Here is a 144,179-nt window from a genome sequence, read left to right as displayed (position 1 = left end):
TCTTAAAAGCACATAAAAGACACTGTCTGGATGTACAAGCAGCTGAAGCATGTTCTCACCGGGATTATGGGCCAATTTACTGAGTGTGAACTAGAGCAGCTCATGCGCAAGCCCTCCAATCCTCAACCCCAGTGCATCACACAGTTGTTTCAAGACCATAAAGCTTAAATAGACTGTATCCACTGATATAAGACCAAAAATGTTGGCATTTCATGCAAATGGAACATTTGAATGAAGCAGCGCGGTGTCGTGACTTTGGCGATCCTGTCAGCATAACAAGACCGTTGCCCCTGACCCACAACACGCCCGCTAGCTTCTTCCGTCCCTCGCTGTCTTCCTCTCTCACTCCCCCTCTCCTTCTGCTCTTGTCGGCGGAGAGTCAAAGTTCTCCCTTAATCAGCACAATGCTCTCTGTGGCAGGTGTTAGTGAGCTTTTTTCTGGCATCTTGATCACCCCTCAGGGAGCGTGCTGGCCTCTGATGCTGGGCACACAGCGGGAGATGTCATCGGGAGGAGAGCCACCCACGGTGGCGACAGAATCAGGCAAATTGCTCTCTCCACAGCGAGAGGAAAAGGTTAGGGCCACAGGATTAATCCAAGCGGAGATTCAGCGCACAGAATTACAGTGGGAGGTTAGCGAGACGCGTGTAGTTCACCAGTTGCAGCTCGTGATAACACTATGTCTTCAAAGAAATGTGAGGGAAATTTTTTAATTTGCATGTCATGAAGTTGTATCCAAGTACTCCCAGTCTCCCTTTCAAACTAACCAAATACTGATATATGATTGTATGATATTTACAAGTGATTGTTCAACATTACCACTGGACATCTGACAAGACAGACCAGCTTCTCAAGGTAACTCTAAACTTTGAACAAGGCAAAACTGCTAGTAATGTGAAATATTTTTATAATGGGAACCCGATCTGCTGTACATTCATGATTTTCTTATTGACCGTCTGTAGATTATTGGACGGATACCGAACACTGTTGAATTCTTAATTTACATCGCTAAATTGAGCACTCAGCATCGGAGCAATTATGTTTACTGTTTGAACGAAGCAGCCAGGAAAGGTTGGACTGAAGTTTCATACCATTCATTTTCAACTTGTGCAGATGCATATTCACTTAATTTGCAACTCCACATATGTTTGCACCTCCAAATTTGCTTCATGTTCTGCCTGAACTTAGGTTAAAATGGGACTATGTGCTTCTAATTTGATGACTTCCCCATAATACATATTGTACGTAAAAAGGAAATGCAACTATTTCCAAAAATGAAAATGACAAGTTTTGACACTAATGATATTAATTAATCCAGTATATTTTACATTTTTAACAGTTAATTTAACCATGCTGACCATCAGTGATTGTCAAATGTCACCAAGTTAAACTGAGTTAAACAGATGCTGTTATATTACTAATCTGAATGATCTTACAACTTTGGTTTTCATCACATTGTGGTGACATTTGCTTACCTGTAAAATCTGTGAAATGTAAAACAGAAAATACTAATGTACAGCAGCTATTCAATGCTATTGATAACTTGATAATTTCAGGCATTTGAGTCCATATGTCACCCTCTTTGGGTCTTAGATTTTTCACATTACTTGCTGCCTTGCTCACTAGGAGGGATTTAGTTTCAAAATAATGTAATATCAGTTTACTTTTGAACCAACATTGAACAGTCACAGAGATTTTTTCACTGATATGAGATGTTGATTTTCATGCTGGTTTCCCCAGGCTACATTACAACACTGTACAAAAACAATTTTCTTGCCAACCTTACCAGTCCCGGTACTGGTGAGCATGCAGTCACGGGCAAATGGTTTCATTTTGGCAATGCCCAGTCTGAGTCAGCCTATCGGGGCTTGAAATGTAAGAGGCATCGGCCGGTGTGTCTGGGATCGTAGGATGCTGTGGTGTGCAGTCTGTGTAGAATACACCAGTGCACCAGTTCTGCTTACAAAGTAAATTGTTGAGCTTTCAAAAGCGGTACGAGGAGAGAGAAGCTGATTTGGTGAGCAGCTCAACGGTGCGCTCTCTTTCCTGCAGCTTCTGCTGGAGAGGGCTCTGTCACATTCAACTATCAGAGTGTATGCGTCAGCAATCTCTTCTTGTCATGAGGAGAAACTGGTTTTCGAACATCCTCCACTGAAATATCTCCAACAAGGCATGAGGCGGAAATGTGCGGTGATGCGCTCCTCTGCTCTTCGGTTGGAACGGCCCGTGGATCTGAAAAAGGCCCATTCAAAGGAGACGTTCAGGCCCAATGGGTGGATTTCTCTCAAGTTGTTGTCAATTAAGACAGCACTGCTGCTTGTTTTACCCTGTCAAATAAGTTTGTGTGCACTTTTGGTCCAATTGAGCTGTGCTCTTCTAAGAAGGGACCTCACACTTATGACAGGACCTTTATGCCTAACAATATTTCATCTTGAGACATTCAATCCTATGTCCCACAGGAGAGAGAGGGAAGAGAAAATCCATCATATGTTTTCTGTGCGTTGACATGTTATTATGAAACTCATGGCTAAAGTCAACAGCATCTTGTTGTCTGTTATGTGGAAAGGGTAAACCCCTATAGGCTCAAGTCATATGCTGTGTGACAGCATATGACCATTGTCTATATTGGCAGGAAGGGACCTTACCTTTGTTATTCATGCACATTCTAAACAAAGTGCTGCTTTGCTCGATGAAGTGTGTGTGAAGCGTGGAGGAGATTTGTGTTGTGGTGTCATGGTAGAAGACCTGATCATTCAACAGGTTTTTCTCTCTCCTCCATCACTGCAGACAGATACCGTGTGTGTGATGAGTGGTGACTCATTTCAAACCGGTTGTGTGCTTTGTGAGCCTTCTCTGGGTTCATGATTTTAGTACTTAGAAGAGACTCATGTGTGACCTAGACACAATAGCACAATAGAAAGAATAGGTACATGCATGCAGGACCCCACCTCACCTGTCTCTTTACACATACACGTACCCTCTGCTATGTGAAGTATATTATTTTCGGACTGTCATACCTGTCCAGTCACATACTTCATGTTCAGCATATGGCCTTTGGGTGGAGGGACTTTGTATAGTCTTACAGTAAAGGGTGTGGGTATATACGCTTGAAACAAACTAGTTTTAGTTGTCATTCTATCATGTCTAAAGGCAAAATAGCTGTTCTGAATGGCCTCACACAATGGTAGAACAAAAAGCCTGCTGTCATAGATGCGATAATTGTTCAAATGGGGGTGATGGCATTTATGTTAGGACAGTCTTCTTGAAGGCTTTCATTGTGTTTCACTCATTTGAAAACCAAAAAAAAAAAAGTGACAGCTTGAAAGAGAAGTTCAAATCACGCGTACTTTCTCAACTTCATGAAGAGGGTGTACTTGTGGGATTGTCGTCTCGGAAAGTTACAAAAAATTGTCAAAAACCACACCACCAAACCCTAAATTGGAACGAGGGGAGAGGGTTTCAGACGCATTTTGACAAGCGCTCCGTTTGAAAATGGAGTGCTTGTCGAGGGCAAGGGTTGGCAAGGGGCGTAGTTATTGTTCTCTGCCCTCAAAACCTGTAGAGTTCCTTTAGATTTTGAAGCCTGAGTGAAATCAAACGACAGTGTGCATTGTGGCTCTGGTTCCGGGATCAAGGTGATGCCTTCTAACACTTGAGTAGCGGGGTAAACACGACCCCTTGACAGAGCTTTATCACTGTGATTGAACAGTCTCACTCTGGCTTGCTGAGCAGGTATATTGCACAAAAATGTAGTGTACAGATATGGAAAACAGATAGGGAAAAAATATGTTATTGTGAAATAAGATGTCAGTAAGAGGTTAATATCTTTTGGACTTTTGTTTTTTAGAGAGTGGGCTGCTTAGAAGTCATGCCACAGTTTCAGTAAGACAACCTCAAAAATGAAATTATTTGGTAGTCAGTGACTGAACCACTTAATAAATATCAAAAAACATAAAAGCACATGACAGCAAAAGACCTCTGCTCTTAACTCACTTTTCTGTCGTCGGCTGTCTGGCTTTTATGAAGCCCCAGATATATATTTGAGCGGATTTTGAGGAAATGTGGGTCGTGTATTACTGGCCAAAAAATCTGGAGCTCTATCTTGGGTCTTCCTCTCTCTGCCCTCGCTCTTTCCCCTCATCTGCTCTCTCTTTCTAATTAGCTTCTACAGCGAGTGCAGACTGGACAGGGGCCTATAATGGAGCCAGATGTTCGAGGAGATTTCACCCCGCAGGGGAATGTTTTGTTTACTACAAGATGAAAACAACTCTCTTGCCCTCACTTTCCTTTTGGGGTTGTTTATGTGCAAAGCCACATTGCCCCTCCTGCTCTGAGTTTCAGATGCCAAGAACTAGTTGAAATAGACATTTTATTTTGTATATTACTAGGTTGTTATTTAGTTCATTGAAAGAACTGTCTGACTAAAGTGCAATTTAAAAAAAAGAAAAACATCCAAAAATTGCTTGTCGTACACTTTTAAATAAATAACACCATGCACAATCTATACCATTAGAATCCATATTGGTTGCATCAGCAGAAAAGTAATTCTTTACCTCCTCTGTTTTCCCCTCATCCAGCATAGCGTGACAACCATTATCCAGCTCAACACTTATCACCACAAAATTGACATGTAACCCATTTCTGGGATGATTAATTTAGCTTTGGTGTGGCCTGCCGGAGGATCAGTCTTAATCAGCGGGGAGAGCGAAGGGCAGAAAGAGCCCGGGTCTATACATCAGCCACTGCAGAAAAACAAATGAAGACACTCGGAATCAACTCAATCTGCATCTCAGGCTGATTCTTGGAGCAGGATTAGGAGGCCGGGTCGATGAGCCCGATGCAGAGTGTCAGTGGCGAGTATGTGATTGGACAGTAATACCCTTACACTCGTCAGCATCTTGAGATCCACTGAGGTTGTAATTGGGTAGTGCTCAAGGCTCAAACAACTGATAAGGTTGATTAGTCCAATAGCATCGGAGGGCAGTGGAGGGCTTTATGAGAATCAGAAGGAGATGAGATGAACTTCACAAGGGGATCCAAAGTTGATCAGGTCATGACAATGAAAAACTCAATTTCAACATGTGACAATGACTGCAAAGTAGTCTCTTGAATCAGTTAAGTAATGATAAAAATACACATAAAGTCATTCAGTCTGATGAAAAATAAACTGGACATAGATCACATAGAAATATAATATCATTTAAAAAAAACATCATTTTGCATGTATGCACAAAATAAAGGGAGTAGGTTGGTTAGTAGTATATTGTGCAATGTGTTTTTTCCCTTTCTTTTAGAAGAAGGATATGTGAAACGTTTTAAAAGACACCCATAATGAAAAAAAGCCAAAACCAAAAGACTGGCCAATGCTTTGAAAAGTAAGTTGAACACATCGTTTCTTTTAAACTCTTTTCAGTACAAACCGCATGCTTTCTTTCATTCAAATCTCACCCACCTCATTCTGGTGTCTGAGCATAGAGAGAGAAAAAGCACAATCACATTAGCATGAAGTCAAATCTGCCTTTTGTGAAATGCCAATCCAATTAGCACGTTCTCGTTTAGCTCCCTCTTCCTAAATGGAGGCTTTTGCATCTTTTACAAGGATGATGTGCAGTAAAAGGCACATTTAGTAAACAGTGCGGCCCTCGGGCTTTCCTCTGGGACTATTCGAGCTAGGTGGCTAATGAAACGGGTCCATAAAAGCAGCAGGGAGCCGTGAGAGAGGCCATGTGGAACACAAGCACACAGTGGCATGGGGTCTCCTGGGGAAGGGGAACAGAAAGAAAAGATGATCCTTGTCAGAAGGGATAGGTGATGCTTTAAAGGCTCGACAATATTGATTATTGATAATTACCCTCATGATTGGTACTGAAATGGAGAAACCCCAAATGAATGAACCCTTATTAACAGAAAAAAAACCTTAAATTGCAATTGTTTTTAACTATGCAACCAAGATATGGATTTGCTTAACGTTTCATGAGAAAAATGGATTGGATGTGAACACAATGAGGCGATGTCAGTGATAAGTTATAATTTCCAAGAGTGGAGTCTGGAGAGTGTTTCTGATTTGTTTGGTGATTGGTCAGGAGTATTTGATGTTGTCAGACAAATGAGGATGAGTAAGGATAATGCTGGTTTATTTCAGCTTTAGTCTTGCTACAACAAAGTCTGACAACGTTAGTAAAAAAAACAAAACAAAACAAAACACCAAAAAAAAAAAAAGAGACAGGACAACTTTGTGCACACAATCATGGTAAGTATAGTACATTAGGTCAAAGTCGACCCAGGACAGGAAGTCAGGGAATGTTTAAAACTGACAGGCTGGGTTATTCTGAGTTGGTTTTTTTTGTTTTTTTTAAAAAACATGTTTGATTATGTGTCAGTTAAAGGGAATTCCCATTGATTTTGTATCACTCTCCCATAAGGTTGGGGGACTTCAAAGGAATATTATGCATCAATAAGAATATTAAGTAGAAATGTTACACAACTGTATATTTGAGCCTCACTGTACAGAATGATGTATGTGCAGAGTTTGACACTAGAGGGCTGTTTTCACATTTATCACAACTAGTTTGAATGTCAATCCTGGTCCAAAATCAACTTACACAAGTATGATGTGGAAACTTGAAGCCTCTAGTGCACAAACACTGAGAATGGACCTTACAGTGAAGTAGGAGACAGCAGTTAAACTTCTTAAGTGAAATATATTTGCATATTCATAGATTCCTGATTTTTAATAAAGGAGAAGGAGTAGATACCATTTTAAGGATTTTAAAGACACACATTATTGTCCCAAGCAGAGTATATTTATATGTCTTAATACATGTCTGGAGGGTATCTTTAAATTAGTTGTTTTTAAGAAGAAAGTTAGGAATGAATGTAATAAGACAGAAGAAAAAAAGAATTCCAGAAAGTCACATGAAATAAAGTCACCACAGGAGTTTTGGCGGTGGGCCCCCCAAAACACTGATGCTCTGGTAATAATCTGAAGTCTATAAGGCCAAGCTGACAAAACCTTGATATTCATGTGTAAAATTCAGTGGAGTGCACCTTTAACTCAGTGAGTATAATCATTTTATTACTAATGGAAATGATGGCCAAACTAAGGAAATAAGACCCAAATTGTAGTAACCCGGCATTATCTTTTAATCAGAAGGAGCACCACTGGGAAAAACTTGGGGTGAAAGTGCAAAATTTTAACACTTTTGTGATCTTACAAAAGTATATGTAGTATATGTTTGATGCAAAACCCTAATGAGAAGCTTTACCATGTCTGACTCTTGCTAAAGGCTCCTGGTCATTCGTGTTGAACTTTGAGTTTTTTCTCACAAAGTTTCTGGAGTATATATGGCTGGGAGGAAACCCAGCAGACCTCAAATTATCCTCCTCCATTTTCAGGGTCTTTTCATCATTTCAGCTCTCTTGCACACCATTCCTTTACTCTTGGACATTTTACCCACAGTTATATCTGTTCTCGCTTGCACATTATTTTCTTGCTTTCTTCTTCTTTCCTCGCTCCGGTCCCTGCTTCTGCCAATTTCATGCCAGGCCAGTCCTTGGAGAATCACCAAGGGCATTGGAAACAATCAGACGACTCTTCCCTCTCCCAAAAAACAGACCTGAGTTCTTCATAATCAACCATTTACTTTCCTCTCTGCTGCAATTAAAAAAATGCTAGATGGAAATTATTTTTAGACATGGCTCTCGTTTCCTATTTCGTATTTCACAGTTCAAGATTATTTATCTAAACACAGCACTGTGCGAGTGTGCATTCCGTGGCCCGGAGCTATTTTCCACATGGGCAACCGTGAAGTCATATTGACACTAAACATATGGTCGGCCCTGTTTTGAGATACACTTGCAGACTCCCAACGTTTCACTTGTCTTAATGAATAATACCATGGTGGATTCCAGCGTCTGGAATCAGTGGAATTTTTCAACAGTACCAACAATGCTTTCATGCATGAATTAACGCTGTGCATTTCCATTTTTACATGGTGCTGGGGAACACAACGGTTTGTAATTTCATTTGCAATATTATGAGGGAGGGACTAAAAAAGAGACCCATCCCGCTTGTCATAAGTGGCCCATTTTATGTTGATTTCCATTCCAGTTCAGCTAAGTACGGAAGTAAAAAGATTGAAGCATTTGAGCAAAATCAATGATATTTTACGGTACTAAACCGCCAATCCTTAGTGATATATCCCTTTGTTATTGAAATGCATCTCTTTCAGAGGACCCTGACTTCGTATCAAGAGTGGAGCTATTCCTGTGTGCACTGAACGGAAGAAACCTAATACTAAGTGACAGGATAGGAAATGAAAATAATGAGATCTCATAAATATAGTTTGCAAGACAAACCATCCACTCGTACTCAGACAAAAGGAGATATTTCTGTCCACAGGCCTAATTCTAGTGACCTCTGAGGTGCAGGGGTAGCTAGAGAAAGAGTGGAAGAAGAGGATGTGTATATTTGGGCATGAGTAAGAAAGACAAAAGTGTACATGCTCTCCCTGTCCATGTTGGTTATATCCATCCCAAGCTCTCAAAAACTCCCAACAGCCAAACGAGAGATTTACTGAAAAGATGAGATGAGCTCACAGTCCAGTGTTTTCTAATAAGGTACGCTCTACAACTTTGGACTGAAGAAATGACTAAGAGTCTACAGCCTTGCCAGCAGCTCTCACAATGACAATGTTAACATGCTGATGATGATGCACGAAAGTTATTAACTCATCATGAAAATCCATCAAAATTTCACACATTTCACCCATGGTGGTGCAAAAAAGTCACAGGATCATCAAAGTCAGATGGTTTTATGGAGACCATGAATATCTCTTCAAAATGTTGCGCAAAACTGGCAAATGTTGATATTTTATTGGATATGTGACCTATTGGTTGCGCTAGATGAAAAGTCAGGGGATCTCCAAAGTCATTAGGATTTATCTTTTAGGCATTATGGATATCTGTACCAAACTTCATGGCAATCCATCCAAAAGTTGTTGAGGTATTCCATCACAAATCTAAAATTTCAACCTGCTGGTGTCTCTATAGGAAAGTCACCATAATCAGTTGGCTTTAATCCTATGAGGACCATGAATGTCTGTATAAAATCAACCATCTATTCAATGATTGCTGAGATATTTTTAGTTTGGGTGAGACAACTAACATTGCCATCCATTAAGCTCCATGATTTAACAAACAATTATAACAATACATTTTTATTTTTCAGGCTGAAGGTTGTGGTGGGAGTTAAATTACAAAATAATACAAATGTTTTTGTTTTCAATGTACTATGCCTTGTGTATAAATTCAGACACTCCAAAAATTCATTGTGATAAATGTCTAGACAACAGAGTTTGTAGTTTTTTTGTTTTTTTTTTAACCGAATGTCAAACAGTCAGATTAAATAATTGCATCTGCACTGTTCTTTTTGCCTCCATTTATCACACATCTGCCCTTCTTGTTGACTTTCGGTGTTAAATAACTATTCCCAAAGTTTCTTTAAGCCAGCCCAGCCAATGAAATCTGATGATGTCAGTGGACTGTTTTTCTTGATCTTAATGACTCATAAAACTGAAACCTTATTAAGGCTGATTAGCAGTGTGTTGAGCTCATGCTTTTGTGTGCATTTCTGTCACGCATAAATTTTGACAAATAGCCTTTTGGCTCACCACAATATGCATGATGTAGTACACACATTTCACAGTTCTGTGGCCTCAATCCTGCTGATTAGCTTTGCTTTGTCTGACTTTGGTAAAGAGTTGACCAGTTCACCAAATAGTAGCAAACCTGAAGACTGACACTAGAGATACAAGCAAAAAAGCAAGCTGGAAATACATTATTTCTGTCAGCTCTCTAACAAAATCTGCACATATTCATATCCACCAAATTGCCTCTATGTTTGCAGAATCCAATCACCAAAACCAGTTGGTTATGCATATCTCACTTTCTCTATTCCCAAACCTCTACAACAGCAAACGTGGTGCAAAAGTCAAAGCATACAAGTGACATTTTCAGTTTCATCCCAGAATGTAATTGTCCACCGGGGGGGAATTTTGTTTTGCAGACAACTTTTTAAATTAAAAGTAGATTTACTAGATACAAAGGATAATATAAAACACAACACAATACCAGAGGGATAAACATCAACTGATGAAACCAGACAAGGTTAATAAAGGTTTTAATATAGGCATAAAATGGTAAAGAATTCGATCTATTTATTAATCTAATAAACTATCGTCTCTAAACTCTGAATCAGAATTTTAAAAAGGCATCAGCTCAACTTGCCCTCTGTAAGTAAACAACCCGGAGACTTTAGAATGGCAGCGGCCTTGCCCGCCATATGTTTCTCAAAAGTCAGTCGGATGTGGCCTGATAACTTCAATGCAGACAGTAACTCCATCTTGAAATCTACTTCTGCTAATTAAGAAAAGGACGACAGAGCTGGTACAGTAAAGGTTTGTGGGACAAGAGCAAACATAAAGGTGCAGGTTAAGTGACAGGCCAGATGGTCTGAGTTTCAAACCAAAGTCACTTTAGCTAGTTGCACTCTTTTCACCTTCCTCTGCCTACTGTACTGTAGATGCTGAGTAGACAAATAGAGCAAATTATACACTTATTAAGGTCAGTTTTCGTTGGACTGGGTGTGACATAATATTGTTAGAATTGGGAATATTGTATCTGTATGTTAAAACCACTGTCTTTACTAAAATGGGCAATGTTTTCTCCTTTTTATATTACAAACTGTCCCTTGCAACCTTTTTTATTATCGCAGCACCTCATATCTAGACTATAAACGAGTGTTTGCTCAATATGCCTGCTTAATATTATTCTAAGCTGTTTTCCAGCATTTCAATTTCGAGATTCAAGATTTAGTTTGTCATTTACTTGTGTACTTGCATAAACAAAAAAACAAAATGCTGTCTCTCCCAGCCCACAGCAGTGCAACAGCAGAAAGCATACAGATATATATCTAAAAAAATACCCTTAAAAAAACAATAATTACATATAAATTCCAAGGGAAAAAACAAAACAAAACAAAAAAGAACGAACAGTTAGCTGCACAGTGCATTAAAGTGCATTTAGAGAGAAAGTACATGTTTCAGTTCGATGTTGACAGCTGCTGGATGTCAACCAGTGACCAGCACTGATGGGAGGTTTATATAATCCATTTTGCTGGGTTTGTATGGGTTAGCAGTTATCCTTCCTTGCACTCTGTGCTTGCCCCTCTTCCACATCCTGTCGCACCGCTTTCAATGCTTCCTCTCTGGTGCAGCTCCCGCCAAGGCCCATTTTTTAGGTCTAAGTTTGAGATGAATTCAGGGGCTCATTTTTGGTGCAGCTTCTCTCTCTCATACAACTTCTTCATGTGTTGTGGGTTCAGCATTGAGCTGCTCGCTGGCTGCTAATAGCCCCTCCGTGGGTGTGTGTGCTGCCACTGTGCTAATTTTGAATGGAATTAATTCTCATTCCCATGCCAGAATATCTATTAAGTTACGAAAATAACACTTAAAGTAATGTGAAAGGGTCAAATTTGACCTTTTTATGATTACAATTAACATGCATCATTTATTTGATTTCCTAAGTTTTACACACAAACATTAAGGTAATAACCGAAGCCTGAGCCCCCTGCAGGCTTAGTCAGCAGTGAAGCCACTGATTAGGAATCATGGTTGCTTAGAGCATCATAACACAATCCTGTCTTCCAGGAATATTTTCTTGCAGAATTACAGTATTACTGATGTTTCTCTTCTGATCTCTTTTGATTGACGGCTGACAATTCTGTTGTGAGAAAAATAATCAAAGGGTTTGCAGTCACTGTGATGGATTACTTTAAATTTCTGGAAATTTTGTCTTTGTGCAGTGTGGTTTTTCTCACTGATGAGAAACTGAATGCTTGAAGACAGAGTTGTCTAAAAGAAAATATACAGACAGGACAGTCTAGACGACTTCCTAAAACTAGCAAAAATAATCATGTTGGCACGCCACATACGATGTGGTAAATGGGAGGCCTATGTCTTTAGAGCAAATGCTCAGAGTGAAAACTCACTGAGCATATCTGTATTGAACACCCTTACCCTTTTGAATGAGCTAAGTGCATTTTATTGGCAAAGTATGCTTAAAAAGATTAAATCATTGCACTGTGCTCCTGTGCACTGCAAGCACTTCACTATCTGCCTGCTCAGTGTGATGCATTCAACAAACATCAGAACACAAATTCCCACACATAGACCCTGTTCACACTTGGCATTAAAATGCATCTTGGGTGATCTGATCACAAGTGAACAGCTCTAAGCACAGGTGTGAATACACCCGAGACACATTGAGGACGCATTGAGATCTAATCACTCAGACATTCGGAGGTGGTCTGGGCCGCATATAGCCACATTTTTTTAGCAGCGTGCACGTCAATGTGTCCTGGGCCACATTGATGGACCGCCTACTCAACTGACGTCCTCTGCATAAGTGGAAGTACGCATTTGGTCTTTGCAAACGGAAGTGATGCACATGTTTATTTGCATTCAGAGCGGGTAATTGAGGTCCGATCACAACTGACACATGTGGAGATGGGTCAAGTGTGAACGGACAGGTGTGCATTCAAGCTGTCCACTTGTGATCGGATCACCCAAGACACACGTTGATGCCAGGTGTGAACAGGGCCATAATACACACCCCCTCATGCATATAGGCTACAGCACAGATGGATATTGATGACAGTGCAATACCAATTGGTGTAATTAATGCCCAGGTTATATTGGAAGGACATGGACAGCGATGTGGGCCATTTATCACCAGTGGGCTTGCTTATTCTCGCCCCATTGAGCCATTGGAGTAGGCTGGCTGAGCAGAATCTTAATTGCAGGCTCAACCCTACGCACCCCCATGCCTGAAGACAGGGGGACAAGACAAGAAAGTCAAATAGTCAGCCAACCCTCTCTTCTTTTTCTCCTCCTCCTCCTTCTTTTTCCTTTCAGTCGTCATCACCTCAACTCTGCACAGTGTGCACTGAAGGAGAGGAGGACAAATAGTATACACGTGTGACAGTAAGAAAAGCACACATGCACACACGCAAGCTGCGGGATAAGTGAGTGAAGACGGGGGGGGGAGTCCGTCACACACACGGCGGGACTCAGAGTAGATTACAGAGCTCCTGAGGAAATATTTCTTAGCCCCTCAAACTGACAGTGGAAGAGGATTGACCACTGCCAAGCCCCAAGACAAACATTTACACTTCGCCTGCAACACACAGCATTATGTAAAGAGACGGAAACGCAGAGCAAATCAAGCCGAAGCGCAACAAAAAAGGAGAAAAAAAAGAAAACACATTCTGCCAAATGGAAAATCGACAGGGAGCTGGCGGTCTGTATTTACCCCAATTGGTGTCATTTTGTAGAAGATGTGCCATTTAAATGTGTTTCAGCAGGAGAGATCCACACTGCTTTAAATGCACAGTAGACACTGCCAACATCACCTGGCTGTTTCTCACAACATTTTGGAAAAATTCCCAGGGGGTTTTCCGGTTAATGCATTATTTTTTTTTCTACTTTTTAAGGTTTTTTTTTTTGGATGTAGGAGGTTAAGGTGGAGGGGCACAAGACTCGTCAGAGGGGTGCCTAATTGAAAACATAAATGTCAGAGAGGAAGCGAGGCAGAGCGCAGCATGGTAGAAGAGCAGGCACCCTGGGAATACCAACGAGTGCTCATTATCATCACCGTGTTTTACTGTGTTGGGCCAGGCGAAGGGGAAAGGACCTGTAGGAGGAAGGCGAGATAAGAGAGAGGAGACGAGGGAGGGAGGGAGGGAGGGAGGGAGGAGGGAGTTGACAAGGAAGGCATGCAGAAGGGAGATGTGGAGGGAAGAGAATGATGGGAATGAAAATATTGTAAATACAGAGAGGGAGCACCTTGGAGATGGCAAGAGGCAAAACACAGTTGACAAGTGGGCGCTGAGGGACACATAGAGACAGATATGTGCACAAATGGTTGTGCTATGTTTCCTCCCTGTCTGCATAACTGTAGACACAGAAGCAGGAGGGGGGTTTTTGCTAAATGCATTTTAAGCCAAAAAAGACAAAAAAGAACAGACTAGTGCACTTCTCAAAGCATAACAATGCACTATGATCCCCCTCTCTCTCTTCATTGTTTTTTTTTCCACATCATCACGACTCTCTGTTTCATTTTATCATTAGTTCATATCTCCAGCGACTAACTGCCTACTTGGCCGGCGCTGAGTAAAAAATGCAAATATTTAAACAGCGCTCCATTATGAGATGCATTGCAAACAAGAAACCACCCCGCCCCCTCCTCAACTCCAAACCACTTGTGTCAATACAGGGGAGGGCTGAGATATAATGTAATATGATAGACTGTCGACCTTTCTCTGTGATCGGGGGTGTCAATGGGATGACAAATAAACTGTTAAATCAGGCGAGAATGCTGAGGGTGAGCAATACAGAAGTCCTAGTCTTTGTAATCTTGCCACAATCACTCCTAAACATACTGAAATAAGTTCAACCCAAGCACATTCTTCTATAGTTAGTGAAATGGGTGTAAATACACAGAGTGAAGGAGAAGCAGGTCTGAAAAAAGACATGCCGGTTAGCTTAGCTTAGCATAAAGAGTGGAGGCTCCTGACAGTGCTCTAAAGCATACTCATTAACAAGGTATATCTCATTCATGACAAGTTGTAATATTTACAAAATGTCAAGACATTTTGTCACAATTAAACATGGACTATTGGGAAAAAAAAAAACCCTTTTGTACACAGGTTCCTGAATAGTTTCTGATCACCAGGACATTTCAGTTCTAGTTATGACTGATGATGGAAGACATGAACGCAAAGTTCACGAGTGAATTACATTCATCTACATAAAATGATAATGAAATACAAATGTTGTGTTGTTGTGCATATACAGCAGCAAGTTCACCGCACAAAGGCCGCCCCTGTACCTTAATGGCCCACATACGAAATCAGTCATCTAAATGCTTCTCTGTACACAATCTAACTGATGGCGTGTAAAAAAATAAAAAAATAAAAAAAAGGGGAGAAAAAAAAACCATAGTTCTGCTTGTTGTACATCAGCAGATGGGTAGAGGAGACATCTGCAGTGTGTACTGTGTGTACAATACATCTCCCTAACTTTCTCTCTCACTCCCTTTTACCCCTGCGCCTGTCCCCTCAACCCTCCGGCAAAACACACTCTATTGTATTCCTCATGTTGACTCGCGAGAAAAACTGTCACCAGCGCTCCGGTTCTGTGCCATCATCTGGCTCCTCAGAGGGGAGTGGTGGCTGTGTGTGTGTGTGTGTGTGTATCTCTCTGTGTGTGTGTTTGTATGTGTGTTTGTGGGTGGGCTCCCATCCCTCCATCTCTGTTGAACTGATTGGCATGGCAGCAGTGAGAGCAGACACTAATCTCGTGTGCCAGGTTGGAGGCATCGCATGGGCTGTTATCACTTCTAGGGATAAACAATTTACTCTAACAGAAGTAATGCTGCTACAGTAGTAGCAGACTCAGTGAGTTACATAGAGACTGAGGGGCTGCCAGCTTACTTAAGAGGAGGCGGTGGTCAGGACAGATGAGGACATCCGAGGGTCACGCTGTGTTGATTCTCAGCCATGTCTTTTGTGATGATTGTGTACAGAGAAAAGTCTTTTTGGGCAAAGGTGCATTGTGTGGCCTGCAATTTCGAGTGGTCATGACACTAAAATTGCTGCCTAGCCTGGAGCTTGATGGCATGTAATTCATTCAAATTAAAAGCCAGATTCCATCACATACCATTGCTACATTGTAAACAACTTCAGTACGAAGTCAAGAGGTTGTGATGTGATGTAGTACAACAAGGTAGCAAAGCTCAATAAACAGAACAAAGTTCCTGTGAATGCACAGAGTCTGCCGTAGACGGAACTACTCTGTGGAGAGTGAAAACGCGATCGTTGTTACACTCTTTGGAGCCATTTCTTAACAAACTACCGTACCCAAAGTCTTCATGGCAAAGGAGCATGTCACCCAGTGTAATAGTGTGGCTCACTATAAGCACAATACTTTTAAATAATTCATTGGCTCTGCAAATGAGACTTGTTGACAATAAGAAAAATCTAGAAAAATCACTAGCCTCATCCTTTAAATTTAACTATAAAAAAAACTGGATGATGACACTTTGAATTTCCCTTCATTTCCCAAGATTCTTTTGAGTCATTTGCTTCAAAGATGCCCCCGTTACAGCAGGCGACCTGATTGAGACCGAATGGAACGTCAGAAAACTGACCAAGCAATGTCTGTTTACAGCGATTCCTATCTGTATCTGAAGTTTGCTAAAATTAGCTAATGTTAGCCACCAAAATCAACTGGTCATATCAGACCAAGGAAGGCTACTCTTGAGTGTATTGAATTGAACTGGTGTCCTATTATTCAAAAATTGCGTAATCTCGCTGTGTTTCACTGTCCCAATTTTAACTGTAGTTTACTTGCTATGACTATGATCTTCCCCCTAAATCCTACTGAAGTTGCACGGACAATGTAGAAATAAATATTTCGAAAAATGCCCGTTTAAAACTGTAATCTCTGGAGTTGCAGAGTTATGTTCTTACTGGCGATAGGGTTGAAGAAAACATTTCTGGCATTGCCCTGTGAGAGGGAAACATATGGCAGTCACTCTGGAGCCTGGTGACTTTCTGAGTTGCAAAAATCGACACATGAATTAAATATTTTCTTCAGCTTTATTCAGTGGGGACTTTGGTATTAACAGCCAACGTTTTTAAAGTCAATGCAGTCTCACTCACCCCAATTGTGCAAACTCCCCTCACCTCATCCCTCCTGCAAATCATTTAGAAAGCACTATAAGACACTTGTTATTCATCCAGGAGAGCTTTACTGATTTTTTTTTTTCCAGCACTGCTACGCTTCACATTCAATCAGCACCATACAGTCACTGAAACTCAGTCTTCTAATCTTGCAGCAGAGGAGGTTAAAGGTCTTGCTCAAGGGCACACTGGCAGCAGTTGTCACAGAGGACGTAGGTCTCCCTACTGTATGAAAAGGTATTTGAAATAGATGATGAAACATGACGGCATGAATTGTGAACATCCTTGCGGTTACACAGGTGGTTTTATCGCACATTTTATCAAACCTGATAGCACAGAGACAGAAACATTAAATCAAAACAGAAACTGAAGCCTGTGTAGTAGAACCATGTGCTTCATAAAGAGGGTAGGATCGTGGCTGCTGACATTAGGGTGACATTGTGCACATAAACATCTGTTTTGTTTTGTCAAGACAGGCTGCTCCCTGGGGTGCCCGCTGCTTAGCGTCATCAAATCCATGTGGATTTATCGCGTGCATGTGTGTGTGTGTGTGTGTGTGTGTGTGTGTGGATTTGTATGTGTGTTGCATTACATGCAAGAATGAATCTGTATGCACGTCGTGCATCAAGGCATGGGCACTTGTTTGTGTGCTTATGTGCAATGGACTAATTAACTGTAGCTCCTGCACAACACGCGCACACACACACACACACACATATTTTCTCCTTGAGGGAGGAAAGCAGCCAGCAGAGGTTTTAGCGAAGGATCCGGACATGTGGACTCTCATGGGATACACACTGTAGCTCCCAACGCCCCCTCTGCTCTCCTCGTCCCATTGGGTATGAGGTGCCAAACGGGACAAAAGCCAAGAGAAAATTGCAAGAGGAAACAAATGTACATGAGAGATTTTGAAGGCCTGTTTAGGTCTTATGGAGGGGGGAACAGCTGTTTATTCATTCTGATTCTATTTCACATGATACAATGCAATGATTTGCAGCAGTATGTCACTGAAATTAAAAACCTGTGTGTGAAATGCTGTCAAAAATTCTTAAACAGCTGCAGGAGGATCAGGTAAGGCAGCGAAGTCATTTGAAGCAGCTGTATCGGAGCAGGAAAAAATCTAACCTGCTACTTTGTTAATCCGTGTATCATTTGTTCTTTTCATATTCAATTGAGAATTCAAAATCAGAAAATGAAAAAACAATTTGTTATTTCGTTATTCATTAATGAATCCAACACACACACAAAAAACTAATAACAGCTTGTTTTTCATACTTCGATTTTATGCTCAAGTCAAAAATAAGAAATGAAAAAACAGGCCACAGACCAAATGTGATTTTGATATTTAGTGTGTCTGATTTGTGTGACCCGGAAGTTACTGACAGTATTAACAGTAGTAGTAGCAGTAACTCGGTCTCTCTTGCGCAGTAACTTGTCCTTTGTCGCCGTTTCCTCTCGCAACTTTCACTCAGCTTTTGTCCAGTTTGGCGCCTCGTATTTGGATGCAGCTACAGAGGCAGGAAGTAAACAAGACCACACAGTTCGCACTTGGACTGTGTGTGTGTCCATGAGAACGAGAGAGAGAGAGAGAGAGAGACAGAGGATATAAAGCTAGATCTAGGGATATCATAAATTAACTGTCCTATCACTAGATTGAATTCAATTCACAATACAGAAAATTAGCATGAACAGCGTCAAGATTTTCCAATGCTTGGAAGTCCTGCAACCCAAATGCATCAATCAAAAACATCCCACCGAGCTGTGATCGCCACATACTAACACCCTTTGATGTAGCACATGCAAATACAGATATTCTTCTCATGCTTTTCTTCTCACACAGAGCCTCTAACCTAAATACTTCAACAAACAAGCCACCCTGTTCATAGAGCCATCATATTCATGCAAATGAGTAAATAAAACATGCTTGCATACATGCTTGACTGATTACGTTACGTTACCCCCCCCTCCACAACTTTGCAATGTCTTACCACAATCAGATATGTGGGATAATTATGCAAAAAAATGCATGCAAAATGTGCATACAAGGAACCCTTCCTACCATACAACATCAAAGACAAAGTACCGTCCTATGCATGCATAAACAGATAATTTATATACATCACAAGAGTATTTTGTTTGCTGGTGTTGAGTATATAGCGGAGATGAACTAAACAAAATCAGGAGCAAGCAGGAGGCCACTCTCCCTGGAGAATTAGCCCACAGATCTCAGTTTCTTCTCCCGACCCTTAGTTTGTGCATTGTGTTAGCCGAATCCACTGATCTCTGCAGAGGCTGAAATTAGCTAATTAATTAGTGCAGGGGACGAGAAGACAGAGCTCTTGATGCAAAAGTCATCCGCAAAACAAAGTCCCATCCTGAAGTCACTCTCACACCCGTGGAGATTTCAGGTTAAGGCTCAGCCCTGTACCTTATGTAAATACCTAGGGATGAATTATTCATGAGCAAGTGCCATGGGAAGTGTTACTTTGGTATGTAAATGAGATATGTAAATAGACATCGGCGTGTCGGACCAGTGGTCGGTTTAAAAGATCAGTGAGGGATCAATAGTTGAATGGTTTGGAGTGAATGCATTTGTTTATGTATGTACACATGTTCATGTCAGATACTGTACATGTGGCCATGGATTCAGTGGTGTGGACTGGAGTGGAATAAAGGAAGTCAGCACTGTGTGAAAATGCGGCAATACAAACAGAATAAAAATAATTCTGTGAGCTAATGAATTATTAAAAAAATATTTTTTATAACTTGCTTTCTTAGTTAATTAACTAGTTGCTGTTCTTGTCCTTAAAAAAAAAGAAAAAAAGAATGATAGACAAAGACCGAGTTGGCTTTTCACATGTAAAGCCCCTGCAGCTGTTCCACCCACACAGGTGTTTTCACTTACCTAATTAAGACCTCTCCTCAGGACTGTGTGAGTGTGTACAAACTGGGCTTGATTGACATCTCCCTCACTGTCTCGTTTGTCTTGGTGCAGAGTAACTAAATACATGTATTCAAGTACTGTACTTAAGTACAATTTGAGGTATTTTACTTGAGTATTTCATTTTTATGCTACTTTATACTTCCATTCCACTACATTTGAGAGGGAAATATTGTACTTTCTACTCCACAACATTTATGTGACAGCTTTGTTAAAGATGAAACCAGTGGTTTCCAACCTTTTTGGCTTTTGACGTCTTATAAAAAGCATCGTGTAGTCAGGGTCACATATCAGATGTCTATGAGTTGTTAACAGCTCCACCAAATAGTGATTTTTTTAAAAAAAAAATTAAAAATCAAAGATAAGAGAAAAAGTCTTCTCCCATTAATCATCTCACGACCTCTCAGGTTTATCTGGTGACCCTTTGGAGGGACCCGACCCCTAGGTTGGGAACCGCTGGACTAAACTAGCTATCTGTATATAAAGTAGTTGAAACTAGCTCCACCTCCAGCAGCTACAACAGTAACATGCTGCTCTGACACTGATGCTTCAGTATTAATAATCAAATGATGTCATATATAATAATATATCAGTCAGAGTACTTTTACTGCAATACTTTAACTACATTTTGCTGCTAATATTTATGTTAGTATTTTCACATTGCTGTATTGGTACTTTAACTGCAGTAAAAGATTGTATCATTCTTAGTATCCAGCCGTGCAGATTATTTTGCTCAGATTTTGAGATTTGAGATTAGAGTTTTGTTTGTGGCTTTGAAAGGTTACGTTTAATAAATGCAACAGATTTTCCAGACACAGTGTTCAGTCACTTTGGATAATCCACAGAACACAGTGTTTTTTATTGGAACTACTTTATAAAGTAACAGTGTAATAGGGTTGCTGTAAAGGGATGTAGCAGTTTGCTTTCTTTTTGATAGCATTTTTCAACACTGTGAGCAAAACAAATTAAATCCTATTCACCCTCAAAGTATTGGGGTGTCAGCAAAAATCTTAAAGACGGATGTCTCAACTGATTTCTTTTCTCTTTTTTTTTTTTGGCTGAACTAATCTTCTAATTTAGCTACTTGAAGAAAGCCAGGGATACAAAGAAAAAAAGCCCTTTATCCGGATAAAAGTTAAACTTGTAGCAAATGTGTTTCTTTCCTTTTCTGCTATCTAGCGCATAATTGATTTGAGATTTTGTAAACTGAATTTGAAAATGCCAAAGCGTGCATATCCTCAGTCATAGCATTGACTGATGTTGACATTGAAAGTTCATTCTTGACAAAACAATCCCACCGTGCGCGAGGTCTTCTCGATCGTATCGCGCAATCTGCCTCGGCAGATGGAGTTTGCGCAGTTGTCCTGCTTTTGATGTTCAAATTTCCATTTTTGAGAGCTGAAGACGTAGCAAGTCCATCTTCTGATAAGGATGGTGTCATATATATATAATTGAAATCTCCAGAACAGCTACTAAATGGACCTTGCGGTGTTCAGTGACGACTTTAAACATGTTTCCTTTGGCTTTGTATATGTGCCACCTCACCAGAAGACATCTCGGTGTACTTTACATGATTGAGGTACGGCTAACTGAGTATGACTGATTTTTAAAAACAAAACAAATCATTTGCTCCGCTATAATGCTTTTGGAAATAGCACTCTCTCTGTACTTATCATTTCCTCAATTCTTATGCCTACTTTGTGATTTCCTTTGGCCTAACAGTAATGAGAAGTGCAGCAGAGTGGCAGAGCTAGCGGGGCACAGTGGGAAGGAAATGACTGGGTGTCTATCAAGGTGTCAGAAAGGAATATAGCTGTGCTGCACTCTGGCCTCAAGCCATAGTGTGAGAGTCAGGGATTCAACACACACACATACACACTGACACACACACTTTCATCGTGAGGTCAATACAATCACTACTGAGTCAACCCCCCTATATTTGTGATCTGGCATCGAAGTGTGTGTCTTAAGAGAGAGACGGAAAGACAACAGACGGCTTGAGAAAGGGTTAATTCTGGAGCTACAGGGCTCTGTAGACACACATGGAGAGAGTGCAGTGGCATGTGTGTGTGTGTGTGTGTGTGTGTGTGTGTGTGTGTGTGTGTTCTGGCCCTCACACACAGCTGCTCTGTGCATTATACATTCATCCACATGGGAAATAATGAGATCACTAAGATCATTCTCTTAGAAAAAAGGAATCCGTTGCATTTTCATGGCTGGTGCCCCTTGTATGTTAACAGCATGAGGCAAGGAGCAAAACCAACTGTCTCTCCACTCTCCCTCTTCCCCCCCCCCCCCCCCCCCCTTTCTCTCTTTCTCTCTCTCTCCCTCTGGCTTCGCTCAATGCAAAAAAAAAAAAAAATAGAGCACGTGTAGAAAACGCACAAGAAAAGAAGGAGGGGAAAACAAAACAAGGAAGAGTCGAGAATCTCACCAGCTCGACAAGCAGGGTCAATGTTCAGTCACGTCGTCTCGGGCGCTCGAATCATCGCCAGACATCGGGGGGGGGGGGGGGGGAGGCTAAATGTAGCAAAAATTCAGCTGATCTTTTTTTCCCGCCCGGTGGCAAAAAAGTAAAACATTTCCACTGGAGAGGACTGGAGCTACTGTACACAACTGGGAATCCGAAACGTAAACGCAGCGCCGCGGATATCGAAAAGGGCAAAGAGATGAGATATGACTCCCGCTGTCAAGTGTAAGCAGCGAAACATTACCACCCAGGATAGTTTTGCATGATATCACCCCCATGATTCATATGTCAACGATGATCTTCCTCACGTGAATTCCTACGAGGTGGCTTTTCTCCTAACTAATCGATCTGAAAACAGGAATATCGCATGTATGTGCTATAAATACTCTCTGGCAGAAGGTCTTTTTCATCTTCTTCACACGAGGCAGCAGAGCAACATAAGAATTGCTTATATCTTAATAGCAATCAAATCCAAAAGTGGGATATTAAACATTAAAAGATATAAGCACAATCTTAACTGCCCAATTATCATCTTGGAATTATAAGGTTGTATCTGCTAAAGCTTTAAAGAAAACAATGATCTTGTTGAAAAGTAGACAGATTAATATTCTTTGTTTTAATGCACAAAATCAATGGATGAACTAATGAAGGGAGCTGTGATATAAGATATTTAGGCACAGACAACAATTTAGCTGCATGTGTTAAATTTAGACATAAAAACATTTTCACTGACAGATCTGAACTGATAAAACAGTTCAAAAGGTTTTACGAACAACAAAATTCAAGGTAATTCGAAAGAACGTTCATTAATGAGTGTTTCTCCGTTCATTTGCTGATATTTTACTCCTTGTTTGACTTAGCTTTTTAGTTTTTTTTGTTCTTTTTGCTGATTTCTCTGTCTGCTGCTCTTCTTTTCAGAGCCTTTGCTTCTACATTTACTTATTTTCTGCCTGGACAAACTGGGGTTACTGTCGGTGTCTGAGCTCTGACTGCAGTCACTGTCACCACTGTGTCTGCACAAACCCAGTTAGCAGCAGGTAGAGTTAGCGTCAGCAGCTAGCAGCCTGAATGCATCTCATATTCTTACATATTTACACTTCGGCTTTCGCCGCTGGCGTCTTTGAAGTAGTCACGGTAACTTGTGTTATGATCAATGCTAACAACTGTGCTGACTGTGTAATTAAATTTAGCAAGACTACAGGTAAAAATCCACTTTTCACCCAGTTCAAATAAGATAAACACCTTTCATCTCTGTTGGTGTTTGTATCAGTGTCCTTCGTAATGATTCTGATAAAAGTAATCAATTTGGAGGTTTCAAAATTTAAGATTGAGCAATAATTCATGATCTTGTTCCTCTTGTGTACATTCCAAACACTGACTGCTTTGCAGATGGAGCCTGATAGCACCGAGAGAGAGATTGATTTTTGAGACAGAACGTTTTAATTTCTCAAAAATTAGGGCCAATAATGCATTAAACAACAAAAAAATAAACTTACACATAACTTGTCAAAGAATAGTTTGATATGGATAACTCATTTTTGACAGAAAGGTCAGATAAAACCGTATAACTCTAAGGCCACAAAATAGCCATAATGTGCAGAGCTGTTGCGTAACAATAAAGAAAATCCATCATTTGCTAATATCAGTCACATTTCCATCCAAATATTAGGACTTTATCAAAACATTTATGACTTTGTGAGTGCTACAGCCTTTTTGTTTGTGCTAAAAACATACAGTTCCAGTGTTTCCTCCTTACATGTCCTTATATGTCAGAGGAGGGTTGCTAAGGCTGCTGATTTAGAGATTATTTGGCCAAATTCTGAGGTTTTTCTGGTTTATAAAAGCCCACTGGAATTCAGCCCACACCAGTGTCGACAGTGTCTTAGTGGTGTGTGGCCTCTGGCGACTTCATGGCTGTATGATGGGGCACGCCAGCAGCAACCAAAAGAGTTAAATCTAAATATTACAATGTCTTTCAAGCATTTAATTTCTGTTAATCAGGGTAAAATTTACTCTCCAAATGCATCAATTTACAGAAAATGACACAAGTTATTAAAAAGACAGCCATGAAGAAGTCTGTTCTGATGTCTTTTATAGAAAGTGTTAAGTTTGTAAAAGCGTCCTTCCTGTTAAAAGAAGCCTTCGCAAACTATTGTCTGTCACAAGCGTCATATTTTTTCTCTCCTCCCGCTACGAATAATTTCAATGTTACAGTCAAGATCGAAAATCTCTTCACCTCTCACTCTATTCAGGTTCGACCCATCAGATTGGACACAACGCTAAATTCAGTAACCTTAAATTAAGATTAAAAATTTTTGCTTTAGAAAAAAATAACAAGGACTTTTCAGTTTTCAGAAGCCGTCTGAAAAGATTTTGTTCCCCGCTGGATTTTCCTGCTGAATATCTGGAAGTCATTTGGAGTGTATTCACAATCACATAATGCTCAAGAGTGTTTGATAAAGGTCCTCAAAGTCAGAATTTTATGCTAGAAATGCTACAGGAAAAGTGGAAGTATTACACTTTCTGTGAAAATTAGCTTCTTTGAGTCACAGTTCAGCATTTAAAAAAAAAAAAATATGTGCAAATCCAATCATTTCACAAGGTTTGAGTCTTTGGGTGCAAATTGGAGAAATTTGAGTTTTCCATAACTTCCAGAAGTAAGCGAATTTTGAAGTCAGAGTTTGGCTGCAAAGAAAAAAAAAAAAAGAAAATCACTTGTCAAGGCTTACTTTTTAGAGCATAAAGTCTGGATGTGAGGCGTCAGGAGGGCGGGGGGGGTGGGGGGGGGGTTGTTGGATAGTCAATCAAGCAGTCACCTTTTTCTCAATCTCTTTACCCCACAGCCTTCTGCCATCTATCTGCCTCCTCCAGCTCTGTCTCACCCGCTCACTTTCTCTTATGTAAGTAGTTCTCATTAATCACGGCTTCCTGCTCCCACTACTAAGACTTGTATGGATTTTTGTCAAATTGCCTCTGCCACATAAATCTAGCACATATAAGTTTGCGCGCATTCCACTCACAACTGATGTATGATTAATTGGTGTGAGTACATTTGCGTTCGGGGCTTGTTTCCGCTGCAGTTTTTCGGGGGCCTATACGTGACGTGTAGCATTCGTAGTTGTGAAAGGTCACGTGGATGGCTCTGTCGTGGCTTCGGGTCACTGTGGGAAATCTATCATGTGACAGCAGGGGTCTTGTGGGTAATAACTAGTGACCTGCACACACTGGAAAGATATCACTCACATCACCTTCTCTGTCAGTCCAGTTCCTCCTGCCTTCTCTGTGTCCTAGTTTGCGGGGTGAAAACAATCCGTCATGCGCAAAAACAATGAATGATGGAGCTTAAAAAGTGCTGAAATATACTTATTCTGCAGTGCATGTTACAGGAAGACACAAGGATCCTGCAGCTTAAACATTTTTTAGATGGTTTAACTGGGCTGAAACAACATTCAAGGCAATAAAAATAAGCAATGAGGTGCATCTGCAACAAATTCACTCACATGACTGGATTTTCCAACCAGAAGACTTCAGTAGACCGGGTGCGATCGTGGCACGATGCAGTGGCTGCATTTTCTACGTGTGTGTCCATCCCCTTCTGTGAAAGCAATAAAATTAACTGTAATGACATCATCCTCGGGGGTGTGATCCCCAGCAAAATAAAAAAAAAAAAAAAAAACGCTGATAGGATTTATGTGATCACAATGAAATCAAAGTTATTGCAGGAGTTTCCTCATGAACTTGTTTATTTGTTCCATCCACAACACATAAAAAAGTTAGCCCTCAATCCCTCAGCGCATCCGTAAAATAAATATGAAATAGAAATCAATTTAACAAAGCCCTAACTGCTATTCCTTGGATGCTATTTTCCGCAGCTGCGCTAGAAAAATAAAATTTAAAGACAATAAAAAAGTCATAAATTGTGGATATCAAATAGCTTTCTCTAAGGTTTATGGTCGAAATCCCCCTCCGCTGATGTGATTCTGAGTCGTTATTTCGCACCACTGAGCATAAATGGGAATGGAATTTATATTAAAAAGGCATACCTCATGTTTGATGTTGGTGATCAATGATTTCATTAATTAGCTTTACATATTTGAGCTTGGGGAATAGAACCTTTTAATATTCACTCTCTCTATATTCATCTCTCTCCCAGCCTATAGCATACTAAGGTTATTGCGCTTCCTACTCTCCTCTGCCTGCAGTTTTATCTGCCCGTATGTCCCACACTATCTTCCCTCATAGGCTGGTTGAACATGAAACCACTGCAGAGTGGACCTTTGATTCAGGTGAATGCCCGATTATTATCGAGGCTTCACCTACGCCTCTGTTCTGTCTGTATTCTTACAGTGGAACCTGTGTGGGAGGTCAGTGCACGGCTGGATTTCTTTTTTATGTGTGTGTGTGTGGGGGGGACTGTTTGCAACTTTGCACGGAGATGGGTGATCGCTCCCAAACGGTGTTGCTGATTTGAACCTCTTGTACAAAAAAAAAACACAGTCACACCCACACAATCGCAACCATTTTAACCTGACCTGATAAGAGCTGAATCACAAGTATCAGCAGTTTTGTTTTTCAGAATAAAGTATCAACATTTTTTTTTAAATTCACAAAAAAAATGTGTGTATATATATTATTTAATGATTAATAATGTGTACAAAAGCTGTTTCATTGACTGCTGCTGATGCCTCATGCTCATATAGCTAGTAATTTTTGCCTTATCTTTATTTATGGTATTCATGGTATTCAGTCACTGTTTTATTCATAAAAAAAAGAAAAAAATCTCACAACAATTCATTGGTATGCATTGCCTAAACATTAATTACATTCAAATTAATTCTAATTTGTCTTAATTTCCCCCTCTCTCAACAGAAAAATTAATACTACCCGTTGATTATTCCATGCCAGGCAATTCAAAATGCTTCAGAGAGGACAAGAAAATGAGCTCGAGCATTTGCATATCAACATGATTCAAACCTAGTATTTCTTAGAAGTGGCATCTTTTGAAGACAAACATGTGGGGGGAGGGGGGGAGGGGGGGGATGGCTGCACTTTTCAATTTCTAATTGAAATTGTACATCAACAAAACTTCCCAGCTTTGTGGACAAAAACCTGTTTTTTTTTTCTCCAGTTAATAATGTGAGGGATGATATGACACAACACCGCCGTGTGTCTTGTTAAACGTACGTCCTCTAATATCCCCGTGACAGGTGAGAGGGAAACTTTCTCCAAACTGTTGAACTTTGGAGATGCAATTTTATAGCGTGTTTTTGGTTTTTCCAAGACGCCATTAGCGGTTTGAGGGTGTAGGAGAGGCTGCGGTGTGTGTGTGCTGTTAATCAGAGCATAGGGAATGGAGTGGAATGGATCTCTAATTACCTAGCCTGTCATTGCCTCATACATCACCCGGACGTATATAGGCGAGATAGAAAACGCTCATTTAAATATATATAAATATATGCACACGCATCAACATGTGCATGTACACGCACTTAACAGCTGACAGGAGAAAAGGGCCACTTGTGTCACTTTTTGAATGCGTTTTGGACATGATCTGTCCACATTAATGTGACACACAGGCTTATTACCATGATAGAAATGCATAAATCTTACTGTATATCAGCCCACTGTATTCATATTCTTCTTTGGGAACAGTTGAAAAAGGTTTCTGGCGGGATATGTTCCACGTTGCTGGCATTATTACTGACAGATTGTTTTCTCATCAAAAACATTGACTTGTATCTTAAAGCTGCACTCATCAATGTTTTTACATTATCATTAGATCAAATAACTACATGTACTATAAGCAAAGTGTTGCTTATAGTGATGAACCCACAGAAAATTAACACCCGACTCCACAATTCCCCTCAGCTCTGTGGAGCTTTTATGTCTCTTTGAGCCCGTTTGTTTGTTTTTACGGCCTACAAATTCTACTTGGATCAACGTGGTTTCCATCTGTTAGTGAATATCTTCTGATATAGAATATAGTGAACTATATATGCCACATATATTTCTGTGAAGTGGATGGAGCTTAAAACAGGGTTTAACGTAGAGTGTATATTGGGCTTACATGCATCTGGTAGAAAGAAAAAACAACTTCAAATGGATGATGTTGCTACATGCATGCTTGATTTGTACATAGGTTTGCTAACACGTTAGCCGCAACTACCTTATAATTTGATAATTTGTCTTATCTTCTGTTCTGACCTTGTTAAACTGCTCCAGAATGACAATACGACAACAGCACACACACCAAAAAAACATTACTTGCAGCTTTAAATAATGATTTTATGGATAAACTAGAAAAAATGTGATTGGTTTACTTGGATATTTCATTTTGGAATAAGACTACTACCGTATTAATACACTGTTTGGTTAATATACTGAAATAAATGCTGCATATAAGCTGAAATACAATGTTTGCATGTGTACAATGTAATATATCTCTATTTATTTAGGTTATTGGAACTGTCCAGTTAAAGTTACCCAGTTCAGGATTCATGAAAATCACCAGTGTAACTTTTAAAAAGCAAATAACAGAGTTGTTTTTATGTTAAGGTGGAGTTCTGGTCAATTAAATGTTAAGTAAATTAAACAAATCCATAAATCACTTTTATTCTAGACACAAACATACAGTACATATAGACTCAGTGAGGGAGACAGTTTTGTTTTACCATGTTATATTTTAATTTTTGCAGACACAAAAATGACAAGCAATTTATTTACACAAAACTGTACAAAAGCAAATTAAATTATGTAAAATATCTCATAAATAGAAGTGGACTTGCGTTCAATACACTTTGCCATGTTCAGCTAAGCTGCGTGCATAGTGACTCATATTAAACGATGATAAATTTGTTCCTCAATTTCTATATCAACATCCAAGTCGCAGGACAAATAGTAATGGTTAATGTTACAAATCTCATTACACACTGTGAATGCTATACGAATAGAGGAGAGCACAGACTGAACACACACCTCGGGCAGCAACAAGATACATACACTTTTCATGGCAGGTTGTTACAAACTTTATGTTTTTCTGTCAAATGTTGAGAAAAAATCCAACATAACGTCTGTAGAAGTCAGGAAAAAAATGATTTACTGAGTCTATCGGTGCTCAGAAATGATCTAGTATACACTGTTTTCAGTGTTGTTGCCAATGTATGGCGTTTTTTTTTTTTTTTTTTCCTCTCCTTTCATGTCTTCACTTTTTCTGAGGTTTACTCTACAAAGTCTTCATTTTCATCTGATCTAGAAATTCAAAGCATCACCTTGCAATATCATAGCAAATATTGTACCACACTTATTTGTAGGATGGGGTTTCATCGTCTACTGATATGCATATACTGTAAATCTGTGTGTATGAGTGTTGTGTTGCTCACACCCTGAGGTGTGTGTTCTGTCAGCTACTCTCCCTTGCAGCTTTTTTTTTCTCCCCCTACTTCCACTCCTCCTAGTAAACCGTCACATTAGCATTTTTATCTCTAGGCTCCCTCAACTCTGAGCAGTCAAATGTCTCCAAGCTTTTTTTTTTTTTTTTTTTTTTTGTATTTTTTTATTCCCCCCTCTCTTCCTCTATCTTTCTATGCTTCTATATTCAGTCCTAGAGCTTGTTTCATGCACAAAGAAGGTTACTTGACCTCTGATGTCATACATGTACATGAGCGGAACACGACAAAAAAATCCATTATATCATTATTATTACTACCAACAAGCAACTTTTGAATGTACCTGTACTCATTCTGTAATGCACTACACTAGGAATGGATATTTCAACAAGTTAATTAAACCCAGTGAACGATAGCCATTTGAGTATTAGACCGATAGGCTCACTGACATTTGACTGGTCGTCCTCCAAGAAGCCTTTGACATCATGGGATTTCATCTAAGATATGCAAATGTATTTCATTCCGTTCTTAAATGCCACCCCATCTACTTTTGTAAGCATGTCAACGTAATTGTTTATGCACCATTCCAAACCAACATTTAATCATACCAATTGGTATAAAAAGGCACAATTGCATATTTGCATTCACTCTAGTTTTGTTGTTGTTTTTTTTTTGTTGTTTTTTTATGTTTTCTTTTTTTCAGAAGCACTCTAGATATACAAAGTGGCACCAGATAAAGAAAAAAAAAAAAAAAAAAAAAAAGTAAAAACATAGATTACATTGTCATGATCATTTCCGTCGTATAACAAATCAGTGTATGGGATTAAAAAGTAAAATACAAGATGAAGATAAAAATCTCGTGATATAAAGTCGATGTATATGAAACGTAAGATAGAAAGATTTGGGTTTCGTGGTGATATAAGAGACACTTTGATCAAGTATGAAACACACACACAAAAAAAAAAATAAAGATCAATGGTATGGTCTTAACTGATGTACTAAGTTGTACTACATGGCTAATGTTTCTTTAGGTATAACAAAAGCAAGCAACAAGGTGGATTTCCATGTTTACAGGGATAACATTTTTTTGTACATTTTGTTTTACAGTTTTTTTCTTCTTCCTTCTCATTAATTGAAGTAAGTTCCCATTAAACGTGCAGTAAAAAGTAAATATTTATGTATACAGTTGATAAGTATAGGAGCACTTTCTTTCGAACAATGAGTAGTACTTACAGACTATAGATTGCCGGAATGCAGAAAAAGCAGCTCCGGTCAAACCAAAGGGGTTTTGCTAACATACAAAAAAGTTCCATTGCATCTAATTTTCTTTTGCTTTATTACAGTCATGAGATTTTGCACCTCTGTAGCTGAGAAAAAAAAGAAAAAAATCACTGTAGACAGGGAGGCACAACATCTCAACATTGTCATGTGTCTGTGTGTTTGTGGTCATTAGGCGTCAGCTCTTGAGGATGTAACGGATGTTTTGGAGAGACATCACATTCTTATCGTTCAATCTCAATCCTTCACTTCAAAAAAAAAAAAAAAAAAAGATTCTTCGCGTAATGTGGACTTAAAGCAAAGTTCTCCCAGAAAAGCTACTTTTCTAACTGACGGGGCAATGCTTCATCCTGTTCACGAAGCTTTGGTTTCACTTTAATAACACCGTTTTTTGTTTTTTTTTTCTCCTCAGCCTGTAATTTCCCGAAAAAACTTCCCCCGGTTACTGTTCGTTCAGATGTTGCTTTTTGATTGTTCTCCATTGAGCTGATTCTTACATTCGTGCTCAAAGATGCCATCGCCATGTACTGTATGGAAAGCAACATCCGCTAGTGCTAAAAGGACTCTAGGACGGCCGCGTGTGGGTTAATGTCACCTTGAAGGCTTGAGAAGAAATGAAAAAGAAGTTGATGCTTGTTGGTCACGTGTACGTTATGATATTTATTGCTCGGTCTATCACACACACACACACACACACACAGAAAAAAAAAAAGGAATAACAGTAAAAAGTTGTTCTTGCAGCTGTTTAAGTAACCAGCTTGGCCATGTTTACGCCCTCCTAAGCCTATTATTGGTGTACATCTATACACTAAGTATGGCCTATACACACATACTATATACTGCATATCTGGCCCATACACTCATACAATTTCAATTGCACCTTGATAATTTTAATCTTGGCATGCCACAAACTGTGCTTACCCAGGATACCACTCAGCGCCACTGGCCTTTTGTTAAATGAATATGTTTCTCCGCTTCGTTGTGTTTGCATGTTCGTGTGACGAGTTTATGAGAGGAAAAACAGGGTAAGTATTACAACTTTGATATAAACAGCAGCATCCCGCTGAGGTGATCACTGAATATGCACTACCATGTACACACATGCTTTACAGCCAATGCGATGATGATAGGTCATGGCTCTAAGTTCTTGCATCTCGTTAAGGAGAGGTGTAAAGGGGAGGGGCCGATCAAAGACAAAGAACGAGAGACTGAGGAGGGTAGCGAGACAAAAGGGGATGAGAGCAGTACGCGTTGTTACTGTGGTCCAATGTTTATGTACAATGAGTGACTTTTCATCCGTGAAGAGTGTCCACACTGGTAAGTTAGAATCAGTCATCATACAGTATGTTTGTTAAGAGTATACCAGTGGTGTTGTAGTCCGAACCAATGTGTCGTTGCAGCAAATCCCATTGGCTCCCGTTTCCGTCCAGGAATCTCCGTTTTCAGGAGACTGACTGAAACAGGTCTTGTTTTGTGGGCAGAATATTTAAAGCTTAGTCTTTCCCGTTATAAGATTTGAATCAAGTTTTGGTCTGCTAATGAGCAACTTTCGTCACAAACAGTCAAGATGACAGAATCCACGGACAGCTCGGGTGCGATCGAGACCATTATGTCCAATATATTGTTGCAGCCACAGAACATCGTGGCTGGAGTCTTGCACTGTTCTAAAACAATAATAATAAAAAAAAAAAAAGCATTACCAGACACACGTTAAAGTCAAAATAGTCCACACGTACAGCTTTGTTTCTAGAAAAAAACACAAACAGAAAAAGAAAATGGTCTCTTTTGTACAGTGTCATCTTCAAGGAAATGGGGTCTTCATGGGGGACAAGGGGGGTAATGCATGCATGTATTGTATATGTAAAATGAGTTGATTATTGTACAGATTGACTGTCAGGCAGCAGATTATGTCACAAGAGCCCAACTCGCCAGAAAAACAGCCTCATCTCAAGTCCCATCAATGCTCTCAATAGTTTTTCCTCCTCCTCCTTTCTTCCAGGTCATCGCCGGAATTAGCACTTTAAAAAAAATGGTACTATGTTTATATATCCACTTAGATTTTTCATTATGGAGCTGTCGTAAAAGTCTTTGGAGAGAGTTTAGTCCTACCTTGTGCAGAACAAGGGTGGCTAAGAGCTTCTAGAGCTTTAACGGTGGTGGGTAAGCAGCTATGCTTAGTGTTGTATTTTAATGCCATGTGTTGTGGCACAGCAGGTGTGTCTAACACTCCCAGCTCACAGGTACACCTCCCGTCGCGTCAGAGTACCACAGGATGTGGGCTTGTACTCCCCAGTAGGTGCCAGAGGGATCTCCTCAGTGGGGTGGCCCAGTGTCTCCTCCCCACCTCCAGGCGAGCCGTAGGAAGGCGAGCCGAAAGCCTCATAGGAGGAGGAGGAAGAGGCCATCTTCTTGTTGAGCAGGTTGCGATTGCGGTCGCCCATCATGTGAGTGGCGGTGGGGTCTCCGTTGGCCATGGCGGCCATGGCGAGGGTCTCTTGGCTGCCGGGCTGCTCGGCGCTGCTGCTGCCGCTGCCGTTGCCGCTCATGAAAGTGGAAAGCTTTGGTTGTTGGGGGGTGGTGGTTGACTTGGATGGCCGTCGCTCTGGCGACGTGCGCACAGGCATCCAGCAGGAGTCCGAGTGGCCGTACTCGTCACATTCCCGGGTGCACTTGCCAGTCATGGCTACGTCAGGCAAGGGCCGGGAGTCTAGAGGAAGCAGAGAAGAGAAAAAACAAAAGTAAGTGATATTGTTTGCCTCACTAAAATTGGATATTAAATGATAATCTAACATTTTTGACTCAATAAATTTCCTAACACTAAGTGTTTGTTGTGGTATGTGTCAAATAAGATTGCCTTATTATGAATTCCTCCATTAGATGCGTGAATCTGTATTTTTCCCTAAAGAAGACATCATCGCATCTAAGTGTTGATGAAGAAGGTAAAAATCAATAAAAACTGGTCACAATGGTTACCAGGCACCTATTACCACAGATATGTATGTTCTGAATGTTGTCACTCGTGAATAGACTTAAGCTTGTACGAATAAAAAATTGCATTTTTTTTTTTTTTTTTTTTTTTTTCATGCAGAACCCATAACCACATGACAGAAACGGTAACAGAAAACAACAATGAAAAGGAAAACTCCACCGGCTACGACAAAAGCCTCAAACTAAAAAACAGTGGCGTGAATCAGAGTTGAAACAATGTCATGCTTCAAAACGTGTTTGTGCTGAGAGGGGGAAGGGGGGGGGGATGGGACAAGGGGGACAGAGAAGGGAAGAGGGTCAGTATGTGTTTTTCAGTTTGCACTGATCTAAAAAAAAATTTCACATGTATGATTAGGCTCGCTCTCTGCTCGTCTGTAATGTGTGTGGGGGCGAGTATGTTTGTGAGATTGGAGTCCAACAACACCCTGTTTTCTTATCTGGTGATTGACAGACAGCAATCACATTCTGATCTAAGTAGCTTAATAGCTTTGCGTGGCTCAAGCGCCCTGATATCCTCTTAAATCCACTAATAGGGGTCTTAACCAATTACCTAGCTGAGCGCTGGCCTCAGATTAACTACGTCTACTGTATTATTGTGGAAAGCAAATTATGTGCTTACGATGCTAGACCAGGACAACAGGTCTGACAGACACTCCTACTGTCAGTGACTACTGTCAGACACTGCAAGAGTTTGTTCCAGCGCGATACGTGAAAGATAATTATCCCAAATACAGCCAACCAAAGCTGAGTAATGAGCTCAATATAAGACAACAACTGTGAGGAGGGGAGGAAGGAAGGAAGGAAGGAGTCTACTCCACAGCCCTGACCCAAGGCTTAGACATTACACAGTGCCCGAGTTAATAGGAGTGCCAGTGTTATAGAGATGCTATGTTAGATGTAATTTATTCATGACCTGATGCGAAGTATGGAAAAACCAAAATCAAGCAAAAGCGAGGGTGAGTGCAAACCAAGCCAAGCATGCCTTTGCCCATTGTAAAAATAAAAAAATAAAAAAATAAAGAGAGAGAGGAAAAAAAAATAGTTTGGACCATGGCTTACTTTTAATGCTCTTTTTCTCCTGTAAAAGAAAAAAATAGAACAGAAATCACTCTTTGTGTTTTTTTTCACTTATGCAATAAAAAAGTATATTTGTATACTGTATGAGAGACCTTGAGCAACACTGAGACGGTAACTAAAAGAACATGTCGACAACAGCATCAAGAGAGTGTTATGCAGAGCAGACACATGACTTGGAGACACAATGCAGCAGAGGACAAGGACAGCAAAGAAAGGAGGAGATAGGAAGAACAGAATGAGAGGCCTTCGTAGTCCTACTGAATTGACTTTTTTCAATCAACAAAGGGATCGCTTGTTTCACTATGAGTGCCTTTCAGGAAAACATTCTGTATGACTTCAAGAGTGCCATTCCTATGCTTCTAGAGACCCTACTAAACACCTATCGGAATACGTTTTTCGTGTCACAAATTACCTTTTTGTAAAGCATCAGCTAATTATTGCCACTCAATGTATAGCCTGAGCCTCGGGGAGCGACTGCCACTCGATAGAAAAAAAATCAAATAACATTTTGTCATTAACCAGTCCAAACAACTGAGTGCTTCTGTTTAATGAAATGTAAATAGCTAAATAAATGAAGAAGAAAGGCAAGAAAAACAAAATTGAGAGAGGTAATGGCAGTCGCAAAGAGTTAACATGCTGGCTGATGTGATGAAAATGATAAGTGTGGCTTGTGGATCATGGCGTTGCAAGAGAAGACGTCTTTGTCTGCCTCCCCCTCTCCTTTTCTCTGTCTCAGCTTCGTGAACACAGTCATCAAAGAGACAAGCGGATACCAGGTACTGATTGTCTTGCTCATTTACACCTACAATTGAGCCGTCAGGCTACCCACAATGCACAGCGGCTCTCTTGAGGCTGCGGCGCCCTGCTCCCTGAATTCTCATCCAATTGTCTCTTCACCCCAGTCACATTCAGACAAACTGGTAAAAAAAAAAAAAAAAAAAAAATCAGCAGGGAGGACCTCTTGCTTCCTCCAGCTCTCATGGGTAAGCAGCCAACTTTCAGCATCTCATCTCCGCCGCCCTACACGATGGGCTGCTGAGGTAGTTAGCCAGCGCTCTGTGTGTTGTACGGACTGAAAGGGAGGATGATTATTTGCTAGCCATGGTCCATTGGCTCTGCTGGCTTGCTAAAAATGAGAAGACATTTCCCACTGAGCTAATGAACTGGGTTGCTATATCAAAGCAAAAACGCTGTTTTTTTTTTGTTTTTTTTCCCCTCTCTGTCTCTTTTCATAAGTGTCACCTCCCCCTGAGGTTGGGCCATCAATATGAGTACTTTAAAACCACTTAAATCCATCTGTCCTTTGCCACTGGACAAATAAAGTACCAACTTCAGCCTGGACCAGTTCTTGAACCCACTGGCTGAGAAACAGCTGTGGGTGATGCTTAATTGATTTTAACGTCAACTCATCATCAACATTTTTTTTTTTTTCAAAGCAAGAATAGTGAAAAACATCACTCCTCCCACTACCATGTAGACCCTCACTGTCTTATTTTATCATTTTATTATTAAATCTAACAATGTAAAGTCGCAGGAATGAAAGCAAAAGCATTACAATACAAAGCTGAAAAAGAATTAATTGTAATTTTCAAAAGTATTTCCACAGAGAAGACACGCAACATCGCTTCCATACATATCCATAGGCCCTTTCAAGACCCAATTCAGAAATCAGGACGTAGAAAATATCTTCAAAGAAAAGCCCTGAGAGCACACACACAGTGCAGTAGCAGGCTTTTGTTACATATTCACAAACATCCCGCCAGCCCACACTAACAACCACAATATAACACAATACAAGTGGGTCACTCTGCTGTGTTAAAAAGCCTTGCTACCAACACTGAGAGCTGAGCAAGGAGGCACTCCATCCCAGGTTGCATCCCCGGGGCACCGGCCTTGTTATTTGGTATACAGAGCCAGAAACAGTGGTACAGTCTGGGTGCCACAGGCTGCGCTGGCTATCTCCGTCACTGGGAGAGAACAGCTTTCAGCCAAGCGGGGGCTGGTCTGCTCATAATGGCCTGCAACGCAAAAGCCATTGGCCCTCTTCTACATTTACTCAAAAGAGGCTTCCGGAGGAGTGAGGGAGGGGAGGGGGAGGGGGGGTGGCGGTGGTAGTGGATCAGGGAGTGATTGGCAGATGAGTTAGAAGGGCGACGGGCAGAACAGAAGAGCAGCAGCTTTTCTCTGAGATGTAATTCCATATGGACAAAAGTCGTGCGCTGCTGAAGTGATGATTACCCGCTGACACACCACTGTGTATCAATGCTCGCAGATATTTCTGCCTCATACTGTGCGCATTTGGTGATTTTAGCCTGCTACATTTTTTTTTTCTTTTTTTTTGTGCATGCGCATTAATGAGTCTATAGTGGCGGTTTTTCTTCATTTGTACACAGGCTTTCAACTTGCAAGAAAAGCAGGCTGAAAGTGGGCCAGTGGCTGCGCTGGTTGAGCTGTGGCTTTTCTTAGCTGGCTTTAGTCAGCCACCCTATCAGCTGACTAGCTTACACTGTGGGATATTTCAAAAGAACCTCCACTGCTGGGTTACAGTAGCGATTTGATGCGGCTTCTTTAGCAGTCACTAAGATGTTGCAGTGTAGGGAAAAAAAAAAAAAAAAAAAAAAAGGAGGGTTAGACTGTCATTGCTTCTGGGCATATGCACACTAAATGTCTGTTGCGTGGGCATTTCTGGGCAATTCGGTTTAGTGTGTTTGTTTGTGAAAGAGTGCATTGTGTTTACACCGTGGTGCATGTCAGTAAGTCCACTTGCCAGTCCGCGTTTTATCTACGTCGCTGACCCTTTCACTTTTGAACTGTGTTCTCCCTCGCACCGTCACTTCTTCCTCTCCTTTCCTTCTCTGTCTTTTGGCTTCCGCTATGAACCCCTGCTACCCAGACTGTAGCTCCGCGACCTATTGCCCTCTCTTTTCCGGCCAGCAGATTCAACCCAGCTGAGGCACTGGGAAGAAGGGATGGAGGGGAGCGGGAGGGAGGGGAGATGAAGAAGAAGAAAAAAAAAAAAAAGACTGAGAGGGAAGAGGAAACAAAACAGAGGTGATGTGCCTGCGTGTGTCTCTACGCTGTGTCTTTGACAGACATTGCAGTCGGCTGGACAGCGGATAGGGGTCAGAGCAGAGAGGGAGGAGGAGGGCATGAGGGACGGGGATGAAGACAGGAATGATGTAGAGAGGGGGGGGGGGGGGGTGGGGGGGGGGATAGACAGGCAGAGAATAAAAGGAGAGAGACAGAGAGAGTGTGTGTGCTGAGTATAGCAGGGTCAGGGCCTGGGAGAAGGGAAACGGCAGATTGAGTGGAGAAGACAGCATGGCTGCCTCTGGGCCGTCATAGGCCAAACACACTGCCAAAGAGAGCAGTGGAGAGAGGAGAGGAGAGTAAGGAAGACAGGAGGAGAGGAGGAAGAATCGAGGACGTGAGCAAAGACAAGGAGAGAGAGAGGAAGAAAGGACGGGCGACAAACACTGGAGGAGAAACGGCGATGATAGGGGACAACAGAAGACGTACTGTACTGTAAATAAATCATTACAACATGTGCTCCCAGGTCACACCATGTGCTCTCATGGATGCACACATTAACTTATCAATTCAAGGACCTGGATTTAGACTGTTTAAGGTTTTATATTATCGCTCTAACAATGAAGTCCTGTGTCCAGGCAGATGCCAGGCACCTCTCACCTCTTTACTAATTCAATCAAATAGGCCTCCATCACATTCCCCACATTAAGGAGGCTAAAAAAAAAAACACTTAAACCCCCCCAAATGTCATTTACACCCATCCACATGGTTCCAATTTGAAGGCACAATGGAGCATCTTCTTCTTGATTCTTTTTATTTATTTATTTTTAGGGCTGGGTAAAAAGACGCAAGGGGGCGTCTGTGTGAGAACAGTGAATCTCGGAAATGGGGCTCGTGATTGCCTCGCACCCCTCATCAAAGGCCCGCTTGTACGGACAGATCTATTTTGCACGGCGGAGCAATCAGCGTGAAGATGAAAGTGTACATTGCTGGGGTGTCATACAGATTACTCCTAGAGGCTGAGGAGGAGGGGGGGTGGGGGTGGGGGTGGGAGAAAAAATGAAGTATTTATCCTGAAAAACCAGCTGTTGGAAATGTTCAAGCCCTTCATGAGAAAATAGGAGAGGAGAAAGAAGGGAGACGAGTGAAAAGTGATACAAGGAGATAGCGACGGGAAGAGATTGAGATAGGAAAATCAAAACCGCCCCCTCCCCAAAAAAAATAACACCAAAGAGAGCTAGCGTCCTCTCCGTGGTTGCTCTGCAGTCGTCTTTCTTGTTTCTCTTCTTTCTACTCGTTCTCGCCTCTAATAGGGTCCCATTTAATTAGGCGAAACTTGCCGACTAATTACGGTGTAAGAGTGAGTCTCCCTGTGTTTGGCTGTCTCGCTTCTCAAGACCCCTGTGGCATCGCCTCGCAGCTGAGAGGTCCTCAGCATCAAAGACAGACAGGCAGACAGACACTCAGAGATGCTGAATATACACACACACACACACGCACACATGCAACAAGACGTGGCTGTGGGGAACGAAAGGAAGCGGTGAGGGAAGGAAACCGAGAGAGGAAAAAGAAGAAAGGAGGGGAGAACGGCCGAGAGGAGAAAATAAGGTGAGGGAGGAAGTGTTCCTGAGAGAAAGGAGCGGAGAGAGAGAGAGAGAGAGAAAAAAGAATAGGTGCTAAATTATTAATGCCGTGACGGCGAGTTCAGACAGAACAATATCCACAGGAAAAAGCGATATTTGTCTTTCTCTCGCTGAGATGTTTGCCAGACAATTAAGGAGGGGGGGACGGAGGAGAGAAAGATACGCAGTGGTGCGGGGGGGGGGAAATGAGAACAAAAGGGGGGGGGGAGTCTTGGGGAGCAATGACCTTTTTGAAAGCGCAAGTCATGGCGTGCACCGCTAGCAACGGCATTAATTGATGGCATTAACGTCAGCAGTGGGTTTTTTTTCTCAGTGCAGCAGTAAGTTGAATCCAAACCTCAAAAATATAACCCCTATTAGTCCAGTTCAGATCATGTAAGTAGGAGGCCAATTTGACTAAGGGAGCAGAAAATAACACATTTTCTGTCTTAATCACATAATGTCTTAATGCATAAAAAAATATCTGTTCATCCCTAATGCGTTTACACAATCCTCACTCTGTTAAGAAGGCCCCTACTTGACCCACATGTGCTTGTTTGCACGAGTAACATCTCTCCCACGTAGCAGTAACCTTTTTTTTCCCCGCTTTAGCAGTGCTGCTTATAGGCCAGCTGGAGGAACGCTGTTGAAAGTGGCAGCAGGTGATCTATTCTCTGCCGCCTTCTGAGCTTCTTGAAGTATTTACTGCCTGGCAAGGGCAACTAAGGGAATAATCTGGAACCCCCCCCCCCTCCCCTCCACTAACCCCGCCATGCCTTGAGAGGTGCAGGACGGGCGCAAAGAAAAATGGAAAGGAGAGGGAGAGTGAGTGAGGGAGAGAGAGAGAAGGGAGGGAAAAGATACAGAGCCCTGATCGAGTTTTGTAATGAGCTGTCACCTCCTTTTGCCTCGCTCCTCGAGATGCCCAACCTCTGTGTGGAACAAAGACTCAGCATCACAAAAAAAAAAAAACACACACACACACACACACACGAGGCCGTCCACTACTTATAGGAGAAATTTTCTAGGTTAAATGATGACATCACTTCCCTCTCATTTTTTCCCCCCTCCTTTAGCTGCTGCCTATACGCTAACCGGCGTTTACAATAACAAATGCAGGTAGGCATCATGGGTATGATATGGCGGCTTTTCTCTTTCAGCAGGGTCAATACTCTTTCTGGAATAATGAATGTACTGCGGCCTGCTCCTGAGGTAATTAATTGAGGAGAGATTAACTAGCATAATTTCATTCTGGTGACGATCTCTGAGCCAATTATCAAATGTGGCTTGCACTCTCCCTCCCCTCTGCACACACATCCTCTCTCTCTCTCTCTCTCTGTGCGTCTCTGCCTCTCTCTCTCTGCCCGTTTCAACAGTCAGCACTCAAGCCGAAGACCCCCATAAATAAAGTGTCCCCCGCGTGTCACGCTCCCTCGTTCATCTCGCACGCGTGTGCACACGGCGCTGGCGGATGAAGCCTCTCGTACGAGCGGGTGGTTCGCCGCCGTTAACCGGAAGCGTGTTTTCCCTCCTCCGCCTCTCGACTCACGTGTAATCACATAAATGCAGACACCACGGGCCGTGTCCTCAGAGCACTTCTGACCCTTAACCTCCTCTATAAGTGGAACAACAACAGCGTGATGTGGAGAGGAGAGAAGCACAGTGACTCATCCATTCTGCTAATAAGAAGGACGGCGCTGGCTTGCTGCCACACAAGACTACAAAAAAAACAACACCTAACTCAAATATACTTCCTAACTATGCTCTGAAATCCACAAAATCTTTAAAAAAAAAAAAAAAAAAAAGGGGGGATTTTCTCATCAGGCATTCATATTATCCATAAAGCGTAACACTTATAATCACCTTTGCAAGCTACAACTCACATCTTACTATATGTAATTCTGTTATGCTTGAAGAAATACCCAATTACAGTATAAAATAAAGTACTGTGTCACCGTCCCCTCCCCCCCCCCCCCCACCCCCACCCCCTCTTCTGTTTATGTGCTCTTTTCTTCAGCATGGCACTCTGAGCTTATACAGAATACTCTGGAAGCCCCGTAAGGATTAGCATTAGCTGCTCTGCTATGGTGCACACATGCAACACTGCTAGCGACCGATAAAACAATATGGCAGTCTCAGCTCGTTTTCACACCGCACACAGACACCACCGCTTTTTTTTTTTTTTTTTTTTTTTTTGCGCCGTAGCAAGCCCACATTAACCATGCAGCGTGTATGTGTGTGTGTGTGTGTGTGTGTGTGTGTGTGTGTGTGTGTGTGTGAAGCTTGTGTGTAGATGCTCGGCATTCCCAGCCACAGACAAGAAGACAAGCACACAGTATTATTTGATAAGACAAACACAGAATACAGATGAAGGGGTGGTGGGTGTGTAGAAAATGGTAGGGCTTACTGAGCTACTGTGAGTGTGTGAGCGAGGGGTTAAATCAGTTTTTTTTTTTTTAATGTGTTTTTTTTTTTATTGTGTACTATTCCTCTAAATTCTCTCTTTCTCACACACATACACATCATCTGCCGCTCTCTCTCTCTCTCTCTCTCTCTCTCTCTCTCTCTCTCTCTCTCTCTCTCTCTCTCCAGTCTTTAGAAAAAGAAGTGTCATTGCTTCTCCTCCACTGTTACTCTTATCGCACACTCCCAGGCGCGCTCACACAATAGCCTGTTTTACACCATTAAATGGTTATTTGTCAAAATACAATTTCAATTAAATACTCCCTAAAATAAAAAAAAAGAGAGAAAAAAGTCTGTGATTTGTGCTTTTTACCGATCATACTATAGCAAACATCTAAAGCATGGGATTGTATGGCTACGCTGTAGGTCCGCGGTGGTACGGTTGCGAAGATGACTTGAGTAATAAAAGAAAATATGACAACAACTGCGGCCTTGGTGAGTTTGTTTTTGTAATCTGATGGCTCAAATGAACGGTGATGTTCCGCACGTGTTCACCTCTAAGCAGCGGTGGAAATATGAAGCTTTAACTATGAAGTATTGTACCACTTGGCAAAGTAACAGCATAGCAGTAGCAGCAAATTTGCATTAGAATTTGATTATGTGTCCTTCTTACAAGAAAAACTATGTATGACCTACATACCGCAAATTATGTTGTATGCATGCAGTGAATTGAACCAACCAACTACTTATTTTATGTTAGCAGCACAGTAAAATAAAAATTAATAAAATAAAAGGCTGCCCAAATATAGAACGTGTTCAATTAGCACCTAATATCTAAAACCAAGGTTCCACTTGTGATAAGTAGTCAGCAGTAGAGAGCTAACTAGTTAGCTTGTGAGTCAGCCAAATAACACCCACTATCTACCATGCTTGTCATCCTGTGGCAATTAGCTCTCAGCTGCTAGCACACAGGCCGGAGCGAGCTGGGCATGGTGAGTCATGACCTTAATGGAAAGCTAGTGGTGGAAATGTGGTGGGGGTAATTATGCTGACCTCAAGGGACAGGCTTTCAGTTTTTCAGCATACACGCTCATAAACAGGAACAGTGAGCTCCACTTCGGAGCTGAGGAGGCAAATTGTGTGTTTCAAAAGGTTCAAAAAGTCTTGTGTTGTACATCAAAAACCCTGAGAGAAACAGCCGACAGGTTGATTTAGATGGAGGAATGCTAGTTTGTGTGCAAATTCTTTGCATTGAGTTTAATTTTGTGGTAGCTGTGAACATTATACATGTCAAAAATAATGACTAATTCTAATTCTCCTTTACAATAGGGGATTAAAAGTTGTGAGCCTGAATGTTAACAGTGGATTCAACATTGTGGACACCTGTTGCCGTAGCACCGGTGCTCTCTTCAGCTACAATAAAACTAAAAAAAAAAAAAAATCTGTCTGCCATTTGAGTCTGATGTTTGCAGTCTCAGTCATCATTCCTATCTGCTCTCTCTGTGTGAGTTACAGGCTTAATTGGTAAGATATTGGGATGTGGCAACACTCCCAGACACATCTTTACAGCGTAATAACCAAACACGTAATCAGACAGTTTTAAGAGAATGTTCCCTTAAGGACAGAAGGACACCTACTGGGAGGGTTGAAAACGAACTGCATCAATGGCTCTGCACAGTGCAGTACTGATGAAAGTGCTAAAAGGATGTGCCAGTCAGCAAACAGGTTCTCCAGCACCTCTTTAATGTATCCTTGAGTCTGGCCAGGGTGCCTGTGCTGTGTAAAACCTCCCACAGTGTTTGAGTGTTCAAGAATGAAAGCAAAGACTTCAGTGACAGCATGACGGCCTCATCCTACACTATGGCAGGCGTCTGATGGAGCTGTCTTGATCATACTCATTTGCATACTAGTCATATTGCCCAAAACATGTCCAGATATAGTGTAGGATGGCAAAATGTCATCATATATCTGGCTTGTTCTCACTAGGAGAGGCTTGCGCTCGGTGAAAATCGTGATCTTTGATTTCTGGAGTGCCTTAAACACTATCCAGCCACTCTTGCTCAGGCAGAAGCTCAGAGCGATACAGCCTGATAACGCCAAGGTGTCCTGGATTATAGACTATCTCGCAGATAGGCCACAGTTTGTTCCCTCCTGGAGCAGTATATTGGATTTGCTGCAGAGAGGCAGTGTGCTGTCACCTTCCCTATTCACTCTGTATCTTTGACTTGAGACTCAACGGCAGGTCATGCCGACTCCAGATTTTCTCTGATGATTCCTCCATTTTGGGATGCATCCATGAGAGAGAGAGAGGAGGAGACACGCGGGTCTGGTGTTGGACCATCTGCAGCTGAGCATTTATAAAACCAAGAGGCTTACAAAGGGTTTCTGATGAATAAGACCCCAGTGACACCTGTCATTCGAGAGATCTGTACGGTGTATGGTCTGCACATTGTTTTTCTTTGTAATCTTATTCATACTTTTTGATTTGTAACATCCTATACGAAGCTACTATGTGCACATAACCCACCTCTTCTCCTTATCACTAAGAGGTTTTGCATGCTGGGTCAAATTATGCAGTGTGAGGAAGCAAAAAAAAACGCTCATCTGAACATTTTCACCATCTCCTCCTCGCTTCGCTTCACCAGCTAAGGGGTTGTCAGCGACAGTGGCACACCACATCAACACATCAACACATCTTAAACATTCATCAGTGCACGGTTGTGTTTCCAGCAACAAACGCCACAGGCAGACAACAAGGCTCTTTTCAGTCATCACTCAAAAGTCGCTTCCTATCCCTGAAGCTCCAAATCTAGACTTGAATGCGAGTGGACACTTGAAAGCAAGTTTCCCTTTTAAATATTCGCATGTATCACACGGATGAACAAGAAAGGGAGATTATTGGAAGTGAAACCTGCTCTGGATTTATGTCACTAACCATGCCCTTCTTTCAAGCCACGACACATACCCCTCTTAACAGGCCACTTTAGCAATATAGAACTACAGCGTCATGGCTGGAGACATACACAGTGTATTATTTAAAGCACCAGGGGCCCAATTTGTCACTCTGGCGGGCTCATCACAGGCAAACATCCTTTATGAAATGCACTTTTCACGCTGCCTGTCAGAGGGATCAAAGCAGCAGCAGCCTTGCCCGTTTTTCCCTCTTTCAGTTTCCCTGCTCCGATTCCCACTGACAAAATGAGTCAATTTAAACCAAATAGATCCCCTATCAAAATAACGAGAGGAGTGAGTGAGAGAGATAGACAAGGTGAAAGAGATTCATATCATGGGTGGGTGAGGTTTAGACAGGTAAGCAGCAGCTAAGGAATATAAACACTCAGCTTCTCCTATGTTTTGTTGAAAATTGTTGGGTATAAGACATGAGTGGCATCACTGTCTTAGAGATGAAGTCAGTTTTAAGCTAAATGCAGTACACGGTCATACTTAATGATTAAAATAACAGCAAGTTTGTCAGCATCTTCTGTGAGAGCCTGATTACATTAAGCCTTTAATACACTTGTGCACTATTTACAGTCTAATGTAGACTTTAATTATTATTTCTACTTCGACAGAACATGAGGTCACTCAGTTTCGGTTAGCTTAAAGGTGGAATCAGTATAACAGGACTCTTTATTAGCATCTAGTGGAAGCTGTAGGAAACTACAACAACACTGGAAAATGTGTCTACTCAGCCACAAAGATTTGGATTGTTTTGTTTTTGAGCAAATTCTTCAGGATTTTAAAACTTAAAAGCGCACAACCTGTCTTAGACTGAAGCTTCATATAAGAACCATTTTAATGTAACTACTCGGTGTCTTCACGGAGTCCACACTGACTCACGTAAAGTAGTAGCACAACATCCAAGCTAGCAGTCAAATATTAAGACAACATGCCTCAGTTTCATCTATGTAGGCCTGTTTCATCCTTTAAGAAACTGATGCGCAGCTAGAAAAACAAAGCGCAAGGAGACAATTGGATATATGCTAAATGTTAGCATATATGAGCTAATATGTATGTTATGTTGCATCACTAACAAACATAGCTATTCCGCACATTTGGCTAACATCACAAAATCGGTTGTTTACCAGTTTGGGGGTAAAAAAAGTGGGTAAAAATTCAAGTCCAAATATCTGCATCATTGATAGAGTCTAAGACAGTCCTTTCAAATGCTGCAGTGATGTTAACTCGTGTTCTGGAGAACAATCATGGCGCATAGCGTAGTGTAGCTACTTCAAGGGGAATTTAGCTAAGGGCTGGAGCTGGGGTGAAGCCCCAGCACATACACAGAGCCGGCTTAGCCTGCCTATACAGAAGCTTTAATTCTCAGCAACCAAACTGTAACAGGGGAGTATACTGGCATTGATCAGCAATACTTGAGAACCCCTACTGATATTTTGTACAAATACCGATTACACCTTAAAGAGACACTTGAAGATTGTAAATTAATACTTAAAGAGTTCACAAGCCCCCATATTCACTTCTCCACTCTGTACCTTATTTCTGGCTCATATGATACTCAAATTAATTTGACATTATGACACCAAGTATGTAGCATAACTTCACTTTGCCTTTTCTCCTTTGCCTTTGAAGCACAGAAAACATGCTTCATTATTCACCCAGCTTGACAGGCCTATTTTTTTTTCCCCCTTTCTACCCCCTCTACCCATCCACCAGCTCCCCACCCCCTTTTTAGCAAAGCTCTCGACCAATTGATTTTTCCTTTTTCCTCTGTCTGCCTTTTTTTTCCCGTCCTTGATTCTAATGCTTCTGGGTTGTGGGAAATATTTATTCACATTGATCGACGATGGAGCTGATGGGTCTTTCATGAGCGTCAGAACTCAAACTGTTTTTGTCCCACCGATGTCTCTAAATATCAATCACCGCTGGGAGAAGTGCGGGCTGGACTGCAGATTAGGGCAATAAAGCCCCAAAGGCCAGACTCATTTTCCTACAAGAGAACAGAAAAATATACACCAGACACCAATAGTCTCACCCCCGTGATGGAATGTTTGTGTATTGTGCGATGCTTCATATCAGTTGTCAGTGCTCAGAGACAGCGTTTTAAGAGACAAATAGAACTTTTCCACGAATGACTGGAAGACTCCAAAGCAGATCCAGACGACGACTGAGTTCAGCCTGGAGGTGCAAAGATGTTTGGGCGCCGCGCATGACGTGGTACTGAGGGCTGGAGGGAGTGCTTGGATGATAATTCCTGCATCTGCGTGGTCCCCCATTAAAAATGCAGCGCAGACAGGATATTTTCCGCATCCAATTTTCACAGCATCAAGCACTTTTTGACAGCACACACGCAATCTCACATACAACGGGGATGAAGTTCTTAAAGCCTATGTATCTAGCTTTCTCTCTGAATGAATGCAGCATGGCTTATGTATGAGTGATACAGACAGGATATTGTGCCATGGTTCATAGACAGTGGTATTCCTCAAGGGCCTTGACTACTTTATGCGTGCTATCCCCCAGATGCACACCTTCAGCACTGACTCACATGCGTGGCCGCACACATACACCGACATCGCTGTTTACTGTCTCTCCTGTGTAGTACACAAAACCACATGGAAACATGAACTGTGCCCCAGTGGAGGCAGAATTATTATTTTCACAATATTGACAGGGAAAGATCTTGAAATCATCCTGGTATCTACTGACAGGTTATCATTTATACATATGAAGAACAATATGTGCGCTATATGTAAAACGAGACACATATGTACATTTAAACAGCCCACACATACCGTTCAGTCCATCAACATAATATGCAGTAAAGTCAGCGCCCAAACTAGTAAACACATTATGTCTAATCCTCATGAATATCACGACCCGCGCTGACTCAACTGCTCTTTTCATATTTTCATATTCATATTCTGCTGTCACATCCAAGCTAAAAGCACATCATTCCAGCAAAATAAAACTCTGCGAATCCCTGTTCCACCAATTGCCACATGCAAGGTCATATGTAAATAGGCTTTCCTTGCAGCAAGGAAGACAGAGGCATCACCACCCGTGTCAGCATCATAAAAAACGGCAAAAGCCGTGTTTGATAAATACGCCGGGTGCAAAGTCGCACTCATTCTCTTAGACTATGAGCAAAGAGTACATGAGGAAACGGAGAACCTGGAAGTTTCAGCTCCCTCGAGGGGCAGTGAAGATGTACGCTCACTTCACCCTCATTATTACCATTACTGTACATACTAGCACATTCTATTGTCATGTGTGGAGCCTAGAAACAGGCTTGCGACTCGTTTTTTTGGCGCCATTAAAACTCTTATCATGAAGAAAGCTTTCAAGAAAGAAGTTGTAGTCATTGTGAAATGATATTAAACTAATAGTAGTGGATTTATCACTTTCTATGCGGAGAAGCCAGTGTGAGAAAAAAAAAGGCTAAAAATCCTTTTGATGACTCCTAACTTAATCCTAGCATAGCTGACAGAGAATTTGCTTTCTATCCAGTTCACTGGTTGAAAGATTAGCATTGTCTCTGTCCTTTGATGAAAAGAAATCACCAAGAATAGAGAGAGAACAGATGAGACTCTGGCATATACAGTGAGTGAGTGAGTCATATGAGCGTCTAGGGCTACGGAAGGGCAGGCTGTGTTAGTACCTGATGAGCGTCATTTGAAAAAAAAAAGAAAAAAGTAATAATATGTATTTACTTCCTTTGTTTCCTCTTGAGAGAGGAATGGAGTGAGGGGGGGCGGCTCGTTGAGCTACAGTGGAGTGTGCGACCAAATTAAGAGAGAGAGAAACATAATCAGTGAGTGGTAGAGAAAGAGAGAGAGATGCGAGTGTGTACGAGAAAGAGAGAGAGAAAGAGAGAGAGACTGGTAATATGCTTGGGAATTTAATAAGACTCAGCGCTCCTCAATAATATCACCCGCTTCACAGAGTCCTCTGGGAAACATGAAATGTGCCGATAAAGGATGATGCCTCCCTCTGACAAACGGGGTGTGCTAAAAGTGCTGTAGAGAAAAAAAAAAAAAAGAAAAAGAAAAAAAAAGCCACGCGCCGCCATAGCTAGCGCACATGCTAATGTGCCTCAGGCTACACTTTAAAGAATTATTCACTTTCTTCTCCTTATGCTGCGATTCTCCAAACCTCCCCTCTTTAAGGTCACACACGCTGCATGCACGTTTATTCAGATTCCAGCTGAATAATGTCAGCTTTATTCACTGAATTGTTAGTGGACATGTGCGGTGGATTTTAAAAAGAGCTCCTGTTTGTGTTGCTGATGTGTGCACCTGTTGAGAATACAGAGAAGATGAACTTGACTGAACAGTAGAAGGCAGTGATAAGTCAAACTCTTAATTAATGCGCAAAAGTATATGATATCTGAATTTGTGACATTTGTGGACAACCAAGCTTTACACTCATATGTGACTGCTGAGCATCTCATAGTTGTTAATATGCTGCTATAACAACCTCTGCTTGCCTCTGAAAGGCTTTCCACATGATTTTGGAACCTGGCTGCAGGGATTTTGCTCCCTTTTAACCACAAGAGCATTAGCGGGGGTTAAGCACTGATGCCGGACAACACCACCTGGCTCGCATGTCGGCGTTCCAGCTCATCCTAAAGGTTTTAGATGGGGTTGAGGTCACGGCTCTGTGCGGGCCAGTGAAGTTATTCCACCCTAAACCAGAAAACCCATTTCTTTATTGACCTCATTTGCTGCACAAAATCATCGTGTTGGGCTTCTATGCACTGTTGCACAAAGTTAGAAGCACTCCATCTAAAATATAATTGTATATTATAGCATTAAGATTGGAATCTAGGGGTCAAAGTGCACAAAATAGTGTGAACAGAGCTGCCCACGCACAGTATTATATCAATTACATTTGATACAATTCTTGGGAATGTATCTTGTGTTACTTTTCCGGTTTTTCCCCGAGTTGCATCTAAGTGCAGCCCTACTCATGGATGTCAAACCCAATGTGTTCGTGTTGACACCAACACAAGCGAGAGATGCACCCCCTGCCCTGTCATGTCCTGTCAAACGAACAGAGAAAGACAGCCTCTCGCTCTGTTGAATCCTATGACATTTACATACCACACCGCCTGGTAGTGTAGGAATCACCCTTAGGCTGTACCAGGCCTTGAATTTAGGACAGGCATTTTTTCAGTCCCCTTAACCCCCCCACCCCCCCACCTTTCTCTCTCTCTCTCTCTCTCTCTCTCTCTTGTCACTACCTCACCGGGACCTGCTCACGCTTGACAAAAAGAACCCCAAACATGTACCTTGCTCCACTGCCGCCAAAACGGGCTGCTGGCTTTCAGACGGGGGACACAAAGCGTGAAAGGGAAAAAAACATGGCCCATTTCTCTCTTCTCTCTCGCCATCCATCCCTCCCTCCATCCCTCCCTCCCTCCCCTTCTCCTCTCTTTCCTATCTGCGCAGACATTGATGTTCACATTCTCTCTTTCATGGCAACTCTGTCTATCAAGACTCACCTGCTCTTTTGTCTTCACTAATCCGTTCTCTCACGCTTGCTCAATCTTTCTCCATTTTTTTTCCCTCTCTCCCTTCAATACCTTTGAATATTTCCTTCCCTGTTGTCCCTGTAATCACTCTTTCTCTCCCCCCCCCCCACACCCCTCCCCTTCCTCTCTCTTTTTACCTTCCAATCCCGCCCCCTATTTCTCTCATTATCTGCCTATGTCTCTGCTGATCGGCCAATGACTCCCTATTGGCAAATTCATGAGATTGATCATTTTTACACGGGTGGGTGGATTTACTAAAAGGGGCCCCCTTCTCCCTCTCTTCCCCCACGATACACGGCTCCTACACAGCGCGCTATGTGGCACCCACACCCCTGCCGGTAAGACTCTGAAGCCCTATCACTTAACATGCACTGGGCTCAACTCCCAGGAGGAGAGAGAGAGGCTATGGGAGTGCAGGGGAGAAGGAGAAGAAAGCGGAGTAGCGTCTGAGTAGAATACTAATACAGTGCAGCACTCGAGAAAACGGTAGTAAGGAAAAGACAGTGGCAGCGCTCTGGTGCTACAAAATTACCACTTAATTTGATTCAATACCGTAGCGTCTTTCGTCGTCTGTTCCTCCCGTGTTTGCGTGCGTGAACGTGTGCGTCCATTTGTGTGAATACGTGTACGAGTGTGTGTTAAGTGTGCCCACAGGCATGCAAAGATACAGAGTTATAGAATTCTCTACTCAAGATATTCATATGCCTTAGGGGACTCTGGGCATCCCATTCTTTCTCTATTTTTTCTTTAATGTCTGTGCACATGTCGAGTGTGTGTTCACGCCAATGCGTGTGTGAGTTCGGTCGGCTTTCTGTGAGCAGAGAGAGAGAGAGAGAGAGAGAGAGAGAGGTTGCATTAGCATGATTAAAAGGACAGTAACAAATGACTGCTGTCTCAGAGAAGCCATGTGACTATCACAACAGGATATAGGCCAAGTATATCAAGACGCACGCGCACACACACACACACACACTCCCTGATGATTTGACGTCGCCTCTTAAAGACAGCCGGAGTGGCGGGAAATGAGCAACAAGAAGCGTTAAGAAGATTGAGCAACACACACACACACACGTAGGATCTACACAACATCTATATGTGACAGCTTTGAGATTTTCCTAGATTGTATATGTTGTGTATAGTATTTTTAAGAGGCTGCTTGTGGCTCTGTGAGTGTGTGTGTGTGTGTGTTCAGATGCATCAAATATTAATGGGCACATGGTCGCTGGTGAAGCCTCATTATCACAATTTCTTTTGGGGGAAGAATACAGAATCGAGAGTTTCTTTCATTGCTACAACTGCTGAGTTGCAAGGGAAAGGGAGGCCTCTAAAAATAACCTCAAGGTTTCATGTGCCGTAAACCCATTTCGCTCCTCTCATAACGGGTTGGAAGTGGTGAAAAACGTATATTTTTACACTGGTTTAACTCATTATTATTTAACCAATTTCTCTTCATTACAGCTTTTAATCATTCAGCTCAGAGAATTACTTTCCTGGGTGCTGGGTAGTTCACTGGCTCAGCTTTCAATAATAACCATCCTGAAAGGATATTCATTAATTCCTGCCTATCATTCGGCTAATACTTACCCATAGCTCTGCAATAAACCTTTGCTAGCCAAGTGAACTATTTTCCAATTCCACTCAGAATAAGGAAGCAGCTATAACCTTGCTCACGTTAGCATAGTGGAAAGAACATGTTTCTATCTTTGCCCATGGCAGCATTCAGCTGGCATTCATTAATATTAGAAGCGGAGGAAGAGAGAGAGAGAGTGAGAGAAAAAGATTCTGCGGTACATTAGTGGCCAGATTTATTGACGTCTTTGCGCCGTGAATGTGGCAGGTGCTCTTAGGCTACTTGTGAACAGCAGAACTCCCCTCAACTCCTGCCTCTGGAGATAAGTTTAGAGGGAGAAAAAACACACACACACACACACCGCGTTCTGTCAAGGTTGCTGAGACGTTGCAGGAACTTTATGAATGTTCTCTGTCTTGTCAGGGCACAGTGTGCAGCCTCTCACTGACAGCAGGCACAAAATGATGGAGGGTCTGTGCGCGGCGTTACCAACGGCTGAAAATCACCTGCTGGACCTGTGGCCAGACCTTGAAAACAGACTTAGACCGTTTTTGCGTTTCTCAAAGCCATATTTTAAATCTTTCAAACAACTGCAAATGCTAAACCATGAATAGCTGCTTTAGTACAAATCTTTCAACACAAGGCCACATCATTCCAACTAAGAGTGTCCGAAGAACAAAGAAGAATAAACTGTCACCTGAGAGCTACCTGCGCAACCTTAAAAAACAAAACTGTACTTTTTCCCCCTCTTGATAAGTGGAGCTCATATTATCAGCTATAAATCATGCTGCAAGGCATTTCTCTTCACTCATTTTGACATTTATTTTCTATTGTCTAGACAGGAAAGTTCCTAGAGTGACAAATTAACACAAAATCAGTTGTTTCTTGTACAATACCTCACCTTGTAGCTTGTTTATCAATCAAAAAGCCTTTCCTCAGCACTCTAGTTCTGCCTGTCTCTCTCTTGAACTTAGTATTCCTGCCTGCTAAGTCACTGACAATGCTTGATTCAAGTATATAGGCCCATAAACATACTGTGGGATTTGCCTTTTAAACCCAGCTATACAAGACAAAACACTGCTGGATCTCTGTTCTCAAGCTGCAGCATGCTGCTCATTTATTTTTCGCTTTATGAGACACTTGGTGTTTTATAGGTTTTCATCAGATGACTCTGCAACATCAGTCCTGTTCAAATTACAAGAGCAGACATGAAAATGTAAGATTGTTACCGGCAGATGAATGTAATATACTGTATACATTCTGTATAATGGTCTTTGGTTTCTTACATTTGGGCACCGCAAGATTCATTTCTTGGACCTACCCCGAGCCACAATCATAACCTTTTCACCCCAGCTCATATGTCTTTCCTAGGCCTGCGGCAAAACAGTGGGCTCTATCACTCACTGGAAGGGAACTGATGTATGGAACGACGCATCGGTTCAATACCATTTAATTGTATTAGGCCCAAAGTATGGGATTAGTCTTCAAATCTGTCCAGAAGAAACAGAGATGCTATTTGAGTGCCGGCGGGAGCGTATTAAATTGATGTGAATCCGACACAGTCGAAGGAGGGGGGAAAAAAGCCGACTCTGGTCTCAGGAGATAATGACTCCTCGGTTTGTTTCTGCGGGTCAGCCTGACCATTTCTGGGCAAGGAGGTGCAGTCACTGGTGTGTCCAAACTATTTATCCCCCCTCCCCACTCATCACTAAATACTCTACGCAACTTGATTTTCATTCCCTGTACCTTGCTTAAAGCTGACCAAGCTCTGAGACAAGTTGTCCGCTATGATGCTCGTGAAATAAATTAGAAAAAGGGGAAGAGGAAGAAATAAATCACATTTTCATTGGATTTAGTAGTGAGGGAGCCTCAGCGAGAATCAAAGGAATAAGCTTAGGCTATGAAACGCCATCTATTCTTGGATTGTGTTTGTCCTATATTTTTTGGGAGTTACTGTGTTGCTGCATAGGATAAATAAATACGCTATAGTGTGTCATATGAAACGCCTTGTCCAGGGTAAAAAAAGAAAGGATGGGGGGTAAGCATGTCTTGCAAGTAAGCTCCCCAGAGCCAAAATGCACAAGTTAAGGATGCATGCTGATTGTACAGTACATACAGTACTAGTTTATTTATCTGTTTCTTTATTTCCCACAGTGCATTATATAGAGCATATTGTGTCATCCTTCAAATTGCCTTAAACAAAGCTTTTTCTGTTTGTGTGTTTGCATGTGTGGGAGTGCGACGACATACGAACGCGCCAACCAATCTTCAACACTATGCACAGATTTTGTCATTCAAACACAGAAGCATTCCGGTTACTAAATCTCCACCAATCGATTGGAGCTGTGGATCTCGTACGCAAAGGCAGGGAAACCTACCAAATATTTAATACACAACAAACATATCAGCCGCTAACAGCTGAGTATGGATTAGGCCATCTTCCTGAAAGTGAGCGCATATTTACTGACACAAACAAGCTAGAGAGCATATTACGCAGATACACATTCCTCCGTGCCAGCATATGAATGTAAAATTAGAGTATGTATGGAGGTTCTGAATGGCTGTGGCCGTGACATCTGTTGTAAGGAGGGAAGATAAACAATACTGTCACATATGAGGCAGCTCAGTAAAAGATCACCAGATTTAGAGGTTATTCTTCTGGTCAATGCGGAGAGGTAAGGTTGGTTCAGTGGCATCATTGTTGTATATTTAGATTTGGATAACTGTTCTTGTGGTGACTGTTGGAGGAGATAAACAGACAAAAGATTAGTTCTTTAACTTGACACGATTCTTAACTAGTTAAATACATTTGAACACTGACATTTTAATAACAACAGACATTAAAGCTTTGCCATCTGTGCACTGAACTCTCTCCGACAGATGCCGAAGTAGCAGCATCTCTCTTTATGTTTGTTTTTGAATACTGCCCCCCTCCACTTCTCCTTACTCTCATACTTTTTTTCCCCTTCTTTGTTTTAAAGGCATTTTGATAGAATAGCACCCGCCACTGGTAAACAGGAAAAACAAATGGGCTCTGAGCTCATGGATGTAGATGGGTATTGTTTTTTATTGATTTCCACTGGCTGAGGAGCTGGTGACAGGGAGTCTCCACTCATCAGGGCAGGTTATCGATTAGCTGAGGAGGAGCAGCAGGGGTGCATAAGGGGTCAAGCGCGCAAGCGAAAAGGAGTTGGAATTTGGCCTGCTGGAAAGGCAAGCGCAGCCGTGATCCCTGCCACCGGTAATTAACGTCTGAAATGCAGTCAATTTCTCTTTGGATGGAAGAGGGCTGTTACAAAGTCAACATTTTGCTTGTGTAAGGGAATGAAATGATGTTTCCTTCAGGAGGTATCAGTCTAGCACGAGAAGCAGCTGAATTGCACTGCGAAGTCACGTTGATGGTCACGCTTAATGTTGCGGAGCTAATCAGCATTTTTTGAATGAATTACAGCATTTGATGCAACCACCTTGCTAGCTCTTGAACATTGCTAATAATAGCTTTGCCTTTAAATACCTCCATAAACAAATCCCTTTACCCTTATCCCTCTAAATGACATCCCTATGTTGTAGAACTCTGTGCTTAGAGGACACCAGTACACTCGGAGGTAGGTGAGACAGATGACATTTTGAACCCCCGCATGGACTGAATCATTACAAGCACCTCCCCACTGGAAGTGTGGTGGGATCAGCAATATTTCACACTGACAGAAGGACCTGACAGCAGGCGTCCACACACGAGCCCGACTCCTCTTCTCCCGCTTTATTTATTTATTTCTCTGTCTCTTTCTTTACCCCCATATATTTGGGAGTTGCCAGATGGGATCAAAAGCAGATCGAATTCAAAGGTACTCTTTTTACTCTATCGAAAAACGTCTCCACTTGAGGAGGTAGGCTCACAAAAAGCGCGAGTGTGTGATTAGAAATCTCAAAACTGCACAGATTTTTTTTTTTTCCCTGACATTCTTCTTCTTTATGTTTCTAATCAGCAGCTGAATGTAAATGTGTCTTTGGCTCCAGCTGGACTGATAGGACCAGAATCATTATGTGTCTGCTTAACACCAAAGTGTTTAAAATGCCCGCTGAGTGCCCCTCTATCTTTTCTCCCTCTCTATTCCTCTTTCTTTCCTTTGACTTTGTTGCTGATGTATATGCGGAAGACACAACATTAGGACTCTGGTTCAGCTGATTGAACCCATTTGCTGAAGACTCTTGCCTCCATCCCCGCACCCATTAGATAATACCTTATCGCACAACAGTTCACTTGTACCTCTTACATCTTACAAAGACGATGAGCTCATTTGATCTGAATACGCTGCTCTAAATGCATTTCATTCCTTGTCCTATTTATTTTTATTCGGTGTCGAAGCCTTTCTTCTCCTTCAGGACCAATGAACACTACATCCGTCTTCACTGTGAGCACTTTAACAGAAAACACAAGGAGTCGTAAAGTTTTACTCAAGGACAAGTCTCTTTCCTTAGGCCCTGCCTTCTACCCATGTACCCCCTGACTTTCACCTTTTTTGCACCACTAAAATCAGTTGGAAATAAAAGCTCTGTCTTTGGCAGCGCATCTGAACATCGTAATTCTCCAAACAATCGAGGCGTATTGGCTTTGGAAGCTACTGACATGGAATGATGTTTGCTGACAAGAGACCACACTGAATCACTTAGAAGGAGGCTTCCTTTTGTCTTCCGTCTTGCCAAGAGGAGGACACCTCTGCTTGGGTGGCCTAGATTGCCCTTCTAGATGAAGGTTTGCATCACCAATTGTCTTTTCAGTGTACTGTTCTCATTTGCCGTTTCATTATCATCGTTATCGTGTTCCAAGGCTGAAGTACATCCAATATTTTACAGATTAATTCGAGGATTTGGAGCCCAGTGAACTGCTCGTGGCATAAAAACTGGCAAGCAATGGTAAGACTCCTTGGGAATAAGTTGCCAAATAAATAAGTAAATAAATAATTCTTTAAATTTCTCGATTCTCCAACATTCTCCAGATCTACCAGAACTTAACCCATCATACACTCTCCAAAAATGATTCCACTATCAGCAACCATAGCGGTGACTAATACCATTGGCTTGGATCAATTAGGCTGATTGGCTTAGGCTCTGTCTTGGCCAGCCCAGGGGGTTGGCAGTTGCAGACAAGTTGTCCAATTAAGTTAGCACAAGCACTTGCCAATAATGGCTGAATAATGGGCCTAAAGGGGAATGTGATTCATCTCCAATGTTAGGCACCAGGGAGGCAGCCATTGAGTGTGTAAAAACCATAGATTTCTCTTTTCAGGTTACAATCACTATCACCCCATGGCTTTGACAATGGCCTCAATGAAGGATAAAATTGTAAAGGCGCTGGTAACCTGGGTTGATGCCAAGAGTTATTTTCAGACCCCACTCCCTGAGTGTACAGTGTACAAATGTCAACATATGCTCTTCAGGAAAAGTGGATACAGTTAGACTCAGGTAAATATTTGCATAGTATTTCTTTATTTGTTCGGATTCTAGGGTGTAATGCACTGTGGCATTAAGATATTATGTAGATGTTATGTGCCACATTTGACATGTAGAACAAGTACTCACTCAAATAGGAAAGACTATGACAAGATTTTTCATGAAAGGCTGCCAGTGACCAACAACCAAAACATCATCAACATTATATGTGGATACAGTGACTCCTGACTTGCTCAAACTCTAAATTACATTCACTGAAGAGGCTCGAAACAGTCACTTTTTTTTTTTTTCTACTGCTCCCTCTTTCTCCCACTTCCATCTCTGAGTCTTGAATAATAGTCAATAAGTAGTTGAAAGGCTTTAATTTCTTCTGACATCACATCCAGCGACACATCTCCCTCCCCTCTCTTTCACTCGCTGTATCTCTTTTGTTGATCTGTCTAATACTGGCAGGTTTCTTAATGTCACATGTAAGCAGCTGTAATTTAATGCGTCGGGTGTGGCGTCTGACAGTCGCGTGTTTAATCTCTCCCTGTCGAACGCTTGTTAGTGCCACCACCCGATCATAGGCCCGGAGTGGGAGATGCCACAGTTCTCACAAAAGGACCATTTGAAATGAGCAAGAAAGACAGAGATGAGCTGGAGAGAGGCTGCCATCTTTGATGCATTCTTTTATCTTTCTTGTTTCTGTTCCCTGTATTTTCCATATATATTATGTGATTATTCAAGATGTTACTATGTAATAATGATGAGATGAGGGAGAGGAAGGAGAGACAAATAAAATTGGCACTTTGACATTGCTCTGTTGATCTCAAATGCAATTCATATGACTACTAAGCTACTGCCCTTAGTTACCTCTCTGACTTACTTCTCTATTCCTCTGGTCTCACAGTCCCTATCACAATGTCTCCTCCTCTCTCTGCTTTGAGTCCCCTTGTGTGCATATGCTGAAGGGTGGAACATGTAACAGACCTGGATTCTTTCTCTTTCATTTCTTTTTTTACCCTCTCTCTCTCTCTCTCTTACTGCCTCTCCTCTCCCAGATGGCTGTCTCCGGCCAACCGTGCACACAGCACATCGGGGTCAGCAACAAAACGGACGACATTAACAGGGGAATGCACACTTGCACATGTGTGCAAGCTCACCCGTTCCCCCATGCACACATTCCCTTGCTGATACCAAAGCTGTCACTCATGATGGCCTGGGAAATGTGTGCTTCAGTACAGCAACATGCTGGAAATAATACAAATCCTCTGTGCTGCTCTAGACACCCCTTTTTCCCCACTATCTCCTCTTCCCTCCCTCCGTCGCTCTCTATCTCCTATACCTTTGCTTCTTCCGCACACTCTGTCCTCTCTCCTTGTTTATCCTCCTTTCGGAATGTAGTATAATCCCTCTTTCACAAGAGGGTACTTGTTTCTTTATGTACCTACTATATTGGCTGCCAGAAGATAATTGTTTAGAAGACACATTGCCGTTTTAGTTAAGATTTAAACTCAGACAAAGAAGGGAGAGAGGCAGGGGAGTGAGAGAGCTAGTGACACGTGTAGTCTGAATCTCATTAGATATGTTTGAACATCAGGGCTGCATGAGATTTGGCTGACCATAATGCCATGCAGTTACCAGCGGGGCATTATGGGAGAAAAAGCAATTTGCTGCGGGAAGGCTCAATGGCCTCATGAATCAAGCCAATATGGACAAGGCAAGAGCAGTTAAGACCAGTTCACACTGCCTGGAGATTTCACTTAATGCTGTTCTATTACAGGAAAAAAAAAAAAAAAAAAAAAGTGTCACACTTCTGCAGTGTCAGAGCCACTGATGCATCTGAACCCACGGGTCAATGTACTTTTGTGTAGCCTCATTGTCATCTGCCAGTTTTTACAAAATGGTTTGCTAAGAAACTCTCTGCACAGGTCAAGGAAGTTATAAGTAGAGACGTGGGGAATGCTTTTACAGCTCTCCTTCACTTTTAATATAAAATGTGACAAATACAGTAGAGCACTAATAGAACACACTGACTTGTTTGCTTCCAAACAACAACCTGTTGTCTTCTTGTTGTCTGCGAAGGGCTGAGTTAAAAACACCTGCCATACCCCACTGCCAGCCCCTTCCTGGTAGGTAGCTGTGCTGCTCAAGCTGCTAATGATAATGACGGCAATCAAAACATTGGCACTAATGCTGTTAATAGTGATGATAGCGCTAATGAGGACACTACCTGGGAGGCTGTTTGCTTAAGCTGTTTTTCCTGGCTCACCCTCTGGGACCAGAGAAAGAAGGGCCTGATATCCTGTTGCACCGTTCCCCCAGTGGTCTACTCCATGTCCTGAAAGGCCCTCATCTACCCGGGCTAACAGCTAATACACGCCGCTAATTACAAACAGGGGAAATGAGGTAACTGCAAGAGTGCCTCATGGGCCTTATGCAAGCACCCTGCCTCCGTTCCCTCCTAGCTAAAACCCCCTCACCCCTTTCCTCCCTTGAGGGTCACAGTTCGCAACGTCAGTGTCTAAACAGCTATTTGTCAGTCCTGTAGCTGTCGTGCGGTTCGACTGGAAACATACAAGGGTGAGCAAGTAAGAAATAAGCATGTTGTTGTTCTCAGCCTCTCTGAGCAGCAATTAAAAACCTGAAATATTAGTCTGCAAAATGGCTGCATTAATGATCAATGTGGCGGCAGAGAGGCGAAAGCAAAAAAAAAAAAAGAGACAGAAAAGAGCTTTTAAGCTTGTCTATGTTGATAAAAGCTATTTATATACTGTATTTTCTGTCTCCTAACAAAAGTGTGAGGGAGGGAAGGGGGTGGAGGATTACAATGTTGTGGGACCATCTTTGTAATGCTAAATCCCATTCCTAATCTGCCAGTATTGATTGGCCATCACAAGCATCCATTTACAAAACAGAGGATTGTGGGGGAATCAGGGATTCAGGGGGAGGACAAGGCAACACAAGGCACTCCCAAATGGCCAACACTGGATAAAACCAAAGCCAGCTTCACTGAGCCTGCGCAGAAGGAAAATAGAAAAATCAAGGATAATGCTCTCCCTCTCATCTACTGTTTCCACTCGCCACAAGCGCAAGGGAGAGCATATAATCGCCAGAGCAAGACTGAGCTAAAAAAGAAAAAGAGGGGGAAAAGGGTAGAAATGAGCCCTCCTGCCTCCGTTTTGGCTTGGATATCTGGCAGTTGCCCTTTAAGAGTGAGAGTCTGCAGGGTCCAATTGGAGATGGGAGTCCAATCCCCTGTTTGGTCATTAAAAGCGGTTTCTAGAATGGCATCCATCTGCTGCTCCCTCATTACTGCTGTGAGTGATGGTGGTAATGTTCCTAAATACGGTACTGGCGAATTGTCATTGTGACCCTTGACTCAGGAAGTGGACACAAGCCGGCTAATGATGCCAGCGTGTGGACAGAAGCGAGCCCCGGGTTTCCAAGTTGGACCCGGTGCAGGTGGCGCACGCGGTCGCATCATTAAGCTTAAATGACTTTCAGCGACGCGGCTGACCTCGTCGCTGTGTTTGTGCTCCGGGGGTCGATTGTGCAACCACCTGCATCAACATGAAGAGGGTGAAAGGGTGGGGGGGTCGCTAACGTTCAGCGGAGGATTGCTCATCACCGTCGGACGTCAATCAATGTCATCTGGTGATCTCCCCCCTCCCCTCCGCCCCTCCTCGACCTGATTCTTTTCTTTGACAGAAGGAAAACTGAGATGTGTGAAATGACTAATAAAGCGTTGCTAAAGAGCTAAGCTGTGACTCAGCAAACGCCGCATTCACCGAGGATAAAAGACTTCTCCACGGCAGCCATTTTGATTTCACATCCACGACGTCAAGTTGAGGCTGGCGTCCGTTTCTCCGCGACAGTGAGTGCAAATCTCCTCGCCGCTCGGAATTTTTCAGCTTTTCCTCTAAACTAACTCCTCCCTCCCCTGCTCTCCATCCGTAGCTGCAGTGTTCACTCCCATTAATTACCTGCTTACAGAGAGCTCTGCATTAGGCCTGCCAAGACACCAACAGAAATAGAGTGCGAGCGAGTGAGAGTCATCCATGTTCTTTGGGCTTGTGAAGAATGTCTTACCACTCTAGTCACACACACACACACACACACACACACACACACATATCTCATTGTTTGCTTCAGACAAATACACACACAAACGGTGCTGCCAACAAACAACTTCATATGCATGCGGCTATGAATCTGAATATGCAAATAGATACAGTAAAATGGGTTTTTACAAAAACAACACACGCAGACTTGTATGTGCGCACACACACACACACACACACATACACACACACTGATATTACTCATCACTCCAAGGTGTGAGGTATCCTAGTGTTGAGTGTTAGGTGTATTTACCTGGAAGATAGATGAAACATACAGTACACAGGACTAATGAGCTCACTCTTTCTGCAGCCCAATCCCTCAAGCATGTCACACACAAACACATCCACACACACACACACATATATATATATGCACAAGTACACACTCACATGCAAGCGCCCTTCCTCCCCTCCCTCTGTTGCTTCCCCTTCTCTGACACCCCTTTCGTCATTTTTTTTTTTTTTTTTTTTGGCAATTCCTCCATGCGCGTCTCGCTTCTCCTCCTTCTCTCCTCATCCTTCCTTTTCTTCACTCCTCCCCTAAGGCATATCCCAGGGAGCCTGACTGATCCAGAGGCTGTTTGTTTGGAGTGCAGTTGATAGGGCACATGGGTACCTTGGGGCACAAATAAGGAAGACTGAGGGAGAATGGAAGAGGCATGTGAGGAGGAAGAAGATGCTCCAGCGTGTGTGTGTACATTTAAAGTAGAGGGAGGAAGTCAAAGTTAGGCGATATGGTGTTGGTGGTGTATGTTAGGTGGTGGCTTTTTAAGCAAAGTTTGAGTGATACCACTGCAGCTACAACCTTTAATCCTTCATTTTTTGTCATGTTCTACCCCAGAGCTGTAAAAGCAACATCAAATAAAGTTTCCCCAGAGTCAAGGTGCCCTACTGTATACCTCTAAGAGAAAGATACAACCTTTATCAATGCACTGGCAGATAGGATAGGATGTGGGAAGGGAGCAAATAAAAAATCTCTATCATGATATGCTGTATGTAATTTTATACTGCAGTATGAATAGAGTAGATTTTCTGAATATACTGAATAGATGAAATAACCAGGCAGGGTTGTATTTCTTTTGGCAAAACAGCTGAAAAATGCCACTTCATCTGCCTTGCTTATTGGTTTGCAACATCGCCCAAAATGCTCTGATACAAGCTAAATCTCTAGTGGTTGAAATGTATGTTGTCTTGATATACAGTGCCATATTGCCTGATCCTAATATAGTGTCTAACATGACTGGATTTCATATTTTAGTCTTAAATGTTTTGCGGAAAGGGAACTGCACAGTTGCCAGTAAACAAATAATGACTTAAAACAAGGAACACACAGACATACTGTTACGTGACTGGCAAGCATCGACCGACGGGCTCCATTTAAAAGCTTTCGTTTATGCTCATAGTAACACACAACGAGCAGAACATTGATTGACAAACAACAAAACTCTGTTGGACACCGCGATTTGTCATGTTGCTAAGGAAACACAAACACACACACACACACACACAAATGCACGCTTGTTCCACATGACAGGTACATAGTAAAAGGGATACTCTAATCCCATAAAAGGTGTCTTTGTGGTATATGAAGCTCCTGCACTGCAGTCTACTTCACTTTGCTGGTAATTATCACTGTCTGCCTTGGAGACAGAAGCAGTAATGCTTCATTACAAAGTACAGGAAAGACTGAGGACACCGAGGAGAAGAGAACAGACCAGGAGGAAAGTAGGCGATGAAGGGGTATCATTACTGGCCCATTTGTCTTAAAACACAGGGACCGGAAGGAGCGGGAGTTTGAGGAAGAGAAGTTTCTCTAGATATATGAGAAGGAGACCCTTCAGAAACTAATCCAGTTCAGTCCCATGAGGTCTTCTGCCTGTCAGTGAGGACCAATTGGCGACCGCAAAATGAACCAAACCCAGTTCAGAGAAAAAAAAAATATATATATATATATAGTAGACTCTCCAATTCAATTTTATTATTCCAACTTTAATTACTTGCCCAATTTGGGGCTATAGCATGCCTTGATTAAAATGGACACTATTTAATAACCCCGGCCCCCTCAAAAAGGAACGTACCTTGAAGATGGAATAATTAAAGCAGCGGTGAGATAAGATTCATATCGTCCCTCTCTAACTCACTCTGTGCAAATTGGATGTGCCCTATCGAGAGAGTAGAGTGAGCCAGCGAGAGGGGGGGGGGGGGGAGCAACAATGGCGGAGGGTGGGAGAGGAAAATGAAAAAAGAGAGCGAATGAGCGAGTGGCGGAAGGATTTGATGGACAAGAAGCGAGGTTGGGAGACAAGCGAGAAAAGGATACGTGAGGAGGAGATGTATGTAAAAAAAAAAAAAAAAAAAAAAAAAAAAAGATGGTTTGTGGAAACGGAGAGTACTGATTCAGTATTGATCCGGCCAATCTGAGGCATCAAACTCCCGAATGTCTAACAGCGCTGATACTTGGGGAAAAAAAAAAGTGTCAGCTGTGTGTTGTGAAGGGTAAATTTGCTAGAGAATGTGAGCGGTGTTAGCAGGGTTGACTTTGCATGTGTCCAGTAGTAACCCCCCCAAGGGAAAGGCTATTTAAAGAAAGGGATGGACAGCAGAGTCTCCCTCCCTACTCTCACCAAGAAATGAGGAGAGTGAAGTGGGGCAGGACATTTTCAGTGTCCTCCATGCACACACATACTCATATTGAGTGTGCACAAGCAGCATCTAAACCCGCTTATTTGTCTTTTAAGGGCTCTTTAGAGGGAGCTAACCGGACATATTCCTACCTCCGCTTAATCACACCCAGTAGGTTCGAGGTTATGAGCCAAAACACTAACAAATGTGGGAGTTTTGTACTTTTCCTCTTCATATATGTGTATTTTGTTAACCTTAAGAAATATAAATCGCAATGCTTTTAAAATACCATGCTTCACCACGCTAGTTAATGTTCTGAAGCAGACAGCAAAATTTATTTATTTCCCCTGATATTAAAAGCATGTCTACATGGGGGCGCTTATGTGTGTGTGTGTGTGTATGAGCAAGAAAGGTTGTAGCGTGTGTGTGTGTGTGTTTGTGTGTCACTGTAGCAACTACTAACCTACGTGACCTCCTGGCCTCACCTAGTGAGAGTGCCATGGCTCGTTAAGCTGGCGAGGATGATAGGGCATGACATCTATTTACCGTTGCCACGCAAACACACACGGGGCACACACAAACGGCCCACCACGGCCAACAGCATCCCCTCTGGCCATTTTACGACTCTCACTCTTTGACTCTTTTGCTTCCATTACACTCCCCCCCCTGCCCCCCCCGCTTCATGTCTCTTTTTTCATCCTTTGGTGCCTGCATGCTGGTCTGAAACGATTAGTGTCATACCTGGCTATGAGGTTAAAACATGAGGGAGGGGAGGTGTACTTTTCAATGCCGTACAATCGCTTTTATATAAACACACCGTAATCTCTCCTTACGTTTGAAGACTTTAAATTATTCTCGAGATGTAGCAGGTTCACAGAATCCAAATGAATCAGACGAACGCGCGCCGCGATGCTTATATTAATGCGCGCATACTATCTTTACCCCAGACCGGCTTCACAACACTTCATCACATCACTAGTCGGTACGTGAGGCTCTGTCTGTGTGTCAAGGGCTTCGCATTCAACACTTCACTCGGTGCAAACACATACTTTAACACTTGCAGAGACCTTGCAGATCTGGCAGCTGTAAGTATAGTAGTAAGCAGGTTCATTCTTCTACAAAATACCTTTAAGATTTCAAGCGCGGAGTCATGATCTTTTGAGTACTCGGCGAGCAAAATGACTTTCTAAAGCAAGGTCCATGCAGGTAAAACCACATTTTGACAATTAAACCTAATGTGTGTGTTTGTGTGCAATATAATGTCCAAAAAAAAACATACCCACGTCTTAACTAAAAGACATGTTTGGATTGCGTACACAGGCTGTTTAACATTTTAAAAAGGTCTTTCCAGGGTTCTTAGAAAGCAATCTAAATGAATGAAGCAGGGAGAGAGACTAATATAGTAAGATAGCTAGAGCGAAGGAAATCACAGCATGCTACCCTGAGCTCAAGCAGATCAGCAGTGTCTAGGTCAGCACATTTGAAGTTAAAGTCAGTCTTAAATGGGTCTTCAGACACCCTCAAATAAAGCCAACAGACAGCGCTGACCTTTAAAAGCTACTGTCTGCGATGGAGAGAGGGAGAGAGAGAGAGGGAGAGAGGGAGAGTGGGAGAGAGATAGAGCGCAAACCTGGCATGGTTCAAACTCTGTCTAATTGAAACTTCTCAACTCTTTTTTTTGTTTTTTTTGGGGGGGGAATTGAGCGATACGCTGTGTTGTTGTGTTTTGACTTGATCTTTTTCAGCGAGCCCTCACCGCTACATCTTCCAACTTTTTTGCAACGTGTTTATGTTCAAATCTATGTTGCTGCCAGTGCAGGAGTGGGTGTAATTTGGAGCTCACGCCCCCCCCCCCCCCCCTTGCACTACGCAATTAAATTTAATGACACGAGCGCTTGTCTAAATCGTTTGAAGTGACTTCGTTTTTTTTTTTTTTTTTCTTTTGCCGGCGAAATTGAGAGGGAGAGAGCCAAGGTCGAAAAGGCCCGAGATGTCGTATATATATCTCCTCGTGTTACATAATTTAATGAACGCGAGCTTGTTAATTCATTCATTCCAAGGAGTCTGTAATTCAACCGAGATGTGGAGCAAGGAAGAGGAAAAAGGGGATGATGCAAGGAAGGAAAGAGAGTCTGAAGATGACAGTAGAAGAGAAAGTTATATTGTTACTGAACGTTATTCATCTGCGTTTGGCTGCGACTGTCCATCAGTGCTCATTTGTGCAAAACCAAATGGTTCTAATTGGATAGCGAAGGGTATTTTTTTGGGGCTGGTTTGACCAATATATGGCCTCCAATTTGCTAGAAACTAGCCTTATGTGTCAAAATAGATGTTCCTCATTTGGATAAGAGGTCAGCAGCTGCTTTGCTTTAAGCTCAGCTAATCTTCTGAATTTTATGAAGAATTTAAGGGTCTGTTTTTTCTGTGAGAGACCGAGGCTTTGGCCGGTTCCTATAAAACTCACCCGCGTAGTTTGTTGCATGAGTTATTTGTTTATGCGTGACATGTCTTGGCTGGGAAAATGTGTGTCAAGCGAGCAGGTGGGGCGGTCATCAATGAAGACAATTAAACACCTTGGAGGCACTCAGCCAAATCTACCCTCTGTCCCTTGTATTCTCTGTACCCTTCCTCCCTTCCCTCCCTCTTCCTCTTTCTCCGACTCTGACAGATGATAATTCAGTGGGAGTAAGGGGTCACGGCCTGACAGAGAAGGGCATCATCAGCTGTGATAACCATCGCCGGACACAGACAGTCAACAACAAGTTGGCAGCTGAAAACAACAACAGACGTGAAGAGAACTTTTCAAAGGCACACGCAGGCTTCGGGTTTTAGTTACAACCTCACACACACCACGATGCTCTTTCAACGTGCTCGCGCGTGCATTAATGCTGAATCGGCGATTTCGATGAAAGAGGGGGGGGAGGGGGGTACACTTTGTGCTCTAGCGGAGGCACATTGCTTACTCATCCTAACTTGACTCCGTCGTGTATACCGAGACCCGGAGACACACAAACACGCAGCGAGACACAAGGCGTATCACCGCTCGGCCCCTGTCGAGGTCAAAAAGGCTCTCGGTTTCTCTTGCGTCATCTCGAATGCTCGCTAATTACAAGGAGTTGATGGGGTATTATTGTGCCCCTCTCTAATTGCTGGAATATTCTAGAAGGACAAAAAAAAATACTTCTGTCACTTGCACATCCTCAAAGGAGGGATTATAGTCCCTAACTGGAGTGGTGAGGGGAGGGGGGGGGGGGGAAGGGGGGGGGAATCGGTGTCACAAATGGGGATCGACTGTCAGCCCGGCTAATTATCCCTGTTGAAAAGAGCAAGCTTCATTTCCCGGACTTACGTCGAGGGGAATCATTTGTGGCGACCTCATCCCCGACTTTATGAAAAGAAACATTACATTCATAATATTACCCCCCCCCCCCAACCCCCCCCTGCACCCCTCTACAGCCCCCCCACCCCCCCCCCCACCTCTCCCCCATTCTTCCCAGCTCTCTTCAGCATAGCTCTCATTTTGACGGCTAATTCCGGTGTTTTTCATTTTAGAGGCATGAGCTTAATTCTAATGCATATTAGCGTATTACAAGGGGGTATCCGCCGCAGCAGCCCTCACACATCACACTGACACGCGGGATAAAACATGTAAGCTCTCGCAAACCCCACGGTGACAACCGCAGTCAAAAATGCGCAAACAGCCTGCTGAGTGATAGCTTCTACACACACTCCCCCACATATTAGCGCTCCCTTAATGTACTGACACCGTTAGCCTCGTGCCTTTAACTGCTTTGTAAGAAGTGCAGCTTGGCTAACGCTACAGTGTACCTCCATCTAAGTTCAGAGTAAATGCAGCAAGGTCAAAGCCGGGGCAGTCACATGATCGATGCTAATGTGATTAGTGTTACACTAGTGTTCAACCAGAGGCTACGCTGGCACTCGTGAAGGTGCTGGTTATAGGCTCTCTTTCCCATCACTGAAGCGCATGTGAACCCCGGGAGCAGACATGTGTGCAGGTTAACATGGAGCTGCCCATGGACCATAATCCATTTAAGACTGTAAACATGGAGGAGGAGGGGGGGGGACATTTACTGTCAGACAGCACTTGCTACAGCCGGTATATCATCTTCCTGTCAGCAAATGCACACACTGCCAGCCTCCATAAAATCACTGCAGCTTCAGTAAAGATATTAGCGATGATATTACCTTCAATCTTTTTTGACTTCTAATCAACTGTAATTACAAAATTCATACTCTGTTATAAACAAACTCGTCTTTTATGTACTACATATTTTCACTGACTATATTTACACTTTTTAAAAAAAAAAAAAAAAAAAAAAAAGAGAGGCACATCCATTTAAATTGATTTTTCACCTCTATGCCCACACCTATCCTAAAGTTGTGTTTTTCCGCAGCGAGAGGACACAACACAATGGCAGTTTAAAGTAAATGATTCCTCCTGCAACACTGACAGCTCCGAAAATTGCTTCCGGTCATAGAAATGGTTGAGAAAAATGGGAAGAAAGCATACAAGCATACATAAGTTATTGATTATGAATCCCTCTGCGTAAGTAAGGCGAGGAAAAGGGAGAAAAAAAAGAAAAAAAAAAGGTTAAAGTAGATCGTTTTTGCTTTTGGAAATGAAAACAATGAGTCTTCTACAATATTTGCTACTACTGAGAGGGCTGAAGAATTACACGGCGGTGTAAAATAACCATTATGATACAGTGCTTATGTTCAAAATTCAGACAGCTCAGTGTTAATCCACTGGCCTTATGTGAGGTGAAGAAGGGCAGCGTTTGGCAGGGTGGCAGCCAAGGTTACAGACTTATTTAAGAAAAGTTGACATTTACACACCGAGGTACCTAAGCCTTTGGACTCACAGCAGTCAGTCAGTGGCTTTGTGTCCCTGCTGCTCATGTCATGGCATATGGGTGACAGTTTTAGCCGATGCGATGTACAGTACGTGTGCGTGCGTGAGTGTGTTTTCCTACCTCACTTTCTTGTTGGCACACACTCCCTTTCCAATAATGCAAAACGCACTCTTCTCACACTCTGCCTTTGCTCCCAGACCTTAACTTCTATTATTAGAGAAGGGCTCTCCAGCTACAGATTTGGAACCATCTCTTGATTTTCATTTGCGAGCAGGTGCGACGGCCTCGCCTGCGGAACCCGCCGCTTCTCCCTCTTCAGTGAGACACAATTTAGTCGCTCGCAAACATTTAGATTGGAACGAGTGTGTCTGTTTGCTTTGGCAGGAACAAAATACATCAATAGTGACTTTTTTTTTTTTTTTGCTGTAGCGGCTTGTCTATTCAGCCGGACGGCGACAACTTCGGGATCAGGCGACGTATAGCTCAAATATCTGCCCTCCGATAGCCAAGGTTGCCTGCAACGTATAGATCGATATTTTTCCAAAATACCAGCAGCTGGAGCATGAGGTGCACCGGCTTACTGAGCACCCCTCCTCTGCATTCTCTACCTATGTTTTCAAAAGGGAAAGAAGCAGAAGGGGATGAATACTCAAAAGATGGAGGAGAGGGCACGGGGTTCATCCACAATGTGTACATTTTTAATTGGAAATATGTGCGAATGAAAAAATCTTAAATGTGTAAAGCCTGTTTATCTATTTGAATAATTTTCTGGAGCAATGTGATGCTAAAAGGAATTTCATCACCAGTAAGAGCTTGATAAACAGAATAATAATGAGCCTTGGTGCTTTACTTAGTGATTATGGCGAGGGGGACTAAACCGGGACAGACACCATTGTGTTATTGATTAAATGCCCATTTTCATATGCTGGTGTATATAATTTAGCATGCTTTTACATACCAGTGGTTCACCTAAATCCTCCTTGCTTCCTTGTATATGCACACACACACAGATGCACACATTCAAATCTCAACCGAGCACTCTCCCAGTACTGAAACTTTCCTGCATTGCTGAACATCTCACGGCAACATAATACGGCTCACAGACATCGTCAGAATTAACTTATTAGTCTATTATTAGCTGCCGTAACGGCTGCCCCCCCCCCCCCCCCCCTTCCACTTCCTCCTTCCCTCCCTTCCTGCCGACACAACGCTGTCATCATAGATGACTGGCTTCTAATTGGATACAGAGGAGGCCGCATCCATGTTTCACACGCTGTGTACGGCCATCGAGTGGTGAGAATCAAATTTTCAATTAAATAAGCCCCAAAAAAATGCCAGAAATAACATTTCTTAGGGAGGTGGCAGGCTGATTACTCTGTGAATCATACTGAGGTTTTTGCATAAACAGATGATTACAACGAGACGCCAGAAGAAGAGGAGAGACGAGGAGGAGGAGGAGGAGGAGGAGGAGGAGGAGGAGGGGGAGGAGGGTGGACTGAGACGAGACAACAAGGAGGGGAGAGAAGTTTGTGGAACAAAGAGGGACCTTCTCTTCTCTGTCTCTCTGCGCCTCAAACAGTTGGCACCTACTTTTTGTTTTTCATTTCTGCTCACATTGGGTAAAAAGAGAAAAGAAAGGAAAAAAAAAAGAGTATGCAAACCCACACACACACAGAGGCACTCACACACATACCAAATATATATATATATATATATATATATATATATATATATATACACACACATACACACACAGTGGGAAACTGGAGAAAAGAGAAAGTGAGGCAGCTGTGAAAACATTGCTTCTCAGTATCAGAAGAGACTTGAGAGGAAATATGGTGCAATTTTTTACAGCTCTCTGCTTGTCAGGGTGAGTAAAGAGAGCTCTGTCCAGTGGACCTTTACAGTCTGCACACGCATAAACACACACAAACACACACACACACACACACATCATGCTCCAAAATCAAAACCCTGGTGTCACTGAGTGGGTTATGAACATTTGCCTTTTGCATGATTTGAAGCAACTCGTTGTAGATTATTCTTGCATTCCTGCCGCCGATTTTTTTTTTTTTTTTTTTTTTTCAGGGGAACACATTAGTCCGTGGCCTCATTTTCACTACAACATAAACATGTGATTTCATGCTTGAAATAGTGGGGGAACTTTGTATTTTTTTTGGCCTATTTCAGCACCAGAAATGAACTTCCTGTTTTCAACTGTCAGCGCATACGCATCGGTCCTACTTAAACATATACGGTATTTTCCTGCTCTTGCTCTCTGAATTAGTTTCGCAAACACAATATGGAAGAAACACAATTTAGCAACAGAATACCAGTGATTTCTTTAGTGATTTATCTATAGCAGCTCCAGAGAATCTTGCTTCATCTACTCTGCATGTGTGTGTGTGTGTGTGTGTGTGTCCATAAAAATGTGTCAGACATTGCATTTCATTAGGGGAAGTGCTCTCTGGATCTCAACTGTGCATTCTTTGTTTCTCATTATTATTATTTTTTGCCCTATTCACATCATCAGCACTTCAGATTAAAATGACACAATCTCCTGCCTTAGCATGCACAAGCACACACACACACACACACACACATACACACATACATATGAGTAATCACAAGAAAAGGAAAGAGTCTGCTGGGGTTGCGTAACACCTTGAACAGAATACAACCGCGTCTACATTTCGCTTTCTCTGTCTCCCGCTCCTTTTCTCTTTCCCATCGTCACCTTTGCCAGAGGATAAACTCTCTGGCTTGCAGGCTTTCTATCAAAGCCCAAAACCACAAAAAGGAGCTCACTGCCTTTATTCTCGCAGTCTCTCTGCAGAAATCTGTTTATACACTGTATACACTTTTACCCCTCCGCAGTCGGCTCCTACAAGCCCCCCCCCCCTCCCGCTCCTCCTTTGACGCTTTAGAAACAAATTGCTTTGTCCTCGCGCAGAGTTCGTCCGAAGAACACGAGTGTTGACAGCTATGGTCTTTTCAAGAGGAGGAGGAGGAGGGAAGAGGAGAGGGGGGGGGGGCGGGGGGGGGGATTACTGCATGTATGTATTGAGGTGGATTAAGACTTTGATGCTAATGAAAGGTCCTGACTGGGGCATTTTTTTGGAATTGGTCAGCGAAGTCTAAGCCGAGATAATTCCCATAAGAACAAAATGAAATCACCCAAAAGCAGGGGTAGTAATAATAATAATAACACCAAAGAGGGAGGGAGAAAAAGCGCAAACAATCAAGAAATGTCTGGAAAATGCAATTTTCACTCAGAAACCATCTGTTCTCCCTGCTTATAATCTGCAGTTCCTTTTGATTAAGATTAAACCCCGCTCAAGCCCCCGTGAGCTATTAAAGCAGCGCAGCCTCGTTTTTATTTATTTCTTTTTTTTTTCCTCTCAAATAAAGATTTGAATGGTGATTTGGGGAGTTCTGGAACAAGGTGAGGTGTGTGTTTAAATGTGTGTGTGTATATGCATAGACACCTGTGTGTGTGTGTATATATATATGCATAGACACCTGTGTGTGTGTGTGTGTGTGTGTGTCCTTGCTCCGTCTGCAATCACTCAAGGATTTAAGATGATTTATGCTGCCCTGGCGTGACTTCAGATTCACAACGTGTGGGGTGATGGAACCATCATTCATCTCTTTCTCTCTCTCTCTCTTTCTTTCGCTGTCTGTAGAAAATCAAGTCTCGTAGACTCGATTCCCCTAATGCGCAACAGTCTCCAACTTTCTATTCTTATTAAAATTCTCGCCATGTCCTTGTATTTAACATGTAGTCTTTGTATCCGTCTGTGCGAGCGTGTTCGCACGTGTGCCGGAGCGGTAAAAAACATGGGATTTCACAACAGGCGACTGCACTCCGCGTGACCTAAAATGATTTATTGCTGCCTTAATTGGTAAAGACAAATATCACTTATGTTTAAGATTAGAGACAACCATGTAACAACCAACAAACTGTGTATGTGTGTGTGTGTGTGGTGCTCCTGACATGAGATGACTACCCGAAGACTAGTTTGAGGATGAGTTCATCATAACAGCTATAACTGGATAATGACTGTAACTTGTTTCCCTGCGCAGTGTGTGAACCCAATCTGTCACTTCCAGAAGATTTTCAAATCCGAGCCGTACGCTGTGTGTGGGAGGGAGGCTAAACAACGCTACTCTGCATCCTACAGCCTCGCATATAATGGAGAACAGAGTACAGTAGCCTGGTGCGACCAAAAAACACTCTTAGAGAGCTCATTTGAAAACTAGAGTCTAAACGCTCTCTCTCTCTCTTTCTCTTTCTGCATTTCACATGCAGCCTGCACACCTGTAAGGATCCCTTCCTGTTTATATGTATACAAGCATCTGGATTCGCTACAAGTAAGCCTCTTCCAACATCTGCACAGATGCATTCACTTGCAGCAAGTTACAGGCGATACAATATTCGCCGAGGCTGCCAAAAGCTGATCTGAGGCTATTCACTTAAAGAGATAAAAAAGAGATTTTTACATGTGCTTAAATGTTAGTCCTGCACATACTGTATGTGTTTAAGTGTGTGTGTGTGTGTGTGTGTGCGCGCTTATGAGTGTGTACACGCATGTTTGAGGGCATTGTGAGTGGATTTGCAGGCACATCATCTGGATTAAGATGCTCTGTTTTGTCAGCCCATCGGTGGCGGGGGCGCAAGCAGGGGGCGTCTTTTGTCATAATGTCAAACTCGTCCTGCTTCCCGATCTCTCTCTCTCTCTCTCTCTCTCTCCTTCTCTCCTCATGCTTGATAAAGGGTGAAGTGTTGCTGGAGACTGAGAAAATGTGCAAAAAAAAAAAGTGACAAAGAAAATGACTGCAAATCAAAGAGCCAAATAATAGGAAGGAAGTTACAGCTCTTCAACTTTAAACAACACCTCTGTTCTTTGTTAGTCCCCCCCCCCCTACCCACCACCACCACCCCTGCTTAAATCCAATCCCGTGTGCCCTGTGGACGCACTTATGTGACTAGTTCCACAAACTCTGCTAAAGTGATTGCCTGAGGGTTAGTTTAAGCTACAGACAAGATAAATGCTATGGTTTTAGCCTTCAAGGTAGCCATTAGTCTGCGGGTGGGACTGCAAACAAAAGGCCAGGAAACAGACAAAGAGTCACACACTTTGCCCCCGACCGCACAGAAACAGGTGTGCCCCTATCGCCTTTTGTTCAAAGGGTTAATCTTTTTGTAAACTGCCTGAGGAAAGAGAAAAACATCTCACCTGGCTTCCCCCCCCCCTTCATCACATCCCTACCGCATTTACCTCCGTTGTTTGGTTTCAGTGTCACGTTACTTCTCTCTGATTGTGTCCACTGATGTGTTTTGGCTCTGGGGTGTATTTCTATTGTGGTTTAAAATGGAAGCTTTTGGACCGCCGCTTTGGCTTTCCTCATCCCTCACAGGAAGTGGCGCTTAGGCATCGCTCGTCATCAGAGCCGCGTATAGTCGAGCTTTGTGGAGGTTGATTGCTGCGTTTCACAGGCTTGAAAAGACAGCTGCCTCATTGAGTGGCGCACAAAGGACAGGAGAATTCTTTTTTTTTTTTGTGCTTTGTTTTGTGATCTGGAGGTGAAAGCAACAGTAATAACAACCAAAAAAAAAAAAAAAAATCCACACCTGTGGAGGGGGTGGGGGGTGGGGGGGTGAAGGTGAGATGTGGGGGATTTGTTTGCTACATGTTTGGATGCACGCCTCCTCGCCTTCACGACCAGGTGCGCCGAAATTACAAACAACACGGGGAAGGGAGCGAGGCAGCGATGATGGAGAGCGACTCGGGTGAAATTTGTCAAGTCACAGGCTCAAGTTGACGCGGCACTTCAATTACTGGGTGCCAATGCATATTCATCCCAGCGTGGGGGGGGGGGGGGTGGAAGGGGAGGGAAATGACGCGTGGTGCCCCGAAATAATTCCCGAGCTGTCAGCGGGGTTGTTTTATTCCACGACGCAGCCCGGGAACGTATTCCCTCGCTCTCTTTGCGTACCGCTGACGACATTTCATTTCAGCGGCGGTGTGTGACTTCGACTCCTTGGCGTTCCGAGATTGAAGAAAGAGAGGAAGACAGAAAAGAGAATGAGGGAGATAATGTATGTATGAGAGAGGTAAAGAGGAAGAGGGGGAAAAAAAACAAAAAAAACCCCAAATGCACTGAGTGTTTTTCCACAGGTGATGTATGTATCGGAATAAACGGCTCATATACTGCACATTCTGAGCTAAGAGAGGCGGCACAATAGCGAAATTCTAAAACCCTTAAATGGGTCAACAATGCATAAGCAAGCAGCTTCACACTCACAAGAGAAAAGCAGGGAAAGTGCAAATATTAGCAGCACACACACACACACACACAGGGGCACATACACAATTTCCTCCTCTTAACACACACACACACACACACACCAATTTCACGGCTGCGTGAATGGTTCAGCGAGTGTTTGTCTTAAGTAGGGTGAGCTCTCGGCCTTCATAAAACATGTATGGCGCTAATGCCGACCGCTCTGTGAATTTCTCGCCACGCAGTCGCCAGGGAAACCGGTTCGATGGACTAAATGGACGAGCCTTTGTAAAAAAAAAAAAAAAAGTCTCACGGAAGAAAGAAAGAAAGAAAAAAAAAACGCATTAAGTCACTCCACAACGCTCTGTGACAGCGTGGACAAAACCTTCCTTCTGTTCTCCTCAGACATCTGAGAGAAACCGCAGAAGGATTGTTCAGGGCTAGAAAAATAATGAGCATCCTTTTCTTCACCCCCCCTCCTGAAATAGCAAAAAAAAATATATATATATCGCACATCTACTTTAGGAGATTTTTTCCACTAATGCAAGTATGACCCTGAGTGATTGCGTCCGTGAGCGTTGCCCTCTTGAAAAACCGGAGCCGAAAGGAAATAAGAGGAGAGAAAATAATTCCTCAGCTAAAGGGATTCAGGAAGATATTGTCCCTCCAGGTGAATGGACATGTGTGCATGTATGCATACAGCTGTATAAGGAGGTTTTTGTGTGCATCAAAGCCTTCTTTATGTGTCTCTCTCTGTTTGAATAGATGTGTGTGTGTGTGTCGTGTTATGAAACCCCTCTGGCATCCCCGGTGTCAAAGGTCATAGCGCGAACCGCTCGGAGACCTCTAACGCCGCTTTCTGCCACTGGCAGGCCAGGAAGCCCCCTTTTTTCCTATAATCCCTGTTAGTTTTTCATTTTCAATCCCTCCACCTTCCCCACCACCGCTCTTCCTCCCTCGTTCCTCAGCTCCCTCCCACCCCCCCCTACTCTCTCTACCTCCCTCCCCATCCTCTTTTCCATATGAGACACATTAACTGTGTCCTCAAAGAGAGAAGGCGAGTGAGGGAGAGAGCGGAGAGAGGATAATCCCCCTTCTTCCATTGTTACACGCTTTCATCTATTTTTATAAGGCGAAGGAGCGGTAGGGGCGAGAGAGAGAGATGGGGGGAGGGGGGGGATGAGGGAAGAGGGAAGTAAAAATAAGTTCTGGTGGGCCGTGGTAGTCTTGCAGCACCGCTGAGAGTATGATGCATCTCTGCTTGGATTCATATGCATGTGCAGGCATGTGCACACACACACACACACACACCTACTCTACATGCATGCTTGGATACGCATACACACATCTTCTCCAGCACTCAGTATTGATCCACAACACTGTGAATGCAAAAAAAAAACCCCATTAAAACAAGGAAAATAAAATAAAGCATGATTTTTATTGATATTAATGTAAATATTATGAGTTTGTACTATGCTCCTGTACCCCACCGTAGCCCACGCAACTCACTGAGGCCATCCTCTCACACTGAAACACACACACACACACACTGATTATCATTAGCTTTGTACATAATGCCTGCAGCAAGCAAGCATTTGTTTGCCCGTGTTTTGATAGTTTAACAGCATTTAGCGGTGTCTCTGAGTCATCAAATCACCCCGATTAAAGACAAACATGATGTCAAATTCCTAAATAATACGACCTAATTGGTATCAATTAGTGGTAGCAGCCGACGCTGCTGGCAGAGTGAGGCGTTTCCTGACAAAATCCCTTCCCAAAAGGAATGCCAGTTCACAGCCATGCCGGCTGGAGATGTGGCACAGCAAGCTGTTCTCTAAATAGGCACACGTGGGTGAAGCAAGACAGGTTGGCAAAAGAAAAGTACAAAAAAAAAAGAAAAAAAGTTGTTTTTTTTTGTATAATTTTTCACTAGTTTAAATGTATGTTGGGGACAAAGTTGTGGGCGGTGGAGAAAAAAAAAAAGCACAATGCGAAGGATCTGAAATGTCAAAGGTTAATCTGCTAGAGGGCCAGATGCCACACACACACACACTCACACATATATATATATATATATATATATATATATATATTTTGTAAGATAAACAAGAGAAGGGACTAGAACATGCATGCGTCAGCTCGTGCATAAACACAGCCAGAAAAAATGTACACAATTTGCAATTCCTACCTTAAAGGTCAAAAAGAGTGTCACTGCTTATATTCAAACTGCAGGCACACACACACACACATACATATACATACACAAGGATATATCTCTGACCGGTTTTTGGCAAAGCTTCACTAAAATGAAATCACATTTATGTATATTGGCTGTAAGCAGGTTACATCTGGTTCCAGTTGGTTCAGTTAGGTCTGGCAAAAAAAAAAAAAAAAAAAAAAAAATCCGTTTGCCTTTTGTGCTTTCTTGGAAACTTCTGCAATCATATAAATGTAATGTGTTTTATAATCAGCGCGGCATTCCTTGTGTGCAAAATCAAATCGCCGGCAAGTTTCGCAGACGCGTGGAAAGAATGCGTCGAGCAGGAGAGAAGAGTTCCCTTAAGTTATTATGCATGGATTTGTGTATATGCCTTAACTGTGAGATAGGAGGAGGAGGGGGTGGTGAGAGATGGTGTTTGCACATAAAGTATAGTATGTTTGGCCAATACATGAATGAATGCATGAGTGGCCCCGGCTTGGTGTCGGCCTACAGAATGTGTGAACACCTGAATGTGTTTTTCTGACAAATTCCCCCGAAGTGAGAGAAAAAAAAACAACCCGAGAATGTCTTCTTTGGTTTTCTTAGTGTTTCTGCTGGTGTGAAGTTGGCATGTCGCAACATATGCGCACACACACACGTACACACACTTGTCCTTGTTGCGGCGGCCTTCTTTGCTCAGTCCGCATTCAAGCATCAGGAGATACGAATAAACAAGCGGTGAGTTAACATTATTGGCATCCCTCGTAGCAGGCCCCTCCCATGCTATAGACCTCATACTGGGTAAGATGCAGCCCCCCCCCCCCCCCCCCCTGCTGTGTACCGGCGCCGCGCACCTGGTGTTCCGGCACGCACCGGCAAATGCGATCCCTCGCTCGGCTCAACCTGCGCTCACCTCATCACAATCACGCGATGGATCGAAAAAGCGGTGACAAAAGAGAGAAGAGGTGAGAGGACCGTGAGGAGTCGTCGTCGGAGGAGGAGGAGGAGGAGGGAAGCAGAGGGAGGAGGGAAAAACAAGTAGAAGACAGAGTGCCTGGGGGGGGAGGGGGGGGGGAGGAAGGAGTGGAGGGCGGGAGGCTTTGGCTGAGTGCCTTGGAGGTGTTTAATTGTCTTCACTGAAGACCGCCCCACCAGTTCCCTCTGCAAGCACTACACCTGACACACACACACACACATACTTCAGCCAAGAAAAGTGTGCAGAGTAAAAAAAAAAAACAAAGATTAAAAAAAAAGTAGGTGCTTTCCAAATTAGCAGCTGTCAGAGGAAGCGGTTTCATTCCAAACATAACAAATGCCCGTGCCGATCGGAGACGAGCGAAAATTGCTAGTCGCTGCTTTGTTGCACCTAAAGAGGCACAAAATGCACATGGCGGCGCGCATGACTGTAGGCCTTAATTGAAAATACAGTCATGTCTCTGCAGCGCCATGAAAAACCATTCTACTCTCTCTCTCTCTCTCTCTCTTTCTCCTACAAGTGCTCGCTTTATCAGCTGTGCATCCAGATTGCAGAAGACAATGTAGAAAATATAACATCTTTGAAGAGAAAATCAACACGCAGGTACTCCCTCCGAAACAATATAGGCGCCTTGCTTGAGTGGGGCTTTTATTGCAAATGCTTGACAATAACACCTTTTTAAAATCGCGTTTGTTGCTTTTTTTGTGTGTGTGTGTGTGTGTATGTATGTGTGTAAGAATGGGTCATATTCTGTATAAAGACAGAGTCTTGAGCTCGCTATAAAGTGGCTGCACTTTTTTTTTCCTCTCTTAAACAAAATGGCCATCATGTGCTGTGTGTGTGTGTGTGTGTGTGTGTGATGCTTCTCCATGTATCAGTGTTTGTAAGCCAGCTGAACGGCTTTTTTTTTTTAATCTCCATCAGGAGTGGGTGTCAGTCCGCCTCTAGCAACACAAAACACCACAGCAACAATTCCATTATCCACACTTGGACTTCCACAATGTGTATGTGTGTGTGTGTGTGTGTCCCTGCACATACATCAGTACTTGTTTACTTTTGGCTTTGTAACATATATATAATGCAGTGAATAATATCAAAAAACACCACATTGTTTTTGAACAATTCTCCCTTTTTTTTGTCAGATTTGTAATTTGCTCCTCGATTGTTTCCAGTCAGAAGACGCCCTCTTTAAACTGTCTCCTTCCTTCCTTCTGTATTATTACTTAAGATGTTTTAAAGGGTTGGTTTGTTCAAATTACAAAGCATCTGAGATGTCTGCCTCCACCCGAATGCAATGGATGTGAACAGAATTCATACTCCTGCTCCTAAAACACTGAAACATGATACTTCAGCATCTATTCCAAGAAAACAGTGTTCCTGATATTCCGCAGAACGAGCTGCTGTCAACAGTTTTTTTCGCAGGGACTATTTCTTCGGTAGACAGTAGCAGCAGCGGTGAGGTCTGCGAATTATCCAGAGGAACACTGACGTCGTCTCTGGGAAGAGATGCTGCTGTTAAATTTAAAAAAAAAAAAGGATTTTCTTTTTTTATTTCCAATACCGTGAGCACTAGAAACTTGAATTTTGTTTACCACCAGTGTATCGAAGTGGCTGCAGGAATCTCAGAGGTGGATATCTGGAAACCTGGGTGAAGAAAACAAACAAACAAAAAAAAAGAGTGCATGGCAAGATAACACTAGAAATTATTTAGATATATATGGAGGAGGTTTTTTTTGGCAAAGAAGACATAAAAGGTTAATGGTCTCCCCCTCCCTCCCCCCCTCCCTTCCCCTCCCGAGATTCTGACTTCATATTGAGAGCAGGTATTCTTCAAGTTCAGTTCTTTCAAGTGTGGTGTGTTACGGGAGTTTAAGACTGCACCGGGTGGGCTTTACAGTCCATGTGTGCCCATGTGGAGAGACAGAGAAGAAGACAGGACTGGTGGATGTGACACCGGGGGTATGATTTGAATACCTGCCTGCTCCGGCTGAGCAGTGATCAATCATCTCTCTGTCAACCGCCACTCCCTGCTGGCAAACTTCTCCATGCATGTAACCCCATCCCTCTTTCTTTCTCTTCCCTTTTTCCCCCCTCTGCTTCTCATTCTCTATCTATCTCCTGTTTTTTTTTTTTTCTTTTTTATTAATTTTCTCCCTGCCTCTTCTCTCTCTCTCTGTCTCACTCTCTCCCACCTACCATCCTTCGATCTGTTCCCGGGCTCCCGTGCGGTGTGTTATTCATTTACTCTTGCCTTGCCATGTGCTTCCCTTCTCTTTACCTTCCTTCAGTGCTTTCTCTCACATCATCTCACCGGGTCTTCTTGTTCTTTCTATCTCCCTTTTGCTGTCGCCTTTGCCTGGGGGATATCACGGAAAAAAAAAAGAAATAAGGGGCGAGGGGTAAGGGACGGATGGAAATGAATGAAAGACACATGGCGGAGGACTGAAGGCACATACAGAAAGACAAAACCCTGCTGTGAATTATACAAGCATCATCCCTTGGTTAGATGTAACTGATTATTATTTTCTCTCCTGTTTCTGTCTTGATTATAATTTCCACATTAACGTTGTTGTGTTTTTAACTCCTGCGCACACGTGGACCGTGACCTTGGGGAGGACTAGCGTGTGTAACATACTGATTGATAGCGCGAGTGCCTTCCGCTGGGTGATTTTTCACTGCACTGCTCTCCGCCGGGTGGTGATGGGCACACAGCACATACACAAACTCTAACACACACACACACACACACACACACACACACACGGATAGAGATGCACGTACACACTCCCATCCCTCCACCAAGTTGGGGAAATCAGTCCTAAGACCAGCGCTGCTGCCGCTCCGCTCTTGAAATATGAATGGTTTTAATTAAATAAACTCGCTTTGCCATCTGGCCCTACAATTGGGCTTGCCTAATGAACAGAGTTGCACACAAACACACGCGTGCACACACACACACACACATACATGCACATTATTAACCAGGCTAAGCAGCATTCTAACGGGCATAGCTTCGGAAATAGAGAGAAACAACAACAAGTGAAGTGATCTAGTGAGGTGCTTCACAGAGCTGGAAAATGATGCAGTGCCTCATTGTAGTGAATGAGGACTGTGTATGTGTGTGTGTGTGTGTGTGTATGTGTGTGAAAGATGGCTAGAGCTTCTTTGTTTTTATGTGACTGAGCACGTGAACACTTGCCTGACGTGTAGGCTGCTCCGTGCATCATTCTGTCTGCCTGCATGATTTTGAATTCCTCTTAATTTATTCTTTGTACTTTCTTCCTTTGTTTCTTTGTTTCTTTATTAGGATCCCCAATAGTACCATGATAAGCATCGGGTATTCTTTGCGGGGTCTTATATACACACACAATATAACCACATAAACATTACAAACTGCAATGCAATCTGAGAGAGAATAAAATGCAATTACAGCACTTTAAAAGAATGCCATTGTTTAAAGGAATTTACTCTAAACTTTACTGAAACCAGCTGAGTATCTTGGGAAGGTGGGATCTAAAATTTCAAAATTTCCAATTTTTATTTTCTTCCAAACGTTTGTTTTTTCACAGGTTGCATTTTAATTTGTTGATTTCAACAAACCGGAGCACATCTGCCAGCCAGTCTCTGTCTCCACAAAGGCCACACTACAACCTGCTCAGCCTTTTGTCACAGATGTCCAGAGCTGCATTGATAAGGCAACTTCCATTGAGTAATGTTAAGTTACCATTTTTATTCTGCCTTAAAGCATCAATATGTAAGGTATGTACCATTATCCTTATCAAGGAAGTAAAGAAATAATAATCGTGAGGCTTTCTCTAGTTGAATATTCTGCCATTTAGAACAATGTCATAACAAAGCTACTGAAAAGCTTCATATTTGCAATGTTCTAGCTAGCTAAAATTAGTGCATGTCAACATTTGGCTCAGTTTACATCAACATTAAACTGTTGCTTTTGCTTTTAATGTAGTGAAATAGTAAGTCTAACCTTGTGCTCTGTGTTTTTCACACTAGCAAAAAGAGCCATACAAGACTTTCTTTCTTTCTAAGACCTTTCTAAATCTAATCTTTTCTTTTCAGGTCCAATGACACAAACCAATGATGGATGATGAGCATAGAAAAACATGTGCTGTGTGAAGGAACATCCTTTGTGCTTGTGCTCGCTGGAGTCGTCTCCGCCTCCTACAGTTTCAACCTTCAGTATCAAAATGATGCACAGTGGAATTCATTCAGAGGTGAGAGCTTTTTCACACATACTGTACCGCACAGCTTGACCTGATTGACTTTTCTTCACACATCGCCATTGTCCAATAACCTAGCGATAACCACTGCTGCCTCTGACACAAGAACAGCGACTGCAAACATTACCGCCGCCTCTACTAATATTGTTATGGCTGATACTATTTCCTGGTTCAATATTCTACACCACTACTTTGCGGAGATTCATGTTTGATATGTCACATTCATAGATTGATGTCACCTGAAAGGAGAATATTTTTGTCGTTCTACATTGTTTTTTCAGAACCGGCGTTGACATTTATTCTTGAGGGTGGCGAAAAAGCAAGTCATGAGAAGATGCAAAAAGAAGAGCGGGAAGATGGTCAAAAAAGAAGGCGACATCAGTGAAATCGGCATGTCTGCACGCTCATCAAGAAGCTCAGCGACTTCAAGTAGGACTTTGTCTGATCTTTCACACACACACGCAACCACCCACTATCTCACCCAGACACTCATTCAAACATGCATTCTCTTATTTACTCACTCACTCGCTCACTCACTCAGTGAAACCCCAGTGTCTTTTCTTATTCAGACCGTCAGAACTCAGGTTTTTTACATTGTTCCGAGAAAAAAAACCAAAAAACAGTTGCACATTTGTTCTGTGTTCACTTTACTGTAATTCACTCTTGCAAACTAGACTGCTGCTGATCTGCAGAAGGTTAAAAAACAGTTTGATGTTCCTTTCTCACAAAAACGAAATTGTCACAGTGAGTTACCCGATGTTGTATGCGCTCATTTAAATTAAAAAATTGTCAATCTGTTGAAAGAAGGAAACAAAGAAAAGAAAAGTACAGTATTCAGGTCTAGTTTTGCTTGTGTTGCACTGGTGACATGTTTTTATTTTAATAAATATTTGAAAAGGAACTGCATAATGAATATTGTCTCTTTGTCATTTTATTATTATTATCAATAGTAGTAGTAGTAGTATTACAGTAACATCTTTTAATTATCATTAAACACAGAATACATACTGCAAATTCAAATACAGTTTACATACTGTAAATATACAGTAATTTACTGTATACTGTGGCCAGTATTGTGTTGTACATTTACAAGAATACAGCGATGAACTGCACATTTATATCTAGTAATACGCTGTAATTCTTAAGTACAGTATGAAACTGTAAAAAAATACAGTACTTTGCAGGTGAAGCTGCTGCCAGTTAATGACAAATGCAAATTTACAGCGAAAAGTTTTACAGTCGTTCCTAAAGAATTCATAGTAAACTTACAATTTCTTCATACAAATAGTTAACCATTCTTAATCAACATAAATCCTTTTCATAATTTAATCTTCATAATTAAGTTATATATTTTCAGCTAATTTTATCTGCTCTGCGTTTTCACTCATTTAATTAAATTTTAAAAAAAGTATAAAAATACATTCCTTGTCCCCTGCATAGGAGTAGTTTCTATTCTCACCAAATTTTACATTTTATTTCTTACACTAGTTGTCACTAGTTTACACATACAGTTCAGTAAAGTTTCCTCCAGTATTTGGAGAGAACAGTATTTTGAACCAATCTTCAGTATTTTCTTGAGCAATAAGCACATGAAATGAGTTCCACCTGGCCATGACTCCGTACACTGCTGTTTTCTCTATCATACTGGTTTTCGCTTCAGAGCTTGTGTGTATGTGTGTTAGCAATGGCTCACACGGTGTCTGCAGTGCACTAGCCGACAACCTGACTGATAGCTGCTGTGATGTGCCACTTGTCTGTCCTACTCTATTGGGCCGACTAGTCAACACTAAATGATGATGTTTGTAATCCAACGGTGGTACCCTGAGATTTCTCAGCAGGAGAGACAGGAGAGAGATAGAGTCTGGTGTGTGTTTGTGTGTGTGTGCTGGGGGGGTGGATGGGAGTAGGGGGCTGGGGGTTGTCTGGCAGCCAAAGCACAGAAACGTGGGAGGCATGCTAACGTTAGCAGCCAGTAGGACGTGCTATTACTCTTTTAGAGGCTACAATAAATTTGCACTATTTATCAGTCTTAGCAGCCAGCACAAATGAAATCGGGCATCGGTGACTGTGAGATGCACTCAGTGATGTAGTGGTGAATAAAAAGTTGAGTAAACTAGTGCATATCCTCCTGTCTGCTAGTGCGCCTTGAGAGGTACTAATAACCAATGCAGTAATGGAAAAAAAAGGTCTGTTTTCAGGAAAGTTTAATGATTTTTTTTTTCCTCCTTAAAAGTCAGATTGCATACAATGATCCTCTTATCAGAAAGCATACAAAAGTGGGTAAACTAGCATAGCTAGCCACTAGCTAGTCAGAATAAAATACAAGAAAGTGAAGCTAAGTTAAAAGGTTATAGTGATACATTAGCATTTTTCTATAAAAAAAAAAGAAAAAGCCACGAAGTAATGATTCATGGATCAAATAGGATAAATCCTTGGCAGCGTGACCTACAGCAACAAGCACAGCACACTGCATAGCTCCACTGATGTACTGAACAATGATATTACATCTTCAGTGCCAGGAGCGGTTCTGATTTGTGCAGAGGTTTCACATGAAAAACACTTTGCACACCTCAGACACCTCACTCATGATGAAAGGGCAATGTGAAAGCATGTTATTTTGAGGTGTACTCGAACTAACATGGTAAAAATTGAAAAATCCACTACCCCCCTTCCCCCCCCGGGTGATGTGGAGATCAATAATGGAGCGCGAGTCTTTGACCCACCGGTAACACCGTACATCTGGAAGGAGCTTTTTGACATCCATAACGGTCTAATCGAGTGTTTGACTCCAAACACTCAGCGTTTATGAATATCTGATGAGCGTGGGGGTAAGCTTATGAATAAGTGAGGGCCCAGCTGTGCATCAAAAAGATCAAGACTTCATGAAATGTTCCAAATGCCATAGCTGAGCGATATATGGGGCTATGCTCCGTTCAGGAATTAGGGTTAAAAATGATGAATTTTGTGTTCTGAAATGGTAACTAAAGACTACAAATTGATTGTTTTTACATTGTTCAGCTGAACCTATTCTCACAGGTTTCTGACATGCAGCTTTTGACTGTCTTTCACACTGAGAATCAACGTCTATGAAGATGAAGCTACTGTAGAGTCTAGTTTGTGTAGTGAAGTAAGGGTCAAGAATGTGTTGATATTCCCACAGTGACCCCTGTTTTGAATTGGTTCTGGTAGAATCCGTCCAAGATGGAGAGAAGTCGTTCTCTTTTTTTTTTTTTTTTTCCCAGTTTTTTTGACACTCCCCATGGAAGGAAATCAACCAATAGAAAATAATAAAGTTCGAAACCCGACCTTGAAGAAAGAGATGAGGAAAAGAAAACACAGTCCCTCGGCACATCTGTGCAGGAGGCAGAAAGTGAAAAACAAGAGTCTGTGTGTGTGTGTGTGAGTGTGTGTTGTCTTCACATGTGTTTGTCCGGGTCCGTGTTAATACGGATGCCTGCTTATGTGTGTGTTTTTGTGTGTGTGTGTGTGTGTGTGTGTGTGTTGAGGGGTTGGACGGGTACTTGCGTGCGTGCATTCATGTGTGTGAGAGAGACAAGCAGCTGCGGTGGAGGACGATTGTTCCTGCACATTGTGTGAACATCGATTGACAACAACTGAGTCAGAGCTGGAAAAAAGCACGGAACCAAAAAAGGGACATTAGCCTTTGTCCGCGTTTCGCCCCGAACACAAAGCAACAACAATCAGACGTGATGAATCAGTAACGCAGCGAACAAAAAAATATATAATCAAATTTTCTGAATCAAAGTTTTCAGACTGCCGCTCGTGTCTCTCGCCTCAAGGTTGACGTTTCAACGGTCTTGAATTGATCCCAAACTCCACTACTTTGCCTCCACACACACACACACACATACTACTCTCTTCCCCTTTACTTGCTTCCTTCTGGTCTGCACAGGACAAACGAGGTCTAAAACAGACTCTCTCCACAAATCATTGTCACAGAACGCACATAAATGCCTGCAATTACCTGTTGCTAATGATGCCCATGCCAGCACTGGGCACCACAGCAAGCCATCTGCTAACTTTTGTTCTCCCTCTTTCCTCGTAACTCCCTAATTTTGTTTAAAAAAAAAAAAAAGGAGGGGGGGGGGGGGGGGGGGGGGTTTATATAGGACAAACACAGTGCTGATGGTGTCTGTGTGTGCTCTGGCTACAACACAAGAGGGAGTGTTAATGACTGTAGTTAGCTTCCCTCAAGAGGCGGGAGCAGTTTGCCAATATTTGCCCTAACCTTAGATGATTGCATTTAATTTACACTTTGGTATTTAGCTGATGCTCTTATCCAGAGTGACTAAACATAAATGAGCAAGCGAGGGGTCTAAGAATCTTCCGCAAGGACGCTTTAAGAGGAAGCATATAGTTGCTTTCTTCAGGGATTGAATCATAGGACGTAGAACTGTTACAGTCTCTCAGACCTCAAGGCCACCCTGCTGCCTATCTAAAGCCAGATTATATCTCCTGTTAGCCAGAGAGAGAAACTGTGTACGGACTCAGAATCGTATAAATGTGCTGCAAAGATGTGAGATTTTTGTGGTTGATTTGAGATCAGAAACACTATGTTGAACAGAACAGGCCTGTATTCACATGCACTCAATTACTCCCAATCTCACTTGTACAGCTGCCATTCCATCTACACACACATACACACATACACGCACACACACACCAGTTCAGCTGATCTCACTAAAGATAGCTAGCAGCAGTAGAGCATGTTGTTTCTCTTGGATGGAGACTGATTCATGAATTGACCTTGACTCTGTTCCTCCAACAAATCTCTAAAGTTCCAGTGTACTTTGTTGTAGTATCCTCTGAAACTAACAACACATGCGCACCGAGGTGAAACCAAATTTGATCAATGTGCTAATTGTAGTTTTTTTTTTTAAATAATTCAAATTGGACAAACATTTCAAGACACATGGGTTTATATCATATTCCATTTTTGGATCCGTTTGTTTCACTACTTATGCTGGGTTTTTTTTCTTCTTCTCAAGGTGGATATGATTGACAGGTTGATCATACTTTTGATCTAACTGGGTTGTCTGCTATCAGCTGTCCCTGTCCAATTATTTTAAATAGAGACCAAATTGAAATTAATGTTTAATTGGGTGTAATTTGGCCAGTAAATGGGTACCTATTGTCTGAAAAAGGAGACTTTTTTTTTTTTTTAAATACCCACAAGGTAGCACCTATCAGCTCACACAGTGTTTCAAATCCCTTTTAATCTGTATTAATGCCAACATTTGAGAGAGGTCATTGCGGACACCTGTGTAACTGCCCGTTTGATGTCTAGTTTGCCTGACTTTATATCTCCTGAACAAGATTATAGCAAAACCCATATCTAGACACTTTCCTGATCACCAATATTTTTTTTTTTATCTAGGCTTCACCTTGTGGATACAATGTAACGTTAAACTGACTAGTACACCGCTACATAGATCCTGGCATGAGTTAAGAAATCATCTTGAAAGCAACTCTATCTAAGACAAGAGGATGTGAATCTTTAAGCCATTTCAATATCCTTATCCTAAGCTGCAGTGGGGAAGCCTCTGCACTTAGGCTTAGCACTCTCAAGACAGCTACTCCTTGTTAAGCATCGCCTCAGACTCCTAGACTATGAATGGGACCATTACCCCCATCTCTCACTGCACACCAAGATGCACACACACACACACACACATCCACACACATATTTTGTCCTTGGTTGGAAAGTAGCTCAGGCTAGCTGTAAGAAGGTTCTGCAAGGAAAAAAAAACAGTACTGTACCTAGGGACTGCCTTTATAATAGGCTCTTTTTCCATCTCTCCCACTCACTCTCTCTATACCGTGGTCTTTTTTTTTTTTTTTATTATTACAACCTACAGAACATCAGTTCTATCTCATGATTACAGAAAAACGACTCCTTCGTAAGGGCCTCGAGCCAAACACATGTTGCATATCAGTAAAGCAGCTATCTGTGCAGCTTCTTAACAATTCAAGTTGGGTATTTACCCCCCATAGTCGCTCCTCCTTTACTTTATCTCCAGGAATACATGGCGAGTTATAGAGATCATGTAGAAAATCTATCCCCAGTCAAGTTGAAACGTATATACGCCAAATGAAATTCAATGAGAATTGTAAAGAGGTCCAAAACAGCTTCAAACTAAAAGGAGAAAGGCGGTTTGCAAGTTGTTAATCTAAAAGAATGTCTGTTAAATATACGTATATTCCCTCGTGTAGCCCCTTTGATCAAATAAACCTGTTATTTCTGAGACAGAACCATAGGTTTTATAATTAATCCCACACCTCATCTTCACATGACGTACAACTGTGGATGTGTTAGCTTTAATAAAAAGCTGCAACAGCTACTGCATCACAACCTCAAACATCAAATCATACCTAACACACTACAGATCTAACTAACCATTGCCACAAACATGTAAGCCAAAAAACACCTAAAGAATGAGAACTACTTGATAACAAATGTTCCTGCATGTTTGTGAGACTGTCTACCATCGGACGAGCTACGTGAATGCTTTAGGCAGTATGTGCGTGTGTGTTTCCTGTATCTTATCGTTTTCTTAATCTCCTTTCAGTGTTTGCCCCTACCATTTTCCATGTGCTCTGCCTCACCGACACTGCCATCCGGCGTTGTCCTCTCGTAGCTGTCCTCAGGTAGGGGAAGGGCGCCCAGCCGGGGGCCCGACGAACTCTTGCTGCTGGGTGTCTCCGACTCGTCCAGGCCGCTGTCGTAGCAGCTCTGCAGCGATCCCTGCTGGTGAGGGTCCTGGGGCTGGCTCACCACCGAGAAGGTCACTCGGCGAAACGGCTACAAGAGAAACCAAATGGCCGGGGGTCACTATAAAAGGGACTGTTTTACTTTTCTTTTTTTTTTTTCTTTTTTTTTTCTGTTAGACGTCAGCGAGGGAGTTGGATCGCCTGGATTTTTACAAAGGGGAATCAGGTCAGAATGGTAGAGAAATGGGAAAAAGGGGCAAGGGTAAGGAGGCTATGCTTTATTGGAGGAGTCGAAGGTGCTGGTTTGATTTTAAGGACACAACTACAAGGGCTAACTTAATGCTACCTGATATGTCACTATGTCACAAGCTGCTCTATCACAGTAGCAAAGATCTTTTATTACCACAAACAAGGTCTCGCTTTTCTCTGACCATGAAAACTTTCAATTGGAGGCTGTATAAATGGAGTCTTTCACAAGCTCGCTCGAGGCTCAGGGGACCGAGCAAACATAGCAGCTAGCTAAACCTGTGTGTTAAATACAACTAAAGTTGGAAGAATGCGCCAGCCTTGCTCACTTATTTGTTTGTCCACTGAAAAGAGGACAAGGTGAACGAGCATCTGGCTCGGCAGGACGTCTGATTCTGACACCACAGAGCGAAAGCGCGGAGGCAAAGACGGGCGCATACAAAGTCGCTTGCGTGCACACGCACACACGCACACACACACACACACAAAAGGCTTTGCTAGATGAGCTGCGGCTGTCAATATGTGTAGCTTGCTCGAACACATTATTGAGCAGTGTCAGTGAGTTAAGCAGTAACAGAGCATGTCATTAAAGTGGAGACCTCTTTCACAATGTCTCAGTCTGTTCCCCCTTCCTCCCGCTACATCTCTCAATCCAGAGAGGGGGGGGGGGTGGGGAGGGGGGGGATGAAAGAAGGAGAATGAGCATAAGGCAAAGAATGAAAGACCGGGCTTTGTCATTACTAGAATAAATGGCATAACAAATGGCTAATGCCATTCATTAATTAGATACAAACACAGTCAGAGTTCGCCTGTGTTGCTGTGCATCTTCTCCTCCCGCCCCTTACTGGACCTCATCGTTTGCTCGTGTTCTCCTCCCCTTCTGTCTCCCCCCCCTCCTCCCCTCTTTCTTGTTTCCTTGTTCTATCATGAGAATATTAAACGGGACAGAAGCCCATTACTCTCTTTCTCCCTCCCTCTTCTTGCATTTGTTCCCCCATTGTCTCACCTGATAAAAAAAAAATTCTGTTATCAGCCACGGTGATCGGTAACTGCGCCTTAATTTGTACATCTATCCATAACCCATCACTCGATTCGGGAGGCCAACATCAAAACATCACGTCAAGCTCGTATCGCGTAGATATTCGGTACGTGTGAAAATCTTCCTATGTCTCACAAGAGTGACAAATGAAGCGTAAACACACATATACACGAAGATGTAGAAACCATTCTCCGGAAGTGTTGTGACGGGTCGCCTTAGAGAGGTGAACCTCTTTGTTATTTTGTCATCCCGAGACACCCACTGTATAGCACCTCTGAATCTCTGCCAGGTACACACTGAAGACTGTTCTCTTTTTGATAATGAAATTTCCCACAAGCCACTGGGAGAAACGGACTTCCTTTTCATTGTGTGTGTGTGTGTGTGTGTGTGTTTGTGTGGAAATTTGCATTTATTTATTTATTTCCCGCCCGGGTTCTCTTTTTCTGGCTGGCTGGCTAACACAGCAATCTTGGCAATAAATCATGTTTCCATGTAATTACAATCAACACTCAACAAATGAATTGGTATAAATATTCATGCAAATTTCACTTGGATAGTCACACATTTGTTGCATAATTAAAATTGGGGCCCAGAAGGAGAACTGCTCTCTGTAAGTGTAATAACACTTGAAGAGATGTTAAGATATTAAACCATTTTTTTGTTTGTTTGTTTGTTTTGTTTGTTTGTTTTTACTCTATTTCTCCAAAACCCTTGTTTGGTGTGAGGTGTACGTTAGCAAGTCCCACAGATTGTTTGCGATTTGAAAAAAAAAAAAAAAAAAAAAAAAAGTACTTTGTCTGGATCAGATTTAGTGGAGTGCCATACTTGGGAAACACGGTTTTCTAATGATACAAATTAAATGACTGTTGCCTAATGAATTGCTGGCAAGACCGTTGCAAAGAAAAGAAACACTCGAGCAAGCGCACACTGAGGGAAAATTGAGTTTTGGAGAGAGAAAAGAAGCTGACAGGAAAAAGAGAAAGAGAGAGAGAGAGAGAGAGAGAAAAAAAAAAGTTAAATGAACAAATAGATTTTATTCACCTGAATTTCCCCTTATTTTCACTGGAGGGAGAGCGAGATAGAAGAGAGAGGGGAAAAAAAAAAAAAAAAAAAAAAAAGCTAATTTGTTTGCAGACCAGAAATGGAGTTCATGCAGAGATCGCCGGAGGCTTTGGATTAGAATCTACAGCAACCACCGTCTGCACAGCGACCTTCGCTCCCTTCATTCTGTGTCTTTTAAATAAATGAATAAAATAAAAAAGCGATTCTTTCTTAGTCATTTTTTTTCTCTCTTATATGTGTGTGTATGTCTAGGTGTGTGTCTCAGTGGCCAGGGAAGAAAAATGAATTGTCCAACATGCCCCGGTTGTCAAAACCAATCTTTTTTTTTTTTCCCTTTCTCTCTCAAGTATTCATAGGGTGGACGATTTTGGGGCTCGCCACATGGCCAAACCACAGGGAGAAATTAACAAAATGATCTGCCATGCAGACACACAGAGTCAGCGGTGATGACTAGGGTTTTGCTGCCCTGAAGATACTTTAATGCATGAGTGATAGCGAGGGAGATTTTACATTGTGAGAAATAAAAATCAAGCTGTGGGTGTTACAGTGAAAGTGTCCCCCCCCCCCCCCCCCTTTCTATCTGTCCATGCTGTCATATGGCACAAGAGTTGACCCCTTCTCACCAGATACCGACCATTTTCGGACTCGGTGTGTTTGTTAAGCCTGATTGAGTACATGCCCTTTGACGCCGTTGCCTCTACCTCCTACCCATGACCTTCTGCCCTCATGGTCAACTCAGCTGCCAATCAATTCAGCGGTGACCAAGCCAGAAAGACCAGCACACACACACACACGCACACATACAAAGGGGCAATAAAACGGCTTGACCCCAGCCCCGTTTATTTTTAAAGGATTTATATTTATTTGCACTTTATTTCCAAGTATAACTCATTTTATTGACTGTCTATGATGTGATTGATGATCTGAAAACCTTGGATTCAGAGATCAGGAAACAAAACCTCACTTTATTCCACTTTTACACTTCAACACCAAACAGCCGCCAAACAGGACAGGAACAGATTACAATGGACAGTCAGGTTTGCAGAAAACATAATGGGTGCCGACCTGCCCACCATCCATCCAGGACCTGTGCCCCTCCATAGTCAGGTAATGGGCAGGGAAAATCACCGAAGACCCCTCACACCCCATAACCTGTTCCAACTTCTCCCCTCCGGTAGGCACTACCGAACACTGTACACCAAAACTACCAGAGGAACAGTTTCTTCCCTCTCGCTGTCACACTTATGAACAATTAAATCAGTCATCCATCACTTCCAAATATCTATTTAAGCAGGCTATATATACTGTACACAAATGTGCACATACTGTACATAACCACTTACTGTACAGTATGTATCTAAAGTAACTTATTACATTCAAAATTTGTTTCAGCACTCTTTGCACTCTTACACACCTTTGCACTACTTGTATCCTTGTTTAAAATCTACAGAAACTGTTTCACCTGTATATAGACATTGTATGTTGTAGTCCACTTGTTGTTTCTGTATGTATATATCTATTTTTTTTTCATCCACTTGCTTGTACATAATAGACATATGTTAATGTTTACGTATCTCTTTTCAGCTTTGCTTTCTTTGCTTTGGCTTTATGTCCATGTGTCTCCTGAACATTGCGGTACATTGAGAGCTACTAGAAACCAGAGTCAAATTCCTTGCATGCATAAACACAATCGGCCAATAAAGCTGATTCTGATTCCCATGCATAAAACACACAGCTAAACCCCATGCTGTGTTCTGCCAGAGAGTAGCCAAGCTTTTAATGCATGGCTTTCATTACAAGTTAGCACTAGTTTGCTTTATCTTTACCAGATGCTGGGACCCCTTTTAAGGTCCTGACAGCGGAGGCCTCTTTGGGGTGTTGCCTGTGATTGAAAGCCAGCTGTGACAGCCACGGGTGATTGAGCAAATCCGTCATCCCAAAAAATGAACAATGCAAACAAGCCACAGGTTTATTGGGCGCGCTGGACGAAGCTTAGTCCGACCTTTTTCCTGGATGCTAAAGGGAAAACACATGGGCTGCCTGACTCAAGCTGAGTTAGAGCCAATAAAAACAGGGCCGTGCCACTCATGTCAATAACCTCTCTTGGATTTGATTTTCATTTCCTCCTCCATGGACTAAATGCTGAGCCACTGTCAGCAGCACTCTGTTTGAGCCCCATTTCTTTTTTTTTCTCCCAGTAAACCTTGAATTGGGAACACATTGTTTGGAGGTGGTGCGCCATGCTTGTGCTTAGAATTTGAGTTGTACAGATCCCTGAGAAGGCATTCAGCGCATCTTTCTAAAGGCTTATACTAATGTAAAGTTTTAGTCTTTTCCAAATTTCCAATCATCTACCCATTCAGCATGCCACTCCTCAATGCTCATGTTATACAGCACCACTGCAGAACACACAAGAGTTACTATGTTTATGCTCTGTTGCTGCTTATCATCTATTGCGGAAGTCTTTTGAACCCGTTCTCTCTGGCTGTCTGGTTTTATAATTAAGCCCACCTTCAATACAACCTCTGGGCAAGGTGGAGGATAATATAACAGTGGAGGTGGGTCTGGTTTTTTAAAACACGGTGTGTGTAATTTCAGCTGTAAATACCTTTGGCGGATGGCAGTGACCCACTACCGTGAACCACAGGAAGTAATTGTGGCTGGGCCGGACTTGGGGCAAGGGGAGCAAACATAAACTGCAGGGCCAGTGTCTTATTGCAGTCAAGCGAGAGATGGAGGGACACAGAGAAGGAAGTATGAGTAAGGGAGATGGAAGGAATGATAAAAGAGGCCAGTCAAACAGGAGGGGAAGACAAAGAGACTTGGAGAGAGTGAGAGAGAGAAGGCAGTGACACATGAGCATGGTTATGATTGCCAAAAGTGCCAGTCGGTAATTAAGAAGCCATGTTTCATTTTTAATGGGCAACCAGACAGTGACCTGTGATACGCCACCTGAGACACGCAGAAAGCGCCAAATATCCACAGTACACCAAACAACATACTTGCTGGAATCCCAAATTAGTTTAACCCAGTCGCGATCGCTTGCTTAACAAAGCTCACATGCAGATGAGGCCTATAGTGTAATTCCAGTACTGTGGATTAAAAAGATCATCAGATAGACTGATGCCGAAGTGATAAATGAGACAAATGCCCTCAAGGTGAATGTCTGAGTGGAAATCAATTGGAATCTGATCAGGATGGGTTCAGGTTCTATTTGGGTGCTGCCCAGTTGCACTTAATTACGGGTGCTACGGGCTAACCTAAGAACAGAATGCTGATGCCGCCTGGCTTCGGTAGTTAAAAGCAAGCCAAATGAGCATAGTCTCTCAGGTGTGTAAGCCCCTCCATGAGGGACCAGGGGTATTCCAATGAGGATTTTGGTTTGGGCTGAGTTGTGGGAATGTTGGCAAACTATACTGTTTCGTTGCACAGCATTTGGGCAGTCAGCATTTTCTGTAAAAGCCACGACTCTGGAGCTGGAATGCCCTACCTGAAGACTTCAGTACTTTCCTTATCCTCTGTATTATGTTTTTTGACTTGTACCGCACTGTAATATGTTTTGTGACAGGGGACCGCAAGTGAAACCTAGCTATAAGCTAACTCTGGTACAGTGCATCAAATGGCATTTATGTTTAAAGCTGTACACGGTACCTTTCAAATAAATAAAGAAATAAAAGAAAGAAAGTAGTGGGCTACAGCTTTGTTAGTGCAACCGCCTGCAGAGTCTCAGGTATCATGTTCTAGCCTGACTGATAGCTTTGGCCCTGTCAAGCTCCAGCGCTCCTCTTCACTTCTTCACGTTCCCTGTCTTGTTCAAACTTCACTCCTCCGCACACATTCCTCCCGGGTCACTCTTAACCATAAGAAAACGGCAGGATGAAGAGAAGAAAACCGGGGTTACGTTTCCAAAGAACACCCAAGACTCCAGGAGGAAAGAAAGAAAAATAAAAAAGCCGAGATAAAAGAAGTCCTTGCAAGTTCAGTCTGATTTTTCCAACAAAGTCAACAAAGATGCAAAGTGTTGTTTTTTTTTCCTTTTTGTTCTAGTCTGCTGAGTTTGAAAAAAGTTTTTTTTTTCCCCCCCTCATCCTTTTAGACAGTCAGGCGTACAAGGGCATCCAGCTACCTTAACTTTGCACCCAATGATGGATTTGAAGATAAGAAAGAAATAGAAGTAGATTGTCAGATTACATTAGTAGATTTTAATGCCAAACTTCCATTTAAAGTTATGTCAGGGAGCCGCGAGGTCATACAATCCACATGGGTACAAAGCTTGATAATAACACTTTTAAACACCTTTAAAAATACTTTTATTACAGGAGGTGCAGACATTACGGGCAACACGGCACACAGTCTCGTTAAGAGTTGATGATGCTGTTAGCACTCTCCTGTCGGTCTTTGAAATGAGAGAGAGAGTATTTTTTTTTACCCTTCCATTTTACCATGTGGTCGTTTTATGATCTGACAGCGCACCGATCAATTGAATGTCCTTCAGCGCTTGTCCACTGCCGTTCTCTTGAGTCTTTACTGACCCTTTATTACGTTTGCTTGGCAGTGGAAATAGCTGTATAAATATATATGCTCCAGTAAGAAAAGACCATTCAACTGATCCAAAAGGACAGCAGGAAACCCAAAACATGAACTCCCTGATGCTTCTGGCCATTGTGTGGTTGAGGTTGTGCCATAAAAAGTTGTTGCTAGGCACAAAAAGTCCTCCCGAGGAACTCTGTCGGGATAAATTCTTGGTCTCAGAGCGTGTGTCTTGGGAACCACTTTGGAAGGAGAAAAAGGAAGTGGGAATTAAAATGGGAAAAAAAGATGCAAAAGTTGGAAAGAGTATAAGAAAGAGTAGAGAAAGGGAGGGAAAATAGATGATAAGAAAAACGAGAAAGTCAGGGATCCTTCCATCCCTTAGCTCCATTTTTCCTCCCTTCATCCACATCCCCCATTTAGTCTTTTATTTTCCCAGTGTGTTTGGAATGCCTTTGGAAGAGTGCCACAGCTAGCACTTTCCTATTAGCATGCACCCCATGCGCACAGCCGGAGAGACAGACCCGCAGGAAGAAAAAAAAAAAAAATTAGAGGAAAAAAAAAAAAAAAAGATCACACATGGTTACTTTCTTAAAGTCTGGGCTAAACTTTTAATTGCTCTTCAAGTGGCGGATTAGGCCACTGGTGTAACAGAGATACTATTCTGGGGGGATGCATTTGAACATCTTCAGAAGCTTAGCCCAACCCCTGACCTGCTCTGAATGGCAAAGGAGAAGTGTTTCTTTTTTTTTTTGTTTTTTTTTGTTTTTTTTTTTGGTTGATGGGTTGGATGGAAGAGGGGGGGGGGGGGGGGGGAGCTGGTGTTGAGTGGCAGTGGATTAGCTTCAAGCTGACAAATAACACCCTTTGTGGGATCCTTCTGCTTTTCTGCTGGGCTGCAGGAACACCATCATAGCCGAGCATAGTGTCATGTAACTGATAGCATGAGGCTAAAAAGGACATTAAAAAAAAAAAAAAAGGGGATAAATGAAAGCTACGTAATTCATAAAGGGAGGCTTGTCATTGTAGACCAAATGTATTTCCATTCATGCTGTGGTACATTTTTGCGGATTTCCAACATCCTCAGCTGTCAATCGCGAATTATGTTACATCCTCTCATTATGAATGGATGGGGCCTTCTCCCGTGTCGACATGTTAAGAGCCGCTGCTGCTGCTGACACACAAGTGCTTGGCAGAGACTTGGAAGGAGTGTCAACCAAACCCTGACCCCGATATTGCTTACATAGAGTCTGCCTGCAAATCCTAAGATCTCATTTCCTACTTTTTTTGACTTCAGCTCTAGTTTGCACACTGACAACTGAATGGCATAACATCCACTGAGCAAGCGCACGTGATCGCACGTGTGTGTGTGCACGTATCTACCGAAACCGTGCCCCGTGCGTTCAGGCGTGCGAGAGCCTCTTGTCAAGTGTAAGTCGGCGTGTACGGTTGTGTGTCATTTCTTTGGCATTGTCATGTCATTTCACATGTCACCCTATCATCAGCTTAGGTTTCCGGCTCTGGCATGAGGAGGAAAGAAGAGGGGGAGGGGGGGGGTGATCTAGGTGTCGCATGTGTGTGGGAGGAGGAGGAGGCAGCGAGGAGGGGGGGGGGGATCCATCACAGCACTGGCAGCGCTGCATCTGACCAACGGCCTACTATTGTCAGGATGTGACGAGCCCCGGGGCCGGCGCTAACGTTAGCTTGTTGTGACACAGGTCCGGGGTGTCAGCAGAAAAGCATGACATGGCATCAACGGAGCCTGGAGTTGGCACAAAGCGGCCAAATGCCAGAGCTGAGCTATTTGCCGTTACGGATATGAGACACAGCGGCTCGATTATTATTATGCTACCTGCGCCGCGCGGGCACAGATGGAAGATTTAGAAAACCTTCAAATGCTAAAGAAACGAATGTCACCCCCGATAGAGAAAAAAAAAAAATGCAGCGATAGCATCTACAGGGATAGACAGATTTGCGAGAGAAGGATAAAGAAAGAGAAAGACTGAGATAAGGGAGGGAGAAAGAGACAGTGTAGAGGCTTTAATAAGGCTGATAAATGATTCTTTATTTACCATCCTGAGTCACTGATGACAGATAACCTGCATTTAGGGGATCAGGGCTGCCAACCAAACAGGCAAAAGAGAGAGGAGAGAGACAGATTGGGGGAGGTTAGAGAGCATATCCAGCTCATCCACTAATGAGGCGTTCTATTTGAGTATGATCATGCGGGCATGTATCATTCATGTGGGATAAGTAGTGTGTGTGTGTTTGTAGTGCCTGTCCGTGCCTCTGTGTCTGTGTGTGTGTGTGCCCTCGTGTCATCTTAAGAAACATCCGCACTTCCTTCATTCCATCAGGATAGCTCCACCAGGTGGCGTATCTTTGCCTTGATGAAATGAATGCCAAATGTATGTCCTGATCATATCACTTACACACACACACACACATACACACACACACACACACACACACACACTTCCCTTACAGGTCCCATTCACCAGCTGTTCCTGACAACAGAAGCGTAGAACAATTACGATCCAAACAATTATGAAAACAATTATTACAAATGAGTAATTAAAAACTAATGTCAGGATAAATAAACGGAGGTGAGAGGGGAGAGAATGGAGGAGGATGGGAAAAGCCCAAGGCAAATGAGGGAGGGAAGGAATGAATAGAGAGTAGCAGGAAAGATATAGAGTGTAGTTGCTAACATGCTACACTCCGCCGGTGTTACACGAGGATTCACACATACACAGTCGCACCTTTAACAGAGCTCGAAACTTGGCATCGGAAGACATCTCTCCCCTTCCCTCCCCTGCGTTTCTTCCCCGTCATGTCCCTCCATCCTCTCTCATCATCTCAACTCAAGCCCTTATCTCCCAACTTCTCTCTTCCCTCACTTCCCCCCTATCTCCGTCTCTCTCTCTGTCACTCTTTTGCCCACTCCCCTCCCACACCTCGCTATCTTTGTCGAGATCACGCAAGGTCAAACCTCCCCGACGTTTGATGGATGAAAATGGAATTAAAATGAAAGCACACTTTCAGATAATGAAGATATGCGGCGGGAGATTAGGAAGCTGGGGAGGCTGCTGAGGTGCCGACCAAATTAATATTGAAATTTATGTGTGTTTGGCTTGGGCCCAGACAATCCCCATGTGTTATTTTCACCAGGAGGCCAAAGTGGAAAACATAACAAAAAATTTTAATAGCGTTTGAGGGGAGAAAATGAAAAGGCGGTGCTTTTTTTTTTTTTTCTTTTTTTTCTTTTCCCTGCTATTTTTTTTTTTTTCAACCGACTGTTCATTTTGAATGGCTTAGGAATGCAAAATGAAGTAGCTGAAAGTGCACAATGCAGCCATTCAGCAGCAAGGGGGGGACGGATAGTGTTGGAAATATTAAACGTGCACATCTTTTCGGGGACTTTATGCGTGGTGTTAAAAGATTAAAATCTTGATCTGGTGAATTCATGTGTGATGTTTCAAAGTTACAGTAAATGAGCTCTTTCTCCTTTTTTTTTTGGATGCCGGTGAAAGCCTGTTTGCGTATTGACACGTCCCCCTATTTAGAGATTTGCAATGACTTTGAAAAAGCATATGATCTACTTTACAAAAAGTGACACGCGCAGGCACGTACATCTTACAATCCAATCTTCCCCACATCTCAGCGGTTCTAAAAGGCTGGATCAGTGATCAGTGTGTGTTTGAGGAGCGTGTTACAGAAGATAGGCGAAAGGGATAAGGCCCCCATGCCTCAGAAGGCATCAAAGACAGACAGTCTATCAGGGCGTCGTATCACTGTCTGATGACAGCGATATGCACACTAATCCGCATGTAAAATAGTCCTCTCCTCCAAGGCACTTCTTCGAGTGCACTTAGCTAACAGCAGTCTCTCTCCTCTCTCCATCCTTTGCTATTTCTTCACTTTGACACTATTCCCACTGAATGAAAAAAGAGAAAAAAGAAAAAAAAAAAGCCAGTAAGATATGCTCTTATGTTCTCATTTTCAGCTCCAGCCCTATTAGATCTCATTACTTAGTTGTTGACTGGGCAGCCATTTTGGGCACCTAATGGGAAATTTGATAATGGCGTCAGGTTGTTTTGGTCCCTACTGTCGCTGCTCTCCAGCACGCCTGCTTACAGTGGCACTTTGTTAACGGGGGGGTACAGGAGTGTCGGAAAAAAACAAAATTAACAACGAGGCTTGTTTTGTTCCCTCTGGTATTTCTGCCCAATAAGTCAAAAAATAATGCAGAAAAACCATTGGAGGAGGAATACAAAAGAAAATTCATGCGTACTTCAATTTGGCCCTTTTTCTTTTTGTCCTTTCTAAGCTACAAGCTGTTCACCTTATTAAATAAGAACGAACGGGGGGAGAAAAAATGTGCTCAGGTTACATAGGAAATTGCCAATAATGAAGCCCTTTGTTGAGACATTTAGTAAACAGAAAGAATGCAGAAAATATTTTTTTTTTCTTCTAATCTAATCAAAGGGTACAGAGAGGTCAAACAGGCATGATTACCGGACACCTGTGCCTGCTCTCCGGCGAGCTCTGTACAATGCCTGTGTGCCATCCATCCTCGCCTAGTGTGTGTTTGTGCATGTGTGTGTGTGTGTGTGTGTGTTTCACCTATCACCTTACCAGCAGCTGGTATCCTAGGAATAAAAGAATTGTCAGTGAGATTGGCCAGCGGTGGAAGAGGGATGGAGGAGGAGGATGGTGAGCGGTGGCGGTGTGCAGGGCTAGCAGATGGAATGGATCCTGTGTCACGTTGAAATGCCTCCCCCCTCTCCACCCACACACCCACACACACACATACACAGCACAGGTGAATGCACCTAACTGTATGCATGATCCCCCCTCCTCCCCTCCCTTCCCCATCCGTACTGCTACTCATGAGAGGGACAGAAATGAGAGGGCAAGGGGCTTTACAGGGAAAGAATGGCTTCTATTGAAGTAACCTAAGCTAGCGCAGAAAGATCCTCCGTGTGGACATACAAGACGGCCCTCAGTCTCTGCAGTGACAGCACCCGTTCTGCTCACTGACTCCATGAAGGAGCCGGTGTTGGCGGTGGTGAGCCCGTGTGTGTGTGTGTGTGTGTGTGGCTGGGGGAGGTCAATGACTCCGAGATGGTTATTGATTTAAAGTGACATCGGCATGACATATAATAGTGACGAGCGCTAAGAAACGGCGCTGTGCATCACGAGCGGCATCATCAAGGATCTATGATGCCGGATCAATACGGAGGCATGAAGTCAGGTTAGCGATATGTGTGTTTGTGATTGCTATGAATAGGCTCTCCCGCATCCTTGTGGATCGTCAGCGAGAATAGAGAGAGAGAGCGGGAATGCGGTCTCCCTCTCTCCTCTCAACCAGCCACAACAGAACCAGCTTGGAAAAAAAAAAAAAAAACAACCCAACATCAAAACTCAAGGCCAGAATTGAGGCTGTCACATAAAAAAAAAAAAAAAAAAGACAAAACATCCATTTAATTTGAGCTCGTATTACATTGCCATTTTCGCTCTCTTTGATCTAAGAACAATACCCAGGATTTGCCTCATCCTGGGTTGGCTCCAAAACCCTTCCGCACTGTTATACCTAGTTTCTGTCAAACAGGTTTTCTCCCCATTCACTGTTTCATGAAGCAAAACTGCTAGCAGCATAGCACAGCACCCTACCGCAATAATGATGGCCTTCATCAGGCTGACTAATTTAACCCCCGGTGTAAATTGAGAGGTAGAGGTCATGGGGGGGGGGGGGGGGGGTGAGGGGGGGGGGGGGGGGGGGGGGGCAGGGAGGCTGCAAGTCATCTAAAGCTGAAGCAGCTCTAGCTTAAAACAATAATCTGATCTCTAAAGGGAGAAGAAAAAAAAAAACAACAAAAAAAAAAAAAAAAAAACAGCCGCCTGGCCCACATTTTTATGCTAAAAGATTTATTTATCTGCACTGCAGACCACATTATTATGAATTTGGGGCATTGGAAGAGTAGTTATTTAGAAGGCTACATTTTATTCCCCATGTATGACTTTGCCTCCCATGCTCGCCCCCCCCCCCCCCCCCCCCCCCCCCCCCAAACCTTTGCATCGCTGTGCCTCTGGTCTCCTTTTCTTCAGCCAGAATAAAAAGCAGGTCAGACGTAAATGACGACTCAATAAGCAAAGTATAAGCAAAAAAAAAAAAAACGGAGTAGCGGTCACAGTCGTTAGCATGCGACACGGCAACCACTCTGAGCCAAAATATGCAAATTTGTCTTCAAATATTATTTCAGGTGCTGGGAAAAAAAAAAAAAATCTGCACGCGCCGCCTTTGTAATAAGTCTGCTGACATGCACTCCCAAGGGAAGCGGGCTTTGAAGAGGTGTGAGGTGGCTGTCCCCTTTCCCCCCCCCCCCCCCCCCCCCCCCCCCCCCCTCCCCGAGATGCATCTGCTGAGTCTTTTTGGTACTTCAGTGGTATTATAACATCTGAAGACACAGTTGTCGCACACGTACACACGCGCACACACGCTTATGCAGCAAATGGCCTTTATGTGTTGCTGAAGCACCGTGGTCCTGCATCGCAATGCTGGATGGTGTTTTTTTTTTTTTTTTTTTTTTTGCACAAGTCGCCAAGCTGTTGTTAAGGAGTCATTGCATTTCTTTTTTTTTTTTTGTTTCCCCCCCCCCCATCCCCAAACCGAACGCCGCCTGGTATCAGCCCATCCAGATGTGATCATCACCATTAGTGAGTTTGTTTTTTCAGCACCAACAACTTTTCATTTCTCATCCATCTGTCAAGAATATTACCTACCGAGTCATCCATCACACTCAATCCACTCCCTAATTCTCATGTCTCTCGCTCTGCTTATCTCAATACTTTGGAGCTGAGGCGGTAATACTAACAAGGTAGAGAAAGACGAATGGCTTGTTGGATCGTAAATCCGCAGATAAGGAGAGCGGTATGTTTCACATTACGGGGGTTTTTATGCCATGTAAGACCTTGGAGGAACTTTTCTTGGTGTCTTGGCGCTCACATGCGTAAAGCGCACACATGAATAAAGGTCCCTGTCATCCTTCCTTCTCTCCACTAATGAGTTCCATTTCATTCCCACATTCCTCTACATGACCCTATCAACCTCAGTCGTGTTGAGTTGCAATGCCACCGTCTCCCTTCCCTCCCTCTCTCCCTCCCTCTCCCTCCCTCTCTCTCTCTCTCTCTATACAGTGCTCTCCAGTACAGCTGATCTCGGTCAAGCTCTACAATCTAGTTAATATTTTATCAGGTGGGGAATTTCACATCTGTAGGTCACATTCTGGGCCCTGGCAATTAGAAACTCAAACAGCGACCTGGGCTTGCTTCTTTAATTCTCCTTCTTCTTCTTCTTCTTCTTCCTCTCCTCACCCTTCTTTGTACCCTTTTTTTTTTTTTTTTTTTTTCAAAGGGAATTAACAAGTTGAAATTAATTTGAGCCCTCGCTGAAGTCCTGGTAGTGCAATCGCCGAGAGCAGGGAGAGGGGGGGTGGGGGGGGGGAGGCCGGGAGGAAGGGTGGTTGATGAGAGAGATAGAGACAGAGTCAGAGAAGCAAGAGATAGAGGGGAGACCACCCGAATCCACATGAATAAAATAACATTCCTGTTTTAAAGTGTTGCGCGGCTAAATGAGAAGCGACCGCAGTCATTTTGCCGAGCACAGATTCTCTTTGGTCTTGGACAAATCCCTCGTTTAAGGAAACTAAGGACATGATATCGCCATGGCTGCTGGAGACACAATGAAACCGGAAACCATGCTACTTCTAACCAGGCTAATTATAGTAGCATTTACACCAGTTTGTGTGATTTTTCAAGAGTTAAATATGTCATTGTGCACAAAAATAAAAGCGCATTTGTCCGTTTTAGCGCTGCACAAGTGTACGCCTGTGCCTTTTTCTTTTTGTTTGTGCGCTCGCTAAAGGACGTCTGTGTATAGACGCATTGTGCGAGTGTGTTGTGTGTAGATTCTATGGGTTTACCCTAGATACAGTATCCGAACTGGATTAACAATGCCTCATTCATTGCAAGATCTTTGATTAACCCCCACCTATTCCTCATGGCTTTTAAGAGGCTTAACAATGGGTCCGGTCTTACTACGCTGAGATGTTTTGATAACGCTGAAACAAGATGGTGAGCAAATGTAAAAAGGATCCTCACTATGCCGCATTGTTGTGTAAATTCAAATGTAGAAGGCGATAAGGGATGTGATCAATGAGCCATTTGCTTGTTATTTCCACTAGGAAGTCAAAGCTCTGGTCTGGAATGGATTTAAAAAGATCACTGAGCCTTTATCTGCTTAAGATACTGAGGAGAGTTTACATTTACACAGAGACGGGCTCATCAGGCTTTTATAGACCACTAAACACTAAACAGTTTTCTCATCCAAAGGCTTATTAAATGCTTTCGACATGGCGCTGACGTGGGTCAGGAAGTACGTCCGTGTTGCCGGTTCGGGAGCGGTGATTATTAGGGAATGACCACTCAGAGCCTAACCTGCGATGCACTCTAATACATGACCTCGTGACCTTCCTGTCTGCTAGCCTGCTTAGTGCTAATACGTATTGATCGGCTGTTGGGGAAGGGAGTGTGTGGAGAGAAAGAGAGATGGATTGAATTAATGTTTTAAAATTTGACCAAAAAAAAAATCACTCTGGCAACTACAGGTCCCTGCTGGGCTAATTTAAGCAGGCAAACAAGAGAGGCAGCCCAGCAATCTGGCAAAAATAAAAACCAATGCTCCCCGCTGCAGCCAGCCAACCAAGGCCATCACGCAGAGAAATGGCCGGAATCTGCTAGAATCTTTCTCAGAATTACAGTCTGGACAAAAAAAACCCTTTACAATGCGAGCCAGCCAGCGCGGTATTAAAATGAGAGAACGTGGCGTGGCCGACAAGAGATGGAACTTTGATATGAGCGCGTATGATGTGGTGGTGCGCGTGATAGGAGGAAAAAAAACAAAACAAAACAAAACAAAAAAAAAAAAACCCAGACACACCCATCCCACACACAGCCCAGATCTGTCCATCAGGCATGTGTTTAGCCAACCTGCAAAACTGCCCCAATCAACACAGAAGCCGAGGCTTGTCAGTCACACATTAGCAGCCAAGTCACCACAAGGCAGAGGAGGAGATGAGGCTGAATGCTTATTAGTGGCTGTGAAATCTTAGCCCCAAAGCTCCTCTTGCATTCACAGGCTCCAGTCAGAAAGCACCATTGCTTTTCTTTAAGATTTTTTTTTTTTTTTGCTTTGCTGCTGCATTTCTCTTTTGCACAAACTACACAGGCACCAGATATCACCCACTAACTCAGACTGTTACTGTAAGCATAAGAGAAGAAGTTTGATATGTTCCCGCAGATAAGGAGGCTTCTCTTTATCCCGTGCAAATCTACTCTATGCACCGGAGGAATGCTGATTGGCCGCGTAGACTTTGGCCGTCGACTTAGCTGCGCATTTAAATTCGCAATTAAAGTCGGCGAATGGAAATCGCATTAAAAGTTCATCTCCCGCAAGGTGGTTCGGCTAAGGTGATGCTGTTTTCTTTTTCCAATTCTGTGTGGCCGTTCCCCCTCGCTTTCGTCTCCCAGCTGTGTGATTTCTCTCTCTCTCCCCGTTTGATCCTTAGTCATCCCTAAAAAAAAAATTGCTCGGACAGCTCAGAAACGAGCCACCTCTCACGAGAAAGTGGGATTCAGATCTTCAGAAAGAGCCCGCATACACGCAAAAAACGCCGGGTTCACATCTGCGCGCCGGCGGCCGAAGCGTTTAAACGGATGTGACATTAAAACAGGCAGCCCCGTTTGGATTGCAGCTGGTTCAGAATCACACTCTCTCTCTCTCTCTCTCTGCATCAATGTTGAAATAACGATGTCTTAACATATTTGTCAAACAGATGCAGCTACTTTACACTCGCTGGAGGAAGATGCAATATGCAAAAGCTTCATGCGGTTCCGCTTTCAATAACGATACTCAGCAGCTGTCAGTCAGAGCTTGACCGAAATTTCAAAACATCTTCCCACTTGTGGGTCCGCTCAATAGAGTTACAGCTAGAGGCAATTACTGTTGTTATAGAGAGGGGGGGAAAAAAATACAAATTAGGGAGATAAAAGGCCATTAAATCATACATAAGAACAAATTGTGGCACCTCAGATGTGCACACGCGGATCAGGTTCCTTGCAGCAAACTGTGCGGCATAATTAAGACCGGCAGGAAAAACAAAACGTATTTTTAGATTTCCTTCACAGTCCAAGCATATGCGATCCGGATCGGATTCCGCCAAAGAAGTAGAGAGGCACGTACTTCCCGCTAGCGTTATTTTACCACTTCATCCCGCCTCTCGGTGTGTATCAACCCCGAGGATTGACCATCAATCGTACACCGTCCCTGTTCAATCTGCTCGTTGTTTGATCTCAGCGAGGCAGAGACAAAGAATAAACAACTCGATCACAGAAGGATTTTGCATACAAGAGAAAGGCAAAGAGATACAAAGCAAACGAATAAATGTGCCAGCCCGCATGAAGAATTCTGGGCTGCGTAATTAGGCAACATTCATAATACATGACCGGAGGGAGAGAGAGAGGGGGAGAGAGAGAGAGAGGGGGGGAAGAGGAAGGGAGGGGAGGAGGAGAGAAAGAGGGAAGAAAAGGTAGAAGAGTTTGAGTGCGGAGGCAGGAGTGGTAATGCTTGATCCGCTGTCATTGATCAGGTGTGTGTGTGTGTGAGAGTAAGTGTGTTTATTTCTGGTTGTTTCCATCATGTGGCTATTCATGTGTCTCTGTACCTGAGCTGGGTGTGTGTTTGTTTGTTTTTCTGACTCTGTGTGTGTGTGTGTGTGTGTGTGTGTGTTTGTGTGCATGGTGTGATGGAGGCAGAGGGCCTGTGGCAGGTAGAAAATGGCCCGGGCCTTTTCATTTGACACCGCTGCGCCTTCAAACAAAGTACCTAGGGCCCCTGCGCACACCCATAATCCATTCAAGGTAGCAAGCAATTTTCATTATTGACTGGTGAGAAACACAGGCAGAAAAAGAGAGACAGAGAGAGAGAAAGAGAAAGAGAGAGGGGGAGAGTAAGCGAGACGAGATGGAAAACAAAAAAAGAGAATAGCATGGCTGAACGGGGAGAGATTGAAAGTAGCAAAGGAGGGAGAAGTGGAAGAGATAGCGGGGTATTGGCAAGAAAGAAAAAAAAAAAAGGTTGAGTAAAGGAGAGAAAATAGATTACAAATAAAGAAGGGGGCTCAAGAAGGGAGGAAGATGGGAGGGGAGATCCAGAGAGATAGATGTGATTGAGAGTGATGCGTCTGGAGAGAGGAGGGGAGGAGGAGGAGATGAAGAGTGGGGATGAAGGGGATGCAATCATACGAGGTGCTAATGTATGGGTACAAATATAGGAAGTTCATGTTTGCCAATGCTGGAGGTGGCGTATATGTGAGCGACAACCTGTCAACTTACGAACACACATACAGAGACACTTACACACATATGCACACACTTTTACAGCGGAGCTTTCTGTGATCACCGTTAAAGCGAGAGGTGTGTACGGCGTTTAATAAGTTTTCACAAGTGTTTGCATGTGATACAAGCGCACAGAAAGAGTACGGTCTCGTGAAAAGTTCCCTGAGATAACTTCTGTTGTGATTTGGTGCTATATAAATAAAATCGGATAGAATTGAACAGTATCTGCGAGCAGAAAAAGCATCCCTACACGCTTAAAACTGCTCAACACTCGCTCATCAAACTGACTTTTGAGACTTTGGATGCAGGGATGGAAAAGACAGTCCACTCCTTTGATTGGCTGTTTTGTTTGATCACTGTCACAGTCATAGACAGGCAGTTGCCTGAAAGAACAAAAAGGAAACATAAATAATGATATTTAGCAGCCGGTTCTCTGTTTTTTTTACCATTTATGAAAAAGTCTTAGGCATCGTAGTGAAAGCCTTACCGCTGTTTGAACCTACTTTCAGATTTGTGAAACCTTTATGTTGCTTATGAAAACAGCAACAAAAAAAAAGGGTGATTTCACTGATATTTTTCCATCCAGACCACATTAGACCAGGTCCAGATGAAAAACCGCTATACTTAAGACTTGTCAAATCTGGACCACATTACCAAAGAGACTCCAGACAGTCATTAAAACACAGTTTCAGTTTGGTGAAACCTTTAACAGACTTCTGAAACCTTTCTTCTTTTTGTGAAAACACAAAAAAGGGCAATTTCATTAATCTTGTAGCTAGAAATTCACAGCATGATTCCACGTCTCTGCTTTTTGTTGGTTATAGCCATGTGGAGCTTCTCTTTCTCACTTAAAAACAACATTTGTACAATCACAAAATATCTTTGTATTAAATATCTATCTAATATGATCTGGATGGGGGGGAAAAAAGCAGTGAAATTGCCCTTTTTTTTCAGTTTTCACAAATCTGAAACTGTGTTTTAATGAGTCTCTTGAGTCTCCTCGGTAATCGCGTCCAGATTTGATGGGTCTAAGTATAGTGGTAGTGTAAGAAAAACGCCACTAAATACCACTATTTGTGTTTTCCTTTCTTCTCTCAGGCGGCTGCCCGTCTTCCGACTGCGTCTCAAAAGTCAACTTGACAAGTGAGCGAGTTCTGAGCAGTCGCGAGCTCGTAGGGAGGGTCGACCGAGCGCTCGTCACAGACGCCCACGCCTGCTTTCTATGTGCGCCGGCTTTGTGACTAATTAAACGTCATAGGGGTGGAGCGCATTTGACAGTATGCTAATCCAGGCCTTGTAAAGAGGGCCGGGGTTGTGCGACAGACATGGTCATGACCATGAGCTGATGGATGGCAGAAGCAAAATGTCCAAATACACACACATAAACACACACACACACATTATCTGTCCATCTTCTTTTTGCTTTTTCTCCAAAAAAAAAAAAAAAAAAAAAATCCTATCAGGGCATTTTGGGACAGACTCATTGAAATGCAGCTCAGCAAAGCACAGAAGAGGAAGCAGAGAGACACACACAGACAGATAGATACAGTAGATAGAGAGAGGGAGGGTGGTGTCGAGAGTTGTTAATACTTGAAAGAAATCCCTCTACGTGTTATATAAAAATCACACAGATTTGTACTGTTTAATACCATCCAAACAGCAACACAGCCTTTTCAAAAGCAGGCTACCTCTCCGGAAAGCATCTCGAAATGTGTTTTACGATAAGGGTTTCAGCCGTACATTATTCACCGCAGGCCCGGTGGGCCGAAACAGCAGCCGACAGGGAGCGTCTTCTGCTTTATACGTAGAGGAAAGTTATAACAAAAAAAAAAAAAGGGAGAGGAGGGTAGAAAATGAGAGAAATGATTGATATTCTGTCCCTGTCTTGTTCCAGTCAAGTGACAAAATTCCTCTCACTGTGTTTTTCTATTTCTCTCTGTCTCTCTAACAACCAGAGCCAGCAGCCAGGAAATGAGCCTGTTTTGTTTTGTTGGAAGTTTTTTTATTTTATAATATATATACATATGTTATATATATGTGTGTGTGTGTGTGTGTGTGTGTGTGTGTATGTGTTCGAAATAAAAAATGACACCCTCTCTGAGATGCTGCAGTATTTTCTCTGTGTGTGTGTATTTCCGTGCCGGTGTATGCGCACGCTTGACTGTGACTCCTGCAGCTAAAGATGTGCAACCTGTGAGAGTGTGGATGCCTCTGACTGAGGGAGCATAGGAGGGGAACACGAGCCCCATGCCTGGCTGAGAAGGTTAACATCGCTCCCTATGGTTCGGTCGTGCGCGTACGTGCGCGTACGTGCACGCACGCCCGGGCGTGCTCGGCTTTCGCTGCGCATTGCTGCGCCATCCGTCAGACACCGACAAATAACTCATAACCCCGCCGATCACTGCCAAATTTCTCCCTTGTTTCACATTCATAGCTGCACTCCCCACAGCCACTTCCTGCTTCCAAATCCCTTATGCTAACATCCCGGTTCCCTTTTCCCCTTATCTTCTCCTCCTCTCCCTTTCAGCCTCCCTCCTTTCTCTATAGTCACATCATCTCTCTCTCTCTCTCTCTCTCTCTCTCTGACACACACACACACATTACACTTACAGGGAGTGTGTCTAAGATTATGAGTCTCTCTCTTTTCTTTTTCTTTTTTTTTTTTTTCTTTACGACCGGGGCCAGGGCCTGAAGTTGCCTCTGTCAGCACAATAAGGCCCTATAATGGATGGTAATCATTCAGCGAGCGTGGCGGCTACGGCTAGCCTGAAAAAAAAAAAAAAAAAAAAAAGATATAAAGTGAGTGAGTGAGAGAAAGAGAGAGAGAGAGAGAGAGAGAGAGAGAGAAGCCTGGCTCCTCCGCTGCTAATCTCAGCTAATGGCTTCTGCAGAGCCAGGAGAGAGCTATACACACTAATAATGCAGCGGGGGAAGAAATGGAGGGATTGGGCACGCGCGGCGGAGAGGTGGGGAGGGAGGTCAACTGAGTGTTCAGAAAGTGTGTGTGTGTGTGTGGGGGGGGGCAGGGGTGTAAAAAAGAAGGAGAGAGAGAATGAGAGAGACGGAAGAGGGAAAGGGAGGGATAAAGGAGGAGGGAAAAGGAAAGCGAAGTCAGCTTAAGCGTAGGGTTTAATAGCATCATTATTATGGGGAGGCACCCACTATGGAATTTAGAGCCAAATACACACACACACACACACACACACAATCAAATGCACAAGTCAATTTAAAGACGTGTTCACCTGATGCTACATATCACCAAGCCATTCATCATCAGTCATGGCTAATAACGTTCAGGTATTCCTCTCATTTTAAACAAAGTCTTCTTCATTATTACATAAATATACACATGTTAATGAACTCGTTAGCTCATTAGCTTAGCATGACATTTGTTTTCATGGTTGGCCAGGATGAAATTATTTGAGTTGTTTGGAATATTTTAGGTCCAGTAGACTGGATGTAGCTCTATAAATGCTTTCCACCTGTGCAGGCTGTGACCTTTTGTACCAATCAAACATAACATCTGGCATTTCTCATACTAGTATGTTTTTTTTTTTTTTCAAATTCCAAATCCATAACCATGTGGCATGAAAGAAAATGTGTATAAAAAAAAGCTAAGAGAAAAGAAAAAAAAATAAATATAGGACTGTAAACAATTGTCATCTGATGATGCAGTGTATTGGCTAGTGTTGCAATGAGCACCATGCTTTGGGGGATTGGACGTTTGTCTAAAGGGATTAGGTCAGGGGATAAGCAGAATGTTTCCCATATCTCTTTAGCCTAACTGAGCAGGCAGACAGCAAAATAGTACTTGTTTGTGCCTGGCTCATTTTCCATTTCCAAAGATATATTTATCCTTTTATCCGGTTTTCATCATCCGCAAGGTTATGCAAGCACGAGCAGAGACGGGGGCTACGAGGTCGAATGTATGAAAGGCTGATACCAAATTACTGTTGTCCGGAGCTCATGCACATGCACAAGACTGAGGCTTGGGATTGGAGGAGAGACCAGCAGGCGTTTTTCTCTCATTACTATGCCAACAGACACAGATGGCCGTAGCCAGAGCAGGGGATCAAATCCGTTGGACGGCACCCAATGGGTGAGCCATGAGCCCTCCCATGGTCACAGAAGACAGAGATTGGGAGAAAGGAGCTTGAGATAAATAGCAAGAGCGTAGTGTGTGGAGTTCACTGTCTGTGGCGACAAATGATGAAAAACTTCTTGTACATAAGGATGAAATTAAATTTCTTTTTGAGAAGTAGCTGTCTGCGCTCAAATTGCAGATCAGCAGAGGGTTTCACTTAGTGGCAATAGGAACATTTATCCATATAAACTTGGTCGGCCTTCTTAAATAATTCTCCTAGAGGGATTCACAATAGATGATGCGGTGAGGATTTTATACAATTTGCTTTGCTAGACTGGCCTATAGGAAAAAAAAAAAGAGCTGCCTCCAAGTCTTTCAGCAAAAATAGGTCACATTTTAGCATCCAGCAAAGGGACAAAACAGACGTCTTCTGTACTGTGTGAATAAAAAAAAAAAAACCCCCACAAAGAATGGAGAAGAACAAGAAGGAGAGAAAAAATCTTTTGTGTGTGTGTGTGTACATGTTAGATGGAGGGGTGACTTCAAAAAAAAAAGTAATACAGAAAAGACATGTGAGTAGGTGAGCAGAATGAGATGAATGAGAAAAAGAAGATGAAGAGAAAGACATGGGGATATGGAGGAAGAGGAGCACAAAGGAGCTTATAGAGCTTATAGACTCTTGCGTGTCTTATGAGTGTGACTGAATATGTGTGTCACACATTCCACTTTTTAGCCATGCTAACGTTGTGGCTCTATGGATGGCGATGGTCCATCACTTTGGTCCACACTAGAGTATCTCAAAAACTATTGATGAAATTCGATAAAGTGATTGTCCCCAGAGAATGAATCTTCTGACTATGGTGAAACTTTCCCTTCTCTTTACCTATAGAGCCGCCATGAGGTTCACATTTGTGACTCTGATCTCAACAACTATTGGATAGATTCACATCAAATTGGGTTCCATGCTCAGGACGCATTTTAATAATTTTGGTGATTCCATGACTTTTCATTTAGCGCCATTATCAGGTCACCAATACTTTCGTTTAAGATCAAATAGCTACGAAACTAAAGACATTAGCCTAAGCTGTACTTTGTCTTTAGCGCTAATTAGAAAATGTTATCATGCTAACAGGCTAAACTAAGATGGTGAACCACTGTGTTTAAGTAGACACAGCTAGCAGGTCTTGTTTCCCTCTGTTCCCTCAGATGCACATTTGCCCAAAAGGTATTTCCCTAAGTGCCTTAGACATGTTCTCCCTTTCTACCTTCCTTTGTTTTTCTACCCCTCTCTCTCTCTTTACCTCCATTTCTTTACCCCTTTTCCCCCCTCCTCCTTCTTCATTTCATCCTCACTTTCTTCCTCTCTCTCTCTCCCTCCTCTCTCTGTCTGCCTCTCTTTCTCTTTTCTACCCACTCAGCTTTGGAACTCAGTGAAGACTGATGTATGCCTGTTTAAGAGATGGAAAAAGAACATTCATCAACAAAGAGTTGCCCTGTCACTTTACTTGAAGCGTGTGTGACTGCACGCATAAACAAAGCTAATACTATCAGAGGCATTCGACATCTGTGTCTGTGTGTACGTGAGCGTGAGTGTGTGTGTGTGTGTGTGTGTGTGCGGGTATGAACACACATCCTTGAACCTGCTTCCACCTGCCGTGACTGACTGGAGGCAGTACGTTGAATGCTTCCAGCTTCTTTCTTGTTGTTGACATTCAAACAGTGTAGTAGGTTTTGTTGCTAGTGAAGTGCCAGAGGTGGAATCCATCTGGCATTATAAAGAAATCTGTTGACAAAAGAGTGCATTTCTAAAATACAAGTACAGTTGAGAGCGCGTGTGAACGTTCATGTGTATGTGTGTAGGGCTAATACCCACAAAGGAGCCATGAATCATGTTTACACCCTTGGTGTAAGACCTTTCATCCATCATTGCGGTGTGTTTGAGTGTGTGAGGAAGGGGTTCGTGTGTGTGTGCCTGTACCTGTCTGCAGATTGGTGCACTCATAATTTGACCAGAGAATGAGCGAATGTTATCATTTTCCTGCCCTTGACCTGTTCCTGCACCAGCAGACAGAAACACCAGATTGAGAAAAGATTGAATGAGGGGACTGGAGAGAAAACTAAATAAACACGAGGGAGCAAAAAAAGACAGAGGGAAGGCGAGAAAGATGCTGCTTCAGGCATCAAAAGTACAAGACAGCTACAGGGGGAGAATATTATAAATAGTTATGAAACAGTTTTATTGTCTTGTGAGGCTTTTTCTATCCACGATGGAAAATCTCATTTTCAATAACACAGCATGTTGCAAATATTAGATCTTCTCAAAACCCAGGATGTCGCCATACTCATCACAAAGTGTCATCAAAAAAGAGTTATCCTCAGCGGATGGATTAGCTTCAGTCTTCCTCATGCAGACTTTGACCTTTAGGTTGTAAATTGTAGATGGTTATCGGGAGACGAGCAGTAATAGAATGACAGCCGAGGGGAATTTGATCCCTCAGCTAAAACTTTAGGTCTGTCAGGGAAGTCTGAACCCTGAAAAGTTTGCTAAAACGTGTCCGTGTCGAGGTTTTTTTTTTTTTTTTTTATCTCCTTCTTCTATCAGTTTTTGACATTATCAGGTGTTCTAATAGGATTCCGGCTGATACACACAGAGGTGCGCGCGCGTACGAGCACGCACTTCACACGGCGTTTGATCTGGCTCGCGCTGCGGTGACATCCCGCTGCCAGTAACGAGGCCCGCTCTCGAGGAAGGAGAACCTGAGGTCAAAGAGGCAACTACAATTCCACAGGCTTTCATTTAGTGCTCAGCTCAACCACCCCACCTGTCTTTGAGCCGAGATTAAAGACCTTCAAAAATAGAGAAAGAAAAAGAGGGGTGGAAGAGGAAAAAAAAAAAAAAAGTTCAATGACAACAAAAAAAAAAACTCCTCAGCTGTCAAAACTCAATGTCATTGTATCTCAAAAGGGAATTGGTAATTGGCCGGGAGAGTAGGGGAGAAGGGGACCGCAGACGAGAAGGGACAGGGGCGAAGGTTCTTCAGCTGTGTAATGCTGTTGAGGTATGCTACACGCGTCGTCTCTAGTCCCAGGTGTAGAGAGGCCAGCTCGGATGCAGAGGGGGGCCGCGCCTCTACAGTGTAGTTCTAAAGCGGTATTGATGTCAAACAGGGAATAAAACTCAACAGCACTTCCTATTGCGGTTGGCTGTATAAAAGACAAAGTGGTCACCCCCCCCCCCCCCCCATGCCCCCTTCCACTGCTATGAGGGGAAAAAAAGACGTCGTCATGAGTCATAAAGAATCACCACTAGCTGGTCAATGGTTAACCAAATCACTTCCTGGGAACAAGCGAGGGTGTCTTATGAATAGAGACAGAAATATTCCAATATAATACTGTGGTCAAGGCAAGATTTGCTAAAAGAAAGAGGCAACACAATGGTGCTTTTTTCCCGTTTTTAAGGGCACCTGATCTAGGAAATCCATCTGAACCCCAGCAGGAGGTTCTTGACCAAGACAAGGATTAGCCTATAAAGGCCACTGACCGCTCCTGAACCCTTAAAATCATCTTGCTTCATCGCCCTTTGATGTAACAAAGAAACAGTGATGGCCTCTCTTTAGCCCCGTTCATCCACCCTGTTTTTTAATTCCTGCGTTACGCGTAGCGCAAAGTTCAGGAATGCATTCAGTTGAGAGTTCAAGAGAGGCCGAGGAAAGCAGATCAAAGGGCGGACTGAGGGTAAGCATCACTTCAAAGGTCCAGTCCACTTGTATGGAAGCACGCCGGACAACAAGGAGACTTAAGGTTTGCACCGTATTCTAGCAAATCTACTGACAACAGCGGGTGTAACTAAAAGCTCCATGACAGTCCGCTCTGTTTGGAAAACTAACATTTCACTTTATGAAAATCAATTCAGACCACAATCCAAATCAATTCAGGGTTATGTAGCAGCACTAGCAGAGGCGCTATCCCAATTCACTAAAGGACAAATGTCTTTGCAAAAGAAAACAAGCCACACACCGATTGCGGTCTAAAAGCTCAGTGATCATCCGTGTTGCTTTGACATCCCCCCCCCTCCTCCTCCCATCTGTGACAAGGCCCCTGATTAACTATTTAAACATAACATAAAACCTGTCGTGGTCTTGCCAAGGCTTTAGCTCTCACTCAACCAAAACAAAGCAGATTGTCATATAAAACATTTCATGATTAATATTTCAGCATCACAAGCAAGCAGGTTAAAAGCCACATTTTTGCAGCGTCTTCGCTCGCGGATCGCCAGATTGTTTAGGTTAAGCCAGTCACTCATCTGACCCCCCACCTAATACTTCATTGCTAGATTTACTTTCTTTTGCCATTTGGATATATTACTAAACCCTACAGGCTTCATCCAGATGGTCACAATCTACTTCTAGTATGTGACAGTCCAAAAATGCAATAAAAGGCAAAGAGAGGATTCACCCAGATATCTTTGCGGCACTCTGCCTTTAATATTTCAAGGTTGTGAGCATAATACTTGCATGCTCTGGGACAGAGAAATTCACTTCAAAGGAAGGGTGTGTTTAACCTAGAAAATATAGCAATTCAGTAAAATGGGTGGTTTCAAAGTGTGTGTATCTGATTGTGTGTGCACAGTTTAGGGTTGGGCTATGAACCCAAATTCAACTGTAAGAGGAGGCAAGGTGAGTACATGATGGTCCGACCGTCAAGGAAGCGCGAGGGTTGAATTTTCACTGTATGTAGGGTACCGGCGGTTGCGTCTTTGCATATGTGTGAATGTGCACATGTGTGTCAATATAAAGACACAAACACATAAGCTCCGCTACCGCTTTTTTCAGGGAAGATGTTAAAATGATGCGGTCTGTGTGTGTTCCCTTTCTCTCTGGACCTGCATCCACTGCCTCATCTTTTGTGCCTCTGACACGCTTGTACGTTCTGGGTTCTTTTTTTCCACAGTGCTATGTCATGATCAATTTACCGCTCGGCACATGACGGCCCCTAGCGCCTCAGAGGATTTGAAGGACTTTGTGTGCAATCCCAGCCTGCCTGGCTTTCTCTCCCACGTACAAAACGGGCATTTGTATTCTTATCCCGCTTTGGCCGCTGAGCGAGATTGTGTCCCCAGCTTTTTGCCTATCTGATTTCAGGTTATTGTTTGGAAGAGAAATCACACCGAAACTCGCAGAGCACACACCAAACTAGCGAGCCTCTATTTTGAGGGAGATCTCGCTCATTTTTGCTATTTTTCACCAGTCTGTTTCCACCTGCGTGAGGTCGGGGTCAATCTGGTAATCTTACAGAACTGCACTGTATGTGTGTATGCCTGCCTCTGTGTGTGTGTGTGTGTGTGTGTGTGTACATAGAGGGGAAAAAGAGAGCGCAGTGAAGCATTTTGAAAACATCAGGCTCAATCAGTGCTCATTTGTTCAGGGACCCTGAGAAACTGAGCTCATTGCCTCACATAGTGACAGAGTAGGAAGCAACCATTGACAAATGTTGTTCTATGCAGCTACAGTATGTTTGTGCACCTGCTTGGTTTTTAATGCGCCTCTACCAGCATAGCACATAAAAACACACACATGCTAAAACACAAAGCTACATCTACTAGGTTCCATACTTCAACTTTCCTCATCGTTCAAGCTCCGACAACAGCCAAAAAACAGTCTTTCTGTGACAAACATAACCAACACAGAAACATGTTGGTTGTCAATAGTTGGCTTTTTTTTTTTTTTACTCCGAGAAATAGAGTAAAATGCTAAATAGCCAAGCTAATAATCCACTGAAGCAAGAACATGTCGTCGAGGACATTTGCAATTCAACAACTGTCATCAGCGCTAATGCATGCTACGCCAATCCAGCCAAAATATTATATTATCATTCTGCTTTCGTATGCGGGTTGGTGCTGCTGCCACTGGCAAGGCTATGGCTGCCTGTGTGTTTGTATGTGTGTGTGTGTAGGTGGGCCCACATTATTAAGCTGGCTGGGGCTGAGTGGATTCACGCAACCTACATCGTGTATTGCGTTTACTCTCTCTCTATCTCTCTCTCTTGCTTTTCCTCTCTCCATCTTTGGCTCCATCTTCCCTCCCTCCCTCATCCTTCCTTTCCTTCCTCTCTCTGATTCTACAGCCACCTGGCGGGTGTCCCACGGCGGGGACTTTTACGGCAGACCCTTTCTTTACTCTTCCTCCTAATTGAACCCTAATGCACTGTAGTATAAAATCCCCCTCATTAAAAGGGCCTTCTATGGATTAAAATGCTGAGGCGAACACATTTTCCGCATGCAGAGGTAACTTAATGTATTCGGTTACCTCCAGTAATGAAGTGAAAATGAGAGTTGACCGATGGGCTCCAATTTATGTGCTGCTGGCACGCTCCGACCTCATGGTACATGTTTTTTTTTTATGTTTTTAGTAAACAACATTACTGTATGTTTTGGGTGTGTATTTCTTGTGAAAATTGTGCATGACTTCACTTCCTATATGCAGCATTTGCAGCTGTTTGTCTCATGACCTTTCAAACACACCTCCTCTCAGATCTATATTAATGTTTAAAGGAATATTAATATGATCAATACATCGTGCTATGTTTGTCAAGCTCTCGGTATCCACAAGGCCGCCAATTCCAAGCATCCCCAGTTAATGTATGATAAACTCATGGAGATCAATACTCTGGTTCTTTTTTTATGAGAGAATTCATAGCACTAGTATTTGTACTGTATAGCAAAAAAAAAAGGTTACTAATTAATAATTAAAGGTGGTAAGATGTGTCAATGACTTCAAATACGACACATTTCAGTTCTCTCATTGGTTCAGACAGTCTCCTAAAAACATGTCCCAGAAGAAATTACTTTTTTTTTTTAACTTGTTTATCTACTTTCTTATATTTAATAGACATTCTTGAATAAGGTGGAAATTCTGTTAATGTGCTCTGGCTTCGGTGCACGTGTGAGATAGACGTGTGTCAACCATGTGGACACCATTGATCAAGTTTGCTAACCCAAAACCTTGTTTTCCCCCCTTCCCTTTCTTACCGCCTTCATTTTTTTTTTTTTTTTTGGAAAGCATAGAGAGCCTGTAAACCCCATGGTATAATTTCAAATTAACCAACCTCATCCTCGTATGGATATGAGATTTCTTCGGCTAATATTGATATGCAGTGTTTTCTCATTATCCCAGGCGAATGAAACCGCTACAAACAACACCCGGGCAACCGTGTCTCATGCGAGGAGCGGAGAGGAAGAAAAAAAAAAAAAGAAGAAGAAGAAGAAGAGAGAAAAGTTAATGTTTAATTTGTGAAAACAACGCCCTGACTAATGAATTTCCTAAGTTTGTTTCCTCGCTTACAGCTCTTTGTTTGGCTTTGTTTTAATTTGTTTTAAGAGCATGCTGATTTAGAAAAATGAGGGGTAGCAAGAGCGGGAATGGAGAGAAAGAGAGCGAGAAGGGGGTAAAAAAACAAAAATAAAAAAGGTGTTTGAGCAAAAAAAAAACACCTTATTTGGACTTTTCTGAGGTGATCCGACCACGCTCTGCCAAAATGAGATGTTGGAGTTAAGTGTAAGACAAGAAACAGCTTACATGAGGAGTGCGTTGCCAGAGGCATTTTAATGATCCAGAGGTCTAGAAACGTGAGCAACAGACGGTGCTCCTCTGAGCCCCAGACATGAACTGAATTATTACTGTATACAGAAGCCAACATCTCCTTGTAGCATCTCATAACTCTGGGAAAAAAAAAGACAGGTAGCCAGGTGTCACGGTGACCCCGGAGATGTGAGGATAGGAGCCGAAAAAGGAGAGTTTGTCTGCTGTGTGTGTAGTCTTCACCGTGAGTGTGTGAGCACACTTTCTAAGATTGTAATGAAGTTTTATCAACATCTCAAAGAAAATATAGTAATAAAGTACTTTTGTAGGAACAGGAATCATTACATCCAGATGTTAAGATATATCATTTTGACAGCAGAATCTTTTTATTTCATACCATAATTTCCCTTCGCCTAAAACATGCCGCACCAAAATTTATAGGTGACTCATAATCCTTCTCTGACTGTACTTTTTCTTCTTTTTTTTTTTGAAGCAACCTTTTAAAAAGGCAAAGGGAAATGTCTGGAATTTAAAAAAAAAAAACAAAACACTGTGATATGAGCAGCCTGTCTTTTCTGTCTCTTCAGCTTTCAACTCGGTGCTGATTCTAGTTACTAGAAATACTTTAGCTCTCGAGTGGAATAACTTCACCGAGCGCCGTGACCTTGTTGCACTCATGAACGGAATCGCTCTTAGAATTTGCGCGTGGCAGCTACAGACGTAAAACATTCCGGAGAGATGCATACACACACACACACACACACACACAAACAAACACACACCTACACCTGTTTCACAGAGCGGTTGAACAAGGAAATAAGAGGGAAGACTTCTGAATACCTAACCTCTGTACATAATTGTTACACCACATGACAGGAGCTAAAGCCAAAGTTAAATTCCACTTTGACAGCACGTCATTAACGCAGTCAGGATGGACACAAAAACACTCAACTCAAACAGTAGCAACTACTGCGAATGCCATCTTTTCATCTCTTAAAGAATTGAGTTTAAGGAGTAATAACAAAAAAAAAAAAAACAAGCCTGTAAAACTTGACACCCAATTATTTCCAAGCTTAGCACCCTTTCACTGTAAATTCCGGTAAATCATTATGTTATTAATCCAAATTGCACCACTACCGTTGCAATAATAATCTGCCTTGAGCTTCTGAGGAAAGACAGACAAAGATTTGAGTCACCCTCTTCCTTTACAGTTTAGCTAGGTATGCTGAGGCGTGCATTCTGGGATTGGAGCTTGCAAAGGGAATTTAGCAGTCGCGGTGTAGAAAAAGCGGGGTGCCACGCTCCGAAACCTGGCAACAAGCTTGGCCTAGTTAGTGCACCGTTTTCCCCCCTACAGCAACCTTCTTTCAACATGAAAGCGCCCTTGTTTATTCCGATCATACTTAACAGCACGTCAATCCCAAAGTGCGCGCTAATGCACACGCATCCGCGAAACTCAAGAGGCGCTTGGAAATCGCTACAAACTCCCTCTTAACTTTGACATAATTCATTACTTCAAAGACCTATCGCATATTACTCAGATATCACTGTTTGTTTAATAAAATAACTCATTTCCATCCACACACACATACACGCACAAGTCCCTGGAGGATGAGCGGAGTGTGTTTGTTCCAACTTATCACAATAAATGTAATTACACTGGTTATTTAATGTTTTCTTTCATGTTTTTTTTTTTTTTTCCTTTTGTACTTTTTTAACAAGAGCCTTGTCAGTCTGTAATTAGTGATCACTGAGAGGAATCAAAAAAACAAGAAAGACTTGTTTTTGTCGAGCTCCTTCCTTCTCTCCGTCTTCCTTGTCTCCCCTGAGGGCTAGATGCCTCACACGCAATTTGATTCAGTGCCGAGCGCTGAATCCAAACTCGCTCGACTTCAGACAATGTTAACTCACGGAGATTCATACCTGTGTATTGGCAACCTGTGAGATTTGCTATTAATAAAAGTAGACGTGTCCGTGGAAAGGATGAGACACTTAATCCTGCGGGTGTTGTTGATGTCTGAGCACTACTTTTTCTTTTTTTTTCTTTTTTTTTTTCATCCTGAAAAGAGTTAAGACCCAGGTGGTGTTCAAAGGCCTTTCTCTCTGTGCTTTGATACCTATGACTTTCTAAAAAAGGTGACACCAGCGGAGAGCCAAAATCTTCCAGATCCAGGTTTAGGATGAAAAAACAACAATGCTTCAGGGCAGACAAATACTTTATTTTCTACGATATTGAATATTTATTAAGGAAAAGAGGGAAAAAAAACAAATTTCCAGTTTCATCTAGTCTATAGTATCATCATCCATGTATAATATGTGCGGCCGCTGCTAGTGTTCTCTCTTGCTGTGCACCTTTGCAGACTGATCTTCCCTCCTCTTTGTCTTGCAAGACTTGAGCTAAACTACTGTAACTCAGACAGCTAACCCTCCTAGAGATACTTCTGATGTGGGTTGTTTATTAAATCTAAGCCCTCTTTGAATCATGAAGAAAACAACTCTACAGAAAAGCCTTTTGGACTGGTGTTATACTAAAAGGTCAGGAATGCTTCACTACTAACAAACTAAAGCAAAGACAAAGTTCTTAAAGATACAGTAAGAAGCATTTACAAATTATTCTAAAAAGAATCATCCAACCAGAGAGTTAAAGCATCCATAACGTCCTCCGGACACAAGAAACCAGCAAACACGTGCTTTTGTGAATTTGCATTTAAGCGTTGACAACATGTGTTGACACGTCCAGATGGATGGAGAAGAACAAGAGGTTACATCAATTTCAGAAGCACAGGGACATGTTTGGACGTTCTGTTAATAACATATATTTTCTTTTTTTTTTTCCTTATCAGGAGTTTTTTCCGTCGTGAAGCGCAGGCACAAGGCTGACAGGAACGGCCGTCTAGACAGGGTGGGGGGGGGGGAGCAAGAGCGGGGAGGCGCCGGAGAGCCAGGTGCTCTTTATAAACACTCCCATTAGAGATGGGAACTGGCTCTTGTTTGAATAACTTTCAAATACTAAGGCCTGGTGTTTATTCACCATTGATCCCACCCCATCCATTACACCTCCATGCGAGGACCGGCCGCCGTTGTCAGTAACTACCATTACAGGAAATCTATACCTAATACCAGTCTTATTATGAATCCTCATTTTAAAACTTCAATAACAGAGGAGCAGTAGCGTGGGCAGTTATCATTATTCCTTCGGGGTAGGTGAGGATAAGTGATTTTATAGAGGACGCTGTTTTACTCTGTTGTTTATATTATTTTTGTGCTCCATCTTTTGAAAAAAAACCAAAAAAAAACAACCCTTCAATCTGAATCGTGGGATGCAAACACTATCTCGATGTTGTAATATGCAAAGTTATATGCATAACTTGTATTTCTGTAAATTGTAAATTTCAGCCTCATTGATATGCTAGCACAGAGAAGAAACCGACGCATCTGTAGCTGCAGGGGGTACTGGGTTGCAGCGATGCAGAGCACATTGGAAGAAAACAACATCACCTAGTAAGCGGGAGCTTTTAAATTGGAATGTGCATTATAGATGTATAGATATAGACTTATAGAGTTACAGCGAGCCCCGGAGCTATTCTGGTCTGTGATAAAACAATGACCCAGGAGCTGCCAAATTTAGAGACAAGCTGGGTCTCCCAGGAAGCATCTCCATTTGGGCTGGAATGGCAAGTGTGACCCTCATCTCTCTGCTCCTCACCTCCTACTAATTGAATCAGGCTGCTGCCCAGGATAATTCTCTCTCCCTCTCTCTCTCTCTCTCTCTCCCTTTCTCTATGTGTACGTGTGCGATGATTTTGCAAGGAGTCTGTTAAACCGTGTTTCAAAATCGTTAAAACTTGTCTCTCCGAGCTGACCCTCACAGAATATTTCCAATATTTCCGATATATTTCATTCACACGTTAAAGGATTGGGAATATTATGTGCACACACAACCCCAGCAGGCCGCATGCCCCTTTCCTGTCACACCCAGAGGGCAAATATATAACTCCACTAAAAAAAAGTCATAAAAATCTCTTTCAGAAAATATCTACTATAATCCCTCATGGACTTTCCCTGGGAAATTACGCATTATAAAAATGTGCCTACTCCACGCCCCCGAACCCACTTCTGATGCAAGGCTTTTTACTATATTCTGATGCATGGATTTAATTAAGAAACAGCGGAATAAATATTAAAAATGTATGATTGGAAATTGCCGCTAGTTCTAGATTCTTCTTTTTTTTTTTTCTCCACTCCTTTTTGTTTTACCGCCTTTCCGTTGAATATATACAAAAACAATGTTTAAGCACTGTTCAGAGCCTTCCCAGCCATTAATTAGAGGCTTCGCTATGTGAAAGACCAATACGTTCTGTTGGAGACTTCATCAAGACCAGACATGGACACAAAGAGGGGATGCTCAAGGGGGGAAAGACTCTTAGTTGGGTTTCCTGTCTAATTTTTTAATGCTCGCTCACCAGCCACGACGCGCTCTCATCAGTGTGAGAGATTTAAACAGGAGCTTTGAGGAGCCTGTGCCTAATAATTAGTCAGTAGTCTGCTTTAAGAATGTTGAGGTAAACATGGTTTAATTAAGAAGGGTAGAGCAATCTGGGACAGATGTTGTGCAGAAGGGATCACACTGTGACTGTTTTTCGTTTGTGTCGCTGTAGGGGAAAAAAAAAAATCTTGCTATTTACGGAAAGACAAAAAAAAAAATCGTATCAAACAACACACGCATGCTCACACATGAGGTGCCTGGAGATGCGAGCGTGGTCTTGTTGTGTGGTTAAGGAGCTTTTGTTGAATATAGTGCGACCGTTAGAACAGAATGGACATTGGGAAATGGGGAATCCCAGCACTTGTTGTAGAGATATTAGAGCATGTGTGCCAAAAATGTGTCCATTTATCATTCTAAGATGTGAGAGTCAGTCTTAGCGGTAAAGAGCTTATGTCCATAACCCTGCAGGGTGGGTCCCTGACAGTTTTTCTTCAGGGGAAAGGAAGTCAGAGACAGGTATCCCGAGAATGTCTTCCTGACTTCCCCCGCTAAGTGGCAGCTACACTACTTAAAACCTGCTGATGGGATCGCAAGGCTCCACCTAGGCTTAAGTCGCCACTAAACCACATGAAACTCCCCTCAGATGGGCAGTGGCTGAAGAAGGATCAACAGCTAACGATGTGGCACTCAAGGCACCATTTTGGGAAAGTAACAAAAGCAAACACACCTAAGGCGGGTTTTATGGACTCTAAGCCTTAAATAACCACGTCCGCTAAGCTGGAAGAACAGAGGAGGGGGAGGATAGGAGTGTGAGAATGAGAGAGAGAGAGAGAGAGAGCAAAACGCAGGGAGATGGAGGAGGGTACGTTGGTGAGAGAATGGAGTGTTAAAACAGAGATGATGAGAAGCGGAGAGAAAAAGCCAGCTTTGAGGGGCAGATGATGAGGCTGACAGCAAGCGGTGGGAGGGAGGGAGGGAAGGAGGAAGGGAGGAGGAGGGGGGGGCGAAAGAACACGTATTCTTGACAGAAGCAACATGGCAGAATCACACAGCTATTTTTCATTCACACTCCTCTGCATTCGCACATGATTCCAAAGGTACCCAAGCCCCAAGGAAGCCTTCCAGCAAACACTGTTTGCCAATTTTTCAAACCTGTCACTCCCTTTCGGTGTATCAGCTTGTGCTGCACAAAGGGGCCTCCTCCCGGTGCTGTCGCAATTGTTGTTGTCATTGTGCTGATGCAAGGTAAACACGTGAGGCAGTGTCGTCCATTTCCCCCCACAATGCATCACTCTGCAGATCACACTGTACGGTGACAAACGTTACAGTGGGTGGGACGGTGAATGTTTTCTTCTTTCTTTTTTTTTTTTTTTTTAGCATCCGCATTTTGACAGCACACAATATCCGTGTAGCGTATTTCAGTGGGTGTTGAAAAATCACATGAATGCCTGAAAATATGACTTGTGTAAATAAACGGCGATGGTTTGAGCAATACATAAGGAAAAGGACATGGAAATTGTACACATTGCCTTGTCAGTTCAACAGTGGCAGTTTGAAGTGCTGCCGCTTGTTTGGTAATCCACATCATTTTTTTTTTCTTCTGTCTTCCTCAGTCTCAACCTTTTTATACCTTCTGGATGTTAATAAAAACAGCACAGTCTCAGACGCCTTCTCGCCTAAAGTGAACTTACTCGCAAAGCCGTAAAAAACAGATCTGGTCACTGCAGGCAGGTAGATCAAATTTAGTCAGTAGAAAGCATTAGTTCGCTGGATGCCAGAGGAACATGTATCCCAAATGCACACACACACTTTTTTTTTTTTTTCTCTCTCCCTCCCTCTCCCTTTATCACACACACAGAGGTACAGTAAACACCATTCACTGCCCACAGTGTTCATTTTCAGCTTTGACACAAAGTCTAAAGAGAAGACGAGGTTAGTAATCAAACAGGAGCCACTGTGACTTCCTAAAGGCAGCCTTCCCCTGCTTCAGACCGACGTGGGGAGTATTATTTTAAAGAATGTTCTTTAGGCTTCTGCTGAGGCCTTGTGATGCCTTTTGAAGCTCACTTGATTCTACTTCATATATGCTAGGTTAACATTTTATGTTTGATTAAAACTTGTAGGAAGAATTGATATCCTTGAGCATGACATTTGGAATCCTACCTGTTAATACCGGATAAGGGCGTGACCTAATTCTCTTAGATGAGGAAATGCAAGGGTAAAAAAAAAACAAAAAAGGTAAGTGTTTATTATCATAAAGGTGTGTAAATACTCACAGTTAACATGTTAAGTCACCTCAGGCAGTCTCCGGGGCATTACTGCGGCAACTTACAATCAGTCACATTCATGTCATCACGCAAGAGAAGCCCCACTTCATTAGGCCACATGCGTGCCAAGAGTCATTAGAGTGAAGAGACGCTCTCGAGTTAGATTTTGCACACACACATTCGCACGCGGCGACACAAACACACACTTCTCGGAGTTCATTCCTGTCAATCAAGATCCTAGTTTTAAGCTGCGGGGCTGATTGGTTGCCTGCGTACCTTTTAAATATTTTAAATATGATAGGAGGGCTTTACATTTCGCTGCTTTCAAATCTAGGCACACACGCACTTGGTCATTGGGTCTATTCCTTATGCATAGGCATTTACTGTATTTATTCAACATTCCTCCTTTTTGATCCCTGACACCAGTTCCTTTAATCTGTATGAATGAATTCATTGCTATTCAGCCGTCATGCTCTTCAGATATGGGATGAAATATAGAGGACTTGTTTCATCTGTCTTTAAGATTCATGGCTATTTGATACTCTGGAATATTTGAAAACACCAGATTCCTACGTGGCACATCACATCAATAATAGACTTGACCTTGCGATGCATGTCTTTTCACCAAAGGAGTGCACGTGTGACTCAAATCTCTTTTTTAAATCCTTTTATTTAACTGCATCAAGCTCATTTTTCTCCCATGGCTCAAGGAATATGATGCTCAATATTGTATTCAGAGGCTTTTTATTCAAGTTTCACAATGCCATGTTTTCCAGGCGGGAAGAGGAAATGGTTAACCGGGCAACTGAACCAAGCTTGAGGTGATGCCAAAATACTGGCCTTGAGTTAAAGAGCAAAGTCTTGTGCAGTCACTGATGTTCTCTCACTGTCTAATTTGATCTCATGAATCAAGAACTCAAAGTGGGGTGGGCTGTAAATTACGGGTCCCTGAGGAGCTGTGACACACGGAAGAGATGAGCCCATTGTAGTAAAGCTACCGCTGCCAATTTAGTGTTCGGGGACCTTTATCTTTGAAATGCTCTCCACATCCCCAGGTGGCTTTATCAAAAGAGTTTAGTGGAACATGACGTTCCCACGCCTCATCCAACTCTGGGCCAATGTTGTTAGAATACCGTGACTTTTTTTTTTGGGGAGGACGTTGCCCCTAAGCTCCGCTTTTGGCAGCGATATGTCTGAATTACTGGGTACAAGCAAGATGAGAGAGCAGTGAAAACCTTTTTTTTAAAAAAAAAAACTCCAGGCATATAGCCATGGGAGAAGTTGCAGTGGATGGGGGAGAGTGTGGGGGAGGTATATTGCCATAGTAACAATGGATAGCCCACCAAGGATTCCTGAGCAAACACAGGCATACGGTTTAAACAGCGACTGAGGACCCTCGCCAGTATGCCTTCTTGTTCAAACAAAATCATGCTGGCACAGATAACGCTGGCATTTTAAACATAAATTACAAGGTCTCCAATTGTCATGTCATGTCCCCAATTCACTGAGAGAAGAGGCTGCCTCGGCAAAGAAAAGCTTATTCAAAGAGATTCAAAAGAGTAGACACACACATGCACACACCCAGACGTAAATCTTTCAAATGTGCAGAGGAAGGAAAGGGAGGTAAGAAGGGTTTGCATGTTAAGCACATTTGCGTTGACATCAAACGATGGCCCGCAATTGGCTTCATGGGGGAAAGTAATCTGCACTACTCAAACATTTGCCGCAGCACCCGCAGAATTCTGATGGTGATTAAACAGAAAGTAACTGTCTTCCCTCTCCGAGTCCGGCTGGGGATCTCCACGACACACTCGTAAATGTCACCCATGTAGGCACTTAGCTGCTTGTCAAAGTCGCTATGAGCTCCCCTCATGTCACCAGTTCATAAGAGCTCTTCTCTCTGTGATAGGCTTCCTTTATGCACTTATGTTCCCAGCAGTTTGCCTCCATCCAATGAAGTCTGTTATTAATATATCATTACGGACAGATTAAATGTGATGAATCTGACGTTAAGTGAAGCTTATTAAGCAAAGGCTGGGTTTGAAATAAAGTTGAGGTAAAATATGAAAAACCTGCTTGTGTTTAAGCAGGTTTGTTTACCATTATTCTAATCATTTTACCGCCCCCGGACATGTCATTTTGATTGATATCCTTGCCTTTCCCCCAATCCCAGACCTCATCAACCTAGAACCGAACTGCAACAAATGTAACAATGTTCCCTATTTTCCCCGCCTCTGTGGGCTAGCTCCCCCTCAAGGCACTTCTCACCACTGAATCCACTCTGTAATTTACAATTGGCTATTGTGTCCCAAGTGTTGCATTTGGACCAAGTCAGGGTAAATGAAGCATGTCAAAGACCAGTCTTTCAGTCTTGATTACATCCCCCCCCTTCCCGTTTCTCTCCGTCCATAATTGCAGCAAACTGAGTAAAAGCTGAGAACATGCTATTATTCAAGCACCTGAGTGCTCTATTCACAAACCAAAATGGCCGACGTGTTCTTCGCCAGTGGCCAGTTTGATTGACTATTTGTAGTTGTTACTAAGAACATTGTTGCTGGGGAGGGAGAGAGAGAAATAAAGAGGAGGACTCCATCTCCTCAGATACTGCGAGGGGGAAAAAGGGAGTAAAAGGTGAAACTGAAACTAGATAAACAGGCTATAGAGGAGCATCCCAGTAACCGAATACCGCATATGACACTCAACCGCAGCATCCCATGCTCGATTCCTGCCGGGTACCCTTACCCATACCCATCTCCCTCTCCCCTTGCTTCCTGTCTGCCTCCTCACTGCCCACCATCCAATAAAGGCATAAATGCTAAAAAAAAAAAAATCTTTAAAAAACAAAACAAAAAAAACAGGCTGTAGGGTAAGGTGTCATAAATCAATACCTGAAACCATATTAAATGTCTGGAGCTCCTCAATTCGCAGAAGAATTTGTCTGACTAAAGCCAGCATTACAGTCATCTCCACTTTATATTGCAGTTTCCAACAGGGCCGGCCTATGGGAATATACAGCATGTGTCAAACCTTATACAGTTTATTCTGGCAGCATAATATAGAGTTGTACTACGGAAGAAAACTTTTTTTTTATTTATCATAACAAGTTTCTTAACCAGTATTTAGTCTAAAAATCATATTTTTCTTCAGAGGGTCACGTATCATCAGGCTAAGTATGATCAATTTTTGCTAATAAAGTTATACTTGTTCTAATTTTCATTATTAATCTAATCGATTGAGTAATCATATCAGCTCTAAGTATTATCAAATATTATAAAGATAAACAATTTGCAGCACAGAACAAAAGATTGTCTCAACTTCCTGTTTATCCCCCATATACTGTCAGCGCACATCTGTCAACATCTGCCTCACGGTGATCGCAAACTAACACCGATGCTGTAGCTTATTCACATTTTAATTTAATCCTACATCTCTGTATGCAGCACAGCTAAAAGAGCAAGCGAAGGAAAAGTACACACCAAGAAAGAAGGCAAATTGAAAAATTTGCATTTTCAAAAAAAAAAAAAAAAAAAAAAAGGTGACTGGACTTCATATTTCAGTTGATTTGATAGCAGCTACCTTGCGAGGCCGCTCGTAATTCCAGCTGCCCCGTGACCTTCATTCTTCAGCAGGCAGGCAGACTCTTCCAGCCTCTGACAAGATTTATCGGGGCTGGCTAATAGCCTGCTCTCTGCCAGGTAAGGCCTCATCGATACAGGGGCTTCTCCTGCCCCTGCAAGTGCTTTGCTAATGAATATTTCAGCTTCTTTTTTTTTTTTTTTTTTGCACACATCTACAAGTTTAATACAGGTGCTATGTGCATGTCTATATTGAATAAGGTTAAAGTACACATTCTTAGTCATTCTTAGCTCAGCTGGGGCAACGGAGCTCCAAGTGCCTTGCTGGAGGATGGTTACTGAGAGTCAAGAGGTGATGTCACATCATCCGCCCAGACTACCCGAGCATGTTGCGGGTTTTTAGCAGGTGAAAATAAAGTATTGCTCTAGCCTACAGGCTCCATCTGCCTCTGCACGCATGTGTGTAGAGAGTATATGTAATAACCAGACACACATACAAATATAATGAACTGCATTCCTTGGGTAAACACAGCGGCAGTGGCACACAAACACACACACACACACACAGGATATTGAAACCCTCTCAGGCATGTCGCCTGCGCGCGTGTGCCTGGCGTGCAGGATGATGGAGAGGCTGAACTGTGGAGGCCCCGTTTGCTCTCTTCTCTAGCCCTCACAAGATACACACACACACACACACACACACAGTCATACTGTACACCCACACACTTTATCACACCCTTACACATGCACACACACACATCCACACAGTGAGTGTACCCGCTGAGTACACATGCACAAACTTTCACACAGGTCCCCCCAGGCTTTGATGGATGGTCGGTGAGTGCTCTACCTCCTGTTTCATACACATATAATCTCATTTGGGGGCTACATGGTGGGAGCTGCACCAAAACAGGGCTAATAGAAGCAGTCAAGCTGTCCTATTCCTCCCCTTCCCAAGTCAAGTCATATCCATTATACTCTGCTGCTTAGCAAATATGTATGACTGCAGCCTGTTAATAAAAAGCTGTATCCTTTTGTACAAGAAAAAAAAAAAAACACAAAGTTTTCAGATGCATTATTTATCCATGACTATTCTTAATGTGTCTTACGCAGGCAGGAGATCTCAGCGCGTCTTAATATTTCAGCAGTTTCTCAATACAAAAGAGGACGGGAGGAAGTGTGTGGGAAGAGAGATGGAGATAGAGATAGAACAGGTGCATGTCACAGCCTTAAAAAAAAAAAATCAATGTGAATCTGAACCTCAGGTGAAGGTTGTACTTATTAAATACGCTCCAATTACACTGTTAAACTTGTTAACTTTTCCCCTGTCAACACCGTTTTGCGGACACACACACACACACCTACCCATCATCCTACCACCTCCGGTATCCTCGCTGTGTCCGTCCGGGAGAGACTACTTGTCAGTTAAAGTGTCTTTTTCTTCACCTGTCAGCTCTGCTTCATAAACAAGTTCACTTTGCACTGAGCAGCTTTACAGTTGGCTGCGAGAGCAAAAGGTGGCACTTAGGGGTAAATTATGGATCAATGGGTCTGGCTTTCATGGCTCTTATTCTCATTTCAATGAAGGCCGAGTGTGACAACATGGCTGGTGCTGGATGGGGTTTAAATCGTCGCCCCCTGACGGAGGTAGGGGGGGGGCATGGGCCCTGCTGGCAGTTCCCTTGACACCTTGGGACCCATGTGAGCGCCGCTGACAGGGGAGTGATTCATCTGATTCATCACGATGTTTCCTCCGCAGCGAGGAAGGAACAGAGAGCAGGAGGCACGTAAACAAACACTAAACAGAAACTTTGATAGTCAGAGAATCTGGCAAATTATCACGAATGCAAAGAGCCTCTCTGCCACCTGTTTGAATCAGCATCAAGAGAGCGAATGGCCTGTGACCTTTTCTGCACGACAACAACAGCAAAGTCACATTATTATGGGACTGAGTCTGCCAGACATTTTTGCAATTTTGATGAGGTACAGTGTCACAGTAAACAAAACACTATTGTTTGCCTATTAGTCTCACAAACAACAAGCCTTAACGTCTGATCCGTGTTGTGATCCCGCTCGTCGACGGAGAACTATTCCCCTGGGCTGTACGGCAGTCGAGCTAAGTGATGTTCTCATTTAGCCGGTCCTAGCGTCTGCAGTCAATACAAGAGGACAGCTATAGAGAAAACAACAGGGCTAGCATAGCATATCATAGACCTTGGGAGCCTTGTAAAAGTCAATTTACTGTACAAACTCCTCCTAACAATTGCTGTGAAAAACAAGTCTGCAATATGGTGAGTATGCAATGATTGATAGTGCCACAGGAAAGGCAAATCTGCAAATATGAATCGGCTTTATCCTGGTGAGCCCTATCTAATGTGATCGCTGCCGAGTATGAAATGAAATTCCATTTTCGATGACATCAAATTGAAAGAAGCGGCGAGAAGAAGGTGGCATCCTCGACACTGCCACTTACAATCAGCGGCGTGGAGAGCAATCAAGGTGGCATGCGGCTTAAATTTCTTGTCTGTTTCTTCCCCTCGCTCCCTCCTTTCTCTGTCTTTCGGCATCTTATCATGACAAATGTTGCGGATGAGTCGGGGCTTCTTCGATCATGAGCATTTATTCTCATGTGAAGACAACTGAGCGCACTGGCACATGTATTGTACGCGGAGAAGAGAGCCGGGAGATAAAGAAGAATGGAGAAAGAAGACAGAAATACAAATGAAGCAACACGTTCTATGGATTCCTCTATGAGTAAAGTATTAACACGTTTTACAGAATAATATAGCACACACTGCCACTACCAGCTATAGAAATCTCTCTCTGACTTTCTCTCTCATTCTCCACCATTTCTGTCAGCGTATCAGGTAAGTCTAATCCTTAGATTAGTAATTGCTTTAGAGCGAATGCATTCAAATCACCAAACCAAATTATACCAGAAAATGCTGCCCGCTGCAATTTCATGAGTATTACTGTGCACTGTTACTGCTTCCATTTTCCTCTCGGAACATAAACAACAGAAGCCTGAGCAGCCATAGATTGAATTAAGCCATAATAGATCCAAAACAATTTAGATAGAATTAGCCACAGTTGGGGGTACACAGCACCGCACAAAGGACAAGTGCTAATAATAATGTGGCAATAAACAAACCATCTTATTGCACATCATCTCATTTTTTACTAAACACAAGATTTCCAGATTGTCTTTTCCTCTGTTTTCAACTTTTTTTTCTCCCACCTTTGGCATTCTGAATTTCTGTGAAGTTTCCATAACAATTTTTTATATATATATTTTATTCTTCTCATATGATAATCCACTAATTACCTACGTAACCTCATGTCTCACAACTGAGACTTTTGCGACTGACTGTCTAGGTAAACGGATTCAAATTTAATGTTAATGAAGAGAAAGTTTTACAATTCCGGAGCTACGGCTGCTTTCTTCAACAATAAGCTGACCTGTATCAGCAACCGTGGGAGGGGTGGGGGGATGGCCAAATACTTTAAAGCTCCTGTGGAGCCTCTTATCAAGTAATTACCTTATTGAGCTCAATGAGTTACTGACTGCCTCAATGGTTTCACAGATAAAATCATGCGAGAGCCGACAGGGGAGTTTGGTGCCTGCAAAACACAAGTGGTGATGGAAGAAGAAAAAAAAAAAAACACATCGATGCGGACTGAATCTTACATGCAGGCGTTCGTATAAAACTGATGACACTTGAAACTGCAGGGTCACTGGGGCTTTGAAGTTCTCAATTAGGGCAGTTGTGGCTTTTCATAGGTGTTTAGGCAGCTACATTTTGTAGGTTAAAACAAATGCGGCCAGAGGCAAAGTACTACATTTCCATATTGGTTTCCTGATCTGCCTGGAGCCTGAAGGGCAATCACTTCCTATGTTTTGGCTACAAACACCATTCAGGTGACCTCCATTTGCATGTTGATATTGTTTGTCCTACGTGAGTGCGGCAGGGTGAGGATTTGCCCTATGCAAATCAGATGCTCCGCAGCCGTATTCGGCTGGTGCTGGAGAGGTGGCAGCTCAAGAAGGCACGGGAGAACAGCTGGCCAGAGCACGGGAGGTGAGCACTGGGGGCGGGTTAAGGGCAATGTCCAGTTATGCTTGCTGCATTAGCCCCGAGGCAAAATAACCTGGTATAAGTTTATAGAAGGGGGCTTTACCTACCCTGAGGGGCTACGCTGCGAGAGCAAGAGAATACAAGCTGCTCTGGCTCACCACTGATTAAAAGTGATCCACCTGGGCACGAGTGGCTCTTTGAAGTGCAATGATAAAACAAAAGCTGATGGCTTGTGCTAATTCGATGGCTAAGTGATTTCATTCCTCACCACATTACTGCTGCGTAGCATTATTTTTTGGCACAGGGTAGAACAGAAACTACTGCCAGAAGTGATAAAGTTAAGTGTTCTGTTAAGTGCATGCACTACTCATCAGCCTTCAGATGTAAGGATTGGACACAGGTATGTAAGGAGTGTGGCATAGTGCTGCAGGCGCATGCAGCAAAAGACAGGGGAAAAATATGAACTATACAAGCCGCAATCAATGGACTTACAAGAAGAGATGAAATGTCAGGTCTGTCGCCCCTCCTGTTCAAGCCCTCAACAGCTGCTGGGTGACATGCCGGCATCTCCCTCACAGTTAGTTCAGCTTAATGACTGTTTAAATGTCTGATTGGCTAAAAAGAAAGACAAGCCTCACCGATAAACTCCCTCAGTTGCCTAGTTACCTGCTGAGCAGGTTACCTGCGCAGTTATCGTAAGATTAGGTAGGCGAGGATAGAGTAAGACGGAACCCGATACCTCAGAGATTACAGTCAATGGTCAGTACTATTCTCTCTCTCCCCCTCCCTGTCTTTCTCTCTATCTTTCCACCCGACCCCAAGTCCCTGTGAAACAGTAGGGACCATTCTTTATACCACTAACAGGGCCGTCTTTCTTGTGCCTGTCTCTATCTCTTCCCACAGAAGGACAAAAAGAGAGGGAGTGGTAAAAGAGAAGGGTTTGTGGGTGACAGCGTGTATGTGCGTGTTGTGTGTGATGGAAACACACCCAAAGCTTACCATAAATCTTAACTATACACAACTTAAAGGATTTCAACCTCATTTGTGGCCAAATGTGATAAAAGGGGAACAATTTAAATATAAACTCAGTCATATGAATAAATCTCATGAATGTAGAAGAGTAATACCTTCTCCTCTCAAAGCAATATAATGTTAATGGTATTTAAATTGCCACAGGGATACACAAGTGAATATTCCTAATGAAACCCACACACGCATCTGACTTGCTTCATTCTGTGACGTCATAATTTTCTACCACCGATCCAAATTTTCCCTTAACTGAGGCACATAAGTGTCCTTGAGTGTTTTATTATGTCTTTAGCTGTGGAGGCCTTTACCTGACAACAGAATATTTTTAGATGCAGCGTCCCTAAAATCAAGAGCATGACCACATCACTCGGCTACTTAATCTAATATAAAGGTGGCTGTTTAATGCCATAATAGGAGCGCACACCTTCTATTCAATTAGCTCTCTTTTGTAGCCATTAATTTGGGCCTATTCACCCCAACTGAAGGTACCTAAAGTAAAAGAGTATTTAGTGAGCCCATGGGATATAAAAGGCAATTTTAATAGCTGCTCTCTGTTGTATATTAAATACAGGCTACACCACACAATAAACATGAATGATATCACCCAGTAGGCGACTAAACACTTTCTCTACAATTTAAATATCCAAACTAGTAAATGCCAAAGAATCAGAAGAAAATTATCTGTGTGCATTATGGTCAGTGCATATTTGGTTTTGTTCAAGACACTGTATCATAACAAATGCACAGTCCATAAAAGTTACCGCAGCATTATTGTAGAGAGTAAATAAATAATTATATAAGTGGAGCATAGTGACACACAATACATGCTGCTGCCGCAGCAGCAAATAGAGTGCCCTTTTAATTATGCAGGAGACATCCGAAAGCAACAGCACTCCTCACACTCTGGGAAGCAACTCAGTGAATACACCATATTAGAGGCTGTTAGAGACAGAGCAGGGGAAGAAAAGGGAGAGAAGTAAAGGGGAGTGAAATGATTTGAGAGGAGAAACAGCAAGAGGGAGGGGAAGTGGGATATAGAGAGATGAGAGTGAAGATTAAAAAAGAAACCACTGCGAGAAAAAAGGCAAGGCACAGTGCACCATTGTAAGGGTTATGATGTGGCAACGGCTGAAAAACGGAGAGAGAGAAAAAGAATACAGGGGTAAAACAGACAGCATGGGTGGATGCAAGGCAAGTAAGGATGTACGACAAAGGGCCAAAGAAGAATTTGAGGGGGAAAAGGCGACTGTGGGCGTAGAATATAAAAACATGAAACAAGAGATATGTGGAGGAAGAGAAGGAGGAAAACAAAAACAGAAACAATCCAGCTATGTTCTGAGGGAGTACAGCACTCCAGAATTCTAAAGGAGTAGCTGCTGACACCAAGTAAAAGAAAGATCAATAATTAATTAGACTGCCAGAGAAAACACACAAAAAAAATAGTGTTCTTTTTCCTGTAAACGCAAATCAGCCGACTTCATAATGTATTAACTTTGTTTCACCGCTGTTGCACCTAACAGTGCAAAAACAGCCAAAAAATATAAAGACTGAACTGATAAAAGCATGCATTTCCTAGAATTTAAATATCGCATCATGCCACCTACACCCTTTTCCTGCACTGCAAATGGTAGAAAACAGTTACTGAGAGGAAAAAAAAAGTCAGAAAAGCAAGAACAGACGGGAGGTAAGACTAGCTGGAGGTAAAATAGAGGGGAAGGGAAGAAATGCGAGTAGAAGATGGCAGACGTTTTTATATGAGGAAAAGGATAAAGGAGCAAAAAGAAACAGACACAATATGGGAGGTGATATAAAAATGTCCCTTTTCACTGCTAGGTCAATGAATTGAAGCAGACCCTGAAGTGCAGAGGAATGTTAATATGACCTCCTGGGCAGATGTTCCTACTTAAGCCGAGACTGTAAAACTGACTCACAAACCTTACAAAGCCATGTTTGTGCTGCATTCAACCTAAATCTACCTTTCTATACTGTCCGCTTTTGTTTTTTTTCTCCCCCCCCTTTCACAAGAAGAAAAGGTAGCCTTGTCACAGACAGAGGGCAGGGCAGGGCTTGACATAGCTAAGGGGAGTGTAGCCAGCCCCTGCAATGCCCCCCTCTGGGATAAAATAACTGCAAACCAAACCCTTATGTGAGCTGTCTACAACACTCTGACACATATTGGCCAAGGTTAGTAGTTGTGACACCCTTGACGGCAAAGGCACCTCAACACAGGCCGTGATAAAAGTGAAAAAGTTGGACATGTTTGGTCGAGTTGTAACAATACCCTTTCCTAAGCTAATCTAAACCTTTCTCTTCTGTTTCAATATTACATGTGAATGGCACTCCAAACCAAAACAGATCAATACCGCTAACTTGACACACATTAGCACCATAAAGGCAACAAGACTACTGAGGCTAGCCCTGTCAGAAAGCATTATGGTAGAGAGAACACTAAGAGGAAGAAACAGAAGACATTTAAGAGTAGTGGAGGGAAAAAAAGAACATGGAGACGTGTCTTCTTACCTGTTTGTTGTACTTGTTGATAGTTTGACTGCTATATTCAGAGCAGTGGTCAGATCCAAGGGAAATGTTATCTCCGGTGCCAACAAAGGTATTGGCAGGGGGCAGGTCTTGAACTGCCTGGTGCTTTTTACCAGCTGTTGGTGATTGTGGGTGAAGCTGGACAGTAGGGAGTGGTGAACTGGACTTGTAGTGCCGGGCCAGATCTGGGCTCCCTGGCCCTCCATTGACTGAGCGGTACCGGCCCATGCCAGGACTGTCCGACAGCTTCTCGTTGACACCGTCATAGCGCTGGCCGTTGGGTTTGGAGGCCTCTACAGTGACAATGCTACTGTAGAGTGGTTGTTTGGATTTCTGTTTCTTCTTATCTTTCTTGGGCTTCTTGGATTTGTCGTGTTGCTGGGGTGTGAAGAAATCTTCATGATCCTTCTTGCCGGCCTCATAGCCATTCTTATTCTTGGGGCGGCAGTAACGGGCCATGACGACAACAAGAATAATGAGAATAACTGTCATGATGCCCGAAACTACTCCGATTACAATGCTTAGCCGCTGTTTGCTTAGATCATAATTGGGGTCACCAGCAATGTTGGTATTGAGAGATGTGCTCAGGCTCTTTGCCACCTGGGCTTCCACAACTGTGGAATTGGACAGAGTCTCATTAACATACACATGAACCAGTGTGGTGGTGCTTTGGGAAGGCAGCCCACTGTCATTCACCTGGATCACAAGTCTGTGGAGGCCATAGTGCTTCTGTTCCAGCTTCCCCACCAGTGAAATGACCCCAGTGACCCCATGAATCTCAAACAGCTTGAAGGGGTTTCCACCAATGATGCTGTAGTTCAGGTCTGCATTGATGCCGGTGTCGGTATCAGTGGCTATGACAGTTCTAACTACTGTTCTGATGTTACTGGAGGGCGGAAGAAGGGTGTAGGAACTGTTTATTGGATAGGTAACTGTTGGTGCATTGTCATTTTCATCCATGACAAAGAGCGAAACAGTGGCGGTGGCTGATCTGGGTGGGTCACCCCCATCCACAGCTTTGACACGGAACGTGTATGTAGTTTTCTGCTCTCTGTCAAAGGACAGAGTGGAGAAAATAGTTCCAGTGTCATTCTCGATTGAAAAGATGTCCTCTTCTTCCTCAATGAAAAGACTCATCTCTGCATTTTGGCCTTTATCTGCATCAATGACTGTAACCATGCCAACTGGGCTGTTTGGCTCAAGGTTCTCTTTGACATAGAAGGTAAATACATCCTGCATGAACTTTGGTTCGTTGTCATTCTTATCGGCCACAAGGACAACCACTGTCGCAGAGCCCTGTAGGGTGTTTATACCCTTATCTTTGGCTATCACTTTGAATTCATAGCGCTCTGTTTGCTCTCTATCCAGAATGGTGTTTACTCGGATGTCTCCACTGTCTGCATCGATAGAGAAAATCCCATTCACTGATGAGTCTAGGGAATAGGCTATTTCAGCATTCTTCCCACTATCTGCGTCAATGGCCACCACTGTTGTCACCCTCTCGCCAGGGGCATTGTTTTCTGGAAATGACACCTCTACTACATTCTGGCTGAAGATAGGAGGGTTGTCGTTAGTGTCGCCCACTTTGACGATAAGAGAGTTATTACTTGCCAGACTGGGGCTTCCAGAGTCCACAGCCACTATGACCACATTGTATTCCTGTATGGCCTCATAGTCCAGCGGTGCAGATGTGTGGAGGAAATATTTCTTTTTATTCTGCTCACCCTCCATCTCACTGGCTGGTTTGAGCTGAAAGGGCACATCCCCTACCACTGTGCAGGTTACTATGCCATTTTCTCCCTGGTCGCGGTCTGACACCTGAACTAGGGCAATGGGTGTGTCCACCACCACATCCTCCGCCACATTGGCTATCCCGTCTTTTAAGAAAATGCGTCCAATTTTTCGTATCTCAATAGCGGGCACATTGTCATTCTCATCCTTGATGTTCAACACCACGGTGGCCTTGTCCATTTTGGGTGGCTGGCCTCGGTCACGGGCCATTACCGTGAACCTCAGTTGGCTCACTTCTTCACGGTCAATGCGGTGCAACACACTCAGCCACCCTGTGCTCTCATCCAGCCTCAGCAGCCTCCTTACTGACTCTGTGGCTGCCCCAAACACATATTCTATTTGACCATTAACCCCCACGTCTGCATCAGCCGCTTTGAGCTGTAGTATGGGGGCGCCAGGGGAGCTGTTTTCTGGTAGGTCAGCTTCATACACACTCTTCTCAAACCGAGGGCTGTTGTCATTCACATCAGTGATCATCACCCTCAGAATGGCCTGGGAGGAGCGAGGGGGATCTCCTCCATCCCTAACACGCAGGGTGAGCTCATAGGAGTCTCTCTGTTCCCTATCAAGGGCCCCTTTAATGATGAGTTGAGGCTGCTTCTCTCCATCAGTGGTGTCAGCAACTTGCAGTTCAAAGACGCTGCTCCTGCTCGCGCCTTCCTCAAATCTCCTCTTCCCTGAGTATGAATCCCCAGAAGAGCGCCTTGAGTTCTCCCCATTGTCCTGAATAAGCTCATATCTCTCTATTCCATTTCTGCCAAAATCTCTGTCTGTGGCTGTGGGCAACAGATAAAGGGTTCCAATGGGTCTGTTTTCCTCCACAGACAGTGTCAGGACAGGGGAGGGGAAAGACGGAGTATTATCGTTTATATCTAATATGATGACTTTTCCCTCAAAGAGGTCTACCCAGCTCTGTGCCGGTCCAATCACTGACACTTCAAAATCTATAAAACACTCATTTTCATCAAATATCATTTGGCACTGCTGTAATTTTTCACGGTCTATCCTTCTCTCATTGGTGGTGAGCTCACCTGTTATGTTGTCTATTTTGAAAAAATCAGAGCCGGACTCGAGCGTAAATGTCACCTCACCGGACCCGGCAACAATGCCCAGGTCGGCCGCTACGTTCCCTACCCTGACATCGGCGGGTCCCTCCTCAGCCAAACGGTACCGGAGCACTTGCTTTGCAGCGGGCTGATGCACAAGCTGCAGGATGAGCATGCAATAGTACAAATAGTCCACTGCACCAGAAGTCATCATTGTTCCCCTCTGAAAATGTCCACTTAGATTTGAAAAATGTCACACGCAAAAAAAAGAATTTAATCACTATAGGAAAGTCCGAATGTGGAAATAAAATATCTTTTTTTCATTAAGAGCAAAGCCCCCTGTTTCGGGATGCGTGAGACTTCATCCTCCGGACGACTTCCTACATCGCTCCTGCTGCAGTGAAAAGCAGCAAGTGCACGGGCTTTCCTTTCTCCTCTGCTTTTCCTCCTCAAGCACTGGATTGTAAGTTGCTCTTTTCTTGTTTTAGTAAAAAAACGCAGCGTTATCAAAAAACACAACGGAGAGGCTCCGTGCGCTCCGGACTGTGCCAAAAATATTTGAATTTCATGCGCGTAACAGCCAACACGTTATAGTCCGGACATCATATCACCAGAAAGTAAAATCAGTCCATGTAGCGCCGTTTTACTCACAGTTTGTGGTTAGAATCTCCTTTTTTGGGTGAGGCTGCAATATTCCTCTGTCCGGTGATATGTCCAGATATGTCAGAGGATCATTTAAATGCCCGCGCAGTTTCCAAACTCATACGGCGAGTATTGACTGTGCGGAGCCTTTCAAGTCTCCGTTCTTCAGGATGTGAATATGAGGCGAAATTACCTGTCCGGTTGCCTATTCAGCTCTCTTCCTCCAAGTCACTTGCATTCAGCAGACAGTATATAGTTCTCTCTCCTTTTGCGATCCAACTCCACAACGCACAAACGATTGAAAAATCAGGGGTTGTGTTAAACAGAAGAAGAAAAAAAAAAATCAAACGGAAATAAAAAATATAAAAAATGTAAATCCGACACAGTTTTTAGGAAACATTGGTTGAATTCCTCAGTGTGTCCAGCATATTCAGCCTGTTCCCTCACCTGCAGACGCGCCGCATGTGTTGGCAGCCCCTATCTGCAGCACTGTGAGAGGGATTCACAAATGATATTGCAGTCTCTCCCTCTCTCTCTTGCTCTCTCTCCTTCTCTCCACCCCCCTCCGGTTTCTTCTCCCCCAGCAGCGCACGTAAACAGGGTCGGACTTGGTCTTGATCGCCAGGTCTAGAGGCCAGCAGACAATATTTTGACGAAAGGGGACAGAGGAGGGGAGATGGCTTAATATGGTCTTTTTCACCAGGTATATTCTCGAAAAGCGTCTTGGCACTTTGTGAGCTTTGTTCGGCTCCTTCTATGTCTAATGCTTCTGCAGGCGATGCGAGGCGAGATATCCGATGAATCATAACTATTTTTATATAATTTTTTTCATTATAGGCATTTTATAGTAAGGTTATTACATTATGTAGCACATGCAGTGTGGCGCGGGGGGTCTGGTTTTGCTGCAAGGAATTCCTTGTGTAACAAGAAAAAAGGCAAATTCAGCGCATAACTTTTACGCACTCCTAGGCTGACATAAGTTGTGTGCCTTTAACATGATACCGATATTAAACACTTCAGCATTTCTGCCTCCAGCGGCTCACGACACAGCCGCTGCAGGACAGGGGGAGACGGGACGGGACGGGGCTGGCTGGCTGGGCTGGCTGGCTGACTGACTGGCTGGCTGTGTGCGCAGTGCTGTGGTTTCCCTGTGGTTACTAATATGAATGCGTGTGGTCGCCGGTGGCTGTGCTCTCCGGCGCGGCGGACTCGGTTGTTTCTTTCGCCTTTCGTGTGCTGTTCAGTCCACTCAGCATCCATGAATCTTGAGACTGTGGTTATGAATTCATTTTGCGCAAAGAGGAATACAGACAGAAATATACCTTCCCTGCGTGGCCCTTTCAGACGGTCTAGGCACGGGGGTTTGCTTTTTTTTTTTCGGCCACTGCGCAAAGCCCAACTCCCTGTGTTAAGATTTAGTGTGCGCGGTGTGTGTCCTACCACAGCAGCTTGTGATGGTTACAGTGTTGAACAAACATTCGTGTGATGCTGGCGGTCATTCTACCCAGCGTTACGCTTTAAATTTTCTCAGGGACGCACGGTGTAAGGTAGGTAAATGAGCACGTTTTCGGTCATTGCGAGTATTCATCTTTACTACAGCGCGTATGCGCATTTTGCACCGTTGTGTTAAGTGCAAAAAAAGAAAAGAAAAGAAACCAATTGTATTTGTATGCGCGTGCGTGAGGATTTCCTCCACTAACTTGGATTTAAGGATGCTCTCCTGTTATAATACAGAGACAGTGCGGCGCTGTGGAATTATACAGTGGGTGAGTGTAATGAGTGAAGGAGTGAGGGGACGGTGCGGGATAGAGAGGACTGAGGGAGGGAGGGGAGAGAGGGGAGGGAGGGATAGGAGGAGGGAAGAGGAAAAGAGGCAGCCAGTCTCAGCAGCTGCATCTTCCTCAGACGGCTGTCTGAATTCCAGCAGTGGCTTTATCCTTACTTACTAGCGCCCTCTATCGTCAAATTACAATCACTCACAGGCTGTGGAAGGAGTGGAAAGAGTGTAAATCCAATCATGTAGTACTGAGGGTAGTTAGACGTGCTATTTTCATGCCTCCAATTCATCAGTTTCTCTCAGAAGTACTTTGTAATAAAGTAATATACACAATAATGGTTGATTATAAGTAAGGTGTGTATTTTTAAATATAGGATGATGACTCAGATGGTGTATATGAATGTAATGAGGAACTTTTAATTATCACAAATTACAATTTTCACCACAGTGGTGGCTGCAATTAAGTTGTCAAACATTCCCCAGAGTGATCAGTATGAGGTGATGTCATTTGACCAACTATGTATATGATTTATGAGCAATAAGGTTCAGATTTAGATCAATTAAAATGAAAAATAACAGGAAAACAGTCATATTCACAGTATATTCTTATTAAAAATTTCTGTCTAATCAGCCCTAAAGGCTATTTTAAAAAAAACAAAACCGTCAAAGATTCACATTCAGCTCATGGTGCTTTCTAGACAGTCTCATTGTAACAACCAGTATGGATCAAACAAGTCTCACAAGAAATAACAACAATACCAGCATGTGCCAAGGTCTGTGGAATAACCAGATAGAAAGTAGAATAGAGCATGTAGGTGATCCCGAGACCACGTTTACTATCAGAACCGTGAGGATCAAGCCTCAGAATCATCACTGAAAATCATTATCATAGTTACGCGTAGCATCGATCTTACTCTCGAGTGGATGAGTGGTCTAAAATGATGCCAGGGAAAGCTCTCCACGCGGTTACAAAGACCTCATCAGTGAAATGAGGTGTTTTGAAAACGAGACGTTCAAAAAAAAAAAGTGACTCATACACCCACACAGTGACTGATAGCATAAAATTAAAACAAGTTCTGATGAGAGATGATACATCACCCCTCCCAAAAGTCATTTTTTTTCTGACTGGATCTTGACTGATCTTGCAAAACACATCTTAATAATACGATTTACCTCTTATTCTTTATTTTGCCTATTTATCTTATGCCCCATAGACAGTCTGGAAGTGTTAATGAAATGTGTGAAGAGAAAATAAAAAACTGCTGTCTGCTGTATTAATGGTTTTCATTTTATACATATAATAAGGGCAGAAACGTGTGACTGTCCTTATTTATATGTTACTGTAGGTAATTTTCATTGTAGTGCTGTGACACTGTGTGGAAATAGTAGCAATTATATTGTCAAC

General features: G+C 42.9%; 1 protein-coding gene and 2 long non-coding RNA genes across 4 annotated transcripts; 2 read left to right on the top strand and 1 right to left on the bottom strand.

The window, feature by feature from the left end:
* Positions 1 to 31,088: 31,088 nt before the first annotated feature.
* On the bottom strand, positions 31,089 to 141,489 carry pcdh7b (protocadherin 7b). Of its 2 annotated transcripts, none has more exons than XM_044341501.1 (3): positions 137,501 to 141,489; positions 89,421 to 89,640; positions 31,089 to 33,585 (listed from the first exon to the last, which is right to left on the bottom strand). In XM_044341501.1, exons 1-3 carry the CDS (start codon positions 140,567 to 140,569, stop codon positions 33,113 to 33,115), a joined length of 3,762 nt encoding a protein of 1,253 aa, XP_044197436.1. In that variant the 5' UTR covers positions 140,570 to 141,489; the 3' UTR covers positions 31,089 to 33,112. The 2 variants fall into 2 exon arrangements, with proteins under 2 accessions (XP_044197436.1, XP_044197437.1); XM_044341502.1 differs by lacking the exon at positions 31,089 to 33,585 and adding an exon at positions 80,699 to 80,935.
* Positions 33,527 to 34,107, top strand: LOC122973769. Its single transcript, XR_006400127.1, has 3 exons — positions 33,527 to 33,616; positions 33,756 to 33,817; positions 33,967 to 34,107. It is a non-coding gene; the product is annotated as an uncharacterized LOC122973769 (long non-coding RNA).
* Positions 82,107 to 83,677, top strand: LOC122973771. Its single transcript, XR_006400128.1, has 3 exons — positions 82,107 to 82,338; positions 82,657 to 82,811; positions 83,099 to 83,677. It is a non-coding gene; the product is annotated as an uncharacterized LOC122973771 (long non-coding RNA).
* Positions 141,490 to 144,179: the final 2,690 nt, after the last annotated feature.

The sequence above is a fragment of the Thunnus albacares genome, chromosome 22 (assembly GCF_914725855.1).
Source record: "Thunnus albacares chromosome 22, fThuAlb1.1, whole genome shotgun sequence".
NCBI classification, from domain to species: Eukaryota; Metazoa; Chordata; class Actinopteri; order Scombriformes; family Scombridae; genus Thunnus; species Thunnus albacares.
This window is presented reverse-complemented; position numbering and strand designations above follow the sequence as displayed.

Coding starts and splice junctions, on each gene's coding strand:
- pcdh7b (XM_044341501.1), bottom strand. CDS start 140,569: ATGATGACTTCTGGTGCAGTGGACTATTTGTACTATTGCATGCTCATC. Junction 89,641..137,500: donor TCAACAAGTACAACAAACAG/GTAAGAAGACAC, acceptor TTTCTCTTGTAG/CCGTTTCGCCGAGTGACCTT. Junction 33,586..89,420: donor GGCAGAGCACATGGAAAATG/GTAGGGGCAAAC, acceptor TGCTTCCTCTAG/ACTCCCGGCCCTTGCCTGAC.